This window comes from Copadichromis virginalis, linkage group LG14 (assembly GCF_057382275.1).
Source record: "Copadichromis virginalis isolate Kocher_CV1m ecotype Utaka linkage group LG14, C_Virginalis_male_GT1.1, whole genome shotgun sequence".
In the NCBI taxonomy this organism is placed as follows: Eukaryota; Metazoa; Chordata; class Actinopteri; order Cichliformes; family Cichlidae; genus Copadichromis; species Copadichromis virginalis.
Window position 1 is genome coordinate 13,790,834 of NC_140631.1, and position 144,179 is coordinate 13,935,012.

A 144,179-nucleotide genomic window follows, 5' to 3' on the forward strand; every position below is an offset into this window, starting at 1 on the left:
GCACGTCATGGATTGATCAAATCCTAACACATAATAATAATATAACACTATTCAACTACAAACACTACCGATAATATGACAAATAATATCTGTAGTATTCAAAGCAAAACAAAATGTAAAAAGAATTTATGATTGCAAAGATAAAACATGGTTTACCACACTCTCAAAACTGAATAAGACATATATTCTGAGCAGAGTGGTTGAGCAGAAACCTATTGCAGCCTGAAGAATATTAAACTACAGGAAAGCTCCCTGCATTTTTCACTGGGTCTGGTAGAACAGGGAAAATATATCATCAAAAGCATCAAAGGAAAAAAAGAGAGACACTTGCACAAACGAGCTACAACTTAGATTATATTAAACAGCTTCAAAGAAACGTAAAGAAAAAAACAAGATACGATGGATTTTTTTTTCTAAAATAGAAATATCTATACTTTCATGTGTCTTCTGATGTTTCTGTGCATGTGTGAACTTATCTTCATATGTACTACCAAACCTCCTACTGTACTTAGCACAGATTAAAGCAAAGACTCGAGTTAATTCACCAAAGTGCTGGTGTGTGTATATTTAGTTTTCCTTTGACCTCAGCATATATGTATAACCCACTGATAAGGCAGACTTTAAAGTCGCCTGTGGCAGGACACAGTTTACACATCACTGGCTGTCCGTATTCACTTGGCTAGTCTCTCTGAGAGAGATGACTTGGCTGCTGTCAGAGGCCAAGCATCAGACACACACAGACAGGCTCACGCTGGAGCTTGTTGAAGCTTTCCTGTTAGAAGAATTTAAGTTGTACTATGATTTATTCACTTATGCATTAAGGTTTTATTACTTAGCATGCTTCAGAATGTTCATATATTTCACAGGGACATTAGAAGTAACTCTTAAAGTTTAAACTGCAGATGTCTATTATTAAAAGATACCTCCGTTATGAAGCTTTCGAATGTATTACAATGCTCATATATTTGTGTATCACATGCCATTACATCCTGTCACGTACACACACACACACACACAGAACACACACACATGCTGATAAATATGCTTGGAAAACAGGAAATGCAACTGTCCCTTTGTATAAATAAATCTGACTGCAAGGCCTCGGGTGTGGATCTCCTTCGAGCTTCCACCCGTGCACGTCTTCATTGTTGAACCTTGAACAACAGTCTGAGTGTTTTTATTCAACCTGTAGAATGTCTTGTTTAATTTAAATAAACCATTGACATTAAAATGGTCCTTCGAGCCGGAGTGGACATTAGTGGACATTATTGGACATTATTGGACGTTAATTACCAATAATTAGGGCTAATTTTGCTCCAACAGAGTGACCTCGTCGTTCCCTGATATCGTGGAGAGCCCGCGCTGAAGTCTGTCGACAGCCTCCTTTCTACAAAGGAGTAAAGACCAACTACGTGAATTCGGGGTTGGCCAGCGTTCCTTAGCAAAGTGGTCCACGGTCCTGGGAACGAGGGGGAATCTCTGACCGGCACTTAAAACGTGGAGCCAGGTGAATATTAACACTCAAAACACATCGCGATAATATCGTTTCATTATCTGACACTGTCCTGAGGTGTAAAGGCTCGTCTACAGAGACTGGTAGCCATAGTGGAACTCGCTTCTTTCAAATGGAACTGGCAGTCTCCAGGAGACTCGTTTCGAGAAGCTGGCAGTTTAAATAAATTAGTCTGGGACTAAAATAGAGGATGTGTCAGTAGATAAGAAATAATACGCCGCGTTTGTGAAGTTATCTGTGTGAGTAATAAGGACGTGAATGTATTTTGACAAGGGACATTAGGACCCTACATCACTCCTACTGTAATCCTGTGATAACTGATATACTGGTGATAAAGGGAGAAGGTTGCGCTTCATCGCATAAAATTAAGGCCGCCCCTGACAATAGGACAAGGGTAGAAGGCTGCCTTAATAACCACCCCTGATTCTCATACCAGAGAAAGTTACACAGTTCTGTCTTCCTATTAATAAAATCTAAAGTGTAAAGAAAAAACAAAATAAAGGAAAAATGGGGAATAAACAAACAAAACCAGAATTAACTGCAGATGAACAATGGTTAGAGGAAAAAATGTCCAGGCGCCGGACAGATAAGTGCTAATCGTTGGAGAAATCCTAAGACACTAAAAGACTCAACTTGGGAAGGAAAATGCAATCCAACAGCAATAGCTAATTTAGATAAAAAATTACAAGAGGAACCTTACAAACAGAACTAAACAATGAAATATAGTTGGCATGACGATCATGCCCAGATTGTGTAAAATAAATAAAAGGAAATCATTCACATGAAAACTTTTTCTATAAAAAGAGAGATGCATAAGGTAGATTAAGGCTGTGTCATTGTTCAGCCAAGGAAAGTGTGTGAAAAGGTAAATGTCTCCAGCCTGGATGACGGGTGGGACTGCAGCCCACCCAGAGCCCTTGATGGATACAAAATAAAATATAGAAACAAAAAAAATAATAAATTACTTGGTTCGACAGGCAACAGAGAGAATGAATGTGACTGAAGGTTGGATCGGAGATGAGGCAAACAGAAGACCAGTCTAAAAAGTAGGCACAAACCTGTTCAGAGAAAAAGCAAATTTGTACAGATTGGATGAATACTAAATTATCTGTTTGCTGAGTAAGATGATCCTAAACTATTAAATTGGCTCAGTAGTAGTATAGTGATTTACACTGATAAATGTTGTAATATACTGTTGTCATTATATAGAAAGAAAAAGATGATAATATTAATAAAAATATAATATTAATGACAAGAAGTATCCTAGTCAGTATGATGTGAGATGGATAATTGTTATGAAGTAGTCTGCATCAAGTTTAAGGTTTGCTCAAACTCAGTATAATGACATATGAGATGAAGAAAATAAAGGCAATATCTAAACCAATTAGGTGCATAGAGGCACTTAACCTGCTTGAAAACTTGTCATTTAGCCTAGATAAATATTACTGAGATGTAGAGCACATTTATAATGACAACTAATAAGCCAAACCCTGTAGATAACAGCTAAAGCTACAAGATTGAGAAGCTGATTTAAATATGTGGACACTACTAAGCTAATGAGCGAGTTAAACGTTTTTATTTATTTGTTTCCGAGCGGAAGCTGCACAGGGAGCAGTCTATCAATGAATAGAAAACACACATACACAAAGTGTTACATGTGAGATTATTTTTGGAAAGAATCAGAAGTGGGATGGTTTTGAATTAAGAAATCAGTGAAAAGATGCATGAATTACACCTGATTATAACATGCAGAGGCAATGAAGAAAGCAGCTTACACTCACTGAACATTAACATGCATAGGAAAAGTACTGAAGACCTGCTTACACTTATACACATAACATAAGTTGGTATTTCTGACCAGAGAGAGGGAAACGGGTAGTTTAAGTACTCAGGATAATAATGAAAATGTCTTAGTTGTGTTTCTTCAGGAGCAAAACAGACCTGGACAAGCAGAAAATGCATTAACCTTACAAGGACAAGCTCGTGGAGATTAATGCATAGAGACTGATTAAACCGGGCTAAGAACACAAACATGCGCAATGAAGAACAGCTTACTATTTGTATGAGTGATAGAATGTGAGCTCAGTTTTCCCTCACACTTCTGCTCTGTTTCAGTAGCAGCATTTTTCTTTTTGTGTCCTGACTCATGTATGTTTTGTTTTTGTTTTTTGTTTTATTTGATTATTTTATTTTGTCGGTTTGGAAACAAATTTGTGGCAATGCCCAGTTTTAGAGCTGTAAACTGTGAGCAATTCAAAGTTTAAATATATATATAGAGAGAGAGAGATGGAATAAGAAAACTTTAACTTCAAAGTTGAAATATGTAAGATGAGTGAAATGTGTGAATTCTTTGAGAAACAAGAAATTATTTAAACATGCCTTGTAACTGAGAGGGCAGAATGATCGCTGTTGGCACCTGTAGATGAAACAGACATTGCAAACTTGCCAAAATCCCTATGGTCCACTGGACCAACAGATGTCGGCCTGATAAAAAACGCTGACTCAATACAAGTAAAGGTAATTTCAAAACACAGACCAATGAAGCCGCAATATCCACTATCTGCAGAAGCAAAGGCAGGAATTCGCCCAGTGATTGCAGACATGGAAAAAGCGGGAATATTAGTAAAAACAAATGAAACAATTTGTAACACGCCTATCTTCCCAATTAAAAAGGCAAACACAGGAAAGTATAGGCTTGTACATTACCTGAGAGCCATCAACGAGATAACTGAGCAAATTCCACCAGTAGTTGCCAATCCTCACACCATCTTAAATCAAGTGACACGGAAAGAACAGTGGTTTTCAGTGATAGACTTATCAAACGCGTTCTTCTCTGTACCACTGCACCCTGGCTCACGCGGGTTGTTTGGTTTCACATTTGATGGGCAAAAATACACCTACACAAGGCTACCACAGGGTTTCCAAAACAGCCCCACCCTGTATGCAGAAGCTTTAAAGAAATCTATGTCTTTTTGCACTCTGCCTGCTCCAGGACAATTCCTATTATATGTAGACGACATCCTGGTCACCGGACACACGCAGGTCGACTGCAAAGCAAATACTTTGAAGGTATTGAGACATCTGGCAGAACAGGGTCACAAAGTCTCACAACACAAGCTACAGCTCTGGAGCCAGGAAGTTACATACCTTGGCCACAAACTCACAGGAGAGGGCAGGACACTGTTAGACAGCAGAAAACTAGCAGTGCAGAACGCAGCAAAACCTCTCACAAAGCAGCAAATGATGAGCTATTTAGGCCTATGTAATTTCTGCAGATGCTGGATTCCCGAATACGCACTTTTAGTGCAGCCTCTGCAGGATCTGATCTATGGCAAACACTTAGCTCTAAAAGACAAAATAGAGTGGACACCAAAAGCAGAAAAAGCATTTCATGATCTAAAACTTGCGCTACAAACACGTACAGTTTTAGCATTGCCAGACTATGACAAGCCTTTCTATTTGCATGTAGACGGAGGCTCAGGCTACATGAGAGCAGTGCTAACTCAAGCATTTGGCGAGAAGCAAAGGCCTCTAGCATTTTACTCATGCAGATTAGACTCAGTAGCAGCAGGACTACCGTCGTGCGTGCAAGCTTGTGCGGCTGCAGCGGAAGCAGTGAAAAAGTCCGCTGACCTTATCCTCGGACACACCCTGATTATCAAGGTGCCACACGCTGTGACCTCGATCCTACTGCAAGCAAATCTATCATATCTGACACATGCAAGACAGCTTTCATATGTAGGCATCCTATTGTCACAGTCGCACATCACAATCGAGAAATGTGGTCAGCCAAACCCAAGCACTCTCCTCCCCACAGAGGAGGATGGTGAACAACACTGTTGTATGCAAAAATTAGATGAGGACACGAAACCAAGAGCAGATATCTATAGCACACCACAGCAAAGCTACAAGAACGTTTTTGTAGATGGCTCTGCAGCAAAAGATAGCTTGGGGAAAAGCCGTGTGGGTTATGCAGTAACCACAACTGATACTGTAATAGAGGCAGAGCCCCTCACCTCCTCTCACTCAGCCCAGAGTGCTGAGCTAACTGCTGTTATTAGAGCTTGTGAGCTACACAAAGGCGAAGCAATAAACATCCACACTGACAGCCAATACGTTTTCGCTGCAGTTCATCATTTCGCTAAGATATGGCAAAACAGAGGAATGGTAACGTCCACTAAACTGGATGACCTTTAACTAGCGAACCCATAGACAAGTCAATCAGAGAAACCACACTAGCAGAATGGATGACTGAACTGTTAAAAAAACAAAGACATAGTACTGAACAACCAACTGCCGGATGATTCTTCTCCAGTTTCTTCCAGATTGAAGCCAGGTGATTGGATCCTGATCAAGGTCCTCCAGCGGAAAAGCTGGAGCACACCAAGGTGGGAAGGCCCCTATCAGGTTCTTCTGACGACCCCTACAGCCTGCAAAATAGCTGAAAGGCCGTCGTGGATACACCAGAGTCACACTAAGAAGGTTGAGCCCAACACATAGACTCCAGCTCTCTCCAAACCTCTTTGTGTACCGCCTGGTGGGGAGTAGGGTCACAGGTGGCAACACAGGTGATTTCGCTCCTCTGGCCAGGGGTCGCCACACGGGAGGCCTAAAGAGGCTGCAGTCGGGAAGATCGCTCCCTTGACTCAAACCTAGCCTACCTGCCCGGTGTGGGGACCAATCGTGATGCCTGACATGGAGATGGAGATGGAGGAATTAGAGGAGCTGGAGGAGGAGCAGACGAGCAGCCCAGAAGAAGAAGCCCCCAGAAGCCCACAATGGAGAGATCGCTTAAACCCCCAGAACTGGTCTGAAAACTGCTACTTGACCATATGCATAACCCTGTGTTTTCTATTCATCATCTCAGTGTTTACAGCACTCGCCGCCATCTGCATGGACATAGCCTGCAGGGACAACCCCTGCAATCCCTACTGTCCAAGAGGATATGGTGTTGACCCCAATGGCACCAACCCCTGCGACCTATGGAAACAAGACCAAGAGATCACCCACAGTAAAAGATGGACACACGACGATTCACACCTATGTGACCTGACACAGGACCATGACCACCCCTGGATGAACAACGCTTGGTACCGCTATGTGTACGATAGAACACATACATTCCAGACAACATACACTCACCTAACATGACCGACGCTCTAAACGTGCTGAAACAAATTAGAAATGCAGAACAAAAAGACAAAATATTAGATCCTGAAGATTGGTTAACATGGTTATTGAACGGATCGTGGAGGTCCCTGTTGATTAAAGGACTTGTTGGAATTGCCTCCTTACTCTTATTAATGTGTGTTTTCACAACCTGTGTAATACCCTGCTTTAAGAAAATGGTGTCAAATATGATAGCTCATTCCGTTAATGCTTATGTAGCAGTGCATAATCCCGCAGCCTATGACAGCGATCAGAACCCGGACAGTGAAGAAGATGACGACTATGTGTAGTTTCCGTCTGTACTTAGTCAATGACGTGGCAATTGAAAATGTTTCACAAGTGATTGTCTACTGAACTCAATAAAGTTACAGATGAAATATTTGAACAACAGGAGGGAATGTTAGAAGAATTTAAGTTGTACTATGATTTATTCACTTATGCATTAAGGTTTTATTACTTAGCATGCTTCAGAATGTTCATATATTTCACAGGGACATTAGAAGTAACTCTTAAAGTTTAAACTGCAGATGTCTATTATTAAAAGATACCTCCGTTATGAAGCTTTCGAATGTATTGCAATGCTCATATATTTGTGTATCACATGCCATTACATCCTGTCACGTACACACACACACACACACAGAACACACACACATGCTGATAAATATGCTTGAAAAACAGGAAATGCAACTGTCCCTTTGTATAAATAAATCTGACTGCAAGGCCTCGGGTGTGGATCTCCTTCGAGCTTCCACCCGTGCACGTCTTCATTGTTGAACCTTGAACAACAGTCTGAGTGTTTTTATTCAACCTGTAGAATGTCTTGTTTAATTTAAATAAACCATTGACATTTCCTGAGAGAAATTCTGCCAAAAACATAACTAAAAATGCAGTCTTATGAAAGTAAGGCTTATTTGCCCAGACACCCATAAACCAATCAGCAAAAAGCCTTTCTTGTTAACAAAATCACTATTGCCAGTTTCTTAAATATGAATATTCACAAGTGAATTTTCTACATGGCTGCTGGTATCACAGCAACACATGGACCACTATTCTGAGTCCTGGGTTAATAATAATTGGAATCAATTTAATTTTAATCAATTTAAACACCTTTGTAACCAGTGAGCTAAAAACATGATGGAAAAGCAAAACTTCTAAGAGATCTGTGTCTGTACTATTATGTAGATATCTAAAAATTGGGGCATTGTGGGCTCCAGGAAGTTTCTCCTTCTCCCTCTCTCTCACACACACACGCACGCACATACATACAATACCTTAATGCAACTCCTATCTGTGGGGTCAATGGGAGTTGGTTTGGGACGGACCACTCTGATGTCGTCACTGCTGCACTCAAGAACAGACCATAGCTCTAGTACCAGGGCCCGAATAAAGCCTGAGACAGAACACGGAGAAATTTGTTGTACCAAACATTTATTTGAAATAGCAGCAACTAAAATTATTAACAGTGCTTTAATAAATAAACGACTGACTTTGTTATTGTGTCCAATCTTTTAAAGAAATCTGTCTTTGCATTGCTGGCACCGTTTTGATTGGAGGATTTGAATCTCAGGAAGGAAGGAATTTATAATGCCACTCCCTTTGATCCCATTTAATCTCTTCCCTGTTGCACTTTGGCCTGTCAGTAACTACATTTGAATTTTGCAGCTCAAGCTTGCACATAAAGGCTGGATAAAAACGTTAATGCAATCAAAATGTACGCAGCCCTCGCTGGAAAACTGGGGATACAGTACAGTACATAAATGATGAAGCAAAGACAAAACATTAGTGTCATGGAAGAAGAAATAGTCAGTGCATCACGGGAAGCTCCCAGCAATAAAACCTGCATTTGTATTGACACATAAACCTTAATTTGTGAGCAATTTTCAGTGTATTTCAGTTAAATTAACGAGACAAATATAACAAAAGGGATTTTATACTTAGAAGAAGAATATGAAATTGAAATATTAAACTAAGAAAACTATAAATACTGCAGTTCTAGAGTTACAGATATACAATTAAGCTTTGCATATCAGTGCTGTATAACCCAGGGAATGTACTTTTTTTATATAATTGAATAGTAATGGAAATCATGAACTGTTTTTCAGAGGTCATAGATCAAATGAGCAGTAGAGTTTTTCTCACAGAATGGTTCTTTCACATAGAAAGCAGTGTGTGCTGCAGGTTTAGCAAATGGCCCATCATTTGTAAGCTCTGTCTGGACTATATCACTTTTTGAGGTCATCCTTCTTTCTGTCAGTCTGCCCAAAACATCAACGGTATCGGTGAAGACAGAAGACAGTGTTTTGTGCGACACATGGAATAGATGACAAAGATGCTGGACTGGAAGATCAAGTCTCAGACGCATTAGTGTGAGTAAGAGCATTTGGAAACCTGTCAGTTTCTTCGATATTGGCAGGAAATCTTTGACAGTGTTGAAGAGGGACATTAAGACTGCATAACAATATAGTCCAGTGTAATATCTTACTTTTTCGGTATCGTCCTTTAAGAAAGTTTCATTCAGCTCTGTCTTTTGCAACTGTGCTCGAAGCAGTCTGTTCTCCTCCAACAGCCGGTTTATTTCTGCTCTGCCCTGTTGACTGCACACACAGTCCTTCGTCTGCCCTTCAGCTTCCGTGACGCTGTCACTCCCATCACCACTGGATTTGTTACATCCATTTCATATGCTGGTTTGCCTGCAATAATGCCAAATCAAAAGCTATTCAGTCGACATGACGTGGTTCTGCAGCATCACACATTAGCATGTTTTATCTCATTATCTATGACCGCAGCGCATTGAAAAAACCCCCACTAAAAGCCTTTTAGTTTGGTCCTTTTACAGCATCCTGCCATGCGATTACATTTGTTCCTGACCACCGAGAACACTCACGTTAACTTTTATCGAGTGGAAAAAAAGTTAGCGTGTTTATATTATGCTAACATAGCTGTGTCGCTAGCGGTCACGTAGCACATCATTATATACCAGCTAGCCCAAGTTCAGTAACCCTACAAATGTCACTGCTGTTTAGTTTTCTGTCTTCATTTATGTTGGAAGTGATAAGAAAGCTGTACGTTTTAATTTGTTTCCAAAACCCCGCAGTCAGGACATGCTATATTGTATTTAGATAGAAGCTAGCGAGCTAACTTGCTGCTAACTTCTAACTCATATGTCATAAATTCCATTGTCATGGATGCCTGGATGTTTAACTCAGTTGTTACACCTGGTAGAGCAGAACGCTGATAATTTTATTAAAGATGAAAGACTTAAGACAGTGTTTTAACTCTCAGTAATGCCACAGTGATCATTTGATATATGGACCTGCAGCAGAGTTTAGGCCCAGACACGGCTAGTGACGTCAGACTCAACAATCGGATAGTGATATGAATTACTTTAGAACTCACCGGAGAGAAAATGCCGCGAGCAAACCAACAAAAAGCTGGGGATTGCACGGAACTCGATATCCGCTCGTCTCACCGCTGCAATCCATGCCTGGCGTCTTTGTTTGGTGGATACATGGGATCCCTCACGTTGCCGCCAGGATGGAAAACGATGAAAAGATTAATCCAGTTTCTTGCCTTCACGATCGTGAGCTTTAACGTTGCAACCGACTACACAACACGTACCATAGCTGAAGCTGTATCCTTTGTCTGGCCTACTGTGATGGCGGCAGGGGGCGTGGCCCGCCTCATGTAACGTCACGCTCCAAAGCCCTGTGACGTTTCTGTGTTCTGTGACGTTGTCCCAAAGACGTTGTCCACCTCTGTTGGAGGGAGTAATGTGGGTGACTGTGTAGTGTAGTTGGTGTAATAGTTTTCGACTCCACACAGTCACTGCTTTGCTGTGCTTCTGCAGCGTATCCAGTAATGGTGACAAATCCTCCAGCGTTGCAATAGGAAGCTGCTCTTAAGCGCAGAAAGAATTGTTTCCAGGGATTTCTATTTGTATCCAGCTTGGCGTGCAGGATCCTTTGTGTAATCTATGCTTACATATGTATTTTACACACAGACAATGTGAAAAATACAACACATTGCTATGGATTGATGCTGAAAGTGCTAATTGCACTAAAAAATTTAGCTGAAAAAATAACACCAACTAAATAGATAAGCATGTCTGTTAACAAAAAAACCCAAACGCTTTACCCAACTGGGGTTTTTCAACTACCTCAGGGACAAAGCTTTACCAAAATCTTCCAACTCAGACCCTGTGACAAGGTCTGTGAAAACCACGTTTTTATGCCTGAAATTCTACAGTACTACACTCCCACCAGATGAGCTCATGCAGCCTGTCACGAACCGGGACATACAACCATGACAAAACAGGAGATGCACACACAATTTATTGTGTTATTAATTTAGATCAACTGTGCTAATATAGTATACCAAAATGAAAACAATAACTCAAATTTCTCATGTACACTTTCTACAGAGGCACCATCGAGAGCATCCTGTCGAGCTGCATCACTGTGTGGTTTGGAGCCTGCAATGCGTCCTGTCATAGAACCCTCCAACGCATAGTGAGAGCTGCAGAGAGGATCATTGGTGTCTCTCTCCCCTCCCTCCAGGACATTTACAGCACCCGTCTCACTAAAAAAGCCCTTTGCATAGCGGCTGATCCCACGCACCCAATGCAAAGCTTCTTCAAGCTGCTGCCGTCAGGGAGGAGACTGCGGAGTCTCCAGGCCAGGACCAGCAGACTGAAGGACAGCTTCATCCATCAGGCTGTCAGGAAGCTTAACTCCCTCCCGATTCTGCCCCCTCTCCCCTCCTCTCCTCCATGGTCTCACTGAACTCTGTCACATACACACACACACACTCTCTGACTCACTCACTGGCCTGCACCAGTTACCAGTCACTTTGTGGAGCATTGGACTGCCATTACCTCATAAGACTTTGTTGTTATACTATCTCTAACCGTATATTACTAGATCTCCATTTGCACTATTTGCCTATTTGCACTACTCTGCCTGGTTTACACTCAATGTCATTTACCCTTACCTGAATATTGTATATTGTATATTGCATAGCTTTCTTGTTAAATTGTATTGTATTTATTTAAATTTTTACTTTTTAATTATTTTATTTGCATTTTTTAATCACTCTCTTATATTTAAATGTTCATTTGCTATTTCATCTAGGGTTTGAGAGTAACGAAATTTCTATTCTCTGTATGTCCTGTACATGTGGCAGAATTGACAAATAAAGTTGACTTTGACTTTGAGATATTTGAGGTTGTGCTGAAAATAATGGTGCCAAATAAGGCAAGAAAAACATATTTTAAAGGTGAAATATAGAGGTAAAATCAAAAATAGTCAAGAACGGCCAATTATACCCTGGACCACAGAGGGTTAAATTTGAAAACGGTTTTAAAAAAAAACATCCCCATTCTAAAATGTCATGTGACAATCTGATTCATGAAGAGTGATGATGTCACAAGGACATGTGATGATGTCACAAGGACATGTGATGATGTCACAAGCACATGCCTTTGAGCCTTTGAAGTTTTTCTATAAATAGGGGTCAGGAGCAGCAAGTTTTAGTCAGTTTGTTCGCAGCCTTCAAACGTTCGACCAGAGCTATATTTGAAAGTATTTGTAAACCTCTTCAGAGTCACTGAAATTTTTTTTAAACGTTCTCACCAATTCACTGAGCAAACAAACACATTTCAGTCAAGATGACTTTCACCTCAAATCATCTTGAAATATGTAAAGGGACCCTTTTGGGAGGTCACTACAAGGTCGAGGGTTTCCTTGAAGAAGGGGGCTTTGGTATTGTAACCAAATGTTGCAATACAAAAACCAACAAAGTCGTTGCTATTAAAGTCAACAAGAGCGACCCTGAAATTCTGCAACAGGCGAAAATGGAAATTTACATACTGGAGAAGCTGCGAGGCTTGGATGCAGATAGATGCAACATTGTTAAATGGAACGACTTTTTCATCGACGGTGACCGCATCTGCTTAAATTTTGAACTCCTCGATGAAAGCCTGTGGCAGTACATGCGGTACCGGAGGAACCGGGTTCTCCCAGTAACAGAAATCAGGCCAGTGTTATTTCAGCTCGCAAATGCCCTGTCCCACCTGGGTTCTTTGGGAATAGTGCATGCTGACCTCAAACCTGGAAACATAATGGTTGTGGACCGCTATGAGTGTCCAATCAAAGTCAAACTTACAGACTTTGGTTTTGCATGTCCCGCATCTACAGTGATTCCTGGTGACTGTGTGGGGACGGTTGGTTATAAAGCACCTGAGGTTATGATTGGTAGTCTATTTAATGAAGCAATAGACATGTGGTCCCTGGGGCTGGTAGCTGTGGAGCTTGCTACTGGGTATCCTTTCTACCCTGGGAGAAATGATTATGATGTTTTGAAATTCATCATACAGACCCAGGGACAGCCACCAGATCATGTTTTAGACTCTGGCTTTTACACTGATAACTATTTCATAAAAGACAACTACAACGGACAACACTGGACATTTAAGACCGAAAGACAATTTCAAGATGAGACAGGTTGTCAGTCCAAGGACACTCGATGCATAAAACTTAAGTGCCTCGATGACCTTGAACAACTACTGAAGATAAGGGGGTGTTGGGAAAAAATCCAAAATGTATTTGTCAGCCTAATCAAAGAGATGTTAGCATTGGATCCAAACCAGCGCATAACACCCTCGGAGGTTCTCCACCACCCCTTTTTCAATCCTGGCCTCTCTAAGAGTTCTCCCTGCACTGACATGAGTAGCACAGGGGGACAAAACCTTGTGGTCTCTCAGCAGCCTTCTAGTTGCAAAAGAGAAGAATCACAGAAAATCAGCTGCAGTTCCCAAACCTCAGAAGAATTTTCTCAACAAGAATACGTCAACGCATCAGCCAACACATCCTCCTCTATAGATGATCTTGAAATATCTAAAGGGACCTTTTTGGGAGGTCACTACGAGGTCGAGGGTTTCCTTGGAGAAGGGGGCTTTGGTATTGTAACCAAATGTTGCAATACAAAAACCAACGAATTTGTTGCTATCAAAGTCAACAAAAATAACCCTGAAATTCTGCAACAGGCAAAAATGGAAATTCTCATCCTGGAGCAGCTGCGAGGCTTGGATGCAGATAGATGCAACATTGTTCAATGGAACGACTTTTTCATCGACGGTGACCGCATTTGCTTAAATTTTGAACTCCTTGACCAAAGCCTGTGGGACTACATAGAGGACCCGGAAAACCAGGGTCTCCCCATAAGCGAAATCAGGCCAATTTTACATCAACTCACAAATGCCCTGTCCCACCTGGGTTCTGTGGGAATAGTGCATGCTGACCTCAAACCTGGAAACATAATGGTTGTGGACCGCTATGAGTGTCCCATCAAAGTCAAACTTATAGACTTTGGCATTGCATGTCCCGCATCTACAGTGATTCCTGGTGACTGTGTGGGGACGGTTGGTTATAAAGCACCTGAGGTTATGATTGGTAGTCTATTTAATGAAGCAATAGACATGTGGTCCCTGGGGCTGGTAGCTGTGGAGCTTGCTACTGGGTATCCTTTCTACCCTGGGAGAAATGATTATGATGTTTTGAAATTCATCATACAGACCCAGGGACAGCCACCAGATCATGTTTTAGACTCTGGCTTTTACACTGATAACTATTTCATAAAAGACAACTACAACGGACAACACTGGACATTTAAGACCGAAAGACAATTTCAAGATGAAACAGATTATCAGTCCAACGACACTCGATCCATAAAACTTAAGTGCCTCGATGACCTTGGACTAATGCTGAGTATAATGTGGGGCTGGGAAAAAATCCAAACTGTATTTGTCAGCCTAATCAAAGAGATGTTAGCATTGGATCCAAACCAGCGCATAACACCCTCGGAGGTTCTCCACCACCCCTTTTTCAATCCTGGCCTCTCTAAGAGTTCTCCCTGCACTGACATGAGTAGCACAGGGGGACAAAACCTTGTGGTCTCTCAGCAGCCTTCTAGTTGCAAAAGAGAAGAATCACAGAAAATCAGCTGCAGTTCCCAATACTCAGAAGAATTTTCTCAACAAGAATACGTCAACGCATCAGCCAACACATCCTCCTCTATAGATGATCTTGAAATATCTAAAGGGACCCTTTTGGGAGGTCACTACGAGGTCGAGGGTTTCCTTGGAGAAGGGGGCTTTGGTATTGTAACCAAATGTTGCAATACAAAAACCAACAAAGTTGTTGCTATTAAAGTCAACAAAAATAACCCTAAAATTCTCCAACAGGCAAAAATGGAAATTCTCATCCTGGAGCAGCTGCGAGGCTTGGATGCAGATAGATGCAACATTGTTCAATGGAACGACTTTTTCATCGACGGTGACCGCATCTGCTTAAATTTTGAACTCCTTGACCAAAGCCTGTGGGACTACATAGAGGACCCGGAAAACCAGGGTCTCCCCATAAGCGAAATCAGGCCAATTTTACATCAACTCACAAATGCCCTGTCCCACCTGGGTTCTTTGGGAATAGTGCATGCTGACCTCAAACCTGGAAACATAATGGTTGTGGACCGCTATGAGTGTCCCATCAAAGTCAAACTTATAGACTTTGGCATTGCATGTCCCGCATCTACAGTGATTCCTGGTGACTGTGTGGGGACGGTTGGTTATAAAGCACCTGAGGTTATGATTGGTAGTCTATTTAATGAAGCAATAGACATGTGGTCCCTGGGGCTGGTAGCTGTGGAGCTTGCTACTGGGTATCCTTTCTACCCTGGGAGAAATGATTATGATGTTTTGAAATTCATCATACAGACCCAGGGACAGCCACCAGATCATGTTTTAGACTCTGGCTTTTACACTGATAACTATTTCATAAAAGACAACTACAACGGACAACACTGGACATTTAAGACCGAAAGACAATTTCAAGATGAAACAGATTATCAGTCCAACGACACTCGATCCATAAAACTTAAGTGCCTCGATGACCTTGGACTAATGCTGAGTATAATGTGGGGCTGGGAAAAAATCCAAACTGTATTTGTCAGCCTAATCAAAGAGATGTTAGCATTGGATCCAAACCAGCGCATAACACCCTCGGAGGTTCTCCACCACCCCTTTTTCAGTCCTGGCCTCTCTAAGAGTTCTCCCTGCACTGACATGAGTAGCACAGGGGGACAAAACCTTGTGGTCTCTCAGCAGCCTTCTAGTTGCAAAAGAGAAGAATCACAGAAAATCAGCTGCAGTTCCCAATACTCAGAAGAATTTTCTCAACAAGAATACGTCAACGCATCAGCCAACACATCCTCCTCTATAGATGATCTTGAAATATCTAAAGGGACCCTTTTGGGAGGTCACTACGAGGTCGAGGGTTTCCTTGGAGAAGGGGGCTTTGGTATTGTAACCAAATGTTGCAATACAAAAACCAACAAAGTTGTTGCTATTAAAGTCAACAAAAATAACCCTAAAATTCTCCAACAGGCAAAAATGGAAATTCTCATCCTGGAGCAGCTGCGAGGCTTGGATGCAGATAGATGCAACATTGTTCAATGGAACGACTTTTTCATCGACGGTGACCGCATCTGCTTAAATTTTGAACTCCTTGACCAAAGCCTGTGGGACTACATAGAGGACCCGGAAAACCAGGGTCTCCCCATAAGCGAAATCAGGCCAATTTTACATCAACTCACAAATGCCCTGTCCCACCTGGGTTCTGTGGGAATAGTGCATGCTGACCTCAAACCTGGAAACATAATGGTTGTGGACCGCTATGAGTGTCCCATCAAAGTCAAACTTATAGACTTTGGCATTGCATGTCCCGCATCTACAGTGATTCCTGGTGACTGTGTGGGGACGGTTGGTTATAAAGCACCTGAGGTTATGATTGGTAGTCTATTTAATGAAGCAATAGACATGTGGTCCCTGGGGCTGGTAGCTGTGGAGCTTGCTACTGGGTATCCTTTCTACCCTGGGAGAAATGATTATGATGTTTTGAAATTCATCATACAGACCCAGGGACAGCCACCAGATCATGTTTTAGACTCTGGCTTTTACACTGATAACTATTTCATAAAAGACAACTACAACGGACAACGCTGGACATTTAAGACCGAAAAACAATTTCAAGATGAAACAGATTATCAGTCCAACGACACTCGATCCATAACACTTAAGTGCCTCGATGACCTTGGACCAATGCTGAGTATAATGTGGGGCAAGGAAAAAATCCAAACTGTATTTGTCAGCCTAATCAAAGAGATGTTAGCATTGGATCCAAACCAGCGCATAACACCCTCGGAGGTTCTCCACCACCCCTTTTTCAGTCCTGGCCTCTCTAAGAGTTCTCCCTGACATGAGTAGCAAACGGGGACCAAACCTTGTGGTCTCTCAGCAGCCTTCAAAACAGAAAGATCATAGAGAATCAATCTCCAGCATTGCTTCAACCACGGACAAAAATGACAAAAACACAAACAGGGATTGTAAAAAGCCATTAACAGCAGATTACATTGCAAGAATTAATTAAGCTGCTCCAATAATGATCACTTTGGCTTTTTTGTCTTTTTTAATTTTCACTCCCCCCACCCCAACCAGTCGCGACAGATGGCTGTCCCTTTAAGAGCCTGGTTCTGTCGAAGGTTTCTTCCTTTTAGAAGGGAGTTTTTCCTTCCCACTGTCGCTCATTGCTTGCTCATAGGGAATCACTTGATTGTTGAGGTGGCCAAAACTCTAGGGGAACTAGCAATTCTTGTGAAAATTGAAAAGGGAAAAAAAGCCTAAAAACATAAAAACAACTGATGAATATGTTCTTGAACTAAGGCACAATTTTGCTTAAAATCCATTAAGTAATCTCTGTGTCAAGTTCTTACCAATATTCAAAGCGGAGCAGCGGACAACTTACCATTACATCAGTCCTTCAATCAGACATAATTTGATCCAAATTGGAAATAAACTGGATGTTTATTAAATAAACCAGCTTTAAGCATCATCTAATTGTTGTTTGTAACTCTTTTTAAATATAGTGCTAACCTTTAGCCTCCTAGTAGACATACATGTTTTATAAATGGGAAAATCCTCTTTTCTTTAGAAAAGTTAAGCTCTGACCTTGAAGTCAAGGTCCCTGAGATTTAAACCTTACAGAGATTTTTAGTAAATGCTACCATGGTATTAATTTAAAAATTCTACATTGTCTCGTTCTTGAGTTATTGCATTCACAAACTTGGGTGTCCACAGCGCCCCGCCATATACCAGACTCAAAAGATTATGAGGTAGGTGTTTTGTTTTTGTTTGTTTGTTTTTTAAGTTTTTTCATAAAGATTACAACATAAAAATAACACAATTGGGAATATTATTGTCATTTTTGAAAACACTATTTTGATGTTATCTAATGCAGTGCAAAAAATAAATAACTAAATTGATAACTGGCACTGAGTCTTCTGTGTGCACACATTCTGCATCAACACACAGGGAGACACTGAGACTTCAGAAATTTTTCACTGTGTTTGTCTATACAGCCACAACTTTCAGATTTTTCACAAACAAGCAGCATGGATTTTGTCCTCATCATTTCAGCTAGAAGTACTTTATAAGGGGGTCTTTCAAGTGAACATTGAACAGGTACAGGTGCTTGAAATCCTTGAAAATGCTCGTTCAGGAGTTAGGCCTTTTTCATACAATCCCCCCATTTTCAAAGGCTCAAATTGGATTGAACAAGCAAGTTTTTTTGTTAATAATTGACCGTTTGGAGTGTAGAACTCATAGATATCAAATGTTGTTTCCTCCCTTGCGAGGCCTTTACTGTATCTGCCTTCAGTTCTGGTTGCTTTGCACTGTGAAGCTATTTGAAAGTATTTGTCAAAGAACAATGAGCACTAGATATCCACTAGATGGTGTTATAGTAAAACACAAGCATAACCCTCACTTAGACAATTTTACCTGATACACAGTTTGTGACCATGTATTTACTCTTCTGGCACTTTGCCTTCACAATTTTGTATTAATTTCACTACCTTTTGGCATGATCACCTTTTAATTTGTTTCTCACATTTGTGACAAAGACACTGCACTGGAGGCAAACAAGACTGTGTAAATACATTCAGCAAGTTGGATTAGTTTCCAGTTTCTGCTGAATACAAGCAAAAACCAGTCACTTCAGAAAGATGTTCAGAATAAAATCTGTAAAACTGCCAAAGAGCAGCACGTGAACTGAACACGCCCGCTCTCGTCTGATCTCGGAAAACGTGATTTTCAGATCCAGCAAAGTGGATATTTTTCACTGTGGATAAATTGCATGGAAACGTTTAATGAGTCATCAGCTATTTCACTACAAAGATGATGTGATTAATGTGTTTGATGTGGAGCTCTTATGTAATGATTACATTTTTAAGATGTAATTTTCAAGTGAAAAACATAATATTTATCTGTTGCATAGTTTACAGTGCGGTGTTTTATGCACTGAGTTATCATGTAGAGTTCTGTTTGTCATCTAGCACCATAATCAGGTTTTGTTTTTATTGCATCTTAGATTTTCCAGCTGCTGTGCCTGAGCAGCCACCCAGAGACCCTTTGCTGCAGTTAGTCTCCCTGCAGGAGGCGTCTGGCTGCTGGCTGCTTGATCCAGCTCTGGCTGCTGCACTGGGACAGACCAACGAGGAGGTGGAAAAGTCAAAGCCTGAAAAGATGCACTGCTGTCAATTTAAATATTAACACAAAATGATGATGTGAGATAAAACAGATTTGATTCTATAATTTGAACAAAAACACATGATAAAATTAAAAACACACCATAAAACAAATAAAATGAAGTCAAACTAAACGTAGGCCTGCCTCACAGCCTGAGAATAAACATCTGCATATCAGAAGCTAAAACACTGGTGGTAATCACACTCCTAACCTCCCACTGAGCTGCACCAGCGTCTGATATTATCCAGAAACCACACGGCAGCAGAAATTATTTTCCTCATCAGTTGTTGTAAAAACATGTCAGCACATTATTTTAGAGCATTTATGATATCACAGTTTGGGATTTCATCAGAAGAGCATCCAGTGTAATAATCTGCCAAATCAAATATGCAGAGCTGCCCACCTTGGTGACCCCGTGTGACAAAGAAGTACACAAACATATGTAATATTACTGGTTGTAGAAAGTAAAATGTGTGTTCTGTCTGTTTTATTTGATTGATTTTGATTTGGGGAATTAGACCAGCAGTGAAGTGTGGGCCACCATTCTGGCTCTGATCTGGCTTCATGGTTTCAAGATGGATGCAAAGGACGAGTGGGAGCTTCTGGCTATGAAGGCTGCCTCGTGGCTCTGTGCTCACAATGGTACTAGCAATGATTGTAACAGATAAAATAACAGCTTTAAAAAACTGTTTCATTCTACAGCTTTCCTCCCACAATCATTATTTTAATATCTGTTTTGTGTTTTTAGCACCGTGTGTGTCAGAGTGTGTGGATGCTGGAAATGTCCTGCTGGGTTGCAGCGTGAAGAAAGAAGCTCTGGGACTCTGAGGGTTTTCTTAAAGTAGCTTCATCTTCAGAGTGAACAGAAGCAGGTCTGCTTACTCCACACTGCCTTTGATACAGAGCTGTTTTATATCATCAACCCCTTTTACATGTTTATTTGTCATGAATTATGTACCTAATATTGGTTTTACCATTGTGGAAAAAAAGTATGTCAAAATTGTCTGAATACTCCTGACACAGTAGAAGATTGGACCACTGCTGTGGCAGCTCATTCACAAAGTGTTTTAATTCCTTTTCTCTGCCACTAGATGGCGATTATGTTCATACTTTTACTGATTTCACACAGAAACACCAAAACCAATCTAAGAAGAGTCTTTTCCCTTCCTGTTATAGTTCGGAAAATGGCTTCAGTTCAGGACATTTTCAAGATGGTCCTCAGTGAATTGGAGTGAATAGAGCAAAACTTTTAAAATAACTATTTACAGTGTTTACACCATCTTCTAAACAAAAGTAATATTTTTATGGCCAAATTGAAATGAAACTATACAGAACGTCATTCTGTTTCTCTCGCAGGAGTTACAATTTTATCCATGAAACACTTTCATTCTGCTAATTGACACCGATTGATCCTTGACAGGGCTCTAGACTAACTTTTTGCCATGGGCGTACCAGTACGCCTAACTTTAAAAAGTTAGGCATACCGGCACAAAAGTTAGGCGCACACAAATTTTATAATAATTTATATAATATAGAGAGATAGAGAGAGAGCTAGCTGTGCATGGAGTGTGATTTTAATAGTCGTGGAAGCAAAACAGCAAAATTCATGACGACATTGATCAAATGTGAAGCGCAGTTTGCTGCTTCTTTTGCTGCTGGCTCGATGAATTTTGGTTGAAAGAGACAAAACCTGCAGCTCAGAATCAGCGCAAAAAGACGTAAACACAGACCGGACGCATCAGAATCGCTGAGCTCTGACAGCGTGTCCGTCTAAGGCCGTCAGGTGAGAAAGCCGAGAAAGACAAAGCTGATTCTGATGCGTCGGGTCTGTGTTTACGTCTTTGTGTGAATCCGTGTACCTGCTCTCATTTGCTGTTTGGTTGTTGTTGAAATGGTTTTGTGAGCTTTAATCTGAGAATCTGGCGTTTCTGGCAAAACACAGTTATATTTAAAAGTCATTCAGGATTTAATGAATTGATATCGCTTTATTCAAGCTACTCCTCCCACTACCACCTGCACCTTCATCTGGACCACGGCGAATCAGAGAGGTCCCGCCCCTTACTATCTCTGATTGGTTTAGTCCACGATAGGGGCAAAATGTGTGTATGTTGTTGACCACAGGGAAGGTTGCAGATTTATTTTTTATTTTTTGCTACCCAAACAGTTGGTCGCACAGGTGCAACCAAATATTTCTTTTTAGTCGCACCACTGAAAAATTTGGTCGTATTTGCGACCAAATTGGTCGCACTCTAGAGCCCTGCTTGAACGTCTTAACACAGCACATAGTCTCCATTCATGTTCGCTTATTCATGACTGTAGTTAGAGTTACATCTGAATTTTCAAAAACTGCCTGTTTTGTAGTGATTGAAATAATAATTAGCATAAAAAGTTATGAAATCTATGTTTGGTTTTTTATTTCTTTGTTGTAACAATTTTGGAAATAAATTGTATATTGGCGTAAAAGTATCAATATATTTGAGGTTTGAGCAGCAAAGTTGAGTACCAGGGTTTTGCTCCTGAATAACTTCCTAAGTCTTCTCTGCCAATGCCAAATAGCTTTCTGGGTGCTGCGCTGCACTGTCAGAGCACACCTCCTTATCTACGGTTTTCTGTGTTTCTTATTCTCTTTAAAAGTTCTGCTGAGGGCCTCCTATACTCAAAGTCTAAGAGCCAGCTCTGTTCTTTGGCTCGACTTTCTTCCATAATCTTTTCACTTTTGTGAGAAATAAAACACAATTTAAGAACAGATTGTCATAAAAAGAAATGGCATCAATAACTACACCAAGGACATTCAAAACAAATTTTAAACTTGGCTTAAAGACCATAAGTCTGATCTGAAAATGTCGACCAACTTCAACATTTAGATTGTGACACTAACTTGTCTCTCTTCCACAGTGTGTTTCCTTTGTCCTGCTCCCCTCTCCCTTAACCAGTTGTGGCAAATGGCTGCCCCTTCCTGAGCCTTGATCTCCCAGAGCTTTCTTCCTGTTAAAAGGGAGTTTTTATTTCCCACTGTTGCCAGGTACTTGCTCAAAGAGGATCATTCAATTGTTGGGGTTTTTTTTTTCTGTATTACTTAGTGTATTTACCTTACAATATAAAGCACCTTGAAGTGACTGTTGTGTTGATTTGGCGCTATATAATTAAAACTGAATTACATCTCTGAAGAAATGTTTCATGCATGTTTTGTTGCCTTTTTAAAGTGATGGGGGAATAATTGTAATGGGCTAATAAAAAGGGACAGACGTGCTCTGTGTAAAGATCAACCCTTTGACCATCATTCACTGCATCATTAATTGCTTTAACTTATAGTCCATAATGCTGTAAAAACAAAAGAAGGAAAAGCTGAGTCATTTTCACATTTTTATTGAGGTTTGAATTCAGCAAGTCTGTTGCTGATCTCAGTAAATGTAACAGGATGTCTCCGAAAATTTACAGTTGTGGATAAAACAGGGTGATGTGTTATTGTCAGGTTTGAGTGAATAACAGGACCCAAATGCAGGACTTCCTGAGAAGCCACAGGCAGTTTATTTACTTCACTTACTATTTATATCAGTTTGGCCAGCAGTCACGTATAGGTTCAAACAAAATGGCACGAGGCTGCAAAAATATTTATCATCTAGTAATCTTTATTAATGAAAGCATGAGTGTACCCACCAAAACACACCAAAGAACCCAACCCCTGTAACAGCAACTGGCTTCTTTTTATTCTCTATCATTCAGGTGAGCATCTGGAATAGCCCAAGTCTGGGGGAAGCAAACCAAACGAGGAACAAAACATCCACATATGCAAACATCAAACCACAATATAACACATGGAAGACATTTATATTTTGTACAAAGTCCTATGAATAATTCAATATGTATATGCTTCAGTCAATTGCATATAAATTAGAAACACCAAGAGTGAAACTTCCCCAACCTGGCACATTGGTTTACTCCAGGAGCTCATAGACAAGTAACAAAATCTGTTGTTGTGCTTCACCTTTGCTCCCAGTGTGTCCTGCCCATTATTAACCAAGCTCTCCCTCTGTTACACTGGAGTCCTTGCCAGTGTTTCTCACCCACGTTCATGTGATTAAGATTCCTGTAACAAACGAAACTTTGTATTCCCGTGAAAATATCTTTTTTTATTGAGTCTGCTTTTGGCTAAAGGCCAACGTATCGACCTTCCTTGGGACAGAAAATAATCTGTGTCTTAGTCTTAATACTCGTCAACAACACACACAAAACAAAAATGAGCATTTAAATTTAAATGACATAAATAACACTGAATATAAACAGTCTGGTTTTCTAATATTGAAATGAAAGAAATTCTATTTTTTAAATTTAATCATTTTGAATTTTTAACAGCACTGCCAAACTCTGATTCCTTCTTTAATAAACCTGGAGAGTCACTTACCTCTGTGTCAGTACTTACCAAAATATTGCCTCTTGCCCCTCTGACAGATGACCTCGCCTGAGAAAAAACAAAAAACAAACCTTAAAATGGCTGCAACTGCTGTGCTCCCTAAATTAGTACAAATGGGGGGAAAGGAGAGTAGGCATGTTAAATATTACAGTTAGATTTTCTTAAACTTTCACTCTTAGAAAGCATTCTGTTTTAAAGCGAGCACTTTAAAGACATGATGTTTGTGCAGGTCTCCACTCCTTCCTCCTCATGTTATCCAGCCACTGGTTCAGTCTTGCTGCTCCATCATAACCTTTAGTAAAACGAGAGGCTCAGAAGCAACAAGAGTATTGTGTGAAAAGAGATCTGAATAAACAAAGAGTGGCAGACCCCCGGCTGTGTTGTGTTCTTGCTATTAGCAACTTTATGGTGATTCAGAACATACAGAACATACAGAACATACAGATCCTTTTTTATAGATGATGTTTGCTGAGTATTCATGCATGCATCATCCATTAATGTTTGGGAGGAGGGGCTGATTGACTTTGTCAGGACTGTTTTTCCCAATAAGCCACCACTATTAAACTTTGACGAGCCTTATGGCCAACTCAACCCATCAGATCTTTGATGTGTTAAAGCCAAAAACCTGCTACAAGACACAATCGAGAGGACTGATGAGAAAAGAAAGTGAACTGGATTTTCTTCAAATTTAAAGAGCACCGTTAGCTTTAGCTCATTTAGCTTTGTTAGTGAGCATACATGTAGCTTACAAATAAGTAAATTGAATTAAGGGAGGGAAGAATCAACTTGAAGGCTGAACTCCAGGAAAAACTAGGAAGCTTGAAAGGGAAACAGCAGTTACTTTGGCTGCTGCCACAGCCGCTCCTTAAATACCTGGTCTTGCTGACACACTTAATTATCAAGCTGGTGCCTACATGAAGGTGAGAACTTCACTCCCAACCACTGAATAGACAAGATTGTATCCACACGACGGCTTTATTGATCCCTTTGCAGAGGTTTGAAATTTCTTAAAATAAATCTCAGAAAATCGGTTTGGTTTCGATGTTTAAATTATTTTTCCACAACAACAAACAGAAGCATCGATGTGAGCATCGGTCCAAAGAAAAACAATACAAAGATATTATTAGTAGCTAACATATTGCACTTTGGGCTACTGACTAGATAGCCACTAATTACGCGAGGAAATACAAGAATAACTGAATGCAATTTGATTTATTGAATTTGTTTATTGAAAATGACTTGAAGAAAGACGAGAACATTTGTTGTCGTTTAAAGTTTTCTTTATTTTGTGCCAAATTGGTGCCAAATCAATAAATGAGCAGTAGAAGCTACCGTTCACAGATGGAAAATGTAAAACACTCACTTGCCACTCTATTAAGAACATGTTGCTTTTTGGTCAATGTGACGGACCAAAAAGCAACAAAGTTATTGTACCCAATTGATCCCTATGAGCGACCGTGGAGAGGAAAAACTCCCTTTTAACAGGAAGAAACCTCTGGCAGAACCAGGCTCAGGGAGGGCGGCCATCTGCTTCGACCGGTTGGTGGATAAGTGAGTGTTTTTTGTGCATTTTAAATATTTAATTACTGTGAATGTTATATTAAATATTTAAATGACATATATACTTACCTGAAGCAGACGTGATGTGGGAAATTTCTGAAAATACCACACAGAAATGAGCAGCCTTCAAAGTGGTTTATTAATTTGAAGGCTGCTCATGTATGCTGTGTGGCTTACCTGTGTCTGTTATTTCTGAAATACGTCTCTGAGTCTTCTTTCCACCTCCCAGCGGGATTTATCCGAGACGCTTTCTTCCCACATCTTTCTGAATTTCCTCTGTTTGACCAGGTCTTTTAGGATGGCCTTTCCATGAGCTCTGCAGAGAGAAGCATTTTTAATCAGCACATTAGTTTCTAAGTAAATGCAGAGAATTTATCAAAAGAAAGTCAAAATAGAAATATCAGCCTATAATTGTTAAAAGTTCACACTGACCTGACTTCAGAGGAAGCATCCTGACACAGTTCACTGACAGCCAACAGGAAGCATTTGGTGAAAATCCGTCCTGCAGACAGAACTTTCTCTGCTTCCATGAATTTATTGATTATAAGGAGCCCCAGTGCGGCACCAGCTCTCACGAGAACGCTCTTATGTCTGAGGAAGGAAACACAGACAAATCCACTCAGTGTGTTTGATTTTCACCTGATCTGATTGTGATGCTGGGGTCACAGATACTCTTCACAGGTGTGAACTTACTTCAAACCCATAGTCACCAGGCTGTTTAGAAAGCGACTCGGGCTGCAACCGCGAACCAGAGCGGTCAGAGCTTCCTTGGCATGCTGCTGAATGAGCATATTGGCATTTGCCCTTGCAAACACCTGGAGTAAACTCTCACAGGTCCATTCAGCTTCTTTGTCCATCCTCTCTCTGAGGTGTACACAAAAATATATTACGGTGTCCAGTGCCGCACAGGACACAAGAGCGATTGTTTTTAATCTAAAGAATCAGAGGAAATTTCAGCAGTTAGAAATCAAACTTGTTACAAAGATGCATGAGACAGGGCACGCTTGCAAACATGGACAGAAGAGGGTGGCATAAAGACAGATGTAGAGAAAAACAGCTGGTATACCTCTTGTGTCACCCCCAAGCAAACTCTACGGAGGTTTAACTCCAACTCCTCTTGGTGATGCCGCACCAGGGTGCGGATGTATCGCAACCCCTCTTTCTTTTTCTTCCTGTAGGAACATCAAATAGTTTTAAAACTCACATCCTCACATTAAATTGAAAATAATTAATGATAACAGTAGAAAATCATTTTACCAGTCGTCCTGACTCAGCAAGCTGAGGCTCAGCTGGAGAGTCTCTGAAGGATCAGAGACTGGCTGAAGCTCCTCCCCTAACTTTTCGTCAATTGACAGGAGGTACCCCATGATAAGCCCTTTAAAGTCCACCTCTGGAGGGTGTCTAACAACCCTTCGAGGTTTCCTTTGTTCTGGAGCTGGAGTTTGAGGAGGAGCTGGAGCTGGAGGAGGAGCTGGAGTTCGAGCAGGGGCTGGAGCTCCAGGAGGAGCTGGAGCTCGGGAAGGAATTAGCCTCCAACGAGCTGCAATAGTTTGGGGCAGAGAGGCATCCACATTTTTTAAAATTGTTTGCTCCAATGCCTCAAACATATGTTGGGCTGTCACCAGCCTCACAACACCAGCAACTTCTTTGTCTGCACAGATTAGATCATGAAATATTTATTACTCACATTTCTGTTTGTTTGCAGCTGAAAATGAACAAGACTAAAGTGCACTTTAAAGGGGAGAGCAAACCATGTATGTCTATAAGTGTTTTTATTTAATTACATTTTTCAAGTTTTCAATTCATCATAATCAGTCTTAATTAACCATTTACCAAAATTTGTATTCAAATAAAACCAAATCACAGCCTGGATAAAAAGTGAAGCTGAAATGTCAAACTTTTGACCTCTATAGATATTTTACCATGGCAACACCTTAACATTCAATGTGTTTTAGCAATGTGTAAACTCTGGTTGGAGGGTTTATCTCTCACACAACAGCTGATTAAAAGTCTGAAGAGTTTAAATGTCTGACATTCTGACTCATCATTACGTCGATTTAAGAACTGACCTGTTTCTCTGTAGCTTTTTAACCTCACTGGAATCTGACTTCTCCTGTGAGGACGAGAAGATGATGTGGTATGTGACTTTTGTTGCCATGATGCCAGGTCTCTCTTGGAAATGAGATTTTTAATCTCAATGAGATTTTTTTTACCTGGATAAATAAAGGATTAATAAAAAAAGAGTGTCTTTCTCTCCATCTTCAAGCTGGCCAAACGTCATGACTTTATATCAGTAAATGGTTTTAACTAATTAAGAAAATGTTATGTGGAGTTTCCCTTATTTTTTCCAAAAAGTTAGATCATAAAGAGGTTTATAATTACTTAACACTCACTAACTCGCGCTGACATAAAATCTTATATCACTTTAAAGGTTTGTTTAAAAAAGAGAGAGGCAAAAATGATGTTTTCCTCATTATACTGATATTTGTCATTATACCATCCATAGATCATAAAAGTCAAGAGCATATTTACAAAAACAAACATATTCCTTTTCTGTCACTTTTTATGGTTTTAAACTAAAATAGCTGTAAAATAGTTTTGGTTGTCCAGTGATGTTTCTTCTGTCTCCTCTCCTCGTCCAATCCATAAAGTAGAGTCCAACTGCTCCCTGGACCCTCTGCAGTACCTCAACACTGATCAAACCCAGGCTACGGTAGGTAGAGTGCTGATGTGTCTGCTGTGTGTGGTTGTTACTTGTTGCTGAGGAATAAATATGAATGTGTTTGTGGTGTGCAGGTCAAGCTGGCTGCAGGACACAAGTTTGACAGAGATGTTGAACTGCTGATTTATTACAAAGACGCCCACCAGCCCACTGCTGTGGTGGAGGCAGGACAGGCCTCTGCTGAGCCGGGTGAGTGAAAAATAAGTGAAGTCATTAGTTTGCAAATAAAAATTCAAGATCCCAGTTCTTCAACCTGGAATTTAATTGTATTGGAATATATTGGAAACTGTAAACTTGACATTTTTCTGTCCTTTTCATGTCTCTGATGTGTTCAATGGCTTCATGTGGAGAGTTTGTGTTGGTAGTGAATCAATCTGAAAATATGAGTAATACTCGCACCAGCAGTGCCAGAGTATTCATAAAGTGGTGTTAGAGTTACAAAATATTTCCTCAAATCTTTCCTCAAATCGTTCCTCTCACACAGTGGCCTCACCATCTTTTCCCTCTTCCCTTCAGGACAGTCCTCTGCTCCTGTTGAAGAGTTTACCAATGGGCTGCTATTCAAACATTTTACAGTTTGGGGTCTCGTTGTGAACACATCTTCCCGTGAGTTGTATTCATGTGATCTCAGTGACTTAAAGTGATATCACTGTAAAACACCATGTTGCCTTTGGATGCTTCTGCAAAACTCCAGGTTATGTTTGATTTACTTGCTAAAACAGATTACTGAAAGCATACTTGTATACCTGCCAAAGAGTTGAGCTTTTGCTTGTGTAGATGAAAAAACTCTCCTCTTTTGCTGTTTGTCTTTACTGATGGAGAGGTGGGGAACACCAAAGAAGTGATTGAGAATTCAGGTTCTCACAGGTAAAACAACAAAAAGATGATGACATGTGCTGCGTACCAAACCTGTGTGTCTTAAAAACAGCTGTTGTATTGCAGGTGTTTCTCTTTTGGGATTGGGGAAGGGGCCAGCTCTGCTCTCATCAATGGGATGGCCAAGGAAGGAGGAGGTCACGCTCAGTTCATCACAGGGACTGACAGGATGCAACCAAAAGTAAGACAATGAGTCATAACAATTATCATGAAAAGGCAAGATGATATTATTATTTGAACAGAAGACATAAATTCCAAAAACATAAATGTATATTTTTTCAGGGTTTTTCATTATTTTTCAGGTGATGCAGTCGCTGCAGTTTGCTCTGCAGCTGACTGTGGTCGACATCTCAGTCATATTGGATTTACCAAAGGAAGTGTCTGTCACTGTCCTCTCTCCACTAATCACAACACTTTTCCAGGGTCAGAGGTCACTGATTTATGCCGAGCTCACTAGGACAGGTAGGAGCAGCCTCTCATGTTGTTGGCAAACTAGATCAATCTGCTGGGACATCTGATTTTAGGACAATCACTTGCTTTTCCAAAGGACACTGACAACCAGACATTAGATGCCACAGCCCTGGCCCACGGTACATGAATCACAATGTGTTACTTCAGAGGTGTGATGTTTTCAGGGGTTTTTTTTTCTGCGCTGCAGAAAATTGTAAAACTACTGTGAACTTGGTGGATCTGTCCAGATCTTTGACTGGAAACTATTTCTATGAATGAGTGGTTTAAAATGTGTAAGTGAAAAGCTGCCATATTTCAGGTCCCAAAGTCAAACGAACACTGAGGGATCACTGAGAGCTAAAAACGGTCTAACTTCTTTCATCTTTAATAAAATGATCAGCGTTGCTGTTTTACCGGGTTTAACAATTAAGTTTAACATCCAGGCATCCATGAAAACAGAGTTTATTCAATTTAACTGAGTTAGAGTTTTGCAGTAAGTTAGCTCGCTAGTTTCCACCTAAACATGATCATCATAAGCAGTGTTACCAATTCATACACTGGTTTATCATCTAGACTTTTTGTCTCATGCAGCACCATGATCAGGTCCAGTTTTTATTTCATCTTTGATTTTTCAGCTGCTGTGCCTGAGCAGCCTCCCAGAGACCCTTTGTTGCAGTTAGTCTTCCTCCAGAAGCCATCTGGCTGCTTGATCCAGCTCTGGCTGCTGCACCGGGAAAGAGCAGTGAGGAGGTGGATTGATAAATGAAATTCATAACAAAAATTCATAATGGACTTTTTCCATTTAGGAATAATAAAAATTTCTTTTTAATTGCTATTAACTGACAGTCAGATAACCAGCTTTTAAAAACATATTCATAAACACTTTGCAGTCAACAAAATTTGCACAGAGGTTATAGATGAAATAAAAAGTATCACGTGTTTTCTAGGTGTGTTTATGACTCTGTTATTGTACATATTCTGTGTTATACATCATAATCATTCCAGTCTCTCTCTTTTTTTTTTTACTGTTTTAATCTTTATAAAACTCTTATTTATTTATTTATTTTTGTGATTTCTGCTGCCCTATTGGTCTGGTCTCTCTTGAAAATCTGAAAATGTGATATTCATAATAAAAGGATTTAAAAGTTTACTGCCAAAAAATTATTAAACTTCATAACAGAAATGTGCTAACTGGCTTGAAATAGATTGAAACTGTTATGAGATTGCTTCAGGGAGCAGACATGACACCGTCTTTTAGGTTTCGTCATCACTTTGTATTATGCGCACAACACCACCCTCCTCTGGCTTCCACGTGAACTGCACCTTAAACATCAACTGTTTACAAATGTCATGACACAAACAAACGTTTCAATACCGTAAATCACTTTTTGGACTGCGATCACTTTTTGGCACAACATCGGCTCTGATAACATTTAAAGCGCATTGAAAAACTATTCTTTAATGCTAAAAATCCATTATCAATTGTAATTATTTATTTATTAATTTAAATTTCAGATATCGATCTTCATTTTTGTAAACTGGTGAATTAATGATTTTTTTAAAGAATTAAAACGACAAAGTTTGGCAACATATTTTTTATAAAGGATGAATAAAACAGTAAAACAAAATGAGAAATATAAATATTTTTGAAAAAGCTATGATAATTAGACGAACTTTATTTTAAATAAATAAAATTGATTTTCGGTGCCACTGGGAGTCATGGTGATGATGACGTGTTTGAGTGCAGGTATAAAAGCAGGAGGCAAAATTGGAATTCGGGTTTCACGTTTGAGCGCAAACAGGAGCTTTTTCCCACTAGTGCTGTGAAAACTCGGATTTTTCAAACTACAGCCAACGTTTGAAAATCTTCAAGAAGGATTTGCAAAATGACTTCTACAAACTTCAGTCGCGAGATGCACCTGCTCTCCCTTTTCATTGACGAGGTGATAGATCAATGCTATGGTGAGTGCAGCAGGCTAATATGTCAGAGTGCTAGCAAACAAATACAACTTAGATTTTTGTCTTTTATTGTTTGGAAGTAGGACTTCATGAGTGTTAACGTTTAGGATGAGATGTTTCATACTTGAGTAACATCAATTTTAACATGTGCCAGTACACTATAAAGATGGCGCCATGTTTTTTTTTAAATTGCTGGAAAAAAAAACCAATTGAATGCACGCGCCCTGGAAACGACGTAAAGCGTTGGAGGACGTTGACGTCAGCGCGCGGCCGTTTTTGCATGTAGAGGGTTTGAGTCGACATGTTTGGGCTGCTGGCGCTGAGTTATACCTGAAAGTTTCATAGATTGTGAATTTTATAAAGCTGGAGAATGGAGTTTTAAAAGTTCACAGAGTCGCTGGATGAGTTTGAGATTGAAACAGTGTGTGCCTGCAATGAGGAGGTGGGAGGTTTCTCACCTAAATGTAGCTGTTTTATTCTCAAAATATCGGTGCTCAACTAATATGAAGATATTGCTCCTTAATGTGAATGCGTATTAAAACCTCAGTGAAAGTCCATGCAGCCTTACACCGCATGAAAACTTTTACCAAAAAAGGTGAAGGCTTTCATAAACAATGAGTTCTGCTGGGAGCTTCTTACTGTTTGTGTGTGGAAGAGCTTATGATGATGTAAAGCCATGTCTGGACAATTTAAATTCAGGCTTTAATTTGTGTGATCACATGATTAACGTACACGCATGCTTTGCTTTCTCGTAGCTGAGCTGGTGAGTCCAATCACTGCTCCTCAGATGGTCGTCATTAACTTGAGGAACCGTGAACTGAGCAGCAGCCAACTGGACTCCATGTCCCACCTGGTCCTCACTCTTTACCATAACCTGGTGACGGGGTCCAAGGACTTTCCTTACATACCTTTTAAAGGATTGTTCCACCGGGACCAGGTGACGACACCATTTGTCCATGTGAGGCAGAGCCAGAGAGAGAACACCACTCCTTCTCCTCCTACGGACTCACCAGCTGGCATGATGCTGCCGCCTGCGGGCTCCAGCTCTCATCCACGCTTCCTGACTCCAGTTCTTCCAGAGAAAGCGGATCTTGCTGTGCTGAAGGCAGATCGGAGGAACTGTGTCGGCACCTTGACTGTCGACGGCCTCCTCGTCACCAGAGTCATCTCCACTGTTTACCGAACAGAGGACACTGAGATGACGAACCGCTGGAGAATAACAGACTACAGCGCGGACGGCAGAGTTCTCACTTCGGTGCTCTGCCGTTTTCTAAATATGTCGGCAAAGCGTGCTAAGAGGAAGGCTCCGGAGGAAGAGAGCAGCATCCGGAGCCCGACTCCAGCAAGGAAGCGCTTGAGATTATAATATACAGTGAAGCATGTCGAACGTCAGCAAGCCTGAACAAAGTGGTAAGTAGTAAATAGTGCTTAAGGTTGTTTCTAAAATAATGTCCTAAAATATTTGAAAATCGTCGAGGTTTTAACTTCTATTCTTTCTTTTCTGCCTCTTGTTTCTAAAAGTCAGGAAAAAGAGTCACGCTGCGAAGAAACTCCACACAGAAGATTTTCCCTCAGTAAAATGGTAAATATATTCATCTTGTTATGACGTTTGCTCACAATAACCAGGAGTGTTCCTGTGTTTCTGAAGTGATTCACTCTCATTTGGTGTTATTTGATCCAAAGACAACTGAGGGTCTTCAGAGCAGCGTGAACGGCCGTCACCTGAGAGAAGACAGTCCTGGCACCTTTGTGGTTCCCTCCAGGTACTCCAGCTTCATCCCACAGTCCAGAGAGATGCAGTTAGGTTGAATGTGAGTGTGAATAGTTGTCTGTTTCTCTGTGTTAGACTGACCTGTCCAGGTTGTACTCCTGCCTCTGGCCCCATAACAGCTGGGATGGCTCCAATCTTGAATTGGATAAGCTGAAGAAATGGATGGAAGGATGATCCAAAGAGAAACATCAAAGGCCCTCTCACAAAAAAAAGATAAGAACTCATTTTACACATTGTTGAAACATCCTGAAAGTTATTTGTTCTGTTTAGAAACTTGTTGAACTGTTGTTTCGACTTGTTGTTCATTTCTTATTCGGTTCAGCTGTGTTTCTATGTGTCCTTAGTTCCCATAATCAGCCTCCTGTGTGTAAATATTGTGTCAGTCTCCCTTTGTCCCTTGTCAGAGTGTTAATCTCCGTCCCCTCGTGTTTCCTTGCCTCAGTAGTTCTGTTTCCTATAGTTTTCCCCCAGTATAGGTTTTGGTTTGACTTTTTCAGTTCCCTTTGTCAGTCTTTGTATTTAGTATTTCTTCATCAGTCTCATCACTTTCCTCTGCAGAGAGAAAACAATAAAAAGACCTGAAGAGGTCTTTTTATTGTTTTCACCAAATAACACCAAATGAGAGTGAATCACTTCAGAACAACAGGAACACTCCTGGTTATTGTGAGCAAACGTCATAACAAGATGAATATATTTACCATTTTACTGAGGGAACATCTTCTGTGTGGAGTTTCTTCTCATCTTGGCTCTTTTTCCTGACATTTAGAAACAAGAGGCAGAAAAGAAAGAATAAAAGTTAAAACCTCAACGATTTTTTAATGTTTGGGATATTTTAGAAACAACCGTAAACACTATTTACTACTTACCACTTTGTTCAGTCTTGCTGACGTTCACTCTCCTCATCTTCTCTCTAAAGGAAGATGCAAACGCTCTCATTGTGAAAGATAAGTATACATCCATCTAACCTGCGACTCTGTCACAACTCTGATCAGCAATTCTTTCAGGTTTGTCTGTTTTGATGATGCTATTAATTGTTATTATCCTTTATCCAGGTAACTTTCAGAGAGGAGCGAAGCCAGCGTGCTCTGTAAACTCTCATTAAAAAAAAGATAAGTACATATTGATTTTATATTATTATGACAGCTCCTCCTCAGTGAACACTTCCTCTAGTTGCTGAAATCATTTACTAATTTTTTTCTTCCCATTTGTCTTTTGTTTTTCAGAGAAAACAGAGAGGAGACAAGGTGACATTAAGACCTAAGACAGGACGGATTGAACCCTTTCTCGTAAAAAGATAAGTATTCACTCTGCTTTTAATCAGAATATTGATAAATATCTAAAATTCTGCTCACCTGGTTGATAAAGTTACTAAAACGATTCCCTCTTTACTGTCATTTGTCCTTTAGAGAGAAGATGAGGAGAGTGAACGTCAGCAAGACTGAACAAAGTGGTAAGTAGTAAATAGTGTTTACGGTTGTTTCTAAAATATCCCAAACATTAAAAAATCGTTGAGGTTTTAACTTTTATTCTTTCTTTTCTGCCTCTTGTTTCTAAATGTCAGGAAAAAGAGCCAAGATGAGAAGAAACTCCACACAGAAGATGTTCCCTCAGTAAAATGGTAAATATATTCATCTTGTTATGACGTTTGCTCACAATAACCAGGAGTGTTCCTGTTGTTCTGAAGTGATTCACTCTCATTTGGTGTTATTTGGTGTTTGTCTTTGAAAGGAGAGGAGCAGCAACGACACTGGGAGACAAACAACAGGATGATCCAAAGACAACTGAGGGTCTTCAGAGCAGCGTGAACGGCCGTCACCTGAGAGAAGACAGTCCTGGCGCCTTTGTGGTTCCCTCCAGGTACTCCAGCTTCATCCCACAGTCCAGAGAGATGCAGTTAGGTTGAATGTGAGTGTGAATAGTTGTCTGTTTCTCTGTGTTAGACTGACCTGTCCAGGTTGTACTCCTGCCTCTGGCCCCATAACAGCTGGGATGGCTCCAATCTTGAATTGGATAAGCTGAAGAAATGGATGGAAGGATGATCCAAAGAGAAACATCAAAGGCCCTCTCACCAGCTTTCATTTATTAAATTTGTCTTTACTGAACGATTTCTGGTGTGTATTTGCATTGATACTCAGACAACAGCTCCTCTTTCTGTTTGTGCTGGAAGATTCAGGCAAACACATATTACATATATAGATTGTTATGATATGACTCAGTTTCACATTTAGTGCTATATGAGAATGATAAGGTCCAGTTTAATAGTATTGCTAGTGTCTAATGAAATGAACACGTGATTTTCTTTTTTCTTTTTTTCTTGCCTGTCCCGTTTGGCTCTTTTGCATCAGAATTGTTGTCTAAAGGCAAAGAAAGATGCTCAACGGATTTACTTTACCAAATTGACCATCCCAGTCTTGCCGTAATGGTCCATTTGATTCACCTTTTATTGTTTATTTTATTTTCACTTGCTGAATATGGGACAGACTTGACTGGGGGAAAGAAGGGGAGAAAGAAAGAGAAACAGCTGAGAAGAGGGACGGGGGAGAAGGGCAAAAAACAAAACCCAACAGAATGGGCAGAAAAAGAAAAGAAAATGCATCTATCGATCACCTGTTGAGAAAGAAAAAAGAAAACAAGCAGAAGAGAACAAGAGTAATAGAATAAAGAACATCACAATGATATATGGGAATATGACAGTAAATACTAAATGTTAAACATTATTGTGCAGCACATAAGATCAACAGAACACAGTGTGCTTTGAGGTAGGAGCCAAAAAGGGTGTAGTTTGTGGGTGTGATCACCCGTGTGTACACCTGTGAGCATGGACGCGCTTGTTTTTTGTTTTTTTAAAAAGTTCCTTCATGTAATGATCTGCTAGAGGGTGTGGGGGGGCACAGCCCCGTCCTCCAGGGCATAAAGCAGGTATGGAGGAGATCAAAACTCCAGACATCCAGAGGCCCCCAGAACACAAGAGACCAAGGAAGACCAACAGAGGGGCAGCCGCGCCACTGTCCCAGTAAGAGCCGAGGAGAGTCCCAGATGAGGGCTCACTCAGCAGCCGCGGAGCAGAAGCCAGGGGGACTTGCAGTGACGCGCCCGTGACCTCCGCCGGCAGCCAGCCGTGCCTGTGTGACCGAGCCCCAGGCCGAGAGGCCGGGGGCACCCCACCGCCGAAGTGGCCCGAGCGAGCCCCAGGCTCCAGGCCCCAATAAGCGGCCGCCAAGGAGTGAGCCGGTGTGTACCTGGACGCCCATCCCCAGACACAAAGAACCACCAACGCACCGACGTCTGAGGGAGTCCGCCACTGGCAGGGGAAGTGGTGGTAGGGGGAGATAGGCCTCCAAACCTTGGAGGGCCTGAGATGTCCCCAGAGAGGTGGCGTCTGACACCCAACCTGACATATAGACACAGACATACAGGCACACACAGACACAAACATCCATTCCCACCCTCATGCTCTCATATGCACTTACTCCACACTCAACCAACGTGGAGACAGACATAAAGAGACGCTGTACACACGGTCACACTCCCCAAGCGTACTCTACGAACCGGGTCTAGGTACCCTTGCCCCTGGAGGGGGGAACTGCACCCAGACCCAGGTGGTGTTACCCTTTTCCCTGCGGTGGGGAGAGGCAGACCGCCCCAACTCCGCAGCAGCAGGGAGGCCCCACACTCCAGACCGCAGTCGGACGGCCAACTCCTCCTCCTAGCCCTCCCGCTCCAGCAGGCCGCAGAGAACGGGGGTGAGAGAAGACTCCAAACCTCCCTCCACCCGCTCAGTGTAGTGTTGATGCATGTGTGTTCTAAGGTGCATTTAAAACCCAGGAGGGCATGGAGCTACCTGCCAGAGAGCAGCAGGTAAGCACATAGTCCCTCCTGCTAGCCCTCAATGTCTACGCTTACGGCCACACCACCCTGAACACGCCCGATCTCGTCTGATCTCGGAAAACGTGATTTTCAGATCCAGCAAAGTGAATATTTTTCACTGTGGATAAATTGCATGGAAACGTTTAATGAGTCATCAGCTATTTCACTACAAAGATGATGTGATTAATGTGTTTGATGTGGAGCTCTTATGTAATGATTACATTTTTAAGATGTAATTTTCAAGTGAAAAACATAATATTTATCTGTTGCATAGTTTACAGTGCGGTGTTTTATGCACTGAGTTATCATGTAGAGTTCTGTTTGTCATCTAGCACCATAATCAGGTTTTGTTTTTATTGCATCTTAGATTTTCCAGCTGCTGTGCCTGAGCAGCCACCCAGAGACCCTTTGCTGCAGTTAGTCTCCCTGCAGGAGGCGTCTGGCTGCTGGCTGCTTGATCCAGCTCTGGCTGCTGCACTGGGACAGACCAACGAGGAGGTGGAAAAGTCAAAGCCTGAAAAGATGCACTGCTGTCAATTTAAATATTAACACAAAATGATGATGTGAGATAAAACAGATTTGATTCTATAATTTGAACAAAAACACATGATATAATTAAAAACACACCATAAAACAAATAAAATGAAGTCAAACTAAACGTAGGCCTGCCTCACAGCCTGAGAATGAACATCTGCATATCAGAAGCTAAAACACTGGTGGTAATCACACTCCTAACCTCCCACTGAGCTGCACCAGCGTCTGATATTATCCAGAAACCACACGGCAGCAGAAATTATTTTCCTCATCAGTTGTTGTAAAAACATGTCAGCACATTATTTTAGAGCATTTATGATATCACAGTTTGGGATTTCATCAGAAGAGCATCCAGTGTAATAATCTGCCAAATCAAATATGCAGAGCTGCCCACCTTGGTGACCCCGTGTGACAAAGAAGTACACAAACATATGTAATATTACTGGTTGTAGAAAGTAAAATGTGTGTTCTGTCTGTTTTATTTGATTGATTTTGATTTGGGGAATTAGACCAGCGGTGAAGTGTGGGCCACCATTCTGGCTCTGATCTGGCTTCATGGTTTCAAGATGGATGCAAAGGACGAGTGGGAGCTTCTGGCTATGAAGGCTGCCTCGTGGCTCTGTGCTCACAATGGTACTAGCAATGATTGTAACAGATAAAATAACAGCTTTAAAAAACTGTTTCATTCTACAGCTTTCCTCCCACAATCATTATTTTAATATCTGTTTTGTGTTTTTAGCACCGTGTGTGTCAGAGTGTGTGGATGCTGGAAATGTCCTGCTGGGTTGCAGCGTGAAGAAAGAAGCTCTGGGACTCTGAGGGTTTTCTTAAAGTAGCTTCATCTTCAGAGTGAACAGAAGCAGGTCTGCTTACTCCACACTGCCTTTGATACAGAGCTGTTTTATATCATTGTTGTGTTTTCTACGGCACAAAAGTTAGGCGCACACAAATTTTATAATAATTTATATAATATTATGTGTTTTTCTGGATACACTGTGCTTTTTCAGCATTCAAAGATTGATGACACCGTGTCAGAGCACTGGCTATGAATTTCAGAAGGATCAGGCCTTAACTTAACAGAAAAGTTATCAATAGTTATTTTCTTATTACAGCTACATCCACTTCTGTCGTGCCTAGGCTGCTCACTAGGGCTGGGTATCATCACTGATTTCTATAATCCCTTCGATTCCAGTTCTCAAAGTCCCGATTCGATTCAACTTAGCCTCAGACAGTCAGAAATATTATAATTCTGATCATTTATCAGTACTGACTTCATCAGAATTGTGAACATCACAGCAGATGCCTTTGTGTGAAAGTAACTGAGAATAAACACAGAAAAACATGAAGGAGATTTTCCTGGTCTGGCTTTTTATAGCAGATAACCTTAAAAATATTCTACAATTTTCTGCATATAAAGTTTAAATTTCTTCAGTATTGAACATCAGAAAAAACAGGCTTTCTTGTCCGAGGTCATTTAAGTGAAAAAAGAAAAAGAAAAGAAAAAGACAGCAGCGCTGTAAACAACGGTAGACTGGTGGGTAATAAGCGAATGAATAATGCAGAAAACAGAGATTGGAGACGGGAAACTGTTCTTGAAGTACAGAGAGAGATAGAGAGAGAGCTAGCTGTGCATGAAGTGTGATTTTAATAGTCGTGGAAGCAAAACAGCAAAATTCATGATGACATTGATCAAATGTGAAGCGCAGTTTGCTGCTTCTTTTGCTGCTGGCTCGGTGAATTTTGGTTGAAAGAGACAAAACCTGCAGCTCAGAATCAGCGCAAAAAGACGTAATCACAGACCTGACGCATCAGAATCGCTGAGCTCCGACAGCGTGTCCGTCTAAGGCCGTCGGGTGAGAAAGCCGAGAAAGACAAAGCTGATTCTGATGCGTCGGGTCCGTTCTGTGTTTACTAGAGATGGCACGATACCACTTTTTTATGTCCGATACCGATACCGATATCATAAATTTGGATATCTGCCGATACCGATATGAATCCGATATAGTGTTTTTTAATCAACAAAGCTGTTTTTTAAATATCTTGCTGCATTTTGTATAAGTTCATACTCAAGTTTAAAACAACAACTACACTAAAGCTATTCTGTTATACCTGTATGCAAAAAAAAATATTTCATAGTTCAGCAATACTGATCAATCTAATAAACTTAAACCTACACCATCCTCCCTATTCTGGTATTTTAAAGAGTACTTAGCGTAAATATTAAGCAACCTAACTAATAGGGTTCCAACTCCCAGCAACAACAAAAATAAATAAATAAAAAATAGGGAACCACCCCTCACGCTCCACCTCATGATGCTTAATCGACGTAATCAACCTTAATTTGATGCAGTGTGAAAAAAAATGCACAGAAATCAATTATTTTTCAAGAAATATTAAATAGATTCAACATCTTTCTTCAACAAAATTGCAGACTGCACAGATGGTACCTTCCCAAAGGAAAAAGTACTATAGCTTACTAGGGTATATTAGACTTAATAGTTACTATATACAGTAATGGACTAATATTCATTTTGCATCAAATTAAAACTTTGGGTGTCAGATAATTATTTATTAAAAGCTCGACATTTTAAATGAGAATAAGAAAGAAAAGTATGTCTTTGTGCCCCCTTTTCCCTGTTAATGCCCTATCGGCCCCCCTGGCTAAACTTTGCTAGATCCGCCCCTGCACAGTTACCAGCGTCAGCTACGTAGAAAAAGATCCTGGTGTAGAAAGTAATAATAAATAAATTCTAACAACAGCTGATCAAGCTTAAACGTGCTGCTGTTGTTTATCCGCTGGTTTCCTCTTTCTGGTGCAAAGTGGGCCAAAAACAAACCAGAGAGACGGACTCGCGACAGAAAAGCCGATCAGCTGATCGTTAAGCAGTTTCATGATTGAAGTAGCAGCAAGAAGAGGCAGTCGCTTGTTAAGCTTAACGCAGGAATGCTTTACAAACATTCAACACACTTGCTTTACTTCTCTCGGGATAACTTTGTCGGAGATGAAATGCCGGGTTGCTAGCGAAGCTCCACATGCTTTCCAGACCACCGACAGGTCCCGCATGCCACAGCCGCTCTATCATGTGATGCATACTGCTCCGACGTGCTAACGTTCTGAGGTGAGTTACGGCGTGTCGCAAGTTTTGTGAGCTGCTTTCGTGATATTTAATGGATCGGATTACATTTTTTATTTTTCTCCGATATCCGATCCAGTAATTTAGGTCAGTATCGGACCGATACCGATACGTAATATCGGATCGGTCCATCTCTAGTGTTTACGTCTTTGTGTGAATCCGTGTACCTGCTCTCATTTGCTGTTTGGTTGTTGTTGAAATGGTTTTGTGAGCTTTAATCTGAGAATCTGGCGTTTCTGGCAAAACACAGTTATATTTAAAAGTCATTCAGGATTTAATGAATTGATATCGCTTTATTCAAGCTACTCCTCCCACTACCACCTGCACCTTCATCTGGACCACGGCGAATCAGAGAGGTCCCGCCCCTTACTATCTCTGATTGGTTTAGTCCACGATAGGGGCAAAATGTATGTTGTTGACCACAGGGAAGGTTGCAGATTTTTTTTTTTTTTTTGCTACCCAAACAGTTGGTCGCACAGGTGCAACCAAATATTTCTTTTTAGTCGCACCACTGAAAAATTTGGTCGTATTTGCGACCAAATTGGTCGCACTCTAGAGCCCTGCTTGAACGTCTTAAGACAGCACATAGTCTCCATTCATGTTCGCTTATTCATGACTGTAGTTAGAGTTACATCTGAATTTTCAAAAACTGCCTGTTTTGTAATGACTTTTCAAATAATAATTAGCATAAAAAGTTATGAAATCTATGTTTGGTTTTTTATTTCTTTGTTGTAACAATTTTGGAAATAAATTGTATATTGGCGTAAAAGTATCAATATATTTGAGGTTTGAGCAGCAAAGTTGAGTACCAGGGTTTTGCTCCTGAATAACTTCCTAAGTCTTCTCTGCCAATGCCAAATAGCTTTCTGGGTGCTGCGCTGCACTGTCAGAGCACACCTCCTTATCTACGGTTTTCTGTGTTTCTTATTCTCTTTAAAAGTTCTGCTGAGGGCCTCCTATACTCAAAGTCTAAGAGCCAGCTCTGTTCTTTGGCTCAACTTTCTTCCATAATCTTTTCACTTTTGTGAGAAATAAAACACAATTTAAGAACAGATTGTCATAAAAAGAAATGGCATCAATAACTACACCAAGGACATTCAAAACAAATTTTAAACTTGGCTTAAAGACCATAAGTCTGATCTGAAAATGTCGACCAACTTCAACATTTAGATTGTGACACTAACTTGTCTCTCTTCCACAGTGTGTTTCTTTTGTCCTGCTCCGCTCTCCCTTAACCAGTTGTGGCAAATGGCTGCCCCTTCCTGAGCCTTGATCTCCCAGAGGTTTCTTCCTGTTAAAAGGGAGTTTTTATTTCCCACTGTTGCCAGGTACTTGCTCAAAGAGGATCATTCAATTGTTGGGGTTTTTTTTTTTTTCTGTATTACTTAGTGTATTTACCTTACAATATAAAGCACCTTGAAGTGACTGTTGTGTTGATTTGGCGCTATATAATTAAAACTGAATTACATCTCTGAAGAAATGTTTCATGCATGTTTTGTTGCCTTTTTAAAGTGATGGGGGAATAATTGTAATGGGCTAATAAAAAGGGACAGACGTGCTCTGTGTAAAGATCAACCCTTTGACCATCATTCACTGCATCATTAATTGCTTTAACTTATAGTCCATAATGCTGTAAAAACAAAAGAAGGAAAAGCTGAGTCATTTTCACATTTTTATTGAGGTTTGAATTCAGCAAGTCTGTTGCTGATCTCAGTAAATGTAACAGGATGTCTCCGAAAATTTACAGTTGTGGATAAAACAGGGTGATGTGTTATTGTCAGGTTTGAGTGAATAACAGGACCCAAATGCAGGACTTCCTGAGAAGCCACAGGCAGTTTATTTACTTCACTTACTATTTATATCAGTTTGGCCAGCAGTCACGTATAGGTTCAAACAAAATGGCACGAGGCTGCAAAAATATTTATCATCTAGTAATCTTTATTAATGAAAGCATGAGTGTACCCACCAAAACACACCAAAGAACCCAACCCCTGTAACAGCAACTGGCTTCTTTTTATTCTCTATCATTCAGGTGAGCATCTGGAATAGCCCAAGTCTGGGGGAAGCAAACCAAATGAGGAACAAAACATCCACATATGCAAACATCAAACCACAATATAACACATGGAAGACATTTATATTTTGTACAAAGTCCTATGAATAATTCAATATGTATATGCTTCAGTCAATTGCATATAAATTAGAAACACCAAGAGTGAATCTTCCCCAACCTGGCACATTGGTTTACTCCAGGAGCTCATAGACAAGTAACAAAATCAGCTGTTGTGCTTCACCTTTGCTCCCAGTGTGTCCTGCCCATTATTAACCAAGCTCTCCCTCTGTTACACTGGAGTCCTTGCCAGTGTTTCTCACCCACGTTCATGTGATTAAGATTCCTGTAACAAACGAAACTTTGTATTCCCGTGAAAATATCTTTTTTTATTGAGTCTGCTTTTGGCTAAAGGCCAACGTATCGACCTTCCTTGGGACAGAAAATAATCTGTGTCTTAGTCTTAATACTCGTCAACAACACACACAAAACAAAAATGAGCATTTAAATTTAAATGACATAAATAACACTGAATATAAACAGTCTGGTTTTCTAATATTGAAATGAAAGAAATTCTATTTTTTAAATTTAATCATTTTGAATTTTTAACAGCACTGCCAAACTCTGATTCCTTCTTTAATAAACCTGGAGAGTCACTTACCTCTGTGTCAGTACTTACCAAAATATTGCCTCTTGCCCCTCTGACAGATGACCTCGCCTGAGAAAAAACAAAAAACAAACCTTAAAATGGCTGCAACTGCTGTGCTCCCTAAATTAGTACAAATAGGGGGAAAGGAGAGTAGGCATGTTAAATATTACAGTTAGATTTTCTTAAACTTTCACTCTTAGAAAGCATTCTGTTTTAAAGCGAGCACTTTAAAGACATGATGTTTGTGCAGGTCTCCACTCCTTCCTCCTCATGTTATCCAGCCACTGGTTCAGTCTTGCTGCTCCATCATAACCTTTAGTAAAACGAGAGGCTCAGAAGCAACAAGAGTATTGTGTGAAAAGAGATCTGAATAAACAAAGAGTAGCAGACACCCGGCTGTGTTGTGTTCTTGCTATTAGCAACTTTATGGTGATTCAGAACATACAGAACATACAGATCCTTTTTTATAGATGATGTTTGCTGAGTATTCATGCATGCATCATCCATTAATGTTTGGGAGGAGGGGCTGATTGACTTTGTCAGGACTGTTTTTCCCAATAAGCCACCACTATTAAACTTTGACGAGCCTTATGGCCAACTCAACCCATCAGATCTTTGATGTGTTAAAGCCAAAAACCTGCTACAAGACACAATCGAGAGGACTGATGAGAAAAGAAAGTGAACTGGATTTTCTTCAAATTTAAAGAGCACCGTTAGCTTTAGCTCATTTAGCTTTGTTAGTGAGCATACATGTAGCTTACAAATAAGTAAATTGAATTAAGGGAGGGAAGAATCAACTTGAAGGCTGAACTCCAGGAAAAACTAGGAAGCTTGAAAGGGAAACAGCAGTTACTTTGGCTGCTGCCACAGCCGCTCCTTAAATACCTGGTCTTGCTGACACACTTAATTATCACGCTGGTGCCTACATGAAGGTGAGAACTTCACTCCCAACCACTGAATAGACAAGATTGTATCCACACGACGGCTTTATTGATCCCTTTGCAGAGGTTTGAAATTTCTTAAAATAAATCTCAGAAAATCGGTTTGGTTTCGATGTTTAAATTATTTTTCCACAACAACAAACAGAAGCATCGATGTGAGCATCGGTCCAAAGAAAAACAATACAAAGATATTATTAGTAGCTAACATATTGCACTTTGGGCTACTGACTAGATAGCCACTAATTACGCGAGGAAATACAAGAATAACTGAATGCAATTTGATTTATTGAATTTGTTTATTGAAAATGACTTGAAGAAAGACGAGAACATTTGTTGTCGTTTAAAGTTTTCTTTATTTTGTGCCAAATTGGTGCCAAATCAATAAATGAGCAGTAGAAGCTACCGTTCACAGATGGAAAATGTAAAACACTCACTTGCCACTCTATTAAGAACATGTTGCTTTTTGGTCAATGTGACGGACCAAAAAGCAACAAAGTTATTGTACCCAATTGATCCCTATGAGCGACCGTGGAGAGGAAAAACTCCCTTTTAACAGGAAGAAACCTCTGGCAGAACCACACTGTAAAAAAATATTCCGTAGAAAAACGGAAAATGTCCTGGTAATTTTCTGCCAGTACATTTTCTGTTTTTTTACGGAAGTTTGACGGACTTTTCTGTAAACGATAAAACGGAAAATTCTGTAGATTTACAGTATACTCTCTGTACTATTTACGGACATTTCCTTCAGCTATAAAACGGAAGATTCCGTTTATTCACAGTATATTTTCTGTATCATTAACTGATATTTTCCGTAAATAGAAAATTTGAAATTTCTGTTTATATTACTATTTCCAAGCACTTCTTTTCACTGTAACTCATTAAATATAGTTCTTTATATCCTTGAACGTACATTTCTATGCAATTACAACCTAGTACACCATGTACTCAAAAATTCATAAATTAAAACTTAAATTAATTTGTGCTTCGTACACAACAACATTGGTACAATTAATGTTAAATATTCTTTTATTCTCCTCAACTCTAAAACTATACTAAAATATAATGACAGCATCCATCTTGTCATAAAACTACTAAACAGCTGATACATGAACAAAATAACTCACAAGCTTTCAAATTTGAGCATTTTTATTTCCTTAAAATCAGGTTGCCCTCATGTAAATCTGTTTATTTACATTCATTCAAGTGGCTACCAAGTGTTTTCTTCAAACAGGACACCCGACAAACAAAAAATGTCATATTTAACTATATGTTCACATGTAATAATATCCATAGTACCTTTTAGTTAGAATCACTGCCTTGTGGTAGTTTTGCCTCAGCCAAATGGTTAAGGTGTGGTTTACATCCATGTCTGTCCACTTATGATACAGTATACACATGTAGTCAGTTATAGCCAAACACCTTTGATTACTGAATTACATTCACTTCATTAATGAAAATGCTCAAAATAATCCTTAGACTCAAACGTTAGAACAGGCTTTTCCTCGCAGCACGCCGTGAAATAAATACTCAGAAAGAAAATGGCAGCCGTTTAAACTCATGTCTAAAAATGTATCGTTTCATGCATCGGTCAAAACACTCGACTCCAGGTACACGACGCCCAACTGAAAACACTTCACATAAGTCGAGTTGCCCGAGAATCACAGAATTTACAGAAAATGCACTATTTTGTGATATATATCGTTATCAGGAGAGAAATGTCTTATATTGGGATGTGAGATTTTGGTCATATCACACAGCCCTACAAAGGATTATAATTCACGTAGTTGCATACACATAACACCATTCTGTTGCAACAAAAGCAGTTTATAATTAAAGTAACATACATACCGGTACCTTGAAAAACGAAATCAACCACAACATTAAACTCACCTTGTGTTTGTAGAGAAGGTGGTCAGGGTTTTTCTTCATTTCCTGAGACCAGCTGCTCTGGATCATTACCAGCTTGTATCTTCATCTTTTTTTTCACTTGGTGAAGTCTTTCATTGCTCTGCACTGGAAAACCAAAGTGTGTGATCAAAGGTGAAATAAGGGATATTTTTCCACTGCAGGACTTAGAGTCAAGTAGTGATAGCTGTTGAACCATTTCTCAAATAATCTGTAAGGATCTGGATTTTTAAGAAAGATACAAATATCTCTGCTTATATTTGGCTAAAAGCTTGATATAGACAAGGCATATAAAGCCCCTGCACACCAGCACTGCGCTTACATTATAGTTCAATCAAGAAATAGTTATTATTGATTTATTATTGAATTTTTTTTAGTAATAATTATTAGTATTTAATCATATTTGCACAGTGGGGTGACAAAAGTATTCCACATACTAGAAATGCTGCTCAACATTTCATAAATTACATTTTCAACAAATGCTGGAGTAAAAACACAGTTACAGGGAAAATGTGTCTGTCTATAAATATTAACTAAACATTTCTATGTGCTACAAAATAGACATGTGGTGAGGTGAAACTATACTTTCAATAATATTACCACTACAGTCTGTTAACCACCGAAATAATCTATGCTGGTCAGCTAGCTAAAAGTATTTACTTTAGCAGCCCAAATCAGAGTGCTGCTAAAGTATCATCAGCAAAAGCTAATGCTACATTAGCATTTGCTAGCTTCAGCCAGGAAGGTCTGAGGGTTAAACTAGGGTTAGTGTAACTTTGCCCGAAACCCTTTAAAGTGTACAGTAGAGCCAACTGTAAAACATGGGTATTGATACAGTACTTATGAGAGTCCTAGAATAATTTCTAGGACCATAAGTTCTCACTTTCCCCAGTTATCCACATCGCTGACTTTCGCTAATTAGCTAGTTAGCAGTCACAGCTGTGTAATACCCAGAGAGACACAGACAGCTAACTATAATATTTATGAAAACTGGTTCAGCCACTGAAGGGCAAAACTGGTGGTATCACAGTAAAAATTATTTTAACATTAACTAAAATAAAGCTTAAGTCATGTTAAACCTAAATAACAATTATTTTTTTAAAAATGAGTCAGCAAAATATTCCTGACTTGTCTGGAGACAGCCGAAACCAGTTAACAAATAAATTAACAATTCTTTCTAAATAAAAACGCAGAGTCTTTTGAAAAATATTATTTTGATAAAAGGAAACATGAGTTTTAATACTTACCACAGAAATTTGAAGACAGTTTCTCCAACTTCAGAGTCCAAAATCCAGATGAAGCCTGAAAGAATGCATTGCAGTAGTTGAGAAATACAGAAAAATACCTGTAAATGACTAATACGGAAAATTCCTTCACGTTTATACAGTAGATAGTACTGTATTTTTACGGATTTTTTTTACAGTGTGTGTTTCAGCGTCTTTACGGAAGGCTGCGAAATAAAAAGATGCTCATATTCACTTGCATTTGTTACCCTGTTGTTATCTTCATGTCGGTTACCTTCACGTGCTGCTCTTTGGCAGTTTTACAGATTTTATTCTGAACATCTTTCTGAAGTGACTGGTTTTTGCTTGTATTCAGCAGAAACTGGAAACTAATCCAACTTGCTGAATGTATTTACACAGTCTTGTTTGCCTCCAGTGCAGTGTCTTTGTCACAAATGTGAGAAACAAATTAAAAGGTGATCATGCCAAAAGGTAGTGAAATTAATACAAAATTGTGAAGGCAAAGTGCCAGAAGAGTAAATACATGGTCACAAACTGTGTATCAGGTAAAATTGTCTAAGTGAGGGTTATGCTTGTGTTTTACTATAACACCATCTAGTGGATATCTAGTGCTCATTGTTCTTTGACAAATACTTTCAAATAGCTTCACAGTGCAAAGCAACCAGAACTGAAGGCAGATACAGTAAAGGCCTCGCAAGGGAGGAAACAACATTTGATATCTATGAGTTCTACACTCCAAACGGTCAATTATTAACAAAAAAACTTGCTTGTTCAATCCAATTTGAGCCTTTGAAAATGGGGGGATTGTATGAAAAAGGCCTAACTCCTGAACGAGCATTTTCAAGGATTTCAAGCACCTGTACCTGTTCAATGTTCACTTGAAAGACCCCCTTATAAAGTACTTCTAGCTGAAATGATGAGGACAAAATCCATGCTGCTTGTTTGTGAAAAATCTGAAAGTTGTGGCTGTATAGACAAACACAGTGAAAAATTTCTGAAGTCTCAGTGTCTCCCTGTGTGTTGATGCAGAATGTGTGCACACAGAAGACTCAGTGCCAGTTATCAATTTAGTTATTTATTTTTTGCACTGCATTAGATAACATCAAAATAGTGTTTTCAAAAATGACAATAATATTCCCAATTGTGTTATTTTTATGTTGTAATCTTTATGAAAAAACTTAAAAAACAAACAAACAAAAACAAAACACCTACCTCATAATCTTTTGAGTCTGGTATATGGCGGGGCGCTGTGGACACCCAAGTTTGTGAATGCAATAGCTCAAGAACGAGACAATGTAGAATTTTTTAATTAATACCATGGTAGCATTTACTAAAAATCTCTGTAAGGTTTAAATCTCAGGGACCTTGACTTCAAGGTCAGAGCTTAACTTTTCTAAAGAAAAGAGGATTTTCCCATTTATAAAACATGTATGTCTACTAGGAGGCTAAAGGTTAGCACTATATTTAAAAAGAGTTACAAACAACAATTAGATGATGCTTAAAGCTGGTTTATTTAATAAACATCCAGTTTATTTCCAATTTGGATCAAATTATGTCTGATTGAAGGACTGATGTAATGGTAAGTTGTCCGCTGCTCCGCTTTGAATATTGGTAAGAACTTGACACAGAGATTACTTAATGGATTTTAAGCAAAATTGTGCCTTAGTTCAAGAACATATTCATCAGTTGTTTTTATGTTTTTAGGCTTTTTTTCCCTTTTCAATTTTCACAAGAATTGCTAGTTCCCCTAGAGTTTTGGCCACCTCAACAATCAAGTGATTCCCTATGAGCAAGCAATGAGCGACAGTGGGAAGGAAAAACTCCCTTCTAAAAGGAAGAAACCTTCGACAGAACCAGGCTCTTAAAGGGACAGCCATCTGTCGCGACTGGTTGGGGTGGGGGGAGTGAAAATTAAAAAAGACAAAAAAGCCAAAGTGATCATTATTGGAGCAGCTTAATTAATTCTTGCAATGTAATCTGCTGTTAATGGCTTTTTACAATCCCTGTTTGTGTTTTTGTCATTTTTGTCCGTGGTTGAAGCAATGCTGGAGATTGATTCTCTATGATCTTTCTGTTTTGAAGGCTGCTGAGAGACCACAAGGTTTGGTCCCCGTTTGCTACTCATGTCAGGGAGAACTCTTAGAGAGGCCAGGACTGAAAAAGGGGTGGTGGAGAACCTCCGAGGGTGTTATGCGCTGGTTTGGATCCAATGCTAACATCTCTTTGATTAGGCTGACAAATACATTTTGGATTTTTTCCTTGCCCCACATTATACTCAGCATTAGTCCAAGGTCATCGAGGCACTTAAGTTTTATGGATCGAGTGTCGTTGGACTGATAATCTGTTTCATCTTGAAATTGTCTTTCGGTCTTAAATGTCCAGTGTTGTCCGTTGTAGTTGTCTTTTATGAAATAGTTATCAGTGTAAAAGCCAGAGTCTAAAACATGATCTGGTGGCTGTCCCTGGGTCTGTATGATGAATTTCAAAACATCATAATCATTTCTCCCAGGGTAGAAAGGATACCCAGTAGCAAGCTCCACAGCTACCAGCCCCAGGGACCACATGTCTATTGCTTCATTAAATAGACTACCAATCATAACCTCAGGTGCTTTATAACCAACCGTCCCCACACAGTCACCAGGAATCACTGTAGATGCGGGACATGCAATGCCAAAGTCTATAAGTTTGACTTTGATGGGACACTCATAGCGGTCCACAACCATTATGTTTCCAGGTTTGAGGTCAGCATGCACTATTCCCAAAGAACCCAGGTGGGACAAGGCATTTGTGAGTTGATGTAAAATTGGCCTGATTTCGCTTATGGGGAGACCCTGGTTTTCCGGGTCCTCTATGTAGTCCCACAGGCTTTGGTCAAGGAGTTCAAAATTTAAGCAGATGCGGTCACCGTCGATGAAAAAGTCGTTCCATTGAACAATGTTGCATCTATCTGCATCCAAGCCTCGCAGCTGCTCCAGGATGAGAATTTCCATTTTTGCCTGTTGGAGAATTTTAGGGTTATTTTTGTTGACTTTAATAGCAACAACTTTGTTGGTTTTTGTATTGCAACATTTGGTTACAATACCAAAGCCCCCTTCTCCAAGGAAACCCTCGACCTCGTAGTGACCTCCCAAAAGGGTCCCTTTAGATATTTCAAGATCATCTATAGAGGAGGATGTGTTGGCTGATGCGTTGACGTATTCTTGTTGAGAAAATTCTTCTGAGTATTGGGAACTGCAGCTGATTTTCTGTGATTCTTCTCTTTTGCAACTAGAAGGCTGCTGAGAGACCACAAGGTTTTGTCCCCCTGTGCTACTCATGTCAGTGCAGGGAGAACTCTTAGAGAGGCCAGGATTGAAAAAGGGGTGGTGGAGAACCTCCGAGGGTGTTATGCGCTGGTTTGGATCCAATGCTAACATCTCTTTGATTAGGCTGACAAATACATTTTGGATTTTTTCCCAGCCCCACATTATACTCAGCATTAGTCCAAGGTCATCGAGGCACTTAAGTTTTATGGATCGAGTGTCGTTGGACTGATAATCTGTTTCATCTTGAAATTGTCTTTCGGTCTTAAATGTCCAGCGTTGTCCGTTGTAGTTGTCTTTTATGAAATAGTTATCAGTGTAAAAGCCAGAGTCTAAAACATGATCTGGTGGCTGTCCCTGGGTCTGTATGATGAATTTCAAAACATCATAATCATTTCTCCCAGGGTAGAAAGGATACCCAGTAGCAAGCTCCACAGCTACCAGCCCCAGGGACCACATGTCTATTGCTTCATTAAATAGACTACCAATCATAACCTCAGGTGCTTTATAACCAACCGTCCCCACACAGTCACCAGGAATCACTGTAGATGCGGGACATGCAATGCCAAAGTCTATAAGTTTGACTTTGATGGGACACTCATAGCAGTCCACAACCATTATGTTTCCAGGTTTGAGGTCAGCATGCACTATTCCCACAGAACCCAGGTGGGACAGGGCATTTGTGAGTTGATGTAAAATTGGCCTGATTTCGCTTATGGGGAGACCCTGGTTTTCCGGGTCCTCTATGTAGTCCCACAGGCTTTGGTCAAGGAGTTCAAAATTTAAGCAGATGCGGTCACCGTCGATGAAAAAGTCGTTCCATTGAACAATGTTGCATCTATCTGCATCCAAGCCTCGCAGCTGCTCCAGGATGAGAATTTCCATTTTTGCCTGTTGCAGAATTTCAGGGTTATTTTTGTTGACTTTGATAGCAACAAATTCGTTGGTTTTTGTATTGCAACATTTGGTTACAATACCAAAGCCCCCTTCTCCAAGGAAACCCTCGACCTCGTAGTGACCTCCCAAAAAGGTCCCTTTAGATATTTCAAGATCATCTATAGAGGAGGATGTGTTGGCTGATGCGTTGACGTATTCTTGTTGAGAAAATTCTTCTGAGGTTTGGGAACTGCAGCTGATTTTCTGTGATTCTTCTCTTTTGCAACTAGAAGGCTGCTGAGAGACCACAAGGTTTTGTCCCCCTGTGCTACTCATGTCAGTGCAGGGAGAACTCTTAGAGAGGCCAGGATTGAAAAAGGGGTGGTGGAGAACCTCCGAGGGTGTTATGCGCTGGTTTGGATCCAATGCTAACATCTCTTTGATTAGGCTGACAAATACATTTTGGATTTTTTCCCAACACCCCCTTATCTTCAGTAGTTGTTCAAGGTCATCGAGGCACTTAAGTTTTATGCATCGAGTGTCCTTGGACTGACAACCTGTCTCATCTTGAAATTGTCTTTCGGTCTTAAATGTCCAGTGTTGTCCGTTGTAGTTGTCTTTTATGAAATAGTTATCAGTGTAAAAGCCAGAGTCTAAAACATGATCTGGTGGCTGTCCCTGGGTCTGTATGATGAATTTCAAAACATCATAATCATTTCTCCCAGGGTAGAAAGGATACCCAGTAGCAAGCTCCACAGCTACCAGCCCCAGGGACCACATGTCTATTGCTTCATTAAATAGACTACCAATCATAACCTCAGGTGCTTTATAACCAACCGTCCCCACACAGTCACCAGGAATCACTGTAGATGCGGGACATGCAAAACCAAAGTCTGTAAGTTTGACTTTGATGGGACACTCATAGCGGTCCACAACCATTATGTTTCCAGGTTTGAGGTCAGCATGCACTATTCCCAAAGAACCCAGGTGGGACAGGGCATTTGCGAGCTGAAATAACACTGGCCTGATTTCTGTTACTGGGAGAACCCGGTTCCTCCGGTACCGCATGTACTGCCACAGGCTTTCATCGAGGAGTTCAAAATTTAAGCAGATGCGGTCACTGTCGATGAAAAAGTCATTCCATTTAACAATGTTGCATCTATCTGCATCCAAGCCTCGCAGCTTCTCCAGTATGTAAATTTCCATTTTCGCCTGTTGCAGAATTTCAGGGTCGCTCTTGTTGACTTTAATAGCAACGACTTTGTTGGTTTTTGTATTGCAACATTTGGTTACAATACCAAAGCCCCCTTCTTCAAGGAAACCCTCGACCTTGTAGTGACCTCCCAAAAGGGTCCCTTTACATATTTCAAGATGATTTGAGGTGAAAGTCATCTTGACTGAAATGTGTTTGTTTGCTCAGTGAATTGGTGAGAACGTTTAAAAAAAATTTCAGTGACTCTGAAGAGGTTTACAAATACTTTCAAATATAGCTCTGGTCGAACGTTTGAAGGCTGCGAACAAACTGACTAAAACTTGCTGCTCCTGACCCCTATTTATAGAAAAACTTCAAAGGCTCAAAGGCATGTGCTTGTGACATCCTCACATGTCCTTGTGACATCATCACATGTCCTTGTGACATCATCACTCTTCATGAATCAGATTGTCACATGACATTTTAGAATGGGGATGTTTTTTTTTAAAACCGTTTTCAAATTTAACCCTCTGTGGTCCAGGGTATAATTGGCCATTCTTGACTATTTTTGATTTTACCTCTATATTTCACCTTTAAAATATGTTTTTCTTGCCTTATTTGGCACCATTATTTTCAGCACAACCTCAAATATCTCAAAGTCAAAGTCAACTTTATTTGTCAATTCTGCCACATGTACAGGACATACAGAGAATAGAAATTTCGTTACTCTCAAACCCTAGATGAAATAGCAAATGAACATTTAAATATAAGAGAGTGATTAAAAAATGCAAATAAAATAATTAAAAAGTAAAAATTTAAATAAATACAATACAATTTAACAAGAAAGCTATGCAATATACAATATACAATATTCAGGTATGGGTAAATGACATTGAGTGTAAACCAGGCAGAGTAGTGCAAATAGGCAAATAGTGCAAATGGACATCTAGTAATATACGGTTAGAGATAGTATAACAACAAAGTCTTATGAGGTAATGGCAGTCCAATGCTCCACAAAGTGACTGGTAACTGGTGCAGGCCAGTGAGTGTGTGTGTGTGTATGTGACAGAGTTCAGTGAGACCATGGAGGAGAGGAGGGGAGAGGGGGCAGAATCGGGAGGGAGTTAAGCTTCCTGACAGCCTGATGGATGAAGCTGTCCTTCAGTCTGCTGGTCCTGGCCTGGAGACTCCGCAGTCTCCTCCCTGACGGCAGCAGCTTGAAGAAGCTTTGCATTGGGTGCGTGGGATCAGCCGCTATGCAAAGGGCTTTTTTAGTGAGACGGGTGCTGTAAATGTCCTGGAGGGAGGGGAGAGAGACACCAATGATCCTCTCTGCAGCTCTCACTATGCGTTGGAGGGTTCTATGACAGGACGCATTGCAGGCTCCAAACCACACAGTGATGCAGCTCGACAGGATGCTCTCGATGGTGCCTCTGTAGAAAGTGTACATGAGAAATTTGAGTTATTGTTTTCATTTTGGTATACTATATTAGCACAGTTGATCTAAATTAATAACACAATAAATTGTGTGTGCATCTCCTGTTTTGTCATGGTTGTATGTCCCGGTTCGTGACAGGCTGCATGAGCTCATCTGCTGGGAGTGTAGTACTGTAGAATTTCAGGCATAAAAACGTGGTTTTCACAGACCTTGTCACAGGGTCTGAGTTGGAAGATTTTGGTAAAGCTTTGTCCCTGAGGTAGTTGAAAAACCCCAGTTGGGTAAAGCGTTTGGGTTTTTTTGTTAACAGACATGCTTATCTATTTAGTTGGTGTTATTTTTTCAGCTAAATTTTTTAGTGCAATTAGCACTTTCAGCATCAATCCATAGCAATGTGTTGTATTTTTCACATTGTCTGTGTGTAAAATACATATGTAAGCATAGATTACACAAAGGATCCTGCACGCCAAGCTGGATACAAATAGAAATCCCTGGAAACAATTCTTTCTGCGCTTAAGAGCAGCTTCCTATTGCAACGCTGGAGGATTTGTCACCATTACTGGATATGCTGCAGAAGCACAGCAAAGCAGTGACTGTGTGTAGTCGGTTGCAACGTTAGAGCTCACGATCGTGAAGGCAAGAAACTGGATTAATCTTTTCATCGTTTTCCATCCTGGCGGCAACGTGAGGGATCCCATGTATCCACCAAACAAAGACGCCAGGCATGGATTGCAGCGGTGAGACGAGCGGATATCGAGTTCCGTGCAATCCCCAGCTTTTTGTTGGTTTGCTCGCGGCATTTTCTCTCCGGTGAGTTCTAAAGTAATTCATATCACTATCCGATTGTTCAGTCTGACGTCACTAGCCGTGTCTGGGCCTAAACTCTGCTGCAGGTCCATATATCAAATGATCACTGTGGCATTACTGAGAGTTAAAACACTGTCTTAAGTCTTTCATCTTTAATAAAATTATCAGCGTTCTGCTCTACCAGGTGTAACAACTGAGTTAAACATCCAGGCATCCATGACAATGGAATTTATGACATATGAGTTAGAAGTTAGCAGCAAGTTAGCTCGCTAGCTTCTATCTAAATACAATATAGCATGTCCTGACTGCGGGGTTTTGGAAACAAATTAAAACGTACAGCTTTCTTATCACTTCCAACATAAATGAAGACAGAAAACTAAACAGCAGTGACATTTGTAGGGTTACTGAACTTGGGCTAGCTGGTATATAATGATGTGCTACGTGACCGCTAGCGACACAGCTATGTTAGCATAATATAAACACGCTAACTTTTTTTCCACTCGATAAAAGTTAACGTGAGTGTTCTCGGTGGTCAGGAACAAATGTAATCGCATGGCAGGATGCTGTAAAAGGACCAAACTAAAAGGCTTTTAGTGGGTTTTTTTTCAATGCGCTGCGGTCATAGATAATGAGATAAAACATGCTAATGTGTGATGCTGCAGAACCACGTCATGTCGACTGAGTAGCTTTTGATTTGGCATTATTGCAGGCAAACCAGCATATGAAATGGATGTAACAAATCCAGTGGTGATGGGAGTGACAGCGTCACGGAAGCTGAAGGGCAGACGAAGGACTGTGTGTGCAGTCAACAGGGCAGAGCAGAAATAAACCGGCTGTTGGAGGAGAACAGACTGCTTCGAGCACAGTTGCAAAAGACAGAGCTGAATGAAACTTTCTTAAAGGACGATACCGAAAAAGTAAGATATTACACTGGACTATATTGTTATGCAGTCTTAATGTCCCTCTTCAACACTGTCAAAGATTTCCTGCCAATATCGAAGAAACTGACAGGTTTCCAAATGCTCTTACTCACACTAATGCGTCTGAGACTTGATCTTCCAGTCCAGCATCCTTGTCATCTATTCCATGTGTCACTGTCTTCTGTCTTCACCGATACCGTTGATGTTTTGGGCAGACTGACAGAAAGAAGGATGACCTCAAAAAGTGATATAGTCCAGACAGAGCTTACAAATGATGGGCCATTTGCTAAACCTGCAGCACACACTGCTTTCTATGTGAAAGAACCATTCTGTGAGAAAAACTCTACTGCTCATTTGATCTATGACCTCTGAAAAACAGTTCATGATTTCCATTACTATTCAATTATTTAAAAAAAAGTACATTCCCTGGGTTATACAGCACTGATATGCAAAGCTTAATTGTATATCTGTAACTCTAGAACTGCAGTATTTATAGTTTTCTTAGTTTAATATTTCAATTTCATATTCTTCTTCTAAGTATAAAATCCCTTTTGTTATATTTGTCTCGTTAATTTAACTGAAATACACTGAAAATTGCTCACAAATTAAGGTTTATGTGTCAATACAAATGCAGGTTTTATTGCTGGGAGCTTCCCGTGATGCACTGACTATTTCTTCTTCCATGACACTAATGTTTTGTCTTTGCTTCATCATTTATGTACTGTACTGTATCCCCAGTTTTCCAGCGAGGGCTGCGTACATTTTGATTGCATTAACGTTTTTATCCAGCCTTTATGTGCAATAAAGTATAGCCAATCAGAAGCTGCAAAATTCAAATGTAGTTACTGACAGGCCAAAGTGCAACAGGGAAGAGATTAAATGGGATCAAAGGGAGTGGCATTATAAATTCCTTCCTTCCTGAGATTCAAATCCTCCAATCAAAACGGTGCCAGCAATGCAAAGACAGATTTCTTTAAAAGATTGGACACAATAACAAAGTCAGTCGTTTATTTATTAAAGCACTGTTAATAATTTTAGTTGCTGCTATTTCAAATAAATGTTTGGTACAACAAATTTCTCCGTGTTCTGTCTCAGGCTTTATTCGGGCCCTGGTACTAGAGCTATGGTCTGTTCTTGAGTGCAGCAGTGACGACATCAGAGTGGTCCGTCCCAAACCAACTCCCATTGACCCCACAGATAGGAGTTGCATTAAGGTATTGTATGTATGTGCGTGCGTGTGTGTGTGAGAGAGAGAGGGAGAAGGAGAAACTTCCTGGAGCCCACAATGCCCCAATTTTTAGATATCTACATAATAGTACAGACACAGATCTCTTAGAAGTTTTGCTTTTCCATCATGTTTTTAGCTCACTGGTTACAAAGGTGTTTAAATTGATTAAAATTAAATTGATTCCAATTATTATTAACCCAGGACTCAGAATAGTGGTCCATGTGTTGCTGTGATACCAGCAGCCATGTAGAAAATTCACTTGTGAATATTCATATTTAAGAAACTGGCAATAGTGATTTTGTTAACAAGAAAGGCTTTTTGCTGATTGGTTTATGGGTGTCTGGGCAAATAAGCCTTACTTTCATAAGACTGCATTTTTAGTTATGTTTTTGGCAGAATTTCTCTCAGGAAAGCTTCAACAAGCTCCAGCGTGAGCCTGTCTGTGTGTGTCTGATGCTTGGCCTCTGACAGCAGCCAAGTCATCTCTCTCAGAGAGACTAGCCAAGTGAATACGGACAGCCAGTGATGTGTAAACTGTGTCCTGCCACAGGCGACTTTAAAGTCTGCCTTATCAGTGGGTTATACATATATGCTGAGGTCAAAGGAAAACTAAATATACACACACCAGCACTTTGGTGAATTAACTCGAGTCTTTGCTTTAATCTGTGCTAAGTACAGTAGGAGGTTTGGTAGTACATATGAAGATAAGTTCACACATGCACAGAAACATCAGAAGACACATGAAAGTATAGATATTTCTATTTTAGAAAAAAAAAATCCATCGTATCTTGTTTTTTTCTTTACGTTTCTTTGAAGCTGTTTAATATAATCTAAGTTGTAGCTCGTTTGTGCAAGTGTCTCTCTTTTTTTCCTTTGATGCTTTTGATGATATGTTTTCCCTGTTCTACCAGACCCAGTGAAAAATGCAGGGAGCTTTCCTGTAGTTTAATATTCTTCAGGCTGCAATAGGTTTCTGCTCAACCACTCTGCTCAGAATATATGTCTTATTCAGTTTTGAGAGTGTGGTAAACCATGTTTTATCTTTGCAATCATAAATTCTTTTTACATTTTGTTTTGCTTTGAATACTACAGATATTATTTGTCATATTATCGGTAGTGTTTGTAGTTGAATAGTGTTATATTATTATTATGTGTTAGGATTTGATCAATCCATGACGTGCACAAATGCATTCACAATGGTCTTTAAAAGCAAATACATTTTTTCTCTCTAACAGCTGCTGTATTTACTTTCCTCTTCAGTCCTTCCTGTACTTGGTCAACCTCCTCTCCTCTTCCCAGTCGGTGTGGCAACTGCTGGGCCGACAGTCTTTGGCCAACAAAAGTGAATACACCCTGAGGGAGATGCCAACCTCCATACCTGTAAGTGTTTTTCTTCTTCTTCTTTTCCACACACTGCAGTTTTTTTTTGTCATCCATCTGAGGGCATGTTTGCACTTTTTATTTGGCCTCCAAACACCACCCACCCATTTGTTTTACTTCAAACGCATTCAAATAAACCCTCTCACACTGAGACTGATATACGTTCTCCACCTTACCCATTGTAAATTTCCACACAGTTTTCGTTTTGCACCCTATCCGGTGCATTCTTGTTCAAAGCCTCTCATTTTACTCCACAGGATTTGATTGACAGACTGATTGCCGTGAATTCGGATGGGAAGATTCATTCTCTCTTCCACTACGAAGAGAGTCACACATTCGGCCTAAGGTGGGATTCATTTTTTTTTTCATATTACTTAACATGGTAAATGGTAAATGGCCTGTATTTATATAGCGCTTTACTAGTCCCTAAGGACCCCAAAGCGCTTTACATATCCAGTCATCCACCCATTCACGCACACATTCACACACTGGTGATAGCAAGCTACATTGTAACCACAGCCACCCTGGGGCGCACTGACAGAGGCGAGGCTGCCGGACACTGGCGCCACCGGGCCCTCTGACCACCACCAGTAGGCAACGGGTGAAGTGTCTTGCCCAATGACACAACGATCGAGACTGTCCAAGCCGGGGCTCGAACCGGCAACCTTCCGATTACAAGGCGAACTCCCAACTCTTGAGCCACTATCGTACTTCCCCACTAACATCAGTGGGGAAGTACATGATATCAGATTATCACCTGGTGACTGCACACACACTTCAGCCTCTGGCAATAGGAGACTGGCATGGTTCTTTATACTTTGATTACCCAGCATTGAAAGGCTGATGAAAGGATTTCTCTGGATAAGAGAGAAATAAGCTGGTGTGTGTGTGTGTGTGTGTGTGTGTGTGTGTGTGTGTGTGTGTGTGTGTGTGTGTGTGTGTGTGTGTGTGTGTGTGTGCTTGTGTAAATACTCACATCAGCCTGTATAAAATACAGCAATGCATAAGTGTTTTGAATGAATAGAAATGTGACACATGAGAAGGTGTGTCTGTGACTGTTCCTGTATAACTTATTTTCAGACTAGTTAACAAGTTATGCTCCGGTCATTTGATGTTACCAAGATAGATGTCCTTTTGTAATATAGTTAAATTTTCTTTGTACATTTCATTTATCCACCATCATACATTAAGCCAAGAAGAGTTCATTATACTAACAAGAGGTATCAACGCTGGGCCAAAGTGCAGCACGTGGTTAAAGTTTGTAATCCAGCCGGGGTGTAAATATCACTCAGCAGCCAGTCGCAGAGATGAAGCAGGCAGCATCAACACATAAATCTACTCTACCCGGCTTAAATCAAAAGACCACCTCTGACTGAAAAGCTGTAGATTTTACTTTTTTGCACAAATTAATTCAGATTCACACTAATTCTGTTCACAGCTCCAACAAAATGAGGAAGAGGAGGGGGAGAAACACAAGTAGATTGAAGTACAATTGGATGAAAGTCGAGGAGAAGGAAGTTTAGGATGAGGAGGAAGAAAAGCAGCAGGAGCATCTTTAGGGATCCCTATGATGTCATTGAGGTTTATTTCATTAATATTGTCCTCTCACAAAGAAAGATGACTTGTTTTAGTTCACCTACCTACTTCCTGTATTAAATAGTGATGTGCAAAATGTTGTGGAAAACCACGGAGCAGGCACGTATAGTGCATCTGCAGGTAAATGAACATCAGATCTCTCAGACTAAAATCTGTATTATACTTTTAGTCTTAAGAACATATGTTGTATATTTATCACCCTTATGATAAAACCCATGTCAGCCATTGGTTTATGGACTTTGTATTTAGAAGCCTCAACATTTGCTTTATTGCTATCGCTATGTTGTTTTTTGTGAGCCTTTTAGGACCATATTAGGACGAGGGATCAGAATCTGGAGTCGTGCACACTACTGTTTCATTTAGCGTGTATCCATAAGATTTGTGCAGCAGATCCAAGTTGTGCCTTGAAAACAGGAAGGTTGTCTGCATAGAGGAGAACTTTAATAGCAGGCTTGTACAAAGTGAGGCTTTGTGCTCACATTTGCTGCAAACACTCGTTTTAATTCTGTTACCCTGTTTTGATGCAGAATTGAGTTGAAATCAGGCACCTTCTGTTTTAATGTGTTCTTGTGAATTGATTGTGTATCGCATACATTTGATTTGACTTTCTGCGAGACAACAGTCGTCCGCTGGCCAAAAAAAGTTTTCCAAATACCTCCACGTGATCAAGCCTGGATTTAGAAAACAATAGCAAAAAAAATCTGCACCTCCTGCTTCACATGCAATTTGTGTTTGTGTGTTCAGAGGCGGCGGCGAGAGGGGAGACCTCGGCTCATCCAGCTGGAGAGCCTGACCAGGAGGAGTCGAACATTAACTCTGCTCTTCCAGGGCACCCTGCAAAAATAAAAAAGAGGACAATTTTTAGATTGATGTTTTGTTTCCTTTACAATATTGTAAAGGAAACAAAACATCAATCTAAAAATATTTAAAACACAAATTACAACAACAATTTCAACCATCAACTCAAATATTTGGTTCTAATTGAACAGAAATTTCTATGAACTTGCAAGAACTGTGTAGGACATGAAACAGTGTGTGTCAGATCCTGAATTTGAAATTTCCACTGAAATCACGGGTAAGAGGCAAGTGGAACCAAGCTGACTTCTGCTAAATGGGTCAAACTGGGCAGAAAGTACACAAACACATAACATCCTTATAGAATATGATGTAACACTATAGATCAACTTACCTCAGAATATATAAAGCATATAAACAATTACAGCAATATGATGCAACAAACACAGCAGTGCTACTAATCCAAAATACTCATAGAACTTCATAGAACTGAAACAAACATTTATTTTTAGGCCTTCGTCGCGTCGCTGTGACGTAATCGGCCTTAAAATGCGGCCTTTAAGGCTGCAGACCCTGAATTGGGATACAGCCTCTGAATCGCTGCATCTTGTAGCTGTGTCGTCTTAAATTGGTCATGTGATTTTGACGCGCCGACGCGTCCGGCAACCCCAGAGGTTTAACTTAATATTTAAGTGTCTCTTGGTTTTAGACTAGTTGTTTAGTCTAATTTGATGTTTTAAACCAGAAAAGGAAGAAGAGGGCTTAGAATTACAGGTAAGAACTGCTCAGTGGTATGTGATAAACTGTAAATGTAAAGCTTACAGGTCAGTCCTCATGTTTTTAAATCAGATTTTGAGTCTGTACATGGCACATTATGCTTTTGCATGTTGTGAAATGTGCTGCAAAACAAACTGAGGTAAACTAACTGGTTTACTGTGATGGATTTAAAGTGCGTGTGACTGGTGCGCAGTGGCTGTGGTGCTCACGGTCAGAGTTCAGTCACAAAGAGGGTAACAGAGATGAATTTAAAGTTAAGGTGATGGTGCTTAGATTCATTCACAGACTGAAACCTTCACACCAACTTTATCCTGTGTCTCTTAGTTTTAGACTAGTTGTTTAGTCTATTTTGATGTTTTAAACCATATCACAGGGTTTTTACTTCACCATTTACGGGGTTTTAACAAGCAAACAAAAGACAGATCGTGATGTTTGAAAATGTTTTGGAAATATTCTTTAAAGATTAGATGTAAAATACGCAGAGGATAAATTCAATTGGTTTATTAGTTTATTACATAAGTTGAAAAAAAGTTAAACAAGTAAATAAAGAAACAACATAAAAGAAAAGTAAACAAAACAAATCGGTAAATAAAGGAAAATGGTAATAAGAAGGGAAAAAAAAAGAAAAGAGAAAACCCCAACAATCCCCTCTGAGCAAGCACTAGGCGACAGTGGGGAAGAAAAACTGCCTTTAAACGGGCAGAAACTTCCGGCAGAACCAGGCTCACGAGGGGCAGTCAACTGCCGGGACTGGTTGGGGTGAAAAAAGATGAAGGAGAGAGGGAAGAAGTGTTAGGAGAGAAGGGGAGAGGAGAGGTGAAAATTAAGATGGAACAGAGGTGGAGGGAGACGAGGTGACGTCAGCAGTAGAAAAAATAGAAAAAGTAGAAAGAGCAGGAGTGTCCCTCCTCCAGAAGAAGCGGAAACGTTTTTTCTTCTTTTCCATGAGCTTTTCCACGACCACTTTTTTCTCTAGGATGAGGGTTCTCAACTGATCGGTTGTTTCTTCAACTTCCTTCTCAAGTTTCTGGCATCTTTGCTCCATTTCTTTTAATAGATTGCACTTGTCTGTATTTTGCTGTTGTTTTTCCTTGTGCATCTTTTCTAACTGCTCATTTCTTCTTGTGATTTCTTGAAGCTTACGCTGCAGGTCTTCATTTATTTTCTCTTGTTGCTGCTTTTGTGCAAGCATTTCAGCGTTTTCGCGCTTCAAGTTGTCTGAGTCCTGGATAATACGTTTTTTTTCTTCTTCCTGTTGCTCTTTCTCTTGAAGAAGCTCTTTTTTTTTGCACTCTGTTTCATCCAGCCTGACTTTCAGCACTTCGTATTTTTTCTTTATGCCTTTGAGTTGGTCCTGCATTTGTGTGACCCCTTCCTTTTTCTGTCCGAGGATTTGTGCAGTTTGTTCCATAGCTTCATCAAGCGTTCCTTGGAGCGCCTGATTCTTTTGCTCCATGTTTTGGAGATCCCTTTGCATCTCCCCAATAGTAGCATTCGCGCGTTGAAGCTGGGCAGACGTTTCTTTTAATTCAGCACTCTTTGTCTTGTTTTCCTTCATCAGGAACAAAATCTTCTGTCGTGCTTCACCAAACTTTCCTTCCCAGGCCTCACTAATAATTTTTGTGTAAGGCTGGCGTTGCTGTTGTTTTTCCAGCTCTTGATTTCGTGCTTCCAATTGTCTGCACTTCTCCTCCAGTTGAAGCTTCTCTTCTTCAATTTGTTTAATTTTTGCATGTAGGTCGGAGTTTTCCTGTAATGTCCTTTGGACTGATGAGGCACCAATGGATCGTGTCATATCAGGCTTCCCTCTTGAAGTGAGTGGCCGGCCAGACCTCGAAGGAGAGGCAGCAAGATTGTTTATTCTTTGTTGGCATTTTCGTGGATACATTTTTAATCCTGTGCACAGTGACTCTGAAGAGGTTTACAAATACTTTCAAATATATCTCTGGTCGAACGTTTGAAGGCTGCGAACAAACTGACTAAAACTTGCTGCTCCTGACCCCTATTTATAGAAAAGGCTCAAAGGCATGTGCTTGTGACATCATCACATGTCCTTGTGACATCATCACATGTCCTTGTGACATCATCACTCTTCATGAATCAGATTGTCACATGACATTTTAGAATGCGCCCCCTGCCGCCATCACAGTAGGCCAGACAAAGGATACAGCTTCAGCTATGGTGGTACGTGTGTAGTCGGTTGCAATGTTAGATCTCACGATCGTGAAGGCAAGAAACTGGATTAATCTTTTAATCGTTTTCCATCCTGGCGGCAACGTGAGGGATCCCATGTATCCGATATCACCAAACAAAGACGCCAGGCATGGATTGCAGCGGTGAGACGAGCGGATATCGAGTTCCGTGCAATCCCCAGCTTTTTGTTGGTTTGCTCGCGGCATTTTCTCTCCGGTGAGTTCTAAAGTAATTCATATCACTATCCGATTGTTGAGTCTGACGTCACTAGCCGTGTCTGGGCCTAAACTCTGCTGCAGGTCCATATATCAAATGATCACTGTGGCATTACTGAGAGTTAAAACACTGTCTTAAGTCTTTCATCTTTAATAAAATTATCAGCGTTCTGCTCTACCAGGTGTAACAACTGAGTTAAACATCCAGGCATCCATGACAATGGAATTTATGACATATGAGTTAGAAGTTAGCAGCAAGTTAGCTCGCTAGCTTCTATCTAAATACAATATAGCATGTCCTGACTGTGGGGTTTTGGAAACAAATTAAAACGTACAGCTTTCTTATCACTTCCAACATAAATGAAGACAGAAAACTAAACAGCAGTGACAGTGGCTGCAAATTTTACCAGGGTTTTAGTCAAATGCCCCCCTGTGATTTTACCTGCACCCTGCGATTTGATTTTTAGTTATTTTAACAGCAAACTGAAGAAAAGCCTTGACTCCGTTGCTCCACTCACCACCAAAAAGATTAACGTAAAACATGCATCACCCTGGAGAAACGAAGAAGTCAAAAAACTCAAAAGAAATTGCAGGGCAGCAGAAAGGAGATGGAGGAAAAATAAAAATAATATCAACCATCAAATATTTTCCGAGCAATTTAAAATGTACAATAATACATTAAGGAAGTCAAGAAATTCATACTTCGCCAAAATAATCAGTATTAACAAAAATAATCCCAAGGTCCTCTTTTCCACCATAGATCATTTATTTAACCCTGATTTTAACAGCTCCCAAAGAACCCCCACAGACTCGCTCTGTGAGCAGTTTGCAGACCACTTCAGGGGAAAGATCAGCGCCATCAGATCTGATATTTTATCTAATCGCGATATGATTGTAAACACATCTGAGGGCTCGATTGTACCTGAGGAGACACTGGACAGCTTTGTCCTGGTTAATGCTGAGAACTTTCAGAAGGTTTTCTCCACAGTGAGACCCACCACATGTCTTTTAGATCCAATCCCCTCTTCACTCTTTAAAACACTTTATGGATTTTTTGAGGCTGAGCTTTTATACATGATGAATTGCTCTCTTCAGTTGGGTGTCTTCCCTGCTGCCTTTAAAACGGCGGTGGTGAGGCCCCTTCTGAAGAAGAGCAATTTGGATTGTAATGATTTTAATAACTACAGACCTGTATCCAACTTACCATTTTTAAGTAAAGTCTTAGAAAAACTTGTTTTTACTCAGATTACTGATTTTCTCAATGATAGACAGATCCTGGAGATATTCCAGTCTGGATTTAGGGTGAACCACAGCACAGAGACGGCTCTCCTAAAGGTTTTAAATGATCTTAGATGTAACTGGGACGCCCAAAAGCTCTCAGTCCTGGTGCTGCTGGATCTAAGCGCAGCCTTTGATACAGTAGACCACGCTATTCTTTTAAACAGACTAAAACACATGGTGGGCCTCTCTGGTGCTGTACACAACTGGTTCACTTCCTATCTCTCTGACAGATCTTTTATGGTGAGTATGGATACATGCTCCTCTAAGATCCATAAAATGACATGTGGTGTGCCTCAAGGGTCGGTTCTAGGCCCTGTACTTTTTAATTTGTATATGTTGCCTCTCGGCAGTGTCATCAGGAGGCATGGAGTGAACTTCCACAGTTACGCTGATGACACGCAGCTGTACATCTCCGTGTCTCCTGATGACACCAGACCAATGGATGCCCTTTTTAACTGTATCTTGGATATAAGATCTTGGATGGCAGAAAACTTTTTACAGCTTAACCAGGACAAAACTGAAGTTTTAATTGTCGGTCCTGAGGCTCAGAGAGAGAAACTCTTGTCTAAATTAGAGGCATTTTCACTATGTCCTTCGCTACAAGTGAAAAACCTGGGTGTTATTTTTGACTCTGAGCTTGGTTTTATCCCACATGTTAAACATGTAACCAAAATTGGATTTTATCATCTAAAAAATATAGCCAGAGTCCGCCCTATTCTCTCTCGGGCCAACACGGAGATGCTGATGCATGCTTTTATTGCCAGTCGCATTGATTACTGTAATGCCCTGCTCTCTGGTCTTCCTAAGAAGAATATTTCAACTTTACAACTCTTGCAAAACTCGGCAGCTCGTGTGCTGACGAAGACCAGAGGGCGGGCCCACATTACACCGGTTTTAGAATCGCTGCATTGGCTCCCCGTGTGTTTCAGGATCGATTTTAAAGTTCTTTTATTGGTTTTTAAATGTCTTAATGGTCTTGGGCCTTCTTATCTCTCAGATCTGCTTTTACCATACGAACCCTCGCGGACCCTGAGGTCCTCTGGTACTGGCCTTTTGATTGTCCCTAAAGTCAGGACACATACTCACGGAGAGGCAGCTTTTCAGTGGTATGGTCCTCGTCTGTGGAACAGCCTGCCGGAGGAGCTCAGGGCCGCAGAGAACGTACATGTTTTTAAGAACAGGCTCAAGACCCACCTTTTTAATTTAGCTTTTACTTAGCGTTTATTTATTTTTTATGCTTATTTATTCTATCCTGTTATTCTATTATTAATTTAGGATTTACCTAATATTTTTTGATTTTATTCTTATTCATTTTTTAATCTTCTTACTCTATTTATATTTATATTTATATTGTATCCTGTTCTTATTTATTTTATCATTTTACCCTGTATATATCGTATTGCGTCATATCTCCAGTGTTTCCTCGGAGGGCGCTCTCTGCACCGGGGCTGTTATTGACCGTGGCTGCTGGTCTCTGGGGTCCTCTCAGCCTGGTTGGGGGGCTCCTTGGCCTCCCTCCGGCTGTGTGCCCAGCCCGGAGGCTGCGGTCTGTGACCGGCTCCCGGTGCAGACGGCTCTCTGTTATAATGTTTCCTCACTTGGCTCATGCGAGCCCAGCCCAATTTTTACTCTTTAAGTGTGCGCGTGTGTGTATGTGTGTGTGTGGGTGGGGGTGGGGGGATATATGTGTATTGAGAGTGTGGGGAGTGAGTTGGAGGGTGGGGTGGGCTGCTTTTAACTATGTAAAGCACTTTGTGCTACATTTTTTCTGTATGAAAAGTGCTTTATAAATAAAGCTTGATTGATTGATTTGTAGGGTTACTGAAGTTGGGCTAGCTGGTATATAATGATGTGCTACGTGACCGCTAGTAACACAGCTATGTTAGCACAATATAAACACGCTAACTTTTTTTCCACTCGATAAAAGTTAACGTGAGTGTTCTCGGTGGTCAGGAACAAATGTAATCGCATGGCAGGATGCTGTAAAAGGACCAAACCAAAAGGCTTTTAGTGGGTTTTTTTTCAATGCGCTGCGGTCATAGATAATGAGATAAAACATGCTAATGTGTGATGCTGCAGAACCACGTCATGTCGACTGAGTAGCTTTTGATTTGGCATTATTGCAGGCAAACCAGCATATGAAATGGATGTAACAAATCCAGACTGGGCACCAACACTGCACATGGGGCACGACGACAAACCTGTGTCAGACTCGGACCGGCACGCAAGGCGTATGCAACGGAAGCGAAAAAGAGCACCCATTGCAGGTAAACACCCCCCTCTGAAAACATACTAAATTGCTCTTATGGTACACTAATCCGCACATAACTTAAAGATGAATCACACACCTGTCATTGGAATATTGGTGTACATTAACCTTAAGTCTATGCACTATTTTTTATCTTACAGGCTTGATGATCGATGAAGGTCTGACAGAAGAACAACAACCATGTCATGGAGGCAGTGGACAGCAGTTGTGTTGGACAAGTGGAGGTTGACGTACCAGCTGCAAATGTGGACAGTGGTGATGGGAGTGACAGCGTCACGGAAGCTGAAGGGCAGACGAAGGACTGTGTGTGCAGTCAACAGGGCAGAGCAGAAATAAACCGGCTGTTGGAGGAGAACAGACTGCTTCGAGCACAGTTGCAAAAGACAGAGCTGAATGAAACTTTCTTAAAGGACGATACCGAAAAAGTAAGATATTACACTGGACTATATTGTTATGCTGTCTTAATGTCCCTCTTCAACACTGTCAAAGATTTCCTGCCAATACCGAAGAAACTGACAGGTTTCCAAATGCTCTTACTCACACTAATGCGTCTGAGACTTGATCTTCCAGTCCAGCATCTTTGTCATCTATTCCATGTGTCGCACAAAACACTGTCTTCTGTCTTCACCGATACCATTGATGTTTTGTATGCCCACTTAGGAGCACTGGTGCACTGGCCTGAGAGGCACTGTCTGCAGGCGACAATGCCTCCACAGTTTACTGAAACTTTTGGAAAACGAGTAGCAATCATTGTTGACTGTTTTGAGATTCGAACAGAAAGACCATCTAATTTAAAGGCACGCGCACAAACATACTCTCATTACAAGGGTACACAGACCATAAAATACCTCATCGGGATTACACCCCATGGAGCTATTTCTTTCATTTCCAGGGGATGGGGGGTCGTGCATAGAGCAGGGCGATATGGCCAAAAATATTTATCACGATATATATTTGAAAATTTGCGATAACGATATAACCGACGATATAATTGATGCGAGACAAAATACAACTCCACAACATTACTAGCGCAAAAAGACAACCTTCCATTTATTTTCACTTAAACAAGAAGCTGGTTTTTATGTACATTAAAGCTTTATAAAAATGTAACAGTGCAAATGCAAATTCCTTGCTGAAAGTTTAACCAAAAGGCATTTCCAGTAGAAATGGGCTGACATATCCTGAGCATAACCATGTATAATATCCACTGAAGTTAAAAAGAGGTGCTTTGCAACATTAAACTGCAGTGTGCAGTACGCATTTTTCGGACCATAAGGTGCACGGGATTATAAGGCACATTAAGCGAAACAAAGCAGTCAGATAAATCAAACTTTATTAAACTCATTCTTCTTGCTTCCTCCACTTCTGTACCATTGATTCATTAATGTTGAATTCTCTGGCAGCTGCTCTATTCCCATGTTGTTGCAGTATATTAATGACTAACCTGGTATTGTGGATAGATTATCTCAGTTGTTCTCCTGACTGAAGTTTGGTCCGTTTACAGCATCCTGCCATGCGATTGCATTTGTCTCTAACCATGAAGAACCTTCACGTTAACTTTTATAAGTGGAAAAGTGTTAGTGTTCGTCCTCCAGCTTCACTGTTTATGTTATGCTAACATAGCTGTGTCGCTAGCGATCACGTAGCACATCATTATATACCAGCTAGCCCAACTTCAGTAACCCTACAAACGTCACTGCTGTTTAGTTTCCTGTCTTCATTTATGTTGGAAGTGATAGCAGAGCTGTACGTTTTAATTTGTTCAGAAATCTCTCAGTCAGAACATGCTATATCATGCTTAGGTAACTAGCGAAACTAGCGAGCTAACTTCCGCTAGCTTCCTGCTAACTTCTAACTCCATTAAATGTAATAACTTTTTGTTTTCATGGAAGTTAAACTTTATAGTTACACCTGGTAAAGCAGCAATGCTGATCGTTTTACTAAAGATGAAAGAATTTAGACAGTTTTTAACTCTCAGTGATGCTGCAGTGTTGTTTGACCTGAAGCATACGGAGTTTAGGACCCAGATTACTCCCAGATTTAAGAGCATCTTAGTCCGACAAATACGACAATAACGACGACCGCTTTCATGTTCTGCAAAAAAATGTGCTTTGTCGTGTATCTGACAGACAAACACCAAACCAGTTCCACATCACGGAAGTTGCACCATTTTTACAAACCAATTCTGGTTCATCTGTTTCACTCAACAATCGGCCATGTGCGTATGAAAACAAAGGCACTGCGCATGCGCGTTTTACTCCCATTCTATCGCGATATTTCATTTTCCTATCGTTGCCTAACATTATACCGGTATTACCGTGAATGGTATAATATGGCCCAGCCCTAGTCGTGCATCAGATAAACACATCATAGAGAGATGTGGCATTCTTCAAAAGCTGTTACCAGGGGACGTAGTATTGGCTGACAGAGGCTTTGACATCAGAGATGCTGTAGGAATGATGTGTGCGGAGGTCAAGATTCCAGCTTTCACAAAAGGCTACTGTCAACTTGATGCAAGGGACGTTGAACAAACGAGAGCAATTGCCCACCTGAGAATTCATGTTGAGCGAGTAATAGGTAGTTTGCGCAACAAGTTCAAAATGTTACACACAGTCTGATTACTCTTATCATGTGAGGCTGAAGACACAACACTTCTTGATAAGATCGTTAAGGTTTGCTGTGTTTTTGTTAATATGTGCCCCAGTGTTGTTGTCAAACCAGGGCCAAATGACACTTGCTCCTGTTGAGTATTCTTAAAGCTGTTCTTTTGGATGTACTGTACATTGTAAATAGTTGTACTTTGTGTGAAGTTGTTTTAATAAAACAAAAAAGAATAGTATATTTGTTTGTTTTTCTTTATTATAGATCTATTCACATGTACACAGCAATCACATAAAAATGAAATGCAAACTATTTACATCGCACCACACAGCTGTCATCAATCTTTAACCACAACATGAAACATTACAGGCTATTTAGAGCAGCACGTTGTTTCGAGAAGTATTTCCCAACAAGTTCAGGAAGGCACATTTTACGAAAGAAGTCTTGTGCTTTCTTTAAGCGCGGTTTCCAGAAATCCACAGCAGGGAAGACGCGAGTCACAGCAAGGTCTCTCTGTGTCCACACAACGAGGCCACAGTGGCTGGCGCCCGTAACAAAGACTCAGCGTCTCTGTTGTGTAAACACGCCAGTGATTGGGGTAATGTGGGTGACTGTGTAGTGTAGTTGGTGTAATAGTTTTCGACTCCACACAGTCACTGCTTTGCTGTGCTTCTGCAGCGTATCCAGTAATGGTGACAAATCCTCCAGCGTTGCAATAGGAAGCTGCTCTTAAGCGCAGAAAGAATTGTTTCCAGGGATTTCTATTTGTATCCAGCTTGGCGTGCAGGATCCTTTGTGTAATCTATGCTTACATATGTATTTTACACACAGACAATGTGAAAAATACAACACATTGCTATGGATTGATGCTGAAAGTGCTAATTGCACTAAAAAATTTAGCTGAAAAAAATAACACCAACTAAATAGATAAGCATGTCTGTTAACAAAAACCCCCAAACGCTTTACCCAACTGGGGTTTTTCAACTACCTCACTGACAGAATGAGCCCAGGTATTGCCAGTGCCACTGATGGAAATGAGCCACAGCAGCTCTTCAGCACCTACAAATGAGACCTGCCCACACCAACAAGCAAGAAGGGAGACCAGGTGGCGAGCATCGCCACACTTTCCAATCCAATAAACTACCATTGCAGTTAGTAGTAAGTGGTTGATTAGTGCAGCAACAACAAAAACACACTGAATGTCATTTTAAAATACACAAAATGTTTTATTTTACATTCTATCGAAGTTCCTGCTGGAAAGTGCTGTACTGTACAAGATGCTTCCCTCACCGCAAACTCAGGTTTACTGCTGGATAAATTTTATTTCCACATTAGTCAACTCAACAACCAAGACAGAGCACAATAGAGACAATAAGGGGGTGGCTGTAGCTCAGGCGGTAGAGCAGGTCATCTGCTGATCGGAAGATTGGTGGTTCGATTCCTGGCTTCCCCCAGTCTGCATGCCAAATATCCTTGGGCAAGATATTAACCCCAAATTGCTCTCCGATGCATCCATCGGAGTATGAATGTGTGTGAATGTTACTTAGAAAGCACCTAGAACAATGTGCTTGTGCGAATGGGTGTGAATGGGTGAATGCACAAGTTGTGTAAAGCGCTTTGAGTGCTCAGAAGAGTAGAAAAGCGCTATATAAGAACCAGTCCATTTACCAATATGTGCACTGGTCTAATGATGTTTATGGCTCCCAAAGTATCGAGTATTGAGGTCTATTGCACTGTTGACTATTTACAAAAGTATTGCACAAAAGGTATTGCACAGTGAGGTGAAGAGGCACTACAGCTTAGTTGTTCCCCCCTCCTTTGTCCTCCTGTTTCCCCTCCCTCTCCCCTCCAGAGAGGAGTTAAACAGTCTGATGGCGTGTGGGACAAAGGAGTTTTTAAGTCTGTTAGTTCTTGTCTTGGGGAGAAGCAGCCTGTCACTGAACAGACTCTTCTGGTTGTTAATGGCCGTGTGCAGAGGATGCCTGGCATTGTCCATAATGTCCATCAGTTTCTTTAGTGTCCTTTTCTCTGCCACTGTCACCAGGGTGTCCAGCTTCATGCCGACCACAGAGCTAGCCTTCCTGATCAGTTTTTCCAGCCTGGATGAGTCCTTCTTTGCTGTGCTGCTCCCCCAGCACACCACAGCATAGCACTTTAAGAATCTAAAAGATAACAAAATCTGATAGGTAAAAATAACATTTTGAACCAACTAGGTGGTTCCCAAAAATCTGGCGTGCTGTGAGTCCTTAAAAAAATTGAGGAAACCGGAAAAGTAGCAGGACTAAATAACTCTGTACAGCAGATGAACTGTATCTGGAAATCATGTCCTTAAGATGTAGAAAAATATAAAGAAAAGCAAAGACTTGAAGTACCTGAGAGATGCACTGGCCCTTTAATGGATCCATCTGCTGTTTGCTGAAGCCTCATCAGAAACGGTCTCAGTGGAAGGCTGTCAAGAAGCCATTTTTAGTGAAGAGAAACAGGGAGAAAAGGCTGAGGTATGGTAAATTACACGAGAACTGGACTATATCAGTGGCAACAGGTCTTACAGCATTATGAATTCATATTTGACATTTTTGGTTCAAATAATTGTTGATATGACTCCAACAGAGGGTGTTTACATCCATCTGTAAAACACGATGAAGGCTCTGCCAGTGGTGTTGGGAATCTTGAGAAAGCTGATGGAAATATGAACCAGATATTAAGATTTTCATTAATCATGCAGTCCCAGCTGAAAAGCATCTAGTTGGAAAAGGCATATTTTTATTCATTACGACAATGATCCCAAACACACGGTGAATGCAGTAAACGTATACCTAGATCAGTCATGGATTGGCCTCCCCAGAGCCCAGACCTCAACATTTATTAAAGCAGTGTGTTCCGGAAAGAGAGAGTCCAGGCTATGTTCGATAGTAAAGGTGGCCATACCAAATATTGACTTTCAAGTACATTTTTGCCTTATGTACTGTATTTCCATTTATGTTTGCACGTTTAAGTGAATTGCTCTGCCTATTTCCCATTTTCCCAGCAGAATATAATGAAATGAGGATGCCTCAAGACTTTTGCAATATTGTATCAGAAGGAGAAAAAAGGTGACAAATGTCCCAGTTCTTCGTGGTTAATCTTGTTAATGTTGCCTTCTGTTTTCTAATGGTTTCCTGCCAAAAACCCTAAAAAAGTGTTCTCCAACCTCGTGAATTGAAAACACTGGATTTGTTATAGAATAACTTCTAATTAGCTATTATTTCACAGAGGAAATAAGATAATCGATAAAAGAAAAAAAGACGTGAAAAGGAGACAATAAAAGAAGCCCCTTCCTTTCCCACATGTGCTAAACTTAGAGCCAAAGCCTCACCCTGCCGCTTTCCGCTTCATTAGAGCTGTTTAAACAAAACAAGTTTAAAATAGGGTTTCTATCTGAAACAGCACATGCAGTTAAAAGGCCAATGTGGAAAATAAATCCTTGTGATTATAGTTGAACAGGAAGCAGCACTTGCTCTGCCTTTCAGCCCCATTGAACAAGACGTCAGCAGCTCTATGGAGGTAGTTTAGTCTTTTTTACAAATTCAAAATTAAATATGCGAGCACTCAAAAATTAAGGTTCACTGAGAAATGTCCTCATTTTTTAAAAAGAAAGGCATATTCCTTGTTATTTAATACAACATTCAATTGATCAGAAATGTTAGAAATCATGGTAAATGGGCTCATCAATACAAAATCATGATTGTCTTTTTAATTGTATAACTTTGTAGACTACTTTTCCCAAACCATCACTCTAGTGCTCCACTGGCACCTCGTATTACTTAATGCAAGTAGTTTACAGGTGTTGTGTCGTGTCTTTCTACAGATGTAGAAAGGTCAGCTACTCAAGAGACCTTCCCCAAATCTCCCTCATCTTCATCTTCGTCAACGAGGCTCTGTCGGTGATCCTGCGCTCAGTCCACTCAGCTGTCAATCACACACTTGCTCAAGGAGGTCATCCTGGTGGACGACAACAGCGATGACGGTCAGTATAGATTAAATATTTTCTTCAGCTAATACCAAATAAGAAGAGTGGCTTTTTCGCCCTCTGATTAGAAGATGGTTTATAGTGAGTGAAACACAGAATTTCCATCTAAAATCCACTGAGTCATCAGCAGGATTTCTACTGAAAGCAACAAAATACACATCAAATTGTCATTCAGCATCCCAGAAATAATTATCTTATACAATAAGTGTCATGTAACCTGAATATAATTATATAATTAAGTTTTATATTATTATAAAACTGAAACTAGTGAATAACCTTTGCACTGTCCTCTTCCTGCTGTGACAAAACAAATTTCCCACGTGTGGGACTAATAAAGGTTATCTTATCTTATCTTATCTTATCTTATCTTAAAAAGGTGGCGCGGTCGTTGATGCTCAGGAAGCAGTAGACCCCCGTTGGTGTTGTTTAGAGTGAGTTGGAGCTTAAAACAGCACCGCAGGGAGCTGAGTGAGAACTTTTATGTCATCTCTCTATTTGCATGTGTGCTTCTGTATTTCTTTATTTATCAACTGTGTTGTTGTGGTGATGAATTTGTATGTTTTTTATGTTTGTTTTCAGCTTTTGATAGTGTAGCAGTGACAATAGTTGGCATACATTAGTGGTTATTTAGGATAGGATGAGCTAATAAGCCATCATGTCTTTGTATTTTGCTAGGAAAATGGGAAATAGATGCAGCAGTTTACTGAAACTTGCAAACATAAGATGCCAGATGCATCTCTCAGGTTGTGTGTCAGTTTTGTGTTATTTCTTAAGGACACAACTTTCAAATTCTGTTCGTCTGCTGTAGATGTTTTTATTTAAGCTGCCAGTTCTTTTGTCCTCTACTTGTTTAGTTTCTTGACATATGTCAAGTTTTTGGCTAATAGCTCTTTGGTAATCACCTTGCTGGTGTGTTATCGTTGTCATTTTTTGTGCAGGAAACAAATTGTGTATTTGTGACAAGCTGCTGGTAATGTGCCAGTAACGAATTTGTCCCTTGAGTTAGGTGCCTTTATTATGTGTGAATGATTCATAGGAACAAACAAATAAAGGACTGCACTGAAAATTATGATAAAATGATGTCCAAAGAAAAATTTGAAGGAGCTTCAGAAAGCCTGAAGAACGTGAAATAAATTACAGAATTAAAAGACAGTTCGGTTCCTTGGAAGCAAAATGTAAAGACAAAATGTTCACACATGGCTCTATGCAACTAAATAAGAGCTTTAGGATTGTCTGAAAGTATTTGTTTGGGTTTTTGCTCGTAATTATCTGCTCCACTCTATGTTCACCTGTTCCTTATTACCCGGCTGCTCTAAAGTGATTTCTGCCAATCTTTGTCAGCTCATCTGTGAGCTTGTTTCACTCATGCGCTCTGCAACAGTCCCTCATGTTATTCTCTGCTTCACAGGTTTTTTACTCATTTTCCACCCCTTGGGCTTTGTTCTCCCAATATCAGCTTTATTTAAATAAGCTTTCTTTATGGTGGTTTTGCTGATTTTCTGTATTCATTTGGAAAAGCTTACAAACCTAACACAAATAATTGGGGTATAACCCTCAATCTCATTGGGCCTGTTTGAGTGCACATATGTCAATGAACTTAAAAAGGGCTAGTATGTGCACTTTGCTAAAGAAATGCTTTGATTATATATATATATACAGTGAGTATATTTTCATAGGTACAGTGGGGCAAAAAAGTATTTAGTCAACCACCGATTGTGCAAGTTCCCCCACCTAAAATGATGACAGAGGTCAGTAATTTGCACCAGAGGTACACTTCAACTGTGAGAGACAGAATGTGAAAAAAAAATCCATGAATTCACATGGTTGGATTTGTAAAGAATTTATTCGTAAATCAGGGTGGAAAATAAGTATTTGCTTGGTGTGCAAAAATCAACTGTGGGAGCAATCATCAGAAAATGGAAGACATACAAGACCACTGATAATCTCCCTCGATCTGGGGCTCCACGCAAGATCTCATCCCGTGGGGTCAAAATGATCATGAGAACGGTGAGCAAAGATCCCAGAACCACACGGGGGGACCTGGTGAATGACCTGCAGAGAGCTGGGACCAAAGTAACAAAGGTCACCATCAGTAACACACTACAACGGCAGGGAATCAAATCCCGCAGTGCCAGACGTGTTCCGCTGCTGAAGCCAGTGCATGTCCAGGCCCGTCTGAAGTTTGCCAGAGAGCACATGGATGATACAGCAGAGGATTGGGAGAATGTCATGTGGTCAGATGAAACCAAAGTAGAACTTTTTGGTATAAACTCAACTCGTTGTGTTTGGAGGAAGAAGAATACTGAGTTGCATCCCAAGAACACCATACCTACTGTGAAGCATGGGGGTGGAAACATCATGCTATGGGGCTGTTTTTCTGCCAAGGGGACAGGACGACTGATCCGTGTTAAGGACAGAATGAATGGGGCCATGTATCGTGAGATTTTGAGCCAAAACCTCCTTCCATCAGTGAGAACTTTGAAGATGAAACGAGGCTGGGTCTTCCAACATGACAATGATCCAAAACACACCACCCGGGCAACAAAGGAGTGGCTCCGTAAGAAGCATTTGAAAGTCCTGGAGTGGCCTAGCCAGTCTCCAGACCTCAACCCCATAGAAAATCTGTGGCGGGAGTTGAAAGTCCGTGTTGCTCGGCGACAGCCCCAAAACATCACTGCTCTCGAGAAGATCTGCATGGAGGAATGGGCCAAAATACCAGCTACTGTGTGTGCAAACCTGGTAAAGACCTATAGTAAACGTTTGACCTCTGTTATTGCCAACAAAGGTTATGTTACAAAGTATTGAGTTGTATTTTTGTTATTGACCAAATACTTATTATGTAGTGTGAAGCGCTTTGGGGTCCTTAGGGACTAGAAAAGCGCTATACAAATGCAGGCCATTTACCATTTAGTGCTTAGTGGGTTGCCCTTTGTGTTCTTATCATGTTGTTTCACACAACCAATACTAAGGCTTGATGTGAGGTTTATAAAGGAGTGCAGGCTGCCAGTGAGAGAAGTGAGACAAAAGAGTTGTCATACTGGGAATGGTTGCTTAAGCTCACTCTGCTGTCCTTTCATATTTATCGACATGAATTCCAATTATTGTGATTGCATGAAAATAATTATGCAAGCTAGGCATAATGTGTCAGGCTTTGATTGTTGCTGCCAGAGGGGACTCTGGAACAGCATTTTTCTTTTTTTCCTCCTTTCTTCAGTAAAGAGGGCTGCAATGGATCTGATGTTAGAGAAGCTAAGAAAAAAATACAAGCACTTTCTTTAGCATGTAGGGATTCTTCTTAAACTCGCCAACTTAGCTGCAATGGTGATATATTCTTTTCAGGCTTTATTAGTCCTGACATCAGATCAAATACTGGAAAACTCCAGCTGGCAGACTGTTCAAGGATAGATGTGCAGATTATAAGCTAAACTGCAGATTCAAAGATCAACTAAAGATCAGTCTTTATAAGCATTTCTGACTTGTTTTGTTTGATGTGTTATCTTCATTTTCTGAACTGTAGAGCAACTGAAAGGTCCACTGGAGGAGTATGTGAACAAACGCTATCCCGGCCTGGTGAAGATTGTAAGGAACCAAAAGAGAGAGGGATTGATCAGGGCCAGGATCGAGGGTTGGAAGGTAGCCACTGCTGAGGTGACAGGATTTTTTGATGCCCATGTGGAGTTCACCCCATCATGGTGAGTGGGTCCTATCATCTAGCGGGAAGCACGGTGTTATTAACAGTCAGGAGTGAATTTTTGGTATTTGGAAAAAGGCTTATTTTAGTGTAAATTAAAGTGAAACACAGCATTCAAAAACAAAAATGACATGTACTCAAAATTAAATCTGGAAAAAAACATATCTTTGCCAAATGTATGAACATTGGAATAACTTATAGAGAGATACTCCCATACGGTTTATGACAAAATTTAATCCAAAGTGATTGATGGCCCTAATCATGACCTTTTGACCTCCCCCCTCCCCCCCGGAAGCGAGTAATGACCGTGACGAATTGCATCCGGAGAAGGGGGGGGGGGCGGGAACCCCCCGACATCCGGAGAAGGGGGGGCGAACCCCGGAAGCGCGCCATCTGTCGCTAAGCGTGTCGAATTGCATCCTGAGAAGGGAGGGGGGGTAAACCTCCGGAAGCGCGCCATCTGTTGTTGGGAAAAAAAAAGAAAAAAGTTTTTAGAGGGAGGAGAATAAAAGCAGAGAGGAGGAGTTCACAATTTCTAAGCCTCAGACACACAAGATGGATTTCATTCTGCAGCCCAGCAGCTCTCCTGTGTCCGATGAGATCTGCTCTCCCAAAGAAGAAGGCTTTGAATATGCCATATTCAAATACAGCATATTTACTAAGGAAGGCCTCGATCCGGACCTTATGACACTTCCGGAAATACTCCGGAATTGTCTAGTCATTTTCAGACCTGATGCGTCATGTTCCATATACATGAGGGGAGGGGTTTGGTTCCTGAAGCACAGCGGTGATGCAGCAGCTGATTTTGTGCTGTATAGAGAGACAGAGCGGCAGCTAGTTTTCCGCAAACTCATAGTCTGAATTCTGTTTCAATATTATGACGATTTTCTCTGTATTTCTTAATGGGAATAAAGAGTGACTTCCTGTAGAGATTTCAATAGTATTTTATTTTCCTATAATACAGACGCAGTAAAAAAAACCTTTAAGATGATCTGCCTAGCAACAAATTGCATTTTTAGGCTACACCATAGCTTGTGATGAAAAGAAGAACTTTCTATCCGCTTGTAACCTACAGGCTGCCTACCCCGTATGTGTAAAAATGAATAAATATCCCTTAGTGAATACTTTTCTTTGAATACTACTTTTCCTTTTGAGAATCCCTTTTACAAGGGACTGAAAAAACAAACCATAATTGCCGTGACAGGCGATCTTGTTTCACACACACACACACACACACACACACACACACACACACACACACACACACACACACACACACACACACACACACACACACACACACACACACCGCGGGTCAAGGAGGAGTGAGATATCAGATATCAGTTTTTTCTCAATGCTTATAACCTATAACGCGCCCCCCAAAACAATATTATTATTATTAAAACATCTATAAGGTAGGTTTTGCGCAGCCTGCTCCTTGTCAGACCAAAGTTTTTTTCTTCATTACTTTTAGCTACTTTTACACTGGGTTTTCTCAATAGACAGAAAATGAAAATGAGGAGTCAACAGCCGATATTATCATTGCTTGTAACCCGGTAAATAATTTCGTACATCTCCCCATAAAATAAGCCTTAGTGGAAAAAAGCTCATATTCGAATAAGTTTATTCCCCTCTGTGGGAAAGAGTTTTTTTCTCAGAGTCAACCATGAGGCGAGTTTTGTCAACAGCAATTGTCCATTTGGTAAAACAAATATCCGCCTCTAAGTCGTATTTTACCGTTGCAGAATGTGGAAAACAGACAGCCCTCACAGGAGGCACCCAGGGGCCCACCTCACACACCATAGTTAAAATATTTAAATTTCAACTAAATTTGTAGTAATGATCGGATTTCCTCACTTATCTACACCACACTCCTTGATTTCTTATCGTTTCTTATCGTTCCTCTGTCCCTTAATAGAAACTATCCTCCCTTTCAGTTGTCTTTTGCACTTCCATATCGCAAAGCAGTTACTGTAGGTTATTTTCTGCTTATGCATTAATGTAATTAATTAACTTATTTATCCTTAAGTACGGTAATGACTTGAGTTCTAATGCTTTTTGTCTCTTGAGTTAGCCGTCAATGTGGGATTTTTTTACCCTTTTGTTCAGTTAAAGCTGCCTTTCATTCTTCAACGCAGCTTAAACTCTAATAGGTAAGCTTTCTTGTAATTTCTTAGTTCTGCAGGCTTCTTGAAAGACATCCGAGACTCTTCTTTGGATGCTGGATGCCTTTTGTTTTGTTTTCTGTCAAGATGATCCCACACTGCTTCGATTATCTTGAGGTTCGAACCCTGGAGAGATCAATCCATGACTGATGCGTTGTTTCATCCAGGCATACTTTGACTACAATGGCAGTATGTTTGCGATCATTGTCGTACTGAAAGTTGCTGCCAATCAGACATTACTTGGTATTACATGGTCGATCAAAATCTGGTGGAACTTTTCTACATTCATAATTTGATTAATTTGGATAAGAGCTCCAACAACACTGGCTGAAATCCAGCCTCAAAGCACGGTAGAGTATCCACGCTGTGTTAAAGACGGCTATAGACATTCACTGTTGTATCTCTCTTCGGACCTCTTCCATGCATATTTCAAATTTGGATTCATTACTCCATAAGACATATTACAGCTGATTTCTTTTTCCAGTCAATTTCTTGTGTAATTTGGCACACCTCAGCCTTATTTTTCTCTGTTCTCCTTCCTTAAGAATGGCTTATTAACAGCCACCCTTCCAACTCAGATAACTTTTGATGAAATGTTTACAGCACTTGAGTTACTCGCCACGGCCATCCTAAATGCTAAGAACACTAAACTTTAATTCTAAATTACGTTAACCAGAAAAAACAAGCCAAAGTCGAGATGTTGCTGAGCTGACCTGTGCTATGCTATGCCTTCTAAAGCACGTATAATGTAAACAGAACTGGTCTTTGCACAGAAGCCTGTGGAGCTTCATAATTAACCTCAGTGTGTGAAGAGCACTCTCCATTTAATAATAGCTGTAATAAAATGTTATGGCCGACGGTGTTAAACGCTGCACTTGGGTCTAGCAGGGAAGATTTCAACTTTTCAATACGAATGAAGGCTGAAAACTGATTAGATTAATGTCTGATGATCTTTTCTGTGCTTCTTCAAGTTTGTAACACCAAACATATTAAAGGATGATGTAAGGCTCACAGGAAGAGTTTAATTAGACACACATTTACTATTTTCTTTATACTCTTTCTTTCTTGACATGTTTAATATGATTACTATCAGAGGAGAAAATGACCCTTGTGTAGTTTAAAAAAGTTTTATTTAATCAAACTGTAATGTTGTTGAACTCTGACGGACGTGTCTTTTAATCTTGTCAACAAATCCTTAATCATCTAAATCTGCCATTTATCATCTAGTAAAATGTTCCCTCTGCTTCTGCTGCACATCTCCCCGGACACTCTCCGCTTCACCTGTCCTGTGCAGGTGGTCCAACCCCTGCCTGCCTCCTTAAACTGGGGTGTTTAAATCTCTTTACCTCTGTTGTGAACTTCACACAAAGTTTGTGGTAACAAAATCAAACTGACGAGGATCTCGTTTGAAAAACACACACTCACGAGACAAAATAAAAACAGACTGCTCAAAGCAAAAGCAGAGCCCTCACAGCTGGTAGTACAAAACACAGCGACAACATGCGTATTAGATACCCTCAGTGCCAGAAGCATAAATATGAAAAAATGTGATCACCAAGAGTATCCTAACAACGGCGTTGAGGTGGGTGTTACAGTAAAAAAAAAAAGTAGCCAAATTTTCATCTGAAAATGTTGAATTTTAGTAAAAACAATGCTCTGTAGTTTGATACTGTCGTTACAGACTAAGCAGATGTTTAAAGCCTTCGGACGCTCATTTGAAACGCACTCATTCTCCTTATCAGCTGGAAACATTAAAGCCGTAAAATGACTTTTTCAAACGGATAAAAACTATTGAACAACAGCAATGTTGAGCCTGTTCCAAAATTTGGATGTACATGTGTTGAAGGTGTGGGTCTTGTTGAATTATTAAACATACATTCTTTAATTTTTCGAGCCACAAAAACAACAACTTTTAATTTTCTTCTGCTTGAGTATCGGCCTCGGGTAGCTCTACTTATCATTGCTCAGTCAGTTGTCTGTTTGTGCTACTTTTTTAAGGAGCAGCGTATTATTGGTAAGGGTGACTTTATGTGTTTAGCTACTTAAGTGGAAGTACTGTGGATAGTTTTACCTTACATACATAGATCTACCAATACAGCTTCTGAGGTAACTGTTTACAAAATGTTATAATCTATTCAAAGGTTCTTTGCAATTTTACATTGATAAACATTATCCTTAACACATTTGGACCACATAAAGTACTATGGCCATCACACTGTCATTTAGAATTGTTTAAATAACTCCTGTCTTAAGTCCTTCCATCAAAAAAAAAAAAAAAAAAAAAAAAAAACATGGTTCACTTTTACATCACAAAATGTTAGAAATATAAGTCGTTCATAACAAACTGAAAGGTTGGGAGTTTAAAAATCCAAACCGATGGAAGAATCAGAATCAGAATACTTTATTGATCCCTGGGGGAAATTATTTTTTGTTACAGTGCTCCATTATAAACCAACATTAAGACAAGACAGACAATACACTAACTAAGAATAGTACAATATATACATATATATACATACATACATACATACATACATAAGTCACTCATAAATAAATAGCTGGAAAAGAAACATGTGTAGCTGTAGCAGCAAACAGTGTGTTAAGTGGATGCGTTGTACAGGGAGATGGCCACAGGCAGGAAAGATTTCCTGTGTCGTTCAGTGGTGCTTTTCGGTAATCTCAGTCTCTCACTGAACGTGCTCCTGTGACTGACCAGCATGTCATGGAGTGGGTGGGAGGTGTTATCCAACATTGTCTTTATCTTGGACAGCATCCGCCTCTCCGACACCACCTTGAGGGTGTCCAGCTCCATCCCCACAACATTGCTGGCCTTACGGATTAGTTTATCGAGTCTGTTGGCATCTGCGACCCTCAGCCTGCTCCCCCAGCATGCAACAGCATAGAGGATCGCACTGGCCACAACAGACTCATAGAAAACTCATAGAAAATAGGAAGCAGAAGTAGAAGACTATAACGTCTCAGAGCACACGGTGTCTATTATTGTGTAGACATGTATAAATAAGAGCTTAATAAAGATGCTTAATTTCTTAAGAAATAAACAGGTGGAGTGATCTTTATCAAAAGTGGATGTTGCATCTGTGGCTAAACCACTGTACCCAAAAAAACTTTAAAAATCTACTGTGTGTGAGGCTGTGTAAGTAAAGCTTGCCCTTCACACCCGCGTGTAATAAACCATTTGTTGGGGGGTTGTGGATTTGGCACCTCAGCATTGTGAAAGTGGGGAAACATGTTTCTGGCTGTGCATAAGATTTCTGCTTACAAATTAGAATCTCAGTTCTAAATGAAATTCAGACGTTTTTTTAAGTATGGCTAATGTATTATTTGACTTCTAAGACACACACACACACACACACACACACACACACACACACACACACACACACACACACACACACACACAAGAACAACACAGAGAAGAAGAAGAGGGGGTCGTTTTACTACGCATCATAAAAACGCAATCATTCATAACATGGACAGTGAGAAGTAAAACTCGTCGTCTTACCACATGTTATATTCTGTAAACTTAAAATAATCCGCAGAAATTAGAGTTTAGTGTTTTAATTCATCTATTAAAAAACACGAGTCAACATTACTGAAGTGACGCTTTAACGATGCGTCTTATCATCGTGTTTATGATGATAAAACATGTTCTCTCGTTAGTAGATGTCTGCGCTGTCACTTGTCACGAAAATGTTCAGAGCCAGGGTTCCTCTTTAATTACCATTGATCGTTAATAGGGTCACAAAAGATTTGTCGCATTATCCCCATAAACAAAATGCTTTTATAGAAATCATTGTGATACAAATATTTAGATTCTTGATTCACAATGTGCACGAACTCAAAATCTTTAGAGGTTCATATTTACTGATACTGTCGTGACCTTCCTTCTGTGATTGGATTTTCACTTATTGTCGGCTTTACAGTCACATAAAATTCATTCCAATTTTTTGCCTTTGCTTCAATTAAGGTGTTTCTTTAAATCTACAGCAGCTCCCTTTTCAAAAGGTTTACTGACATAGTAAGGAAGTAGCTAGGGAACTCGGTAAGTATGAGCAACAACAGCTTAGGGACTGTTTCTACAATAAAGAGGAATTCATCATCATCTGCAGTTCATCAAAAAAAAAAAACAATTCAGCAGATCCTCAAAGTATGGATACAATCTGTTTTCAGCTGTAGAGGTACGCTTCACGTACTTATCAACATGCAGTTTAGAGGCTTGCATTAGAGTGCTTTGGTACTTGGACCTCTTTTATTTAGCACGGTTATACCGTTGTGTATTTAGCTATATAAATATGCTCAAGAGTCTATCGTATGTTTGTCATGCAATTAAAAATTCAAAAATATAATTTTTAAATCAGTAACTTTGCAAATTTAGCGCGGACCCTCACCCCTCCCTCCGGCTCCCACGGCCCCGCTGTCACCGTAAGACTCATACTCTTCCCCCCACGTATGCTGCTATTGATCGTTGTCAGTTGTCAGTAAACCTTTTGAAAAGGGAGCTGCTGTAGATTTAAAGAAACACCTTAATTGAAGCAAAGGCAAAAAATTGGAATGAATTTTATGTGACTGTAAAGCCGACAATAAGTGAAAATCCAAAAAACGCCTCCAATCCTAATGATCTCCCCCCCCCCCCCCTCTCCCTCTCTCTCTGTGTGTGTGTGTGTGTGTGTGTGTGTGTGTGTGTGTCCTCACAGAAGGAAGGTCACGACAGGAGCTTTTTTCAATCAGTTTTTACAAGAAGTGTAGCTCATACAATGGTATAAATGTATTATTTGCGATACTTTATAAATATGAACCTCTAAAGATTTTGAGTTCGTGCACATTGTGAATCAAGAATCTAAATATTTGTATCACAATGATTTCTATAAAAGCATTTTGTTTATGGGGATAATGCGACAAATCTTTTGTGACCCTATTAACGATCAATGGTAATTAAAGAGGAACCCTGGCTCTGAACATTTTCGTGACAAGTGACAGCGCAGACATCTACTAACGAGAGAACATGTTTTATCATCATAAACACGATGATAAGACGCATCGTTAAAGCGTCACTTCAGTAATGTTGACTCGTGTTTTTTAATAGATGAATTAAAACACTAAACTCTAATTTCTGCGGATTATTTTAAGTTTACAGAATATAACATGTGGTAAGACGACGAGTTTTACTTCTCACTGTCCATGTTATGAATGATTGCGTTTTTATGATGCGTAGTAAAACGACCCCCTCTTCTTCTTCTCTGTGTTGTTCTTGTGTGTGTGTGTGTGTGTGTGTGTGTGTGTGTGTGTGTCTTAGAAGTCAAATAATACATTAGCCATACTTAAAAAAAACATCTGAATTTCATTTAGAACTGAGATTCTAAGTTGTAAGCAGAAATCTTATGCACAGCCAGAAACATGTTTCCCCACTTTCACAATGCTGAGGTGCCAAATCCACAACCCCCCAACAAATGGTTTATTACACGCGGGTGTGAAGGGCAAGCTTTACTTACACAGCCTCACACACAGTAGATTTTTAAAGTTTTTTTGGGTACAGTGGTTTAGCCACAGATGCAACATCCACTTTTGATAAAGATCACTCCACCTGTTTATTTCTTAAGAAATTAAGCATCTTTATTAAGCTCTTATTTATACATGTCTACACAATAATAGACACCGTGTGCTCTGAGACGTTATAGTCTTCTACTTCTGCTTCCTATTTTCTATGAGTTTTCTATGAGTCTGTTGTGGCCAGTGCGATCCTCTATGCTGTTGCATGCTGGGGGAGCAGGCTGAGGGTCGCAGATGCCAACAGACTCGATAAACTGATCCGTAAGGCCAGCAATGTTGTGGGGATGGAGCTGGACACCCTCAAGGTGGTGTCGGAGAGGCGGATGCTGTCCAAGATAAAGACAATGTTGGATAACACCTCCCACCCACTCCATGACATGCTGGTCAGTCACAGGAGCACGTTCAGTGAGAGACTGAGATTACCGAAAAGCACCACTGAACGACACAGGAAATCTTTCCTGCCTGTGGCCATCTCCCTGTACAACGCATCCACTTAACACACTGTTTGCTGCTACAGCTACACATGTTTCTTTTCCAGCTATTTATTTATGAGTGACTTATGTATGTATGTATGTATGTATGTATATATATGTATATATTGTACTATTCTTAGTTAGTGTATTGTCTGTCTTGTCTTAATGTTGGTTTATAATGGAGCACTGTAACAAAAAATAATTTCCCCCAGGGATCAATAAAGTATTCTGATTCTGATTCTTCCATCGGTTTGGATTTTTAAACTCCCAACCTTTCAGTTTGTTATGAACGACTTATATTTCTAACATTTTGTGATGTAAAAGTGAACCATGTTTTTTTTTTTTTTTTTTTTTTTTTTTGATGGAAGGACTTAAGACAGGAGTTATTTAAACAATTCTAAATGACAGTGTGATGGCCATAGTACTTTATGTGGGCCAAATGTGTTAAGGATAATGTTTATCAATGTAAAATTGCAAAGAACCTTTGAATAGATTATAACATTTTGTAAACAGTTACCTCAGAAGCTGTATTGGTAGATCTATGTATGTAAGGTAAAACTATCCACAGTACTTCCACTTAAGTAGCTAAACACATAAAGTCACCCTTACCAATAATACGCTGCTCCTTAAAAAAGTAGCACAAACAGACAACTGACTGAGCAATGATAAGTAGAGCTACCCGAGGCCGATACTCAAGCAGAAGAAAATTAAAAGTTGTTGTTTTTGTGGCTCGAAAAATTAAAGAATGTATGTTTAATAATTCAACAAGACCCACACCTTCAACACATGTACATCCAAATTTTGGAACAGGCTCAACATTGCTGTTGTTCAATAGTTTTTATCCGTTTGAAAAAGTCATTTTACGGCTTTAATGTTTCCAGCTGATAAGGAGAATGAGTGCGTTTCAAATGAGCGTCCGAAGGCTTTAAACATCTGCTTAGTCTGTAACGACAGTATCAAACTACAGAGCATTGTTTTTACTAAAATTCAACATTTTCAGATGAAAATTTGGCTACTTTTTTTTTTTACTGTAACACCCACCTCAACGCCGTTGTTAGGATACTCTTGGTGATCACATTTTTTCATATTTATGCTTCTGGCACTGAGGGTATCTAATACGCATGTTGTCGCTGTGTTTTGTACTACCAGCTGTGAGGGCTCTGCTTTTGCTTTGAGCAGTCTGTTTTTATTTTGTCTCGTGAGTGTGTGTTTTTCAAACGAGATCCTCGTCAGTTTGATTTTGTTACCACAAACTTTGTGTGAAGTTCACAACAGAGGTAAAGAGATTTAAACACCCCAGTTTAAGGAGGCAGGCAGGGGTTGGACCACCTGCACAGGACAGGTGAAGCGGAGAGTGTCCGGGGAGATGTGCAGCAGAAGCAGAGGGAACATTTTACTAGATGATAAATGGCAGATTTAGATGATTAAGGATTTGTTGACAAGATTAAAAGACACGTCCGTCAGAGTTCAACAACATTACAGTTTGATTAAATAAAACTTTTTTAAACTACACAAGGGTCATTTTCTCCTCTGATAGTAATCATATTAAACATGTCAAGAAAGAAAGAGTATAAAGAAAATAGTAAATGTGTGTCTAATTAAACTCTTCCTGTGAGCCTTACATCATCCTTTAATATGTTTGGTGTTACAAACTTGAAGAAGCACAGAAAAGATCATCAGACATTAATCTAATCAGTTTTCAGCCTTCATTCGTATTGAAAAGTTGAAATCTTCCCTGCTAGACCCAAGTGCAGCGTTTAACACCGTCGGCCATAACATTTTATTACAGCTATTATTAAATGGAGAGTGCTCTTCACACACTGAGGTTAATTATGAAGCTCCACAGGCTTCTGTGCAAAGACCAGTTCTGTTTACATTATACGTGCTTTAGAAGGCATAGCATAGCACAGGTCAGCTCAGCAACATCTCGACTTTGGCTTGTTTTTTCTGGTTAACGTAATTTAGAATTAAAGTTTAGTGTTCTTAGCATTTAGGATGGCCGTGGCGAGTAACTCAAGTGCTGTAAACATTTCATCAAAAGTTATCTGAGTTGGAAGGGTGGCTGTTAATAAGCCATTCTTAAGGAAGGAGAACAGAGAAAAATAAGGCTGAGGTGTGCCAAATTACACAAGAAATTGACTGGAAAAAGAAATCAGCTGTAATATGTCTTATGGAGTAATGAATCCAAATTTGAAATATGCATGGAAGAGGTCCGAAGAGAGATACAACAGTGAATGTCTATAGCCGTCTTTAACACAGCGTGGATACTCTACCGTGCTTTGAGGCTGGATTTCAGCCAGTGTTGTTGGAGCTCTTATCCAAATTAATCAAATTATGAATGTAGAAAAGTTCCACCAGATTTTGATCGACCATGTAATACCAAGTAATGTCTGATTGGCAGCAACTTTCAGTACGACAATGATCGCAAACATACTGCCATTGTAGTCAAAGTATGCCTGGATGAAACAACGCATCAGTCATGGATTGATCTCTCCAGGGTTCGAACCTCAAGATAATCGAAGCAGTGTGGGATCATCTTGACAGAAAACAAAACAAAAGGCATCCAGCATCCAAAGAAGAGTCTCGGATGTCTTTCAAGAAGCCTGCAGAACTAAGAAATTACAAGAAAGCTTACCTATTAGAGTTTAAGCTGCGTTGAAGAATGAAAGGCAGCTTTAACTGAACAAAAGGGTAAAAAAATCCCACATTGACGGCTAACTCAAGAGACAAAAAGCATTAGAACTCAAGTCATTACCGTACTTAAGGATAAATAAGTTAATTAATTACATTAATGCATAAGCAGAAAATAACCTACAGTAACTGCTTTGCGATATGGAAGTGCAAAAGACAACTGAAAGGGAGGATAGTTTCTATTAAGGGACAGAGGAACGATAAGAAACGATAAGAAATCAAGGAGTGTGGTGTAGATAAGTGAGGAAATCCGATCATTACTACAAATTTAGTTGAAATTTAAATATTTTAACTATGGTGTGTGAGGTGGGCCCCTGGGTGCCTCCTGTGAGGGCTGTCTGTTTTCCACATTCTGCAACGGTAAAATACGACTTAGAGGCGGATATTTGTTTTACCAAATGGACAATTGCTGTTGACAAAACTCGCCTCATGGTTGACTCTGAGAAAAAAACTCTTTCCCACAGAGGGGAATAAACTTATTCGAATATGAGCTTTTTTCCACTAAGGCTTATTTTATGGGGAGATGTACGAAATTATTTACCGGGTTACAAGCAATGATAATATCGGCTGTTGACTCCTCATTTTCATTTTCTGTCTATTGAGAAAACCCAGTGTAAAAGTAGCTAAAAGTAATGAAGAAAAAAACTTTGGTCTGACAAGGAGCAGGCTGCGCAAAACCTACCTTATAGATGTTTTAATAATAATAATATTGTTTTGGGGGGCGCGTTATAGGTTATAAGCATTGAGAAAAAACTGATATCTGATATCTCACTCCTCCTTGACCCGCGGTGTGTGTGTGTGTGTGTGTGTGTGTGTGTGTGTGTGTGTGTGTGTGTGTGTGTGTGTGTGTGTGTGTGAAACAAGATCGCCTGTCACGGCAATTATGGTTTGTTTTTTCAGTCCCTTGTAAAAGGGATTCTCAAAAGGAAAAGTAGTATTCAAAGAAAAGTATTCACTAAGGGATATTTATTCATTTTTACACATACGGGGTAGGCAGCCTGTAGGTTACAAGCGGATAGAAAGTTCTTCTTTTCATCACAAGCTATGGTGTAGCCTAAAAATGCAATTTGTTGCTAGGCAGATCATCTTAAAGGTTTTTTTTACTGCGTCTGTATTATAGGAAAATAAAATACTATTGAAATCTCTACAGGAAGTCACTCTTTATTCCCATTAAGAAATACAGAGAAAATCGTCATAATATTGAAACAGAATTCAGACTATGAGTTTGCGGAAAACTAGCTGCCGCTCTGTCTCTCTATACAGCACAAAATCAGCTGCTGCATCACCGCTGTGCTTCAGGAACCAAACCCCTCCCCTCATGTATATGGAACATGACGCATCAGGTCTGAAAATGACTAGACAATTCCGGAGTATTTCCGGAAGTGTCATAAGGTCCGGATCGAGGCCTTCCTTAGTAAATATGCTGTATTTGAATATGGCATATTCAAAGCCTTCTTCTTTGGGAGAGCAGATCTCATCGGACACAGGAGAGCTGCTGGGCTGCAGAATGAAATCCATCTTGTGTGTCTGAGGCTTAGAAATTGTGAACTCCTCCTCTCTGCTTTTATTCTCCTCCCTCTAAAAACTTTTTTCTTTTTTTTTCCCAACAACAGATGGCGCGCTTCCGGAGGTTTACCCCCCCTCCCTTCTCAGGATGCAATTCGACACGCTTAGCGACAGATGGCGCGCTTCCGGGGTTCGCCCCCCCTTCTCCGGATGTCGGGGGGTTCCCGCCCCCCCCTTCTCCGGATGCAATTCGTCACGGTCATTACTCGCTTCCGGGGGGGAGGGGCGAGGTCAAAAGGTCATGATTAGGGCCATCAATCACTTCGGATTAAATTTTGTCATAAACCGTATGGGAGTATCTCTCTACTTATTCATGATAACAACAATGACAATAATAGAGCTTTGGGTATCAGTGTTAAAAGAGTGCTACAAAGTGCAAAGAAACCATGGAAAGAGAAGACAAAGGATAGCTGAAGCTGCATAAAAGGAAGAGCCAAGCTATTTCACGCCTGAGAAGTTTTAAAATGAGACACTTGAGGCTGTGGGATCAGGTTGAACGGATTTTATTTAAAAAAAAACATCACAAGCACACATAAAACACACACCAAAACAGGACCCCTCTTGGAGAACTTGTCGTAAAAGTAAATTTTTAGTAACCATAAAAAATGAAGGTTTTGTACTAATTCAAAAAAGCTGAGCGCTTGGTGGTGAACTGAATCAAAGGCTAAATACTGTCAAGAAATTAGCATGCAATGAGGGACCTTATTAACCCCGCTAAGACAACTGCCACATCCTGTTGATGTCTTTTTGTGGATCTCATTTTCGAGCTCAGTGCATAACTTAAGGTATACCGTGCAGTTCTCTCACTGCCCCCTGCAGAGCTCAACTCGGCTGAATCAAACAGAATTAGTGATAAAACTGGGACGACACAAGGAACTTTCTATTTGACTGAAGTGGATGAAAAAAGTGGTGCTCTTAAAAGATGTTATAAACTTTGTTTCTGCACAAAGTAAAGTCAACTAAATGTGTGAGTGTGTGTGTGTTTGCACTTTTTTCAGGTCAGAACCAGTTCTAGCTAGAATAAAAGAAAACCACAAGAGGATTATCTTGCCGTCAATCGACAACATCAAGCACGATACCTTTGAGGTGGAGCGCTATGAGAACTCTGGCCATGGCTACAACTGGGAACTGTGGTGCATGTACATTAATCCACCCAAAGAGTGGTGGGAGGAGGGAGACATGTCTGCACCAATAAGGTATGCCAGCTTCTCCCATTTAAACGTGAACACAGATCTCACACTTCTGAGATGTATTTTTTTCCACTTCTTTAAGATTTTCAATAAAACTGCCACCAAGTTCTTTTTTTAGTTTTGGGGAAGATTAGGGGAAAACAAGAAAAAAAGCTCCTGATGGGAAACCAGACTTCATTAAAGCAATAAAAAAATTACAGCCTAAATTAGAGAGTGGTGAAAATAGGATTTTAATTATCTGATTATCACCCATATATTTGTGTTAAATTGGATTTCCTTCCATTCTTTAATTAAAAATAAGAATAAATTGCATGAGTATGCACAAAAATGTTTAGATTTACCCTCCACATAATAGGCTGAAATATAAAGTGTGAAACTTTGCATAGTGGAGATTTGGGTTGTAGAAAAGTACTCCAAAATAAACATCAGATAAAGCCACAAAAAAACACATTCTGGTGTTTGCAAACGCTCAGTGTCACATGATAGTGTGTTTTCCTGGCTGCAGGACGCCTGCCATGATTGGATGCTCCTTTGTGGCCAATCGGGACTACTTTGGAGAACTCGGTCTACTCGACTCAGGCATGGACGTCTACGGAGGGGAGAACATCGAACTAGGCATCAGGGTTTGTGTGTCACCCAGTTTCCTCTTGTTCCTGCTCCCTCTTTACCCCTGTAGGTTTTAAGTGGAGCAGTGGCCACCGTAGCGTGGCACCACTGATGAGGCCCCATTAAGAGTCCTGGAGGACCAGTCCTGTGTGAGCAGCTCACAGCAGGGCAATGGAGATAAATAGGTCACGTAGAGCAGAGCAGGAAGGTTGGAGTTTGTTTCTGTACATTTTGAGAGATTGGAGAGTCTTTTGTTTTTCTGCAAGGTTATTAGATTTTTCCTGAAAAAATAACGTCAAACATTTTCACAACCCGAGTGTGTTGGCTTTTATCCAGCAAGCTAAACAATCAAATATTTTTAGAAAGACAAAAACGGTTGCCTTGTCTTTGAGTTGACTTGGTCATAACTTGAATCTGAAATGGAAAGTTCTTATATCTTGTCATCAAAAATATCAAGATTCCCCCCAAAATTAAGTCTAGATAAGTAAACGTGTACAGATGCAATAAAACAGCTAAAATTCAGCTTCAACGCACCTATAAATATATTACAACTGCTGGAGATGAAGTATTAGCAAAGACATGAATCTAGCCCACAATGTCACATCTCAAGAACCACATTTCTTTCTGTTCCTCTTTTACTACAAAGCAGTGGGACACATATCCAGAGTTGCCCTGCGACAACAACATTTCTACATTTCACTACAACCCTTACAAGAGGATTGTTTGGATGTGTCCAGGGAGAAGGCCCTCATTCAGAGAAACTCTTTCATAACAAGCACTTGAATCAATGACTGTTTGGGTTTTAACAGGATTCTTGGGATAATGAATGTTAAGCGGTAGATATCAGCACCTCTATGGGGCAATTTTGCATGGTTGTTGTCCAACATCTTTTACATGAAATCATAGTACTGCTTATTTATCTTAGAGTGTGGCAGAGAGCAGTAAAATGTTTTTTTTTGGCATACCCTCTGTTGGTTAGCACCCGTGTCCTTGGGTAACAGAAACACATAGGTTATCTTTAAAACCTATGTGCCCATTTTCTGTTTGTAGTGCTCCTTATCTGTGGATGGAACATGTTTCATATTGTTCCCAGTGTGAAGAAAGACTGACGGACCTACTTTTTATCCAGTAGGAATGTTTGTCAGGAGTGAAATAGGTTGCATCTGTGCAATTGTTTGGCGACCTGTCAGTTTGAAGTTTCTGTTACGCTCACATCACTTTGACGTGGGTTCAGATAGCTTGGATATCCATGTCTTCATTATGTTCACAGCAGAAGGCTCGTGGGTTGGACACACTCAGCAGATACTTTATTAGATACACCTTGTCAGTATTAGGTTGGACACTCTTTTGCCTTCAGAGCTGTTTTAATTCTTCATGGCATAGATTCAACAAAGTACTGGAAACATTCCTCAAAGATTGATCGTGGCATGATGGCCTCATGCAGTTGATGCAGATTTGTCAGCTGTGCATTCACGATGGGAATCTCCCATTGCGTCATATACCAAAGGTGATCTATCTGATTGAGATCCCCTGACTGTGGAGACTTTCCTGTTAGCTCACAAGAGTAGCACCTGATATGGTCCTCTGCTGCTCTAGCCCAAATTCTTCAAGGTTCACGGTTCAAAGTAATGCAAAAGTGGTTTTTAAGAAGAAGTTATCTGTTTTACTGTTGCCTTCTTGTCAGCTCAAAGCAGTCTCTGGTCGGGTCTGGTATCAACAAGATATTTTCACCCAGAGAACTGTCTCTCATGCCCTGTCTCCGCAGTCTGATGTGTGATGTGTGCAGGGTCCGGGCTGTGAGGACTATGGCAGTGATGACTTTTCCCAGGAGAAGCTGGGACCCTGTTTACTAGAAGGTTTTAAAATTTCTGTACTTTTAGGTGACAGGAGACATGTGGCCTGGTCAAAACACAGAGAGCTGCACTCTAAAAGATCTTTAAACATAGTAAACATACCTTGTGTGCCACAGACTGCTCCCAAACACGAGGGGACAAGTAATACCTCTAAAACACTTAAGTTGGCTTTATTAAACATTAGATCTCTAGCTGGGAAAACATTTTTAATTAATGATTTAATCACTGAGCACAGCCTTGATTTTATGTTTTTAACTGAAACTTGGTTGGACCAAAGTAACAGTGGAGCTGTTCTCATCGAGACGACCCCTCCTAACTACAGTTTTATCAGTGAGGTCAGGGCGAGCAGGAGAGGAGGAGGGGTCGCTGTCTTATTTAATGAATCATTTCAATGTAAGCAGCTATCTCCTGGAAGTTTTCAGTCTTTTGAATATGTGGCTTTACAGCTGAAGGCCCCATCCAAAGTTGTGTTTCTTAATGTTTACAGGCCTCCCAAATACTGCACAGACTTTTTTAATGACCTCAGTGAACTGCTGTCTGTGATCTGTGTTGATTTTGACTGTGTAATTATTGTTGGGGATTTTAACATTCATGTGGACAACCCTCAGGACAAAGGGACTAAAGACCTGAGTAACACTCTGGGCAACTTTGGGCTGACTCAGCATGTAACAGAGGCCACACATAATAGAGGACACACTCTCGACCTACTGATCTCCAAAGGCCTGAGCATTTCAAAGGTTACTGTGTCTGATGTGGGCCTGTCTGATCATTACTGTGTTTTCTTTGAAAGTAAAATCTCAGCCCACACAAATATATCAACAACAGTGATCACAAAAAGGTGTATAACTGAACACAGTAGTGCAATTTTTAACCAGGTCTTCCCATTAACACCTGACCTGTCCAGAGGGTCAGTCAATGAGCTCGTCAATAGCTTCAATGCTAACATGTTAAATGTAATGGACACTATTGCTCCCATTAAGGCGAAGGTTATCTCTGGAAGGAAAAAGTCTCCATGGAGAAACTCCACACTGGTGAAAAATGAAAAAAGAGAGTGTAGGAAAGCTGAGCGCAGATGGAGAAAAACAAACCTCCAGGTTCATTATGACATTTATAAAGAGAAACTTCACAATTATAATTTACAACTGAGGAGTGCAAGGAGGTCCTACTTCTCTGACATCATCACTAAAAACAGCCATAATGCTCGGGTCTTATTTTCTACAGTTGACAGGCTAACAAACCCCCCTGTGTCAGTGGCAGCTGAACTTCATTCAACCATGGCCTGCAATGACTTTGCCAAATTCTTCACTGAAAAAATCCAAAAAATTAGACAAGCAATTGGTACATCAACAGCAGATCCAGGATATGTACTGTGTCCAGCAAAAAACTGTTTAAACACCATGAAACAGTTTCAACCTATTAACAGCAAAGACCTGGAGGACATCTTAGGTCAACTGAACTCCTCCTCCTGCTGTTTAGATGTCCTGCCAACAAGTTTTTTCAAAAAGGTCTCAAAGACTTTAGAGTCAGACCTGTTACAGATCGTCAACTTTTCTTTATTATCAGGTGTGTTTCCAGAATCACTAAAAACTGCTGTAATCAAACCTATACTGAAAAAGGACAATCTTGACAAGACACAAATGAACAACTACAGGCCGATCTCAAATCTCCCGTTTTTAAGTAAGATCATTGAAAAAGCAGTTTCTCAACAGCTCAGTTACTTCTTAAAACAGAATAACCGCTACGATGCCTTCCAGTCAGGTTTTAGACAGAATCACAGCACTGAAACCGCTCTGACCAAAGTGTTTAATGACATATGTCTGAATACAGACAGTGGAAAAATGTCAGTCCTAGTTTTACTGGATCTCAGTGCAGCATTTGATACAGTTGACCACAACATATTACTCAAACGACTGGAGAACTGGACAGGTCTTTCAGGAACTGTACTAAACTGGTTCAAAACATACTTAGAAAACAGGAAATACTTTGTATCAATAGGTAACTTCACATCTGAGCAGACAAGTATCACATGTGGAGTTCCCCAAGGTTCCATCTTGGGACCCCTTCTGTTTAACATCTACATGCTCCCACTGGCACAGATTATAAACAACAACAAAATAAACTATCACAGCTATGCAGATGACACACAAATATATATCACAATGTCACCAGGAGACCGAGGCCCTGTACAGGCTCTTGGTAAATGCATTGAGGAAATTAATGACTGGTTGTGCCACAATTTTCTCCAACTAAACAAAAACAAAACTGAGGTAATAGTCTTTGGCGCCAAAGAAAAACGATTACAGGTCACCAGAGAACTTCAATCTATACATCTAAAAACCACAAACCAGGCGAGAAATTTGGGTGTAGTGATGGATGCAGACCTAAACTTAGAAAAACACATTAAGACAATAACAAAGTCAGCTTACTATCACCTCAAGAATATATCAAGGATAAAAGATCTGATGTCTCAACAAGACCTGGAAAAACTAGTCCATGCATTCATCTTTAGTAGGCTTGATTACTGTAACAGCATCTTTACAGGTCTACCTAAAAAATCAGTCAGACAACTACAGCTCATTCAGAACTCTGCTGCTCGAGTCCTCACTAAGACCAAAAAAGTGGACCACATCAGTCCAGCTCTGAGGTCTTTACACTGGCTGCCTGTCCGTCAGAGGATAGACTTTAAAGTTCTGATGCTGGCCTATAAAGCTCTGAATGGTTTAGGACCAAAATACATCAGTGACCTCCTGACCCAGTATGAACCTTCCAGATCCCTCAGGTCATCTGGATCCGGTCTTTTATCAGTTCCCAGAGTCAGAACCAGACACGGAGAAGCTGCATTCAGCTTTTATGCTCCTTATATCTGGAACAAACTCCCAGAAAGCCTCAGATCAGCTGAAACACTCAGTTTATTTAAATCCAGGTTGAAGACTCACCTGTTCTCAGCTGCATTTGAATAAAGCACCAAATCCACACTTTAAGCTTAAATTTCAAAACTTACATTTAACTACTGATTTTATCTACTGTTCTGATTTTATCTGTTTTGATTTTATATACTGTTGTTTGTTTGTTTGTTTGTTAATTAGTTAGTTAGTTAGTTTGCTTGTTTTAATCAATTTTAAATCATGCTTTTTATTTGTTCTTGTTTCTAATGTCTCTGTAAAGCACTTTGAATCACCTTGTTGTTGAATTGTGCTATACAAATAAACTTGCCTTGCCTTGCCTTGCCTCATTGGATATTTCCTCTTTTTTGGACCATCCCTTGGGATAACCCTAGAGATGGTAATACAGAAATATCCTAGTAGATCAGGAGTTTCCAAAATACTCAGACCAGTCCTTCTGTCAACAACAACCATGCCTAACGTGTCTTAAATCTTCTTTCTTTTCCATTTTGATGCTCAGTTCTTCTGTGAGTACTCTGCCGAGATCCACTTTCTGGGTAAATTATTCATTATGAGAGCAGTTAATCTCCTTTTGAAGCTTGTGGATGTGCACAACAATTCTACCTAACAGTGAGAGGTCAATTCAGGGTCCAGTGGTTTGATCTCACTCACAGTCCTGCATGAATGAATTCACAGCACCATGTCCTGTTCTCATCTGTTCTTCAAGGGGTTTTCCTCTGAAGCCTCTGTGTTTGTTTAAGGGCTGTGTTTTTCTGTGGCTGGGATAGTTCCTAATTGGTCAGTTGCTGGCTTTGCACATTTGTTCTCCAAACCTGCAGAGGATACCTCAGTCTTGACCTGCTGATTTTGATGGCTATCATTGTGAATGAAGTAAGGATTACAGCTAGGTCATTGGATTCCACCACTGATCAACTTAGAGATTGTAGCTACATGATGCCCTTATTTGGGCATGTCCATTTTTCCTGAGGTTGTGTAGAAGCTTTTGGAAAAAGGGATGAGTACCACTGGCTGTTTCCAGAGAGGATCCTGGGAGGAAGTTATCTTGTTCAGCTTCCTATTTCTTCAATAGCAAGTCTGCTAGGTCAAAAAGCTCTTTTTTAAAGTTTTGCATTAAGAGCTGTTTCAGTAGCTCTAGATGCACCATAACATTGTTCTAGCCATTCTGATATCATTTTCAGCTCAGCTGCTGGGTGGTTTGTATGAGGAGATAATTGATTCAACCTTCATGCTCTGAGGTTTCTTTTCTAAACCACTTCACAAGCAGGTGAAGCTCTTCTGCTGCAGTTAATTCTTAAACCTTTAGCACCAAAAATGAATGATGTCCAGTAGTTCTCCACTTTATCATTATACTTTCTTTGACCTCTGTTAATGAGAAGCAACAAAAGGAACGAATCTTGGTCAGGAAGAAGAAATACTCTTGTACACATTTAAGGCTATTCATCATCTCTCTCCTCCATATCTCTCTGATCTGGTTCAGATCACTGCCCCATCTCGATGTCTTAGATCTTCTTCTTCCCTTTCTCTCTCCGTCCCTTCCCCCCGTCTTGCCACCATGGGGAGCAGGGCTTTCAGCTGCTCTGCTCCACGACTCTGGAATTCCCTACCTCCTGATTTAAGAAATATCTCTTCCATCTCTCTCTTTAAGTCCCAACTCAAAACTCACTTGTTGTCTTATGCTTTTATGATTGTGTAAACTGCTTGCTTTTATGCTTCTTTTTTTATTCTGTTGTTGTGTAGCTCTTGGGGCTATGCTAGCATTCATGTCTTATTGTTCTGGCCCGCTGTCCTACATCAAAGCTGGGAAATAGCATGGTGAACTGTAGAAGATGTTTTGGCCACATCTTCAAGCATGACTTGTGCTTCTGACCGTCTCTTCTTGTTGATCTTTAATGACATGCCTGGAATCATCATGGTGTATTCGCTGACTGGGAGAGTGCTCTGGATGATACGTTGTCACAGCAAACAATATAAGTAAAAAAACATGCATTTATGTATGTATACTCACAGTTGGAGCTTAAAAGTTAACCCAGTGCTGAAGTGCCGAAAACCTCAGCTCCTCTTGATGCCCCTTAAGGTTGGCTAGAAAAAAATGAATAAAAGCAACAATTAGATATTTTTTATATAACAGAAAACAAGAAGAAAAACCGAGAAGGACTTCTAAATGTACAGATTTAGCTTTCATTAGTTCCAGCACAAAGAAAACACGTCCTTCCAGGTGCTCTATGCTCCAGCTGTTAGCTGTAATTGACTTTATAAATCAGGACATCGCGGCGACTGTGCATCTGCCTATTTATATTTCCTGCTGCCCAGCAGCCAGCAGTATATTATTGTGAGCTTTAATTCATACTCCTACTACCCACAGGTGTGGCTGTGTGGAGGCAGTATGGAGGTGCTGCCTTGCTCCAGAGTGGCTCATATTGCACGAATGAAGAAACCTTACCACAGTAACATAGCTTTCCACACACGCCTTAATGCCCTGCGTGTGGCAGAGGTCTGGATGGATGAGTACAAGTCCAATGTCTACCTGGCCTGGAACATCCCCATGGAGGTGAGAACGGCATTTTTCTGCACCAAGACCTCTCTTAGAGAGGATGCTGTCAGTCATGCTTGTCTGTTTGTGACTATCAGATGTCCATGTTCAGAGCCAAACAGTTTTTCTTTTGGTTCCACAATTTATGTAGAGACTTTAGGCATAATAACTTCCTTTGCTCTTGCAGAACCACGGTATTGATTACGGAGACATATCACAGAGGGTTGCACTGAGGAAGAGTCTGCAATGTAAGAGCTTTCACTGGTACCTAGACAACGTTTACCCAGAGATGAGGAGGTACAACGATACGCTGTTCTACGGTGAGGTGAGCCATGAAGGACAAAGACACAGGAAAAAGTAAGTTTGTAGATGTAAGATCTGATGTACAAATTAAACCACTGAAATTAAATAAATGATACTTACACAAAGTCCTAAGAAACTTGTATCTCCTCCACAGACCAAAATATAACAAGAAAGCAGGGACTCAGACAGCATGTACATCCACATCTTCTCAGCTGTTAATAGAAAATAAATGAGATTTAGAACTTTGTCTGATCCACACTGACACATCCTTGTTTTTAGCCTTTATACATTTTTAATCGGTAATTATTTTGGGGAATATTCATATTTTATGAATTAAGTCTGACTCTTTTTTTTTGTGTATTTAAGGTCCGCAATTCTAAAGCAAGCCACCTGTGTATGGATCAGGGTGTGAAGGAGAACCACACAGCCACCCTGCACCCATGCCATGGGTGGGGTCCTCAGGTACAACACTCTTCCTCACCACCATACTAAAGAGTATACTCCATCTTTTTCCAGTTGCTTTGCTTTCTCATGAAAACATACAGTGAGCTTCTCCGGTGATGTGATTTGCAGCTGTGTCTCAATCACAGGCTCAGCTGAAATCCTCCAAGGAGCGAGTTCTGCTGTCAGAATAAAATTGTGTCTTGCACTTTTTGTGTTGAAGCCCTGAGTCAGCCAGTGTCAGCTCTTCATCCCTTCAGCCCTAAGGGCCTCTCTTTTTAGCTCACAGTGGTAAACAGGTGCTTTAGGCAGAAAGTCAAGGCTTCAGTGGTAAAATGCTAAAGGAGCTAAAATTTCAATTCAATTCTGGAAAAATGAGTGCCGCTGATAGGTTTGTAGCTTGAACCCATCCGCTGGAACGTTAAAGGCAATATAATTACACTGCAAAGCAAGACACGAAGTAGGCAAGCTTCATGTTACTCGTGCACGGGAGAGAACCGGACAATCGCCGTTCCTTCGCTTGGCCCCAGTTGCTCTCGTCCGTCCTCCCGTACCACTGTCCTTTTATTGAGGTTACATGAATATGCATAAGTTCGTTAACATATGACGTCTACATACACACAAAGAGTAATAAATTCAAATTCAAATTTTATTTGTCACATACACAGTCATACACAGTACGATATGTAGTGAAATGCTTGGACAACTGCTCGTGACCTAAAGAAAACAAAAAAGGAAAGGCTATGAATAAGGTAGGAAATAAATATGAAAAATTAAAAAGGGGTAAATTTAACTAGGAAGGAATAAAATATAAATTAAGGTTAAAAATGAAATAACTGTACAACACAAATTAGAATGAAGGGTAAATTTAACTGGGAAGAATAAGATAAAATATATAAATTAAAGTTGAAAATAAAATAACTGTACAACAAAATACACCAATACACAGTATAGAACTATATAAGAATGTATGAAGAAATCTAAATATAAATAAATATATACACAATAACAGCAGCTGTACAAGTATTAACCGGAAATGAAGAATATAGTGACCAGTGTTGTGCAAAAACAAAGTCCAGAAAGTCCAGTGTGTGTGTAAGAACTGTATGTGTGGGTCAGTACTGTGTGGTGGTGTGATTGAGAGACCGTATCGCCTGCGGGAAGAAGCTCCTCCTCAGTCTCTCTGTGTTGGTCTTCAGGGAGCGGAATCGCTTTCCTGACCTCAACAGAGAGAACAGTCTGTTGTTGGGATGGCTGAGGTCCTTCACGATCTTCCTGGCCTTGGTCCAGCACCGCCTGCTGTAGATTGAGTGCAGGTCAGGGAGCTCGGAGCGGATGGTGCGCTCAGCTGACCGCACAACCCTCTGTAGAGCTCGTCTGTCCTGCATGGTGCTGTTCCCGAACCAGGTTAAGATGTTTCCCGCCAGGATGCTCTCTATGGTGCACGAGTAAAAGTTCCTGAGCACTTTGGAGGGCAGTTGGAAGTCTCTCAAGCGTCTGAGGTGGTAGAGACGCTGACGGGCCTTTTTCACCACGGTGTTGATGTGACAGGACCATGACAGGTCCTGCGTGATGTGAACTCCGAGGTATTTGAAGCTGTCCACTCTCTCCACTGGGCACTCGTTGATGACGGGGGTCTGGTAGTTCCTCTCCTGCTTAGTGCTGAAGTCCACTATCAGCTCCTTTGTCTTACTGACGTTTAGAAGGAGGTTGTTCCTCTGGCACCAGTTCTCCAGATTCCTAATCTCCTTCAGGTAGGCCGTCTCGTTGTTATCAGAGATCAGGCCCACCACGACGGTGTCGTCAGCAAACTTGATGATGGTGGTGGAGCTGGTAGTGGCCACACAGTCATATGTGTACAAAGAGTACAGCAGGGGGCTCAGAACACACCCCTGGGGGGCTCCAGTGCTGAGAGTGGTGGAGGCTGAGACATGTCCGCCCATCCTTACTGCGTGCGTGTGTGTGTGTGTGTGTGTGTGTGTGTGTGTGTGTGTGTGTGTGTGTGTGTGTGTGTGTGTGTGTGTGTGTGTGTGGACTGCTGATCAAAGGGTCAAACATCCTTGGTCAGGAAGAGGGTAGCCTCCCCCTCACCCTAGATGGTTCATCCTAGATAACACGGTGAGGAAGTCCTGCAGTTCATCTAAACAAAGACTAGACTAGAACAGACGCAACTACGTTAATCCTACCATAAAACAATAAAACACGGTATGACCTCTCATGCTCCCAAAGTGCTGTCTAATACACACACAGTTTGCAGACTATCAAGGATCAAAACCTCTACCAATCTACAATTAATTACAAAACTCTAAGCATATATAAGTAAATATTTCTAAGCATAAATGACAATCAACAATACAAATCTAACAGCCGCATCACACTTTCTTCACAAGACATGCTTCAGTTGCATTTTTTAAAGTTATCCTTTTGATGGAACAAAAAGTCTTCAGTTTTTATTAGACCACCAGTTTTTCACACTTGCACTTCCACGGAGATAAAAGCGACCCCATGGTGTCTTAGCGTGGGTTCTCTCCAGGTAGTCCGGCTTCCTCCCACAGTCCGATGACATGCACGTTAGGTTAAATGGTGACTGGCTGTAGGTGTGTATGCAAAACAGATAAAGCACATAAGTGCATAAAATAAAGTGCGATATGAATATCTGTGAAAAGATGAATGTAACTTGTAGTGGTCAAAGATACTAGAAAAACATTTTAATAAATACTCTGTTCTTAAGAAGAAGCAGTGACATCTAGGGACCACAAGTGGGATTTTTTAAGATTTTGAGTCCAAACGCTGTTAAATCACCTAACTTTTGTATGATGTACTGCAAACAGGATGCAGTTACTCTGCAAAAAGACCCAAACTGGGCTGACTGGGTGGTTGATGGAAAGCTTTATCTTTATATCTTTTGCAAGGCATTGCAACCACTATTCATGCTTTGTTAGGAACAGAATGCGATATAAACAATTTCCCAATCAGTCTTTATCGTCAGCACACTCAAAGCCTCAGAGCTAGATGCAACCAAAGGAACTGTTTTATCTGCACTGCTAAAGTGGAAATTACTATTAATCTGAACGAAAAAGCTGAAGTGAAAGACACAAAGGTTAGAAAACAGAGCGGGAAGAATCTGACTCACTTCTGCTTTTTCTTTCTGTCAAGTTGAGAAAACTGCAGAATTTGGTGTATATAAAATGTTAGGGCTATATGTGGGTTAGAACTCTGCTGAAACAACACTGTGATTAGCAGTGATGTACAGGAAAATCTTTGTGTTTAGCACTCAGTGAAGAACAAAGACATGTTTTGCCTCTCAGCAGTATTGGGAACAACACCATCCTCTTGTTCAAAGCAGCAAAAAAAAAAACCCAACAGCTTGCATAATCAAGGAAAATTCCTGCCAGGTTACCTTCAACTTGTACATCATCACATACTTATTTCATCGTTAGCTAATAAAGAGAAGAGTATTCACTCAGCCAGTTCAGTAACTTTCCGTTTACTGTATGTGTGACGTATCTGTTTTCCTCTTAGTTAGGACGCTACACTAAAGAAGGTCAGCTGTTTCTGGGACCCCTAGGCAGCACTGGTGAGGACACTCGTTGTGTGGTGTACGATCAGATGAGCAACTTTCCTCAGCTCCTCAATTGTGAAAAGGTGACCAACGTGAAACAGAAGACATGGCATTTCTCTCAGGTCAGAAGTGTAAAGAAATCTCTTTTTCAATGATATAACTGAGTGTTTATAAGAGAAACTAAAATTTACTGGCATAGAGTTGAGAGGAAAAGTATCTATATGTCAGATTTTAAAAGGGACCTATTGAGCTCATGTCTGGGTCCATTCTTTTTTCTCTTGGACTCTAATATGAGAGTAGCTTTGCATGAATCTTCATTTCTCTCATACTCAGCATTGCTGCAGCCCCGTAGTTCATGCTTTATCTGACAGAACCGCCTTTATATTCCGAATACCTCCGTTGAAGCCACCTTTCTTTGTGTTAAAACCCTCACAAACAGAAGGTTTTAACACCAGTAGGACAGATCTGTCTGTTTGTGATGACTATATTAGGATATCATCTCTGCTATTACTGAAATCAAAGCAGTCTGGTTAACGGGGATTATTTGCACATAAATTGAGACTTTGGCTATGATTAATATGAACAATAACTGTTGTAAAATTATATTTATGCTAGAAAATAAGGGGTCCTCTTAAGACAACTAAACCCAGACTGCTTAAAGGGTAACAAGCGACTCAATATACCTTTTACTTTGGCATTGATTCTCTTTTTCTTTTAATGTGAAAAACCTTTTGTAAGTCAATTTTCTGTTGGTCTTTTAGTTCTGTTTGGGTAACCTTTAAAAACTAAAGAGTTACAGCCTGTAGCACGGGAAGAGGAGAGCTTGAACAGTGATGCTGCAGACCTTCTGCCACATCGATTCTTTGTCACACAGCAGGACAAGCAGTGAAGAGTCCTGCAGACGTAGAAGTCTTAGGGAAATAGGGAGACCTTACTTATTTTATATAGATGTAAGGTAAAAAGTTAGTGCCATTTGTTTAAGAAAGAGGTTGCAACAGTTCACATAAGGCCCGGTCTGGTTACATACTGTTCTGTCACCATCACGCATTGTTCACAGACCATCTGTGAAATCTGTTAAAACCAAAGTATTGTATCTCCTTCTGCCTTGCAGAACGAATCGATCATAAATCGGGCTACTGGACGCTGTCTGGAGGTGGTGCCGGCTAATGTTTACTCCGGCCACCTGCTGGTCCTGCAGCCCTGCTCGGGGCAGAGGTGGACCATCAAGAACACTATGAAGCAGTGATCGCCTGGCCAGTTTCATTGGGACCAATTACAAAGGCTATTTCCAAGAGCTGTCACCTGACGTTACCTTGGCCAGTGGACAATCAATGATGCGGGGGCTCCTTAGCTTTTGAAATAAGACTCAAAAATAGATGGCTTTAAGGAGACGAGTGATGAGGTGGTTTGGAAACAATTGATGTTTTTTTGTTTTTGTTAGTTTTTTTTTAAAAACATGGACATTCAACGTGGTGAAAGTTTAGCATGAGGACCATTTCTCTATATGAATTTTACAAACTTTCAATGTGATGTTGCCATAATTCCTGTGTGCCACTTCTTTACAGTGTTTAAGTTTTAGTAGACATTTAATCGACCAAAAGCGTGTTCTTTCTTATGTGAAGGGGAAAAAAAGTTTCCATCTTCCATCAGTCTTTCTGCAATATTTCATTCATTTTGTGCCACGGACCGGCCCTAAATAACTAAAATGTGTTCATAACACACGGGAAAAGACACAGGGGAACTGAGGTAACGATAAAAACAATAAATATGAACGATAAAACGAAGAAAAAAACCCCCGGTAAACCATAAATTGCACACCTGAACCTCAACACTCGCGGCCCGGTACCAAACGACTCACGGACCGGTACCAGTGCATGGCTCGGGGGTTGGGGACCGCTGGTCTATGGTACTTAGAAATTAAGGAATGGCTACTCGTGACAGGAGAAAATTTTACACAGTTTAGCAAAAATGCCTGAAAAGTGATTCTTATGTTTTTCAGAAAATTCAAATCCTTGTAAATATTTATAATTTGAAGAAAAATATGCTAAAAATATTACTTGGTGTACTTTTTTTTTCAAATCACCCCAACAAGGACTCTGGGCTAAATCTCACTTCTATGTTTTATGGATTCTGACTTTTATTGCTATTTTTCCACCAAGCATTCTGTAGCATCAGATGCAATATATCTCGTAGCATGAAGTACTGTAAGCAGTTGGGTACAAAGTTTCTTTGCGCTAAGTTAATTTATTTGGTTAACTGCTGTGTGCCATAACTACTGAAAACCTAGTCAAACATAGGAAGCACTTTTTTGGACAAAGGGTTGGAACATGAACGAGAGAGGAGGATTGAATCAGGAATGCACAAAAGTACCAATAGTGGAAATGCAGGAGGCCTTAAAGGCTGAAATTATTAACGTACTGAGATGTATATGATGTCATATATTAAATTGCATAAGTGTGATCAGCTGGATTTTTGCTCCCAAGATTGTCTTCCAATAAACAACTGGTTTCCTGGGTTGTGCTTTGTTACTGTGTTTTAGGATACATCTGCAGTCTTTAAATTTGTCATACTTTAATTAGTATGCTTATTTTTTTCAGTTTAATTTTATTTTCAAGCTTGTTTGTAATTTTTTGCTGCTAAACTCATGCTTTATTTTGCTTTTCTGGACTATAAATAAGGTAGAGACAGCAAAGATGAGCTACCATGCTGGCCTGCTCTCCTTTTAACTGCTCCATCCATTTTCATGGTTGTGGTCAAAATATTTTCGGCATGCTGTGAGATTAGTCCTCAAAATCATCCCCCAAAATAGACTACTTCAAAAGAGATTTCACCCTCAGCTTCCAGCTGCATGGCATCTGCTGTAACTTACACCAACTCGACTTAAGAGTACTTTCATCACATTTTTTATAAAAGCGCTTCTACACAATATTACCCAGCCACAAATAAAGCAGCCAGGTGGCCGAACATTAAAGGGACTGTTCTATAAATGACAAGTTATGGGTTCAATCCTGAAGCAACCATATGTCCTGTAAATAGTGTCCTTGAATCAGACACTGACCTCCTACTGCTTACTCTCGCTAAACTGCTCTGGATGAAGCATCAGCTTAAATGCTTAAGATGTAAATAAAACAGGAGGAGACTGCTGGGAGCACAAGGGCCTGTTTCTAGCAGAGAGGGGGAGAGAGGAGTGAGGCGGCTCTGAGGGACAGAGCCTGCATGCTAACATAACACTGAATGCTGATCAGACTCTTAACGAAGAGACTGCTCATCGTTCTCTGGCGTGAAATAGGATTACCATATGTTGGTTAAAGTCCTGCTAAATGTAAGCCAGCAGTAAATGCTAACAAGGACAAACTGATCAAATAAACTCACTGCGTTACTTAGATAAGGTTGTATTTATGGGGATGGAAATTTGTATAATTTGTAGATTTTAGCATGTAAAAAAATGGAGCTATTTTTAAAGGATGACAAAAAATCTAGAAAATGAATGTAATTCATTGACATTATTGTATCATAGTTTGCATTGTTCTGACCAGCAGTGTCCTGCAGCTCCCTGTGAGCACTTAATGAAAGAGGTTATGGTTTAATGTCAGAGCAGAGAACTCACAGTTGTCAAATATGATTTTGCTCTAATATGCACCATGTGGCGCTGTATGTTTTCTGTGATTGGAGGGTAGTGTCACTGCAGCTGTCACCCCAGCCTGCTCTCTGCTCTGCCTCGGGAAAAAAGCAGCAGAGATACAGATGTAATTACTTGACAGAACAGCAACACTGTATGAAAATGTGACAATTTCATAAAACCCACTGCAGCAAGGGTAACAGATGATACAACACACAATACTGTGCACAACTCTTTAGGCACAGATGTTGGCAGCGAAGCATGGTGAAGCATCCCGCTGTTTTAGTTTTTGTTGTTTTGGGGGTTTTTTTGCAGAGAGCATGTCAAAACTAGAGACTAGAACTACAATTAGATCTTTTATCATGCAAAATAATCAGATCGCTTAAGTTCATTCTGTAGCGTGACAATGACCCCAAACAGAGCCAGAGTAATAGCTTCAGAACATGTACTGAATGTGCTTTATTAAAGGGTTTTTATCAGACTGTGATTTACGTTTACTTCACCTTATGTGTTCATTGTTGAGTAAAAGCTATTGATACCAATTATTTTTATACTATATCCTCACTTCACAGTGAGAATCAAAATCTGTTTCTTCTTTCTTTTGTACTAAACATGTTCTCACACTCTGGAGCCATTTTGGTAACATCTCCAGGCACTTATTTGTCCAATTATTTTTAAGCTATATCTATATTAACTTTAATTTCAGTGATCATAAAAGTTATATACTAGAATAAAAACAGTTTTAAAGTTTTAGAATAGAATAGGATAAACCTTTAATACTGCACAGATGAGAAATTTGGGTGTTACCCAGCTCTTATGGCAAGGGGAATATAAAATATAAAATTGAAAAATTTATAAATTATAAAATTTGCTGACTTTGCACCAAAATGGCTCCAGAGTGTGAGAACATGTTTAGTACAAAAGAAAGAAGAAACAGATTTTGGTTCTCACTGTGAAGTGAGGATATAGTATAAAAATAATTGGTATCAATAGCTTTTACTTTTACTTTTACTGTTAGCGCCGGTGTCCTTCTATTATAGTGATACTAAACAAGGCAGGAAATTATATTTTTATTCTACAAAATGAAATGAATGTATCTACTCTGCAGAAGTGTTTGTGAATTTCAACAGATCGATTAGCTTGCTGCATTATATGTATGAACTGCATTTTTATCAGTTGCAGTTTCACCATCTCAGTGCCTAATGCTTCCCTCTTGTGGTGTCATGGTGGTTAGAAATAAATATGATATGTTATATGAAGTATATAATAAAAGCAAAGGCTTCACGTAAAGAGGGATTGGGACAGCTTTTAAGCAGGGTGACCTGCAGTATCCCACTGATTAACAGCCTCAACTGACACGTTCATGATGACTTTTGCTTTGTTCCCATTCCTCAGATCGATTTTCCCTTTATAAGGTTTGCTAAACCAGATGCTATATTTATGCTAAAAGTGGCCATAAAGAGTAAGGTCAGAAGGAGGAAAGGTAATACAGCAATGAAGAATAAAGGCAAAGTCAAAGACCGATTCCAGCTTTAAAAGCTATCTATGTATTTTTTTGTACATAGATTTATATGAAAAAGATGATCTGATTTCTAGCAGCAAAGGGCACATGCAAAAAAGCATTGGCAGGATAAATTCAGTTAAAGGGGAAAATCAGTGCAAAGGTACAGAAAAATACTTATATTAGTTTGGAAATCAACAAGCAAAGAAATCCAGATAGATGTGATTTTTCCCATTCAATAGTACTTTTAATGTTCATAATTAAAAATGCTTTTGATTAATTTTGTCAGTAGGAGTAAAAGTTTGATGATTTTTTTCTCAGTGTTACTGCTCCATTAATAATAAGTGTTTAATAATTAATAATAAGTGAATCCAAGTTTTACCCCAATGTTTCCACCATTCCTCTCACCTAACCCTCATTTCCTCTTCAGGCCTTGCCTTTCAACCACACACACCCTCTACAGCAAATTAACAATATCTGAAAGTCATGTCCTTAAGAAATAAGAGGGGAAAATCGAGTTAAGACCCAACACAGGACCTGAAAGGTGCATCTAGCCCTTCAGCTGATTCATCTACCGTTTGCTGAACCCTTGTCAGAAATTGTTAGAAGAAGAAGAAGCTATTCTTAAGGATGGGAAACTCTTGATTGATGGAATCTTGAATATAGAAAAGTAACAATGGATTTTAATCCACAATGTAATGCCATTGGGAAAGCATGTGATTGGCAAATGCATCATTTTTCAGGATAGCAATGATCCCCAAAATACTGTCAGTACAGTAAAAGCATACCTGGATAGAAAAACATACAATAGAACAGCATCAGTCATGGCTTGGCCTCCCCAGAGCCCAGACCTCAATATTACTGAAGCAGTGTGGGATCATTGTGACACGAGAACGGAACAAAAGGCGGACAACACCCAAAGACGTGCTCTGAATATCCTTCAAGAAGCCTGGAAAACTGTTCCTGTGGAAATGACAAGAAAACTAGAACTGAAGAATAACAGTTACAATGCCAAATATTGACTTTCAAGCTTGTTATATTGTTATAAACTCTATTTTACGTATATTTCCATTTATGTTTGCACATGTTCAATAAAATCATTGCTCCTGAGGCAACGAGGAATGGCTAAAGATTTCTGCCACTACTCCATAACAAACATCAACTAAAAGTGTTTGATAAATGCATTCTATTTGCTTTTTTAAAAATCACAAAGTGAGAGATTTTTTTTCAATTTAAGTGAGCATTATGTTAATGTTTTAAATGTCATGGCATAGGATCAGATCGCTTCAAAGTAAATTATATTTTGAAATGTACAATCCCTTAAACACTGTGTCCTGATCTTGAACTAATAACTACTGAGATCTCAAGTCTACTGCATAATAAGACAAACAGCACCATTTAGAAAATTTCTTTTTATTGCAAGTATTCTTAATGCTTTGATGTTTTGTACAGATTTTCATATTTACAGTGATAATTAGTATTCGTCTAATAAATAATACAACTGAAAGTCATTCTCTAGCCTACATGTTTAAATATTGCACGTGCAAAGTATGTATAATATGTGCTTGTCCAATAGATATGCTGTCTTAGCAGCTATTTACAATGTTACATAAGAAACAAATGTGGGATCCAACCACCATGCTACTAAAGAGACACTGTGCGTTTCCCCTCCAAAGCAAACCCTCCACTTCAGTGATGGAGTCATGCAATTATTCTACTGGGGTGAAGACAGTTTAATTACAGCATCACTGCAATAACAGTATCCATCCAAAAAAAAAAAAACATCAAATAAAATTTTAATTATTTCTAAATAAGAAATTCGTGATAAAACAGTTTTCCAATTAACCACTACATAACAGTAGTGTCTAGTTCTTATTTGGTAGGAAATGTCCACCAGTGCTGTAACGTTTTCAAAAATAATAGTAAAAGAAAAAAAGCATTTTGATGAAAAACTAAACCAGCGTGACCTACTGTACAAGTTTGTTTAGGCTGCTTTTGCAGCAGTGCTCTTTATAAAGTCTCCAGGGTGTGATAGTAATAAATCATCTGTGAATGAAACCTTTTACACGTTTAAAATCACTTTGTCTGCCATAGGCAAGAAATCTGTTCCTATAAATACACCGTTTAATTATGTGTTCGCATTGCAACTGCTGCTCTGCCAGAAGTGTAGGTAGAGCAAAGTCAACCTATACATTATACATATCCTCATATTTGAACATTCAATATCAATATATTTTCCACATATTGTGAATATAACGCTGAGTGTGCAGAGAGGGAGAAACACGCAAACACCGTGACGAGACAAGAGCACGGGCAGTGTGATGTTACTTCACCTCTAGATGGCACTATTGCACAACCTACAACCTTCTGCATCGTTTCACTGGAATGGATGACAAGTACAGTGCAAAAACAATAACAGGAACAAACTGAGTCCGATATGATATACATATTTATGCCAAAAAAAAATGCCCGTTTGATCTTGTGTTTCCATGTAGGAACAGGGAAAAATGTCTATATTGTGTTGTCTGGTTCACCTCGGCAGAGTTCTATGGCTTTGGCAGGAGGGTTGAGAGGAAACAGAAAGGGCCTTTACCGCCTGCACCTGGCATGTTTGTGATGAAGCAGCTGCCTCTACTCCTGCTGAGCCTCCTCCCTGTACCTCTGAACCCGAGTGAGCAGAGAGCACCGACGGTCATGCACACACACAGATACTGTACACTTCAACAGACACTGGAGATACAAATGATGGGCCATTTGCTAAACCTGCAGCACACACTGCTTTCTATGTGAAAGAACCATTCTGTGAGAAAAACTCTACTGCTCATTTGATCTATGACCTCTGAAAAACAGTTCATGATTTCCATTACTATTCAATTATAAAAAAAAAAAAAGTACATTCCCTGGGTTATACAGCACTGATATGCAAAGCTTAATTGTATATCTGTAACTCTAGAACTGCAGTATTTATAGTTTTCTTAGTTTAATATTTCAATTTCATATTCTTCTTCTAAGTATAAAATCCCTTTTGTTATATTTGTCTCATTAATTTAACTGAAATACACTGAAAATTGCTCACAAATTAAGGTTTATGTGTCAATACAAATGCAGGTTTTATTGCTGGGAGCTTCCCGTGATGCACTGACTATTTCTTCTTCCATGACACTAATGTTTTGTCTTTGCTTCATCATTTATGTACTGTACTGTATCCCCAGTTTTCCAGCGAGGGCTGCGTACATTTTGATTGCATTAACGTTTTTATCCAGCCTTTATGTGCAAGCTTGAGCTGCAAAATTCAAATGTAGTTACTGACAGGCCAAAGTGCAACAGGGAAGAGATTAAATGGGATCAAAGGGAGTGGCATTATAAATTCCTTCCTTCCTGAGATTCAAATCCTCCAATCAAAACGGTGCCAGCAATGCAAAGACAGATTTCTTTAAAAGATTGGACACAATAACAAAGTCAGTCGTTTATTTATTAAAGCACTGTTAATAATTTTAGTTGCTGCTATTTCAAATAAATGTTTGGTACAACAAATTTCTCCGTGTTCTGTCTCAGGCTTTATTCGGGCCCTGGTACTAGAGCTATGGTCTGTTCTTGAGTGCAGCAGTGACGACATCAGAGTGGTCCGTCCCAAACCAACTCCCATTGACCCCACAGATAGGAGTTGCATTAAGGTATTGTATGTATGTGCGTGCGTGTGTGTGTGAGAGAGAGAGGGAGAAGGAGAAACTTCCTGGAGCCCACAATGCCCCAATTTTTAGATATCTACATAATAGTACAGACACAGATCTCTTAGAAGTTTTGCTTTTCCATCATGTTTTTAGCTCACTGGTTACAAAGGTGTTTAAATTGATTAAAATTAAATTGATTCCAATTATTATTAACCCAGGACTCAGAATAGTGGTCCATGTGTTGCTGTGATACCAGCAGCCATGTAGAAAATTCACTTGTGAATATTCATATTTAAGAAACTGGCAATAGTGATTTTGTTAACAAGAAAGGCTTTTTGCTGATTGGTTTATGGGTGTCTGGGCAAATAAGCCTTACTTTCATAAGACTGCATTTTTAGTTATGTTTTTGGCAGAATTTCTCTCAGGAAAGCTTCAACAAGCTCCAGCGTGAGCCTGTCTGTGTGTGTCTGATGCTTGGCCTCTGACAGCAGCCAAGTCATCTCTCTCAGAGAGACTAGCCAAGTGAATACGGACAGCCAGTGATGTGTAAACTGTGTCCTGCCACAGGCGACTTTAAAGTCTGCCTTATCAGTGGGTTATACATATATGCTGAGGTCAAAGGAAAACTAAATATACACACACCAGCACTTTGGTGAATTAACTCGAGTCTTTGCTTTAATCTGTGCTAAGTACAGTAGGAGGTTTGGTAGTACATATGAAGATAAGTTCACACATGCACAGAAACATCAGAAGACACATGAAAGTATAGATATTTCTATTTTAGAAAAAAAAATCCATCGTATCTTGTTTTTTTCTTTACGTTTCTTTGAAGCTGTTTAATATAATCTAAGTTGTAGCTCGTTTGTGCAAGTGTCTCTCTTTTTTTCCTTTGATGCTTTTGATGATATATTTTCCCTGTTCTACCAGACCCAGTGAAAAATGCAGGGAGCTTTCCTGCAGTTTAATATTCTTCAGGCTGCAATAGGTTTCTGCTCAACCACTCTGCTCAGAATATATGTCTTATTCAGTTTTGAGAGTGTGGTAAACCATGTTTTATCTTTGCAATCATAAATTCTTTTTACATTTTGTTTTGCTTTGAATACTACAGATATTATTTGTCATATTATCGGTAGTGTTTGTAGTTGAATAGTGTTATATTATTATTATGTGTTAGGATTTGATCAATCCATGACGTGCACAAATGCATTCACAATGGTCTTTAAAAGCAAATACATTTTTTCTCTCTAACAGCTGCTGTATTTACTTTCCTCTTCAGTCCTTCCTGTACTTGGTCAACCTCCTCTCCTCTTCCCAGTCGGTGTGGCAACTGCTGGGCCGACAGTCTTTGGCCAACAAAAGCGAATACACCCTGAGGGAGATGCCAACCTCCATACCTGTAAGTGTTTTTCTTCTTCTTCTTTTCCACACACTGCAGTTTTTTTTTGTCATCCATCTGAGGGCATGTTTGCACTTTTTATTTGGCCTCCAAACACCACCCACCCATTTGTTTTACTTCAAACGCATTCAAATAAACCCTCTCACACTGAGACTGATATACGTTCTCCACCTTACCCATTGTAAATTTCCACACAGTTTTCGTTTTGCACCCTATCCGGTGCATTCTTGTTCAAAGCCTCTCATTTTACTCCACAGGATTTGATTGACAGACTGATTGCCGTGAATTCGGATGGGAAGATTCATTCTCTCTTCCACTACGAAGAGAGTCACACATTCGGCCTAAGGTGGGATTCATTATTTTTTTCATATTACTTAACATCAGTGGGGAAGTAGACGATATCAGATTATCACCTGGTGACTGCACACACACTTCAGCCTCTGGCAATAGGAGACTGGCATGGTGACGTAATCGGCCTTAAAATGCGGCCTTTAAGGCTGCAGACCCTGAATTGGGATACAGCCTCTGAATCGCTGCATCTTGTAGCTGTGTCGTCTTAAATTGGTCATGTGATTTTGACGCGCCGGCGCGTCCGGCAACCCCAGAGGTTTAACTTAATATTTAAGTGTCTCTTGGTTTTAGACTAGTTGTTTAGTCTAATTTGATGTTTTAAACCAGAAAAGGAAGAAGAGGGCTTAGAATTACAGGTAAGAACTGCTCAGTGGTATGTGATAAACTGTAAATGTAAAGCTTACAGGTCAGTCCTCATGTTTTTAAATCAGATTTTGAGTCTGTACATGGCACATTATGCTTTTGCATGTTGTGAAATGTGCTGCAAAACAAACTGAGGTAAACTAACTGGTTTACTGTGATGGATTTAAAGTGTGTGTGACTGGTGCGCAGTGGCTGTGGTGCTCACGGTCAGAGTTCAGTCACAAAGAGGGTAACAGAGATGAATTTAAAGTTAAGGTGATGGTGCTTAGATTCATTCACAGACTGAAACCTTCACACCAACTTTATCCTGTGTCTCTTAGTTTTAGACTAGTTGTTTAGTCTATTTTGATGTTTTAAACCATATCACAGGGTTTTTACTTCACCATTTACGGGGTTTTAACAAGCAAACAAAAGACAGATCGTGATGTTTGAAAATGTTTTGGAAATATTCTTTAAAGATTAGATGTAAAATACGCAGAGGACAAATTCAATTGGTTTATTAGTTTATTACATAAGTTGAAAAAAAGTTAAACAAGTAAATAAAGAAACAACGTAAAAGAAAAGTAAACAAAACAAATCGGTAAATAAAGGAAAATGGTAATAAGAAGGGGAAAAAAAAGAAAAGAGAAAACCCCAACAATCCCCTCTGAGCAAGCACTAGGCGACAGTGGGGAAGAAAAACTGCCTTTAAACGGGCAGAAACTTCCGGCAGAACCAGGCTCACGAGGGGCAGTCAACTGCCGGGACTGGTTGGGGTGAAAAAAGATGAAGGAGAGAGGGAAGAAGTGTTAGGAGAGAAGGGGAGAGGAGAGGTGAAAATTAAGATGGAACAGAGGTGGAGGGAGACGAGGTGACGTCAGCAGTAGAAAAAATAGAAAGAGTAGAAAAAGCAGGAGTGTCCCTCCTCCAGAAGAAGCGGAAACGTTTTTTCTTCTTTTCCATGAGCTTTTCCACGACCACTTTTTTCTCTAGGATGAGGGTTCTCAACTGATCGGTTGTTTCTTCAACTTCCTTCTCAAGTTTCTGGCATCTTTGCTCCATTTCTTTTAATAGATTGCACTTGTCTGTATTTTGCTGTTGTTTTTCCTTGTGCATCTTTTCTAACTGCTCATTTCTTCTTGTGATTTCTTGAAGCTTACGCTGCAGGTCTTCATTTATTTTCTCTTGTTGCTGCTTTTGTGCAAGCATTTCAGCGTTTTCACACTTCAAGTTGTCTGAGTTCAACAACATCTCATTAATGACCTCTGAGTGTTTTTTCGCCATTTCATTGATCCTACGCTGCATCTTTGAACGTCGTTTTTCCAATACTTCTCCTTCCAGTTCAGGTGTTCTGTCCTTCATTGTATTAATTTGTTCAGTTGTAGATTTCTTCTCTCCAAGTCCTGGAGAATACGTTTTTTTTCTTTTTCCTGTTGCTCTTTCTCTTGAAGAAGCTCTTTATTTTTGCACTCTGTTTCATCCAGCCTGACTGGATTTGGATTTATTGAAGAAGGACCACCAAAATCTTTGTTCTATTTGGTGTACATGTTAAGAGTTGCTGGACTAACAGTTGGTTTGATTTGCTTCAGAGAATCCTCAAAGTCTTTTATCTTAATGTTGCGCACCTCAGCAGCAGCTATAACACGGACTTGTTCTGGTGCCAACTCTCTTATTGGGCCAAGTGCAGCATCTTTGGCTAATGCTGTCAAATCGCTCCCTGAATATCCTTCAGTCACTTTTGCAAGACAGGACAGTTCGTCTTGGCTCAGTGGACTCCCGTGCGTTCCCAAAAGATTTTTCAGCAGCGTAAATCTTGTCTTCTCATCGGGTAAGGTCACATATACTCTTTTTGCAAAGCGCCTTAATATTGCTTCATCGAGCTCCTGGGGCCTGTTCGTTGCTCCCATTACAAGTACTCTGTCATCCTTTCCTGACTGCAACCCGTCAAACTCAATGAGGAACTCAGTTTTTAAACGGCGAGAGGCGTCGTGCTCCCCCTCCCTCCTTTGACAGAGCAAGCCGTCCACTTCATCGATGAAGATTACTGAGGGCTGTCTCTCTCTTGCAACTGCAAAGAGTGCTCGTACGAGCTTCTCGCCTTCTCCCACATATTTGGAGGTCAAACTAGCAGCACTGATGTTGAAGAATGTTGCATTAGACTCTGCAGCAACTGCTTTGGCGAGCATGGTCTTCCCATTTCCTGGTGGGCCAAATAAAAGCAAGCCACGTGCAGGAGCTCTCAGACCAGTAAAGAGATCAGGTCTTAAGGCAGGAAGGATGACAATTTCTTGAAGTGCTTGCTTTGCCAGATCCTGCCCTGCGATGTCATCAAATGACACAGTCGCTCCACTGTATACAATTTCATTTGTAATTAAGCTGACCAGTTTACTGTCCACATTCTTTTTCATATCCCTCTTCGGGGGCTGTTTCACAGCTGCCGGTCTTCCATTCTGAGTTTTTCCCACCCGAGCGGTTTTCTTTGCATCAGTTATTCTTAATGGAGGTCTTACAGAAGTGGAGGGTCTGATGGTGGTGGAAACACCTGCGGGTTGACTTTTAGGAACTGACTTTGGCTTACTTGCAATTGTTTTGGTCGACATTTCTCTTGCGCGACTTCCCCCCTGTTCACAGTCATAACACGGTAAACTAGTCATAAACGAAAACGTTTAGGCTATTTATCGCATTTAAAGGTCTTTCTTTGGGACAACGTCACAGAACACAGAAACGTCACAGGGCTTTGGAGCGTGATGTTACAGAGGTTTACAAATACTTTCAAATATAGCTCTGGTCGAACGTTTGAAGGCTGCGAACAAACTGACTAAAACTTGCTGCTCCTGACCCCTATTTATAGAAAAACTTCAAAGGCTCAAAGGCATGTGCTTGTGACATCATCACATGTCCTTGTGACATCATCACATGTCCTTGTGACATCATCACTCTTCATGAATCAGATTGTCACATGACATTTTAGAATGGGGATGTTTTTTTTTAAACCGTTTTCAAATTTAACCCTCTGTGGTCCAGGGTATAATTGGCCGTTCTTGACTATTTTTGATTTTACCTCTATATTTCACCTTTAAAATATGTTTTTCTTGCCTTATTTGGCACCATTATTTTCAGCACAACCTCAAATATCTGAAATTTGAGTTATTGTTTTCATTTTGGTATACTATATTAGCACAGTTGATCTAAATTAATAACACAATAAATTGTGTGTGCATCTCCTGTTTTGTCATGGTTGTATGTCCCGGTTCGTGACAGGCTGCATGAGCTCATCTGGTGGGAGTGTAGTACTGTAGTATTTCAGGCATAAAAACGTGGTTTTCACAGACCTTGTCACAGGGTCTGAGTCTAAGATTCAAATTGTAAACACACAAACACTCAGGCTTGCTGCAAACCTTAGCTGATCCCCCGTGGGCTTAATTTACTGCCATTGTTTACGCACCATTGTAATTGCTTCTCTAGTTTGGCATTACACTTTAATTATGGAATGTAATTATATTTTGTCTATTTTTAGTTGTGGCATTGTGTTGTAATTAATGAAGGGCCTGCACACTCCAATATCAATTTACAATTTAAATTCTCCACAGCATGTTTAACTACATTATGTTGTGCCTTTCCAGAATCCCAGATTTACTTACACATCTCCCTTTATGATACATTAGTACTACATTTGACCTAAACCTTTTCCATCCTTTTTCCAAACTCTCATTCATTTTTTACCTGATAACCAAAAACTGTGATAGTGAAAGGCTGAAATATTTCTAGGGGTATGAGATTTCTGTGTGTTTTCTGTAGGTGAGCAGCTGCGAGAAGTTTGGCTACGGGGTGATGGTGACACAGGTGGCAGCAACTGCTCCGGGAGTTGTGGCTCTGCACAGTTCAGGTACTATTGCAGTTATTTGGACACAACAAACACTTGTCAGCTGTGATGCTTAAGGCTTATATTATAAGTTGTTGTTGTTGTTTTTGTGTTGTCGGTATAAAGGAGACTTAAGGCAGCTTAGGGAGAAATGTATTTGTCAAACCGTTTTTGTTTGGGTAAGAAAGAGTAAGAAGAGGCGTTCTTTTTTGATAAATGGATTCACATATCAGTTGTATACTGATACTAGGTTTATCCATATGCAAAAGGCTCCAGGAAATACCGTACTCTTGTCAAAAGAGGTCAAAAAATGAAGCTAGTGAACAAATATTTTAATCCTGCATTCTTTCTATTGGCTAGAAGGGGCGACTCAACTGGTTATGGGAAAAGAAGTCTGATTACTTATCAGCCCTTCGCTTATAACAGCACCGCTGCGTTCTGAAACCTATTCTCTCCTATGACTTTACCCACGCAAGAACAGTTCCCTGCTGTGTTGAGCAGCGCTGGCTGTGGAGCACTCATGTGTTCCATGATGTGACATATGTTTGTGCCATCGATAAAAAGGCAGTCTGACAGAAAGAAGGATGACCTCAAAAAGTGATATAGTCCAGACAGAGCTTACAAATGATGGGCCATTTGCTAAACCTGCAGCACACACTGCTTTCTATTAAATACTGCACGTGCAAAGTATGTATAATATGTGCTTGTCCAATAGATATGCTGTCTTAGCAGCTATTTACAATGTTACATAAGAAACAAATGTGGGATCCAACCACCATGCTACTAAAGAGACACTGTGCGTTTCCCCTCCAAAGCAAACCCTCCACTTCAGTGATGGAGTCATGCAATTATTCTACTGGGGTGAAGACAGTTTAATTACAGCATCACTGCAATAACAGTATCCATCCAAAAAAAAAAAAAAACATCAAATAAAATTTTAATTATTTCTAAATAAGAAATTCGTGATAAAACAGTTTTCCAATTAACCACTACATAACAGTAGTGTCTAGTTCTTATTTGGTAGGAAATGTCCACCAGTGCTGTAACGTTTTCAAAAATAATAGTAAAAGAAAAAAAGCATTTTGATGAAAAACTAAACCAGCGTGACCTACTGTACAAGTTTGTTTAGGCTGCTTTTGCAGCAGTGCTCTTTATAAAGTCTCCAGGGTGTGATAGTAATAAATCATCTGTGAATGAAACCTTTTACACGTTTAAAATCACTTTGTCTGCCATAGGCAAGAAATCTGTTCCTATAAATACACCGTTTAATTATGTGTTCGCATTGCAACTGCTGCTCTGCCAGAAGTGTAGGTAGAGCAAAGTCAACCTATACATTATACATATCCTCATATTTGAACATTCAATATCAATATATTTTCCACATATTGTGAATATAACGCTGAGTCCTGCCTGACAGCACATTCCCATGAGTGTGCAGAGAGGGAGAAACACGCAAACACCGTGACGAGACAAGAGCACGGGCAGTGTGATGTTACTTCACCTCTAGATGGCACTATTGCACAACCTACAACCTTCTGCATCGTTTCACTGGAATGGATGACAAGTACAGTGCAAAAACAATAACAGGAACAAACTGAGTCCGATATGATATACATATTTATGCCAAAAAAAAATGCCCGTTTGATCTTGTGTTTCCATGTAGGAACAGGGAAAAATGTCTATATTGTGTTGTCTGGTTCACCTCGGCAGAGTTCTATGGCTTTGGCAGGAGGGTTGAGAGGAAACAGAAAGGGCCTTTACCGCCTGCACCTGGCATGTTTGTGATGAAGCAGCTGCCTCTACTCCTGCTGAGCCTCCTCCCTGTACCTCTGAACCCGAGTGAGCAGAGAGCACCGACGGTCATGCACACACACAGATACTGTACACTTCAACAGACACTGGAGATACAAATGATGGGCCATTTGCTAAACCTGCAGCACACACTGCTTTCTATGTGAAAGAACCATTCTGTGAGAAAAACTCTACTGCTCATTTGATCTATGACCTCTGAAAAACAGTTCATGATTTCCATTACTATTCAATTATAAAAAAAAAAAAAGTACATTCCCTGGGTTATACAGCACTGATATGCAAAGCTTAATTGTATATCTGTAACTCTAGAACTGCAGTATTTATAGTTTTCTTAGTTTAATATTTCAATTTCATATTCTTCTTCTAAGTATAAAATCCCTTTTGTTATATTTGTCTCGTTAATTTAACTGAAATACACTGAAAATTGCTCACAAATTAAGGTTTATGTGTCAATACAAATGCAGGTTTTATTGCTGGGAGCTTCCCGTGATGCACTGACTATTTCTTCTTCCATGACACTAATGTTTTGTCTTTGCTTCATCATTTATGTACTGTACTGTATCCCCAGTTTTCCAGCGAGGGCTGCGTACATTTTGATTGCATTAACGTTTTTATCCAGCCTTTATGTGCAAGCTTGAGCTGCAAAATTCAAATGTAGTTACTGACAGGCCAAAGTGCAACAGGGAAGAGATTAAATGGGATCAAAGGGAGTGGCATTATAAATTCCTTCCTTCCTGAGATTCAAATCCTCCAATCAAAACGGTGCCAGCAATGCAAAGACAGATTTCTTTAAAAGATTGGACACAATAACAAAGTCAGTCGTTTATTTATTAAAGCACTGTTAATAATTTTAGTTGCTGCTATTTCAAATAAATGTTTGGTACAACAAATTTCTCCGTGTTCTGTCTCAGGCTTTATTCGGGCCCTGGTACTAGAGCTATGGTCTGTTCTTGAGTGCAGCAGTGACGACATCAGAGTGGTCCGTCCCAAACCAACTCCCATTGACCCCACAGATAGGAGTTGCATTAAGGTATTGTATGTATGTGCGTGCGTGTGTGTGTGTGAGAGAGGGAGAAGGAGAAACTTCCTGGAGCCCACAGTGCCCCAATTTTTAGATATCTACATAATAGTACAGACACAGATCTCTTAGAAGTTTTGCTTTTCCATCATGTTTTTAGCTCACTGGTTACAAAGGTGTTTAAATTGATTAAAATTAAATTGATTCCAATTATTATTAACCCAGGACTCAGAATAGTGGTCCATGTGTTGCTGTGATACCAGCAGCCATGTAGAAAATTCACTTGTGAATATTCATATTTAAGAAACTGGCAATAGTGATTTTGTTAACAAGAAAGGCTTTTTGCTGATTGGTTTATGGGTGTCTGGGCAAATAAGCCTTACTTTCATAAGACTGCATTTTTAGTTATGTTTTTGGCAGAATTTCTCTCAGGAAAGCTTCAACAAGCTCCAGCGTGAGCCTGTCTGTGTGTGTCTGATGCTTGGCCTCTGACAGCAGCCAAGTCATCTCTCTCAGAGAGACTAGCCAAGTGAATACGGACAGCCAGTGATGTGTAAACTGTGTCCTGCCACAGGCGACTTTAAAGTCTGCCTTATCAGTGGGTTATACATATATGCTGAGGTCAAAGGAAAACTAAATATACACACACCAGCACTTTGGTGAATTAACTCGAGTCTTTGCTTTAATCTGTGCTAAGTACAGTAGGAGGTTTGGTAGTACATATGAAGATAAGTTCACACATGCACAGAAACATCAGAAGACACATGAAAGTATAGATATTTCTATTTTAGAAAAAAAAATCCATCGTATCTTGTTTTTTTCTTTACGTTTCTTTGAAGCTGTTTAATATAATCTAAGTTGTAGCTCGTTTGTGCAAGTGTCTCTCTTTTTTTCCTTTGATGCTTTTGATGATATGTTTTCCCTGTTCTACCAGACCCAGTGAAAAATGCAGGGAGCTTTCCTGTAGTTTAATATTCTTCAGGCTGCAATAGGTTTCTGCTCAACCACTCTGCTCAGAATATATGTCTTATTCAGTTTTGAGAGTGTGGTAAACCATGTTTTACCTTTGCAATCATAAATTCTTTTTACATTTTGTTTTGCTTTGAATACTACAGATATTATTTGTCATATTATCGGTAGTGTTTGTAGTTGAATAGTGTTATATTATTATTATGTGTTAGGATTTGATCAATCCATGACGTGCACAAATGCATTCACAATGGTCTTTAAAAGCAAATACATTTTTTCTCTCTAACAGCTGCTGTATTTACTTTCCTCTTCAGTCCTTCCTGTACTTGGTCAACCTCCTCTCCTCTTCCCAGTCGGTGTGGCAACTGCTGGGCCGACAGTCTTTGGCCAACAAAAGCGAATACACCCTGAGGGAGATGCCAACCTCCATACCTGTAAGTGTTTTTCTTCTTCTTCTTTTCCACACACTGCAGTTTTTTTTTGTCATCCATCTGAGGGCATGTTTGCACTTTTTATTTGGCCTCCAAACACCACCCACCCATTTGTTTTACTTCAAACGCATTCAAATAAACCCTCTCACACTGAGACTGATATACGTTCTCCACCTTACCCATTGTAAATTTCCACACAGTTTTCGTTTTGCACCCTATCCGGTGCATTCTTGTTCAAAGCCTCTCATTTTACTCCACAGGATTTGATTGACAGACTGATTGCCGTGAATTCGGATGGGAAGATTCATTCTCTCTTCCACTACGAAGAGAGTCACACATTCGGCCTAAGGTGGGATTCATTATTTTTTTCATATTACTTAACATCAGTGGGGAAGTAGACGATATCAGATTATCACCTGGTGACTGCACACACACTTCAGCCTCTGGCAATAGGAGACTGGCATGGTGACGTAATCGGCCTTAAAATGCGGCCTTTAAGGCTGCAGACCCTGAATTGGGATACAGCCTCTGAATCGCTGCATCTTGTAGCTGTGTCGTCTTAAATTGGTCATGTGATTTTGACGCGCCGGCGCGTCCGGCAACCCCAGAGGTTTAACTTAATATTTAAGTGTCTCTTGGTTTTAGACTAGTTGTTTAGTCTAATTTGATGTTTTAAACCAGAAAAGGAAGAAGAGGGCTTAGAATTACAGGTAAGAACCTCAGTGGTATGTGATAAACTGTAAATGTAAAGCTTACAGGTCAGTCCTCATGTTTTTAAATCAGATTTTGAGTCTGTACATGGCACATTATGCTTTTGCATGTTGTGAAATGTGCTGCAAAACAAACTGAGGTAAACTAACTGGTTTACTGTGATGGATTTAAAGTGTGTGTGACTGGTGCGCAGTGGCTGTGGTGCTCACGGTCAGAGTTCAGTCACAAAGAGGGTAACAGAGATGAATTTAAAGTTAAGGTGATGGTGCTTAGATTCATTCACAGACTGAAACCTTCACACCAACTTTATCCTGTGTCTCTTAGTTTTAGACTAGTTGTTTAGTCTATTTTGATGTTTTAAACCATATCACAGGGTTTTTACTCCACCATTTACGGGGTTTTAACAAGCAAACAAAAGACAGATCGTGATGTTTGAAAATGTTTTGGAAATATTCTTTAAAGATTAGATGTAAAATACGCAGAGGATAAATTCAATTGGTTTATTAGTTTATTACATAAGTTGAAAAAAAGTTAAACAAGTAAATAAAGAAACAACATAAAAGAAAAGTAAACAAAACAAATCGGTAAATAAAGGAAAATGGTAATAAGAAGGGAAAAAAAAAGAAAAGAGAAAACCCCAACAATCCCCTCTGAGCAAGCACTAGGCGACAGTGGGGAAGAAAAACTGCCTTTAAACGGGCAGAAACTTCCGGCAGAACCAGGCTCACGAGGGGCAGTCAACTGCCGGGACTGGTTGGGGTGAAAAAAGATGAAGGAGAGAGGGAAGAAGTGTTAGGAGAGAAGGGGAGAGGAGAGGTGAAAATTAAGATGGAACAGAGGTGGAGGGAGACGAGGTGACGTCAGCAGTAGAAAAAATAGAAAAAGTAGAAAAAGCAGGAGTGTCCCTCCTCCAGAAGAAGCGGAAACGTTTTTTCTTCTTTTCCATGAGCTTTTCCACGACCACTTTTTTCTCTAGGATGAGGGTTCTCAACTGATCGGTTGTTTCTTCAACTTCCTTCTCAAGTTTCTGGCATCTTTGCTCCATTTCTTTTAATAGATTGCACTTGTCTGTATTTTGCTGTTGTTTTTCCTTGTGCATCTTTTCTAACTGCTCATTTCTTCTTGTGATTTCTTGAAGCTTACGCTGCAGGTCTTCATTTATTTTCTCTTGTTGCTGCTTTTGTGCAAGCATTTCAGCGTTTTCACACTTCAAGTTGTCTGAGTTCAACAACATCTCATTAATGACCTCTGAGTGTTTTTTCGCCATTTCATTGATCCTACGCTGCATCTTTGAACGTCGTTTTTCCAATACTTCTCCTTCCAGTTCAGGTGTTCTGTCCTTCATTGTATTAATTTGTTCAGTTGTAGATTTCTTCTCTCCAAGTCCTGGAGAATACGTTTTTTTTCTTTTTCCTGTTGCTCTTTCTCTTGAAGAAGCTCTTTATTTTTGCACTCTGTTTCATCCAGCCTGACTGGATTTGGATTTATTGAAGAAGGACCACCAAAATCTTTGTTCTATTTGGTGTACATGTTAAGAGTTGCTGGACTAACAGTTGGTTTGATTTGCTTCAGAGAATCCTCAAAGTCTTTCATCTTAATGTTGCGCACCTCAGCAGCAGCTATAACACGGACTTGTTCTGGTGCCAACTCTCTTATTGGGCCAAGTGCAGCATCTTTGGCTAATGCTGTCAAATCGCTCCCTGAATATCCTTCAGTCACTTTTGCAAGACAGGACAGTTCGTCTTGGCTCAGTGGACTCCCGTGCGTTCCCAAAAGATTTTTCAGCAGCGTAAATCTTGTCTTCTCATCGGGTAAGGTCACATATACTCTTTTTGCAAAGCGCCTTAATATTGCTTCATCGAGCTCCTGGGGCCTGTTCGTTGCTCCCATTACAAGTACTCTGTCATCCTTTCCTGACTGCAACCCGTCAAACTCAATGAGGAACTCAGTTTTTAAACGGCGAGAGGCGTCGTGCTCCCCCTCCCTCCTTTGACAGAGCAAGCCGTCCACTTCATCGATGAAGATTACTGAGGGCTGTCTCTCTCTTGCAACTGCAAAGAGTGCTCGTACGAGCTTCTCGCCTTCTCCCACATATTTGGAGGTCAAACTAGCAGCACTGATGTTGAAGAATGTTGCATTAGACTCTGCAGCAACTGCTTTGGCGAGCATGGTCTTCCCATTTCCTGGTGGGCCAAATAAAAGCAAGCCACGTGCAGGAGCTCTCAGACCAGTAAAGAGATCAGGTCTTAAGGCAGGAAGGATGACAATTTCTTGAAGTGCTTGCTTTGCCAGATCCTGCCCTGCGATGTCATCAAATGACACAGTCGCTCCACTGTATACAATTTCATTTGTAATTAAGCTGACCAGTTTACTGTCCACATTCTTTTTCATATCCCTCTTCGGGGGCTGTTTCACAGCTGCCGGTCTTCCATTCTGAGTTTTTCCCACCCGAGCGGTTTTCTTTGCATCAGTTATTCTTAATGGAGGTCTTACAGAAGTGGAGGGTCTGATGGTGGTGGAAACACCTGCGGGTTGACTTTTAGGAACTGACTTTGGCTTACTTGCAATTGTTTTGGTCGACATTTCTCTTGCGCGACTTCCCCCCTGTTCACAGTCATAACACGGTAAACTAGTCATAAACGAAAACGTTTAGGCTATTTATCGCATTTAAAGGTCTTTCTTTGGGACAACGTCACAGAACACAGAAACGTCACAGGGCTTTGGAGCGTGATGTTACAGAGGTTTACAAATACTTTCAAATATAGCTCTGGTCGAACGTTTGAAGGCTGCGAACAAACTGACTAAAACTTGCTGCTCCTGACCCCTATTTATAGAAAAACTTCAAAGGCTCAAAGGCATGTGCTTGTGACATCATCACATGTCCTTGTGACATCATCACATGTCCTTGTGACATCATCACTCTTCATGAATCAGATTGTCACATGACATTTTAGAATGGGGATGTTTTTTTTTAAACCGTTTTCAAATTTAACCCTCTGTGGTCCAGGGTATAATTGGCCGTTCTTGACTATTTTTGATTTTACCTCTATATTTCACCTTTAAAATATGTTTTTCTTGCCTTATTTGGCACCATTATTTTCAGCACAACCTCAAATATCTGAAATTTGAGTTATTGTTTTCATTTTGGTATACTATATTAGCACAGTTGATCTAAATTAATAACACAATAAATTGTGTGTGCATCTCCTGTTTTGTCATGGTTGTATGTCCCGGTTCGTGACAGGCTGCATGAGCTCATCTGGTGGGAGTGTAGTACTGTAGTATTTCAGGCATAAAAACGTGGTTTTCACAGACCTTGTCACAGGGTCTGAGTCTAAGATTCAAATTGTAAACACACAAACACTCAGGCTTGCTGCAAACCTTAGCTGATCCCCCGTGGGCTTAATTTACTGCCATTGTTTACGCACCATTGTAATTGCTTCTCTAGTTTGGCATTACACTTTAATTATGGAATGTAATTATATTTTGTCTATTTTTAGTTGTGGCATTGTGTTGTAATTAATGAAGGGCCTGCACACTCCAATATCAATTTACAATTTAAATTCTCCACAGCATGTTTAACTACATTATGTTGTGCCTTTCCAGAATCCCAGATTTACTTACACATCTCCCTTTATGATACATTAGTACTACATTTGACCTAAACCTTTTCCATCCTTTTTCCAAACTCTCATTCATTTTTTACCTGATAACCAAAAACTGTGATAGTGAAAGGCTGAAATATTTCTAGGGGTATGAGATTTCTGTGTGTTTTCTGTAGGTGAGCAGCTGCGAGAAGTTTGGCTACGGGGTGATGGTGACACAGGTGGCAGCAACTGCTCCGGGAGTTGTGGCTCTGCACAGTTCAGGTACTATTGCAGTTATTTGGACACAACAAACACTTGTCAGCTGTGATGCTTAAGGCTTATATTATAAGTTGTTGTTGTTGTTTTTGTGTTGTCGGTATAAAGGAGACTTAAGGCAGCTTAGGGAGAAATGTATTTGTCAAACCGTTTTTGTTTGGGTAAGAAAGAGTAAGAAGAGGCGTTCTTTTTTGATAAATGGATTCACATATCAGTTGTATACTGATACTAGGTTTATCCATATGCAAAAGGCTCCAGGAAATACCGTACTCTTGTCAAAAGAGGTCAAAAAATGAAGCTAGTGAACAAATATTTTAATCCTGCATTCTTTCTATTGGCTAGAAGGGGCGACTCAACTGGTTATGGGAAAAGAAGTCTGATTACTTATCAGCCCTTCGCTTATAACAGCACCGCTGCGTTCTGAAACCTATTCTCTCCTATGACTTTACCCACGCAAGAACAGTTCCCTGCTGTGTTGAGCAGCGCTGGCTGTGGAGCACTCATGTGTTCCATGATGTGACATATGTTTGTGCCATCGATAAAAAGGCAGACTGACAGAAAGAAGGATGACCTCAAAAAGTGATATAGTCCAGACAGAGCTTACAAATGATGGGCCATTTGCTAAACCTGCAGCACACACTGCTTTCTATGTGAAAGAACCATTCTGTGAGAAAAACTCTACTGCTCATTTGATCTATGACCTCTGAAAAACAGTTCATGATTTCCATTACTATTCAATTATATAAAAAAAGTACATTCCCTGGGTTATACAGCACTGATATGCAAAGCTTAATTGTATATCTGTAACTCTAGAACTGCAGTATTTATAGTTTTCTTAGTTTAATATTTCAATTTCATATTCTTCTTCTAAGTATAAAATCCCTTTTGTTATATTTGTCTCGTTAATTTAACTGAAATACACTGAAAATTGCTCACAAATTAAGGTTTATGTGTCAATACAAATGCAGGTTTTATTGCTGGGAGCTTCCCGTGATGCACTGACTATTTCTTCTTCCATGACACTAATGTTTTGTCTTTGCTTCATCATTTATGTACTGTACTGTATCCCCAGTTTTCCAGCGAGGGCTGCGTACATTTTGATTGCATTAACGTTTTTATCCAGCCTTTATGTGCAAGCTTGAGCTGCAAAATTCAAATGTAGTTACTGACAGGCCAAAGTGCAACAGGGAAGAGATTAAATGGGATCAAAGGGAGTGGCATTATAAATTCCTTCCTTCCTGAGATTCAAATCCTCCAATCAAAACGGTGCCAGCAATGCAAAGACAGATTTCTTTAAAAGATTGCACACAATAACAAAGTCAGTCGTTTATTTATTAAAGCACTGTTAATAATTTTAGTTGCTGCTATTTCAAATAAATGTTTGGTACAACAAATTTCTCCGTGTTCTGTCTCAGGCTTTATTCGGGCCCTGGTACTAGAGCTATGGTCTGTTCTTGAGTGCAGCAGTGACGACATCAGAGTGGTCCGTCCCAAACCAACTCCCATTGACCCCACAGATAGGAGTTGCATTAAGGTATTGTATGTATGTGCGTGCGTGTGTGTGTGAGAGAGAGGGAGAAGGAGAAACTTCCTGGAGCCCACAATGCCCCAATTTTTAGATATCTACATAATAGTACAGACACAGATCTCTTAGAAGTTTTGCTTTTCCATCATGTTTTTAGCTCACTGGTTACAAAGGTGTTTAAATTGATTAAAATTAAATTGATTCCAATTATTATTAACCCAGGACTCAGAATAGTGGTCCATGTGTTGCTGTGATACCAGCAGCCATGTAGAAAATTCACTTGTGAATATTCATATTTAAGAAACTGGCAATAGTGATTTTGTTAACAAGAAAGGCTTTTTGCTGATTGGTTTATGGGTGTCTGGGCAAATAAGCCTTACTTTCATAAGACTGCATTTTTAGTTATGTTTTTGGCAGAATTTCTCTCAGGAAAGCTTCAACAAGCTCCAGCGTGAGCCTGTCTGTGTGTGTCTGATGCTTGGCCTCTGACAGCAGCCAAGTCATCTCTCTCAGAGAGACTAGCCAAGTGAATACGGACAGCCAGTGATGTGTAAACTGTGTCCTGCCACAGGCGACTTTAAAGTCTGCCTTATCAGTGGGTTATACATATATGCTGAGGTCAAAGGAAAACTAAATATACACACACCAGCACTTTGGTGAATTAACTCGAGTCTTTGCTTTAATCTGTGCTAAGTACAGTAGGAGGTTTGGTAGTACATATGAAGATAAGTTCACACATGCACAGAAACATCAGAAGACACATGAAAGTATAGATATTTCTATTTTAGAAAAAAAAATCCATCGTATCTTGTTTTTTTCTTTACGTTTCTTTGAAGCTGTTTAATATAATCTAAGTTGTAGCTCGTTTGTGCAAGTGTCTCTCTTTTTTTCCTTTGATGCTTTTGATGATATGTTTTCCCTGTTCTACCAGACCCAGTGAAAAATGCAGGGAGCTTTCCTGTAGTTTAATATTCTTCAGGCTGCAATAGGTTTCTGCTCAACCACTCTGCTCAGAATATATGTCTTATTCAGTTTTGAGAGTGTGGTAAACCATGTTTTATCTTTGCAATCATAAATTCTTTTTACATTTTGTTTTGCTTTGAATACTACAGATATTATTTGTCATATTATCGGTAGTGTTTGTAGTTGAATAGTGTTATATTATTATTATGTGTTAGGATTTGATCAATCCATGACGTGCACAAATGCATTCACAATGGTCTTTAAAAGCAAATACATTTTTTCTCTCTAACAGCTGCTGTATTTACTTTCCTCTTCAGTCCTTCCTGTACTTGGTCAACCTCCTCTCCTCTTCCCAGTCGGTGTGGCAACTGCTGGGCCGACAGTCTTTGGCCAACAAAAGCGAATACACCCTGAGGGAGATGCCAACCTCCATACCTGTAAGTGTTTTTCTTCTTCTTCTTTTCCACACACTGCAGTTTTTTTTTGTCATCCATCTGAGGGCATGTTTGCACTTTTTATTTGGCCTCCAAACACCACCCACCCATTTGTTTTACTTCAAACGCATTCAAATAAACCCTCTCACACTGAGACTGATATACGTTCTCCACCTTACCCATTGTAAATTTCCACACAGTTTTCGTTTTGCACCCTATCCGGTGCATTCTTGTTCAAAGCCTCTCATTTTACTCCACAGGATTTGATTGACAGACTGATTGCCGTGAATTCGGATGGGAAGATTCATTCTCTCTTCCACTACGAAGAGAGTCACACATTCGGCCTAAGGTGGGATTCATTATTTTTTTCATATTACTTAACATCAGTGGGGAAGTAGACGATATCAGATTATCACCTGGTGACTGCACACACACTTCAGCCTCTGGCAATAGGAGACTGGCATGGTGACGTAATCGGCCTTAAAATGCGGCCTTTAAGGCTGCAGACCCTGAATTGGGATACAGCCTCTGAATCGCTGCATCTTGTAGCTGTGTCGTCTTAAATTGGTCATGTGATTTTGACGCGCCGGCGCGTCCGGCAACCCCAGAGGTTTAACTTAATATTTAAGTGTCTCTTGGTTTTAGACTAGTTGTTTAGTCTAATTTGATGTTTTAAACCAGAAAAGGAAGAAGAGGGCTTAGAATTACAGGTAAGAACCTCAGTGGTATGTGATAAACTGTAAATGTAAAGCTTACAGGTCAGTCCTCATGTTTTTAAATCAGATTTTGAGTCTGTACATGGCACATTATGCTTTTGCATGTTGTGAAATGTGCTGCAAAACAAACTGAGGTAAACTAACTGGTTTACTGTGATGGATTTAAAGTGTGTGTGACTGGTGCGCAGTGGCTGTGGTGCTCACGGTCAGAGTTCAGTCACAAAGAGGGTAACAGAGATGAATTTAAAGTTAAGGTGATGGTGCTTAGATTCATTCACAGACTGAAACCTTCACACCAACTTTATCCTGTGTCTCTTAGTTTTAGACTAGTTGTTTAGTCTATTTTGATGTTTTAAACCATATCACAGGGTTTTTACTCCACCATTTACGGGGTTTTAACAAGCAAACAAAAGACAGATCGTGATGTTTGAAAATGTTTTGGAAATATTCTTTAAAGATTAGATGTAAAATACGCAGAGGATAAATTCAATTGGTTTATTAGTTTATTACATAAGTTGAAAAAAAGTTAAACAAGTAAATAAAGAAACAACATAAAAGAAAAGTAAACAAAACAAATCGGTAAATAAAGGAAAATGGTAATAAGAAGGGAAAAAAAAAGAAAAGAGAAAACCCCAACAATCCCCTCTGAGCAAGCACTAGGCGACAGTGGGGAAGAAAAACTGCCTTTAAACGGGCAGAAACTTCCGGCAGAACCAGGCTCACGAGGGGCAGTCAACTGCCGGGACTGGTTGGGGTGAAAAAAGATGAAGGAGAGAGGGAAGAAGTGTTAGGAGAGAAGGGGAGAGGAGAGGTGAAAATTAAGATGGAACAGAGGTGGAGGGAGACGAGGTGACGTCAGCAGTAGAAAAAATAGAAAAAGTAGAAAAAGCAGGAGTGTCCCTCCTCCAGAAGAAGCGGAAACGTTTTTTCTTCTTTTCCATGAGCTTTTCCACGACCACTTTTTTCTCTAGGATGAGGGTTCTCAACTGATCGGTTGTTTCTTCAACTTCCTTCTCAAGTTTCTGGCATCTTTGCTCCATTTCTTTTAATAGATTGCACTTGTCTGTATTTTGCTGTTGTTTTTCCTTGTGCATCTTTTCTAACTGCTCATTTCTTCTTGTGATTTCTTGAAGCTTACGCTGCAGGTCTTCATTTATTTTCTCTTGTTGCTGCTTTTGTGCAAGCATTTCAGCGTTTTCACACTTCAAGTTGTCTGAGTTCAACAACATCTCATTAATGACCTCTGAGTGTTTTTTCGCCATTTCATTGATCCTACGCTGCATCTTTGAACGTCGTTTTTCCAATACTTCTCCTTCCAGTTCAGGTGTTCTGTCCTTCATTGTATTAATTTGTTCAGTTGTAGATTTCTTCTCTCCAAGTCCTGGAGAATACGTTTTTTTTCTTTTTCCTGTTGCTCTTTCTCTTGAAGAAGCTCTTTATTTTTGCACTCTGTTTCATCCAGCCTGACTGGATTTGGATTTATTGAAGAAGGACCACCAAAATCTTTGTTCTATTTGGTGTACATGTTAAGAGTTGCTGGACTAACAGTTGGTTTGATTTGCTTCAGAGAATCCTCAAAGTCTTTCATCTTAATGTTGCGCACCTCAGCAGCAGCTATAACACGGACTTGTTCTGGTGCCAACTCTCTTATTGGGCCAAGTGCAGCATCTTTGGCTAATGCTGTCAAATCGCTCCCTGAATATCCTTCAGTCACTTTTGCAAGACAGGACAGTTCGTCTTGGCTCAGTGGACTCCCGTGCGTTCCCAAAAGATTTTTCAGCAGCGTAAATCTTGTCTTCTCATCGGGTAAGGTCACATATACTCTTTTTGCAAAGCGCCTTAATATTGCTTCATCGAGCTCCTGGGGCCTGTTCGTTGCTCCCATTACAAGTACTCTGTCATCCTTTCCTGACTGCAACCCGTCAAACTCAATGAGGAACTCAGTTTTTAAACGGCGAGAGGCGTCGTGCTCCCCCTCCCTCCTTTGACAGAGCAAGCCGTCCACTTCATCGATGAAGATTACTGAGGGCTGTCTCTCTCTTGCAACTGCAAAGAGTGCTCGTACGAGCTTCTCGCCTTCTCCCACATATTTGGAGGTCAAACTAGCAGCACTGATGTTGAAGAATGTTGCATTAGACTCTGCAGCAACTGCTTTGGCGAGCATGGTCTTCCCATTTCCTGGTGGGCCAAATAAAAGCAAGCCACGTGCAGGAGCTCTCAGACCAGTAAAGAGATCAGGTCTTAAGGCAGGAAGGATGACAATTTCTTGAAGTGCTTGCTTTGCCAGATCCTGCCCTGCGATGTCATCAAATGACACAGTCGCTCCACTGTATACAATTTCATTTGTAATTAAGCTGACCAGTTTACTGTCCACATTCTTTTTCATATCCCTCTTCGGGGGCTGTTTCACAGCTGCCGGTCTTCCATTCTGAGTTTTTCCCACCCGAGCGGTTTTCTTTGCATCAGTTATTCTTAATGGAGGTCTTACAGAAGTGGAGGGTCTGATGGTGGTGGAAACACCTGCGGGTTGACTTTTAGGAACTGACTTTGGCTTACTTGCAATTGTTTTGGTCGACATTTCTCTTGCGCGACTTCCCCCCTGTTCACAGTCATAACACGGTAAACTAGTCATAAACGAAAACGTTTAGGCTATTTATCGCATTTAAAGGTCTTTCTTTGGGACAACGTCACAGAACACAGAAACGTCACAGGGCTTTGGAGCGTGATGTTACAGAGGTTTACAAATACTTTCAAATATAGCTCTGGTCGAACGTTTGAAGGCTGCGAACAAACTGACTAAAACTTGCTGCTCCTGACCCCTATTTATAGAAAAACTTCAAAGGCTCAAAGGCATGTGCTTGTGACATCATCACATGTCCTTGTGACATCATCACATGTCCTTGTGACATCATCACTCTTCATGAATCAGATTGTCACATGACATTTTAGAATGGGGATGTTTTTTTTTAAACCGTTTTCAAATTTAACCCTCTGTGGTCCAGGGTATAATTGGCCGTTCTTGACTATTTTTGATTTTACCTCTATATTTCACCTTTAAAATATGTTTTTCTTGCCTTATTTGGCACCATTATTTTCAGCACAACCTCAAATATCTGAAATTTGAGTTATTGTTTTCATTTTGGTATACTATATTAGCACAGTTGATCTAAATTAATAACACAATAAATTGTGTGTGCATCTCCTGTTTTGTCATGGTTGTATGTCCCGGTTCGTGACAGGCTGCATGAGCTCATCTGGTGGGAGTGTAGTACTGTAGTATTTCAGGCATAAAAACGTGGTTTTCACAGACCTTGTCACAGGGTCTGAGTCTAAGATTCAAATTGTAAACACACAAACACTCAGGCTTGCTGCAAACCTTAGCTGATCCCCCGTGGGCTTAATTTACTGCCATTGTTTACGCACCATTGTAATTGCTTCTCTAGTTTGGCATTACACTTTAATTATGGAATGTAATTATATTTTGTCTATTTTTAGTTGTGGCATTGTGTTGTAATTAATGAAGGGCCTGCACACTCCAATATCAATTTACAATTTAAATTCTCCACAGCATGTTTAACTACATTATGTTGTGCCTTTCCAGAATCCCAGATTTACTTACACATCTCCCTTTATGATACATTAGTACTACATTTGACCTAAACCTTTTCCATCCTTTTTCCAAACTCTCATTCATTTTTTACCTGATAACCAAAAACTGTGATAGTGAAAGGCTGAAATATTTCTAGGGGTATGAGATTTCTGTGTGTTTTCTGTAGGTGAGCAGCTGCGAGAAGTTTGGCTACGGGGTGATGGTGACACAGGTGGCAGCAACTGCTCCGGGAGTTGTGGCTCTGCACAGTTCAGGTACTATTGCAGTTATTTGGACACAACAAACACTTGTCAGCTGTGATGCTTAAGGCTTATATTATAAGTTGTTGTTGTTGTTTTTGTGTTGTCGGTATAAAGGAGACTTAAGGCAGCTTAGGGAGAAATGTATTTGTCAAACCGTTTTTGTTTGGGTAAGAAAGAGTAAGAAGAGGCGTTCTTTTTTGATAAATGGATTCACATATCAGTTGTATACTGATACTAGGTTTATCCATATGCAAAAGGCTCCAGGAAATACCGTACTCTTGTCAAAAGAGGTCAAAAAATGAAGCTAGTGAACAAATATTTTAATCCTGCATTCTTTCTATTGGCTAGAAGGGGCGACTCAACTGGTTATGGGAAAAGAAGTCTGATTACTTATCAGCCCTTCGCTTATAACAGCACCGCTGCGTTCTGAAACCTATTCTCTCCTATGACTTTACCCACGCAAGAACAGTTCCCTGCTGTGTTGAGCAGCGCTGGCTGTGGAGCACTCATGTGTTCCATGATGTGACATATGTTTGTGCCATCGATAAAAAGGCAGACTGACAGAAAGAAGGATGACCTCAAAAAGTGATATAGTCCAGACAGAGCTTACAAATGATGGGCCATTTGCTAAACCTGCAGCACACACTGCTTTCTATTAAATACTGCACGTGCAAAGTATGTATAATATGTGCTTGTCCAATAGATATGCTGTCTTAGCAGCTATTTACAATGTTACATAAGAAACAAATGTGGGATCCAACCACCATGCTACTAAAGAGACACTGTGCGTTTCCCCTCCAAAGCAAACCCTCCACTTCAGTGATGGAGTCATGCAATTATTCTACTGGGGTGAAGACAGTTTAATTACAGCATCACTGCAATAACAGTATCCATCCAAAAAAAAAAAAAACATCAAATAAAATTTTAATTATTTCTAAATAAGAAATTCGTGATAAAACAGTTTTCCAATTAACCACTACATAACAGTAGTGTCTAGTTCTTATTTGGTAGGAAATGTCCACCAGTGCTGTAACGTTTTCAAAAATAATAGTAAAAGAAAAAAAGCATTTTGATGAAAAACTAAACCAGCGTGACCTACTGTACAAGTTTGTTTAGGCTGCTTTTGCAGCAGTGCTCTTTATAAAGTCTCCAGGGTGTGATAGTAATAAATCATCTGTGAATGAAACCTTTTACACGTTTAAAATCACTTTGTCTGCCATAGGCAAGAAATCTGTTCCTATAAATACACCGTTTAATTATGTGTTCGCATTGCAACTGCTGCTCTGCCAGAAGTGTAGGTAGAGCAAAGTCAACCTATACATTATACATATCCTCATATTTGAACATTCAATATCAATATATTTTCCACATATTGTGAATATAACGCTGAGTCCTGCCTGACAGCACATTCCCATGAGTGTGCAGAGAGGGAGAAACACGCAAACACCGTGACGAGACAAGAGCACGGGCAGTGTGATGTTACTTCACCTCTAGATGGCACTATTGCACAACCTACAACCTTCTGCATCGTTTCACTGGAATGGATGACAAGTACAGTGCAAAAACAATAACAGGAACAAACTGAGTCCGATATGATATACATATTTATGCCAAAAAAAAATGCCCGTTTGATCTTGTGTTTCCATGTAGGAACAGGGAAAAATGTCTATATTGTGTTGTCTGGTTCACCTCGGCAGAGTTCTATGGCTTTGGCAGGAGGGTTGAGAGGAAACAGAAAGGGCCTTTACCGCCTGCACCTGGCATGTTTGTGATGAAGCAGCTGCCTCTACTCCTGCTGAGCCTCCTCCCTGTACCTCTGAACCCGAGTGAGCAGAGAGCACCGACGGTCATGCACACACACAGATACTGTACACTTCAACAGACACTGGAGATACAAATGATGGGCCATTTGCTAAACCTGCAGCACACACTGCTTTCTATGTGAAAGAACCATTCTGTGAGAAAAACTCTACTGCTCATTTGATCTATGACCTCTGAAAAACAGTTCATGATTTCCATTACTATTCAATTATAAAAAAAAAAAAGTACATTCCCTGGGTTATACAGCACTGATATGCAAAGCTTAATTGTATATCTGTAACTCTAGAACTGCAGTATTTATAGTTTTCTTAGTTTAATATTTCAATTTCATATTCTTCTTCTAAGTATAAAATCCCTTTTGTTATATTTGTCTCATTAATTTAACTGAAATACACTGAAAATTGCTCACAAATTAAGGTTTATGTGTCAATACAAATGCAGGTTTTATTGCTGGGAGCTTCCCGTGATGCACTGACTATTTCTTCTTCCATGACACTAATGTTTTGTCTTTGCTTCATCATTTATGTACTGTACTGTATCCCCAGTTTTCCAGCGAGGGCTGCGTACATTTTGATTGCATTAACGTTTTTATCCAGCCTTTATGTGCAAGCTTGAGCTGCAAAATTCAAATGTAGTTACTGACAGGCCAAAGTGCAACAGGGAAGAGATTAAATGGGATCAAAGGGAGTGGCATTATAAATTCCTTCCTTCCTGAGATTCAAATCCTCCAATCAAAACGGTGCCAGCAATGCAAAGACAGATTTCTTTAAAAGATTGGACACAATAACAAAGTCAGTCGTTTATTTATTAAAGCACTGTTAATAATTTTAGTTGCTGCTATTTCAAATAAATGTTTGGTACAACAAATTTCTCCGTGTTCTGTCTCAGGCTTTATTCGGGCCCTGGTACTAGAGCTATGGTCTGTTCTTGAGTGCAGCAGTGACGACATCAGAGTGGTCCGTCCCAAACCAACTCCCATTGACCCCACAGATAGGAGTTGCATTAAGGTATTGTATGTATGTGCGTGCGTGTGTGTGTGAGAGAGAGGGAGAAGGAGAAACTTCCTGGAGCCCACAATGCCCCAATTTTTAGATATCTACATAATAGTACAGACACAGATCTCTTAGAAGTTTTGCTTTTCCATCATGTTTTTAGCTCACTGGTTACAAAGGTGTTTAAATTGATTAAAATTAAATTGATTCCAATTATTATTAACCCAGGACTCAGAATAGTGGTCCATGTGTTGCTGTGATACCAGCAGCCATGTAGAAAATTCACTTGTGAATATTCATATTTAAGAAACTGGCAATAGTGATTTTGTTAACAAGAAAGGCTTTTTGCTGATTGGTTTATGGGTGTCTGGGCAAATAAGCCTTACTTTCATAAGACTGCATTTTTAGTTATGTTTTTGGCAGAATTTCTCTCAGGAAAGCTTCAACAAGCTCCAGCGTGAGCCTGTCTGTGTGTGTCTGATGCTTGGCCTCTGACAGCAGCCAAGTCATCTCTCTCAGAGAGACTAGCCAAGTGAATACGGACAGCCAGTGATGTGTAAACTGTGTCCTGCCACAGGCGACTTTAAAGTCTGCCTTATCAGTGGGTTATACATATATGCTGAGGTCAAAGGAAAACTAAATATACACACACCAGCACTTTGGTGAATTAACTCGAGTCTTTGCTTTAATCTGTGCTAAGTACAGTAGGAGGTTTGGTAGTACATATGAAGATAAGTTCACACATGCACAGAAACATCAGAAGACACATGAAAGTATAGATATTTCTATTTTAGAAAAAAAAATCCATCGTATCTTGTTTTTTTCTTTACGTTTCTTTGAAGCTGTTTAATATAATCTAAGTTGTAGCTCGTTTGTGCAAGTGTCTCTCTTTTTTTCCTTTGATGCTTTTGATGATATGTTTTCCCTGTTCTACCAGACCCAGTGAAAAATGCAGGGAGCTTTCCTGTAGTTTAATATTCTTCAGGCTGCAATAGGTTTCTGCTCAACCACTCTGCTCAGAATATATGTCTTATTCAGTTTTGAGAGTGTGGTAAACCATGTTTTACCTTTGCAATCATAAATTCTTTTTACATTTTGTTTTGCTTTGAATACTACAGATATTATTTGTCATATTATCGGTAGTGTTTGTAGTTGAATAGTGTTATATTATTATTATGTGTTAGGATTTGATCAATCCATGACGTGCACAAATGCATTCACAATGGTCTTTAAAAGCAAATACATTTTTTCTCTCTAACAGCTGCTGTATTTACTTTCCTCTTCAGTCCTTCCTGTACTTGGTCAACCTCCTCTCCTCTTCCCAGTCGGTGTGGCAACTGCTGGGCCGACAGTCTTTGGCCAACAAAAGCGAATACACCCTGAGGGAGATGCCAACCTCCATACCTGTAAGTGTTTTTCTTCTTCTTCTTTTCCACACACTGCAGGTTTTTTTTGTCATCCATCTGAGGGCATGTTTGCACTTTTTATTTGGCCTCCAAACACCACCCACCCATTTGTTTTACTTCAAACGCATTCAAATAAACCCTCTCACACTGAGACTGATATACGTTCTCCACCTTACCCATTGTAAATTTCCACACAGTTTTCGTTTTGCACCCTATCCGGTGCATTCTTGTTCAAAGCCTCTCATTTTACTCCACAGGATTTGATTGACAGACTGATTGCCGTGAATTCGGATGGGAAGATTCATTCTCTCTTCCACTACGAAGAGAGTCACACATTCGGCCTAAGGTGGGATTCATTTTTTTTTTCATATTACTTAACATCAGTGGGGAAGTAGACGATATCAGATTATCACCTGGTGACTGCACACACACTTCAGCCTCTGGCAATAGGAGACTGGCATGGTGACGTAATCGGCCTTAAAATGCGGCCTTTAAGGCTGCAGACCCTGAATTGGGATACAGCCTCTGAATCGCTGCATCTTGTAGCTGTGTCGTCTTAAATTGGTCATGTGATTTTGACGCGCCGGCGCGTCCGGCAACCCCAGAGGTTTAACTTAATATTTAAGTGTCTCTTGGTTTTAGACTAGTTGTTTAGTCTAATTTGATGTTTTAAACCAGAAAAGGAAGAAGAGGGCTTAGAATTACAGGTAAGAACCTCAGTGGTATGTGATAAACTGTAAATGTAAAGCTTACAGGTCAGTCCTCATGTTTTTAAATCAGATTTTGAGTCTGTACATGGCACATTATGCTTTTGCATGTTGTGAAATGTGCTGCAAAACAAACTGAGGTAAACTAACTGGTTTACTGTGATGGATTTAAAGTGTGTGTGACTGGTGCGCAGTGGCTGTGGTGCTCACGGTCAGAGTTCAGTCACAAAGAGGGTAACAGAGATGAATTTAAAGTTAAGGTGATGGTGCTTAGATTCATTCACAGACTGAAACCTTCACACCAACTTTATCCTGTGTCTCTTAGTTTTAGACTAGTTGTTTAGTCTATTTTGATGTTTTAAACCATATCACAGGGTTTTTACTCCACCATTTACGGGGTTTTAACAAGCAAACAAAAGACAGATCGTGATGTTTGAAAATGTTTTGGAAATATTCTTTAAAGATTAGATGTAAAATACGCAGAGGATAAATTCAATTGGTTTATTAGTTTATTACATAAGTTGAAAAAAAGTTAAACAAGTAAATAAAGAAACAACATAAAAGAAAAGTAAACAAAACAAATCGGTAAATAAAGGAAAATGGTAATAAGAAGGGAAAAAAAAAGAAAAGAGAAAACCCCAACAATCCCCTCTGAGCAAGCACTAGGCGACAGTGGGGAAGAAAAACTGCCTTTAAACGGGCAGAAACTTCCGGCAGAACCAGGCTCACGAGGGGCAGTCAACTGCCGGGACTGGTTGGGGTGAAAAAAGATGAAGGAGAGAGGGAAGAAGTGTTAGGAGAGAAGGGGAGAGGAGAGGTGAAAATTAAGATGGAACAGAGGTGGAGGGAGACGAGGTGACGTCAGCAGTAGAAAAAATAGAAAAAGTAGAAAAAGCAGGAGTGTCCCTCCTCCAGAAGAAGCGGAAACGTTTTTTCTTCTTTTCCATGAGCTTTTCCACGACCACTTTTTTCTCTAGGATGAGGGTTCTCAACTGATCGGTTGTTTCTTCAACTTCCTTCTCAAGTTTCTGGCATCTTTGCTCCATTTCTTTTAATAGATTGCACTTGTCTGTATTTTGCTGTTGTTTTTCCTTGTGCATCTTTTCTAACTGCTCATTTCTTCTTGTGATTTCTTGAAGCTTACGCTGCAGGTCTTCATTTATTTTCTCTTGTTGCTGCTTTTGTGCAAGCATTTCAGCGTTTTCACACTTCAAGTTGTCTGAGTCCTGGAGAATACGTTTTTTTTCTTCTTCCTGTTGCTCTTTCTCTTGAAGAAGCTCTTTTTTTTTGCACTCTGTTTCATCCAGCCTGACTTTCAGCACTTCGTATTTTTTCTTTATGCCTTTGAGTTGGTCCTGCATTTGTGTGACCCCTTCCTTTTTCTGTCCGAGGATTTGTGCAGTTTGTTCCATAGCTTCATCAAGCGTTCCTTGGAGCGCCTGATTCTTTTGCTCCATGTTTTGGAGATCCCTTTGCATCTCCCCAATAGTAGCATTCGCGCGTTGAAGCTGGGCAGACGTTTCTTTTAATTCAGCACTCTTTGTCTTGTTTTCCTTCATCAGGAACAAAATCTTCTGTCGTGCTTCACCAAACTTTCCTTCCCAGGCCTCACTAATAATTTTTGTGTAAGGCTGGCGTTGCTGTTGTTTTTCCAGCTCTTGATTTCGTGCTTCCAATTGTCTGCACTTCTCCTCCAGTTGAAGCTTCTCTTCTTCAATTTGTTTAATTTTTGCATGTAGGTCGGAGTTTTCCTGTAATGTCCTTTGGACTGATGAGGCACCAATGGATCGTGTCATATCAGGCTTCCCTCTTGAAGTGAGTGGCTGGCCAGACCTCGAAGGAGAGGCAGCAAGATTGTTTATTCTTTGTTGGCATTTTCGTGGATACATTTTTAATCCTGTGCACAGTGACTCTGAAGAGGTTTACAAATACTTTCAAATATAGCTCTGGTCGAACGTTTGAAGGCTGCGAACAAACTGACTAAAACTTGCTGCTCCTGACCCCTATTTATAGAAAAGGCTCAAAGGCATGTGCTTGTGACATCATCACATGTCCTTGTGACATCATCACATGTCCTTGTGACATCATCACTCTTCATGAATCAGATTGTCACATGACATTTTAGAATGCGCCCCCTGCCGCCATCACAGTAGGCCAGACAAAGGATACAGCTTCAGCTATGGTGGTACGTGTGTAGTCGGTTGCAATGTTAGATCTCACGATCGTGAAGGCAAGAAACTGGATTAATCTTTTAATCGTTTTCCATCCTGGCGGCAACGTGAGGGATCCCATGTATCCGATATCACCAAACAAAGACGCCAGGCATGGATTGCAGCGGTGAGACGAGCGGATATCGAGTTCCGTGCAATCCCCAGCTTTTTGTTGGTTTGCTCGCGGCATTTTCTCTCCGGTGAGTTCTAAAGTAATTCATATCACTATCCGATTGTTGAGTCTGACGTCACTAGCCGTGTCTGGGCCTAAACTCTGCTGCAGGTCCATATATCAAATGATCACTGTGGCATTACTGAGAGTTAAAACACTGTCTTAAGTCTTTCATCTTTAATAAAATTATCAGCGTTCTGCTCTACCAGGTGTAACAACTGAGTTAAACATCCAGGCATCCATGACAATGGAATTTATGACATATGAGTTAGAAGTTAGCAGCAAGTTAGCTCGCTAGCTTCTATCTAAATACAATATAGCATGTCCTGACTGCGGGGTTTTGGAAACAAATTAAAACGTACAGCTTTCTTATCACTTCCAACATAAATGAAGACAGAAAACTAAACAGCAGTGACAGTGGCTGCAAATTTTACCAGGGTTTTAGTCAAATGCCCCCCTGTGATTTTACCTGCACCCTGCGATTTGATTTTTAGTTATTTTAACAGCAAACTGAAGAAAAGCCTTGACTCCGTTGCTCCACTCACCACCAAAAAGATTAACGTAAAACATGCATCACCCTGGAGAAACGAAGAAGTCAAAAAACTCAAAAGAAATTGCAGGGCAGCAGAAAGGAGATGGAGGAAAAATAAAAATAATATCAACCATCAAATATTTTCCGAGCAATTTAAAATGTACAATAATACATTAAGGAAGTCAAGAAATTCATACTTCGCCAAAATAATCAGTATTAACAAAAATAATCCCAAGGTCCTCTTTTCCACCATAGATCATTTATTTAACCCTGATTTTAACAGCTCCCAAAGAACCCCCACAGACTCGCTCTGTGAGCAGTTTGCAGACCACTTCAGGGGAAAGATCAGCGCCATCAGATCTGATATTTTATCTAATCGCGATATGATTGTAAACACATCTGAGGGCTCGATTGTACCTGAGGAGACACTGGACAGCTTTGTCCTGGTTAATGCTGAGAACTTTCAGAAGGTTTTCTCCACAGTGAGACCCACCACATGTCTTTTAGATCCAATCCCCTCTTCACTCTTTAAAACACTTTATGGATTTTTTGAGGCTGAGCTTTTATACATGATGAATTGCTCTCTTCAGTTGGGTGTCTTCCCTGCTGCCTTTAAAACGGCGGTGGTGAGGCCCCTTCTGAAGAAGAGCAATTTGGATTGTAATGATTTTAATAACTACAGACCTGTATCCAACTTACCATTTTTAAGTAAAGTCTTAGAAAAACTTGTTTTTACTCAGATTACTGATTTTCTCAATGATAGACAGATCCTGGAGATATTCCAGTCTGGATTTAGGGTGAACCACAGCACAGAGACGGCTCTCCTAAAGGTTTTAAATGATCTTAGATGTAACTGGGACGCCCAAAAGCTCTCAGTCCTGGTGCTGCTGGATCTAAGCGCAGCCTTTGATACAGTAGACCACGCTATTCTTTTAAACAGACTAAAACACATGGTGGGCCTCTCTGGTGCTGTACACAACTGGTTCACTTCCTATCTCTCTGACAGATCTTTTATGGTGAGTATGGATACATGCTCCTCTAAGATCCATAAAATGACATGTGGTGTGCCTCAAGGGTCGGTTCTAGGCCCTGTACTTTTTAATTTGTATATGTTGCCTCTCGGCAGTGTCATCAGGAGGCATGGAGTGAACTTCCACAGTTACGCTGATGACACGCAGCTGTACATCTCCGTGTCTCCTGATGACACCAGACCAATGGATGCCCTTTTTAACTGTATCTTGGATATAAGATCTTGGATGGCAGAAAACTTTTTACAGCTTAACCAGGACAAAACTGAAGTTTTAATTGTCGGTCCTGAAGCTCAGAGAGAGAAACTCTTGTCTAAATTAGAGGCATTTTCACTATGTCCTTCGCTACAAGTGAAAAACCTGGGTGTTATTTTTGACTCTGAGCTTGGTTTTATCCCACATGTTAAACATGTAACCAAAATTGGATTTTATCATCTAAAAAATATAGCCAGAGTCCGCCCT

General features: G+C 40.1%; 6 protein-coding genes, 2 long non-coding RNA genes and 4 pseudogenes across 10 annotated transcripts; 6 read left to right on the forward strand and 6 right to left on the reverse strand.

Moving 5' to 3' along the window:
* The first annotated feature begins 10,591 nt into the window (after window positions 1-10,591).
* LOC146693602 (uncharacterized) lies at window positions 10,592-11,897 on the forward strand. Its single transcript, XR_014923824.1, has 2 exons — window positions 10,592-10,651; window positions 11,106-11,897. It is a non-coding gene; the product is annotated as an uncharacterized LOC146693602 (long non-coding RNA).
* Window positions 11,898-12,200: 303 nt separating this feature from the next.
* On the forward strand, window positions 12,201-17,625 carry LOC146693603 (uncharacterized). Its single transcript, XM_085478585.1, has one exon. It carries the CDS (start codon window positions 12,351-12,353, stop codon window positions 16,989-16,991), a length of 4,641 nt encoding a protein of 1,546 aa, XP_085334711.1. The 5' UTR covers window positions 12,201-12,350; the 3' UTR covers window positions 16,992-17,625.
* A 1,769-nt stretch (window positions 17,626-19,394) lies between these two features.
* Window positions 19,395-38,915, forward strand: LOC146693604 (uncharacterized). 3 transcript variants are annotated; one of them, XM_085478612.1, is made up of 14 exons: window positions 19,395-19,961; window positions 20,068-20,191; window positions 27,942-28,003; window positions 28,087-28,201; window positions 28,529-28,618; window positions 28,955-29,069; window positions 29,191-29,350; window positions 32,053-32,707; window positions 32,819-32,879; window positions 32,981-33,060; window positions 33,144-34,518; window positions 34,630-34,686; window positions 34,797-34,925; window positions 35,009-35,170. In XM_085478612.1, the coding sequence occupies exons 6-8, from the start codon at window positions 29,007-29,009 to the stop codon at window positions 32,661-32,663; spliced, it is 834 nt and encodes a 277-aa protein (XP_085334738.1). In that variant the 5' UTR covers window positions 19,395-19,961; window positions 20,068-20,191; window positions 27,942-28,003; window positions 28,087-28,201; window positions 28,529-28,618; window positions 28,955-29,006; the 3' UTR covers window positions 32,664-32,707; window positions 32,819-32,879; window positions 32,981-33,060; window positions 33,144-34,518; window positions 34,630-34,686; window positions 34,797-34,925; window positions 35,009-35,170. The 3 variants fall into 3 exon arrangements, 2 of the variants coding, with proteins under 2 accessions (XP_085334738.1, XP_085334739.1); XM_085478613.1 differs by lacking the exons at window positions 19,395-19,961; window positions 20,068-20,191; window positions 27,942-28,003; ... (2 more) ...; window positions 28,955-29,069; window positions 29,191-29,350 and adding an exon at window positions 31,055-31,300; XR_014923797.1 differs by lacking the exons at window positions 19,395-19,961; window positions 20,068-20,191; window positions 27,942-28,003; ... (4 more) ...; window positions 32,053-32,707; window positions 32,819-32,879 and adding exons at window positions 37,303-38,102; window positions 38,209-38,915 and having other exon boundaries at window positions 32,977-33,060; window positions 35,009-35,179.
* On the reverse strand, window positions 22,621-26,128 carry LOC146693605 (TOG array regulator of axonemal microtubules protein 2-like). Its single transcript, XM_085478645.1, has 4 exons — window positions 25,984-26,128; window positions 25,723-25,881; window positions 25,468-25,606; window positions 22,621-25,386 (listed from the first exon to the last, which is right to left on the reverse strand). The coding sequence occupies exons 1-3, from the start codon at window positions 26,079-26,081 to the stop codon at window positions 25,477-25,479; spliced, it is 387 nt and encodes a 128-aa protein (XP_085334771.1). The 5' UTR covers window positions 26,082-26,128; the 3' UTR covers window positions 22,621-25,386; window positions 25,468-25,476.
* A 9,969-nt stretch (window positions 38,916-48,884) lies between the features above and the next one.
* On the reverse strand, window positions 48,885-53,107 carry LOC146693606 (uncharacterized). Its single transcript, XM_085478587.1, has one exon. It carries the CDS (start codon window positions 52,960-52,962, stop codon window positions 49,519-49,521), a length of 3,444 nt encoding a protein of 1,147 aa, XP_085334713.1. The 5' UTR covers window positions 52,963-53,107; the 3' UTR covers window positions 48,885-49,518.
* A 3,536-nt stretch (window positions 53,108-56,643) lies between these two features.
* LOC146693607 (protein broad-minded-like) lies at window positions 56,644-61,774 on the forward strand. The gene is made up of 5 exons (XM_085478664.1): window positions 56,644-56,650; window positions 57,023-57,141; window positions 58,416-58,535; window positions 58,793-58,881; window positions 60,876-61,774. Exons 1-5 carry the CDS (start codon window positions 56,644-56,646, stop codon window positions 60,922-60,924), a joined length of 384 nt encoding a protein of 127 aa, XP_085334790.1. The 3' UTR covers window positions 60,925-61,774.
* A 5,375-nt stretch (window positions 61,775-67,149) lies between these two features.
* On the forward strand, window positions 67,150-70,500 carry LOC146693608 (uncharacterized). The gene is made up of 2 exons (XM_085478623.1): window positions 67,150-67,659; window positions 67,802-70,500. The coding sequence occupies exon 2, from the start codon at window positions 67,847-67,849 to the stop codon at window positions 68,630-68,632; it is 786 nt and encodes a 261-aa protein (XP_085334749.1). The 5' UTR covers window positions 67,150-67,659; window positions 67,802-67,846; the 3' UTR covers window positions 68,633-70,500.
* Window positions 70,501-70,573: 73 nt separating this feature from the next.
* Window positions 70,574-73,248, reverse strand: LOC146693609 (uncharacterized). Its single transcript, XR_014923812.1, has 3 exons — window positions 72,812-73,248; window positions 72,635-72,711; window positions 70,574-72,424 (listed from the first exon to the last, which is right to left on the reverse strand). It is a non-coding gene; the product is annotated as an uncharacterized LOC146693609 (long non-coding RNA).
* Window positions 73,249-73,310: 62 nt separating this feature from the next.
* On the forward strand, window positions 73,311-106,327 carry LOC146693610 (polypeptide N-acetylgalactosaminyltransferase 17-like; annotated as a pseudogene).
* An 8,931-nt stretch (window positions 106,328-115,258) lies between these two features.
* Window positions 115,259-117,555, reverse strand: LOC146693611 (spastin pseudogene; annotated as a pseudogene).
* A 6,811-nt stretch (window positions 117,556-124,366) lies between these two features.
* Window positions 124,367-126,341, reverse strand: LOC146693612 (spastin pseudogene; annotated as a pseudogene).
* A 5,521-nt stretch (window positions 126,342-131,862) lies between these two features.
* LOC146693613 (spastin pseudogene) lies at window positions 131,863-133,837 on the reverse strand (annotated as a pseudogene).
* Window positions 133,838-144,179: the final 10,342 nt, after the last annotated feature.

Bases quoted from the DNA above. Each gene is read 5' to 3' on its own strand.
- LOC146693603 (XM_085478585.1), top strand. From the start codon at position 12,351: ATGACTTTCACCTCAAATCATCTTGAAATATGTAAAGGGACCCTTTTG.
- LOC146693605 (XM_085478645.1), bottom strand. From the start codon at position 26,081: ATGCTCATTCAGCAGCATGCCAAGGAAGCTCTGACCGCTCTGGTTCGC. The intron at 25,882-25,983 runs GTAAGTTCACAC...TTCCTTCCTCAG, and splicing joins CTGGTGACTATGGGTTTGAA to ACATAAGAGCGTTCTCGTGA. The intron at 25,607-25,722 runs GTCAGTGTGAAC...TTCTCTCTGCAG, and splicing joins GATGCTTCCTCTGAAGTCAG to AGCTCATGGAAAGGCCATCC.
- LOC146693608 (XM_085478623.1), top strand. From the start codon at position 67,847: ATGGAGGCAGTGGACAGCAGTTGTGTTGGACAAGTGGAGGTTGACGTA.
- LOC146693606 (XM_085478587.1), bottom strand. From the start codon at position 52,962: ATGACTTTCACCTCAAATCATCTTGAAATATGTAAAGGGACCCTTTTG.
- LOC146693604 (XM_085478612.1), top strand. From the start codon at position 29,007: ATGGCCAAGGAAGGAGGAGGTCACGCTCAGTTCATCACAGGGACTGAC. The intron at 29,070-29,190 runs GTAAGACAATGA...ATTATTTTTCAG, and splicing joins CTGACAGGATGCAACCAAAA to GTGATGCAGTCGCTGCAGTT. The intron at 29,351-32,052 runs GTAGGAGCAGCC...GCTTTCTCGTAG, and splicing joins TGCCGAGCTCACTAGGACAG to CTGAGCTGGTGAGTCCAATC.
- LOC146693607 (XM_085478664.1), top strand. The intron at 58,536-58,792 runs GTAAGTGTTTTT...TTTACTCCACAG, and splicing joins AGATGCCAACCTCCATACCT to GATTTGATTGACAGACTGAT. The intron at 58,882-60,875 runs GTGGGATTCATT...TTGTGTGTTCAG, and splicing joins AGTCACACATTCGGCCTAAG to AGGCGGCGGCGAGAGGGGAG.